The sequence below is a fragment of the Mobula birostris genome, chromosome 12 (assembly GCF_030028105.1).
Source record: "Mobula birostris isolate sMobBir1 chromosome 12, sMobBir1.hap1, whole genome shotgun sequence".
NCBI classification, from domain to species: Eukaryota; Metazoa; Chordata; class Chondrichthyes; order Myliobatiformes; family Myliobatidae; genus Mobula; species Mobula birostris.
The window spans coordinates 13,526,055-13,670,233 of NC_092381.1; the positions used below are offsets into that span (position 1 = coordinate 13,526,055).

The 144,179-nt window shown below is 43.5% G+C and overlaps 1 protein-coding gene across 1 annotated transcript; it reads right to left on the reverse strand.

Moving 5' to 3' along the window:
* Nucleotides 1-23,142: 23,142 nt before the first annotated feature.
* Nucleotides 23,143-101,359, reverse strand: gipc2 (GIPC PDZ domain containing family, member 2). Its single transcript, XM_072273320.1, has 6 exons — nt 101,023-101,359; nt 51,589-51,774; nt 37,355-37,535; nt 29,122-29,231; nt 28,090-28,171; nt 23,143-25,364 (listed from the first exon to the last, which is right to left on the reverse strand). The coding sequence occupies exons 1-6, from the start codon at nt 101,305-101,307 to the stop codon at nt 25,213-25,215; spliced, it is 996 nt and encodes a 331-aa protein (XP_072129421.1). The 5' UTR covers nt 101,308-101,359; the 3' UTR covers nt 23,143-25,212.
* Nucleotides 101,360-144,179: the final 42,820 nt, after the last annotated feature.

The window sequence follows — 144,179 nt, forward strand, 5'->3', positions numbered from 1 at the left end:
GGGTATCCTGCACGAGAACTCCCAAGTCCTGTTGCATCTCAGAACTTTGAATTCTCTCCCCATTTAAATAATAGTCTGCCCATTTATTTCTTTTGCCAAAGTGCATAACCATACACTTTCAAACATTGTATTTCATCTGCCACTTCTCTGCCTATTCATCCAATAATCCAAGTCTCTCTGCAGACTCTCTATTTCCTCAGCACTACCGGCCCCTCCACCTATCTTCGTATCGTCAGCAAGCTTAGCCACAAAGCCATCTATTCCATAATCCAAATCATTGATGTACAACGTAAAAAGAAGCAGCCCCAACACGGACCCCTGTGGAAAACCACTGGTAACCGGCAGAAACCAGAATAGGATCCCTTTATTCCCATTCTTTGTTTCCTGCTAATCAGCCAATGCTCTATCCACGTATGTAACTTTCCCGTAATTCCATGGGCTCTTATCTTGTTAAGTAGCCTCATGTGTGGCACCTTGTCAAAGGCCTCCTGAAAATCCAAATATACAATATCCACTGCATCTCCCTTGTCTAGCCTACTTGTAATTTCCTCAAAAAATTGTAATAGGTTTGTCAGGCAGGATTTTCCTTTAAGGAAACCATGCTGAGTTCTGCCTATCTTGTCATAATGCCTCCAGGTATATATATTCCAAAAGAGAAGAAATTTTCAAATGGAAAAAGGATGCAACCATGGCTGACAAGAGAAGTCAAAGTCAAAATTAAAGCAAAGGAGAGGGCAATATATCTCTCTTGCACCTTCCTCACTTCTCACATAAACTTCAGCCACTGCTGTTCTGCCATCCTTCCCACCAGTGTCCCTTTCCAGTCAACTTTGGCCAGTTCCTCTCTCATGCCACTGTAATTTTCTTTACTCCACTGAAATACCGACACATCGGATTTCGGCTTCTCTTTGTCAAATTTCACAGTGAACTCAATCATGTTATGATCACTGTCTCCTAAGGGTTCCTTCAACTCAATCTCTCTAATCACCTCCGGTTCATTACACAATACCCAATCCAGTACAGCCGATCCCCTAGTGGGCTCAACAAGCTGATCTAAAAAGCCATCTCGCAGACATTCTACAAATTCTCTCTCTTGAGATCCAGTGCTGACCTGATTTTCCCAATCTACTCGCATGTTAAAATCCCCCACAATTATCATAACACTGCCATTCTGACAAGCCTTTTCTATTTCCTGTTGTAATATGTAGTCCACATCCCTGCAGCTGTTTGGAGGCCTATAAATAACTGCCATCAGGGTCCTTTTACCCCTGCTATTCCTTAGCTCAACCCATAAAGATTCTGCACCTTCCGATCCTATATCACCTCTTTCTAATGATTTAATACCATTTCTTACCAATAAAGCCAAGCCTCCCCCTCTGCCTACCTTCCTATCCTTCCGATACACCGTGTATCCTTGGACGTTCAGCTCCCAGAGACATGCATCCTTTAGCCACATCTCAGAGATGGCCACAATATCACACCTGCCAAATCTGTAACTGTCCAACAAGATCATCCACCTTATTCCTTATGCTGCATGCATTTAAGTATAACAGATTAAGACCAGTATTTGGTACTTTTTGCTTTGATTGCACTGCAACTTTATTGCATTGCAACTCATCTCAATGGCTGCAAATTTGCCCCATCGCCTGCCTGTCCTTCCTGCTCTTTACTGCTCACTATCTTAGATTTATTTCTGTTTTCCCCTTCCTCCACTCTATCGTTCCGGTTCCCATCCCCCTGCCAAATTAGTTTAAACCCTCCCTAACAGCTCTATTAAACCTCCCCGCCCAGATATTGGTCTCCTTCGGGTTCAGGAGTAACCCATCCATTTTGAACAGGTCATACTTCCCCCAGAAGAGATCCTAATGATCCAAGAATCTGAAGCCCTGCCCCCTGCACCAGTCTCTCAGCCACGCATTCATCTGCCTGATCCTACTATTCTTGCCCTCGCTAGCACGTGGCTCAGGTAGCAATCCCGAGGTTACTACCCTGGAGGTCCTGCTTCTCAGCTTCCTTCCTAACTCCCGGAAATCTCTCTTCAGGACCTCCTCCCTTCCCCTGTCTATGTCATTGGTACCAACATGTACCAAGACAACTGGCTGCTCGCCCTCTCCCTTCAGAATATTCTGGACCCGATCCGAGACATCCTGTACCCTGGCACCTGGGAGGCAACACACCATGCGGGTATCTCTATCAGGCTCACAGAATCTCCTGTCTGTTCCCCTGACTATGGAATCCCCTATGACTACCACATTCCTCTTCTCCCTCCTTCCCTCCTGCACAACAGCGCCAGGCTCAGTGCCAGAGACCCAGTCACCGTGGGCGTCTCCTGTCAGGTCAACCCCCTCAACAGCATCCAGAACAAGATACTTGTTGCTGAGGGGGACAGCCACAGGGGTGCCCTCCACTATCCGGGCATTTCCCTTCCCTCTCCTGACAGTGACCCAGTTTTCTGACCCCTGTAGCCTAGGGATGACTACCTCCCTGTAGCTCCTGTCTATCACCTCTTCACTTTCCCTAATAAGCAGTAGGTCATCAAGCTGCAGCTCCTGATCCCTAACACGGTCTCTGAGGAGCTGCATCTCGGTGCACCTGGCGCAGATGTGGCCATCAGGGAGGCTGGCGGTCTCCCAGATTCCCACATCTGACACCCTGAACAAAGCACTAACCCTGCAGGCATGCTATCTAATTCTACAGGAATGAAACAGGAAAAATAAGTCTACTCACCCACTTACCTCACCAAATAAACGAACTTTTTAAACCATTAGCTCATACTGTTAGCTATGTGAGCCCTGCTGTTCCTGTCTGTCCGGGCCGATTCGCCAAGGGGAAAAAAAAGAGAATTGGTGCCTCGCTCTCACCTCTTCCCATTACCGCCGAAACTCATTGAAGCCAAAGCCCTACACTCTGCTACCACCCACTCAGCTGCCCGCTGTATAGGGATTTCCTGGCAATCACCTTATGTACAGACACTCCTCAGCCAAATGTCACTTTAAGGACATAGCTTATATACATACAAGAGGTGATTGATAACTTCATAGCCTAAGGTAAAAGGAGTCAATTTTAGAAAACCTAGCACATTTGTTTTTCCTACATTTACACACTTAGTCCAGCAGTCGTGGAGCATACGGATCCCTTCTTTGTAGAAGTCGGCGTCTTGAACCTCCAGAAGTGGTCCACAGCAGGGGTGATTGATAAGTTTGTGGCCTAAGGTAGAAGGAGATGAGTTATTAACATCAAACTTTCTGCATTTTCACACAGAGTTGAACTGCACGTGCATGTAACCAGAGCAGTATAACTCATCTCCTTCTACATTAGGCCACGAACTTATCAAACACCTTTCCTGTGGACCACCTGAAGGTCCAAGACGCTCTCGTTACATGCTCATGCAGTTCAACTCTTTGAGTGATTGTGCAGAAGGTTTGAAGTTAATAACTCATCTCCTTCTACCTTAGGCCACAAACTTATCAATCACCCCTGCTGTGGACCACTTCTACAAAGAAGGGATCTGTATGCTCCACGACCGCTGGACTAAGTGTGTACATGTAGGAGCGGACTATGTGGAAAAATAAATGTGCTAGGTTTTCTAAAATTGACTCCTTCTACCTTGGCCCACGAACTTATCAATCACCCCTCGGACATTAATTCTATCTTATGTATTTATATTTATTGTTTTTTTTTTATTGTGTTCTCTATCTTATTATTTTTTGTACTGCAGTGGACCCAAAGTAACAATTGTTTTTTTCTCCTTAACACTTGCGTAGTGGAAATGCCATTAAACAATCTTGAATCTTGAAATTTAACACCGATCCCTGCAGTGTTTCACCTCCATCCAAAAGGAGAGCCCTCGAGGGCCAAAGGAATGAAGTGGACTTTCGAAAAACAGTGAGTGAAAAAGCAGTCATTTTCCCCTCAGCTTGGGTGCGACTAGAACTGCAGGTTATAGGTTAAGGGTGAAAGGTGAAATATTTCAGGGGACTCTGAAGAGGAACTTCTTCACTCAGAGGATGGTGAGACTGTGGAACGAACTGCCACCAGAAGTGGATGATGTGGGTTCAATTGTAGCATTTAAGAGAAGTTTGGATAGGTACGTAGATGAAAGAGGTATCGAGATTTATGGCCTAGGTGTTAAGTGGATGAGTATAGGCAAATGCCTAGTTTGGCACAAACTAGATGGGCCGAAGGGTCTGTTTCTGTGTTGTAGTGCTCTAGGACTCTATGGCATGTGCGTAATGACTCCTGTACGTGTATTTGCAAATATGACCCATCAAGTCAGTAACAACACATTTACACCATTTCACTCTATGTTTTGGTGAACGTGATAGAATGACAGAGCAGAGGATCATGAACATGCACTCAGTGGCCACTTTATTAGGCGCAGGAGTCACTCACACAGAGAGGGGTGGTGCCTGGAACCGGCTGCTAGCAGCAGTAGTGGAAGCATGCACAACACAGCCACTTAAGATACGCTCATTTGCCGTTTTATTTGGTACCCCCTGCACCTAATAAAGTGACCACAGAGTACATGTTCCTGGTCTGCTGCTGTAGCCCATCCACTCCAACGTCTGACGTATTGTGCATTCAGACAGGTGGTTATTTGAGTTACTGTCACCATCCTGTCAGCTTGAACCGGTCTGGCCATCCTCCTCTGACCTTCCTCATTAACAATTCCACCCACAAAACCGCCACTCACTGGATGTTTTGTTTTGTTTCTTGCACCATTCTCTGAAAACTCTAAAGACTTGTGTGTGAAAACTCCAGGAGATCAGCAATTTCGGAGATACTCAAACCACCCCATCTGGCACCAATGATCATTCCACAGTCAAAGTCACTTAGATCACATTTCTTCCCCATTCCAAGGTTTGGTCTGAATACCTGAACTTCTTGACCATGTCTGCATACTTTATGCAATGAGTTGCTGCCACATGATTGAATGATTGAATATTTGCATTAACGAGCACCTTATAAAGTGGTCTCTAAGTGTATATACATGACTATGCAGGCAGAAGTTACTTAATTTGGCATTGTGATCAGCACAGTCAATGTGGGCCCTTTTCCTGTGTTATACTTTTCCCTGTTCCAGTCTCTCAGCAGACTGAGGTCATTCCACAAACTGACTAAATTACTCAGTTCTCCCAATCAACGTCTGCCTCGTGATTGTCTTGGCCCCAACTAGCTCAATCCCTGGATGTACCAGAAGACAGCAGGACTATCCCATCCAGTCCCTTTTACTGTTTAGTTGCCAGGCAATGTCTGCATGCCTCCAAGCACATCAGTAAGTTTGAGAGCCCAAAATGTACTGAGTGTGCCTCAAGCCCGAGACAATGGCCTATCCCAGGTTATCTTATTTATTGTAACACATTCAAAATCCTGGAGGAACAGTACAGTGCAGGGACACAATGTTGTGCTGAACCAATTAAATTAGCAATCAAATGGCCAATCTAAATAATCCCCTCTGCCTACAACATGTCCGTATACTTCCATTTCCCTCACATTTATGTGCCTATCAAAACAACTCAAAATTTTCTAATATTTCTGCCTCTTTCATCACCCCAATCACCCACCAACACTCTCTGTGTAAAATACTAGCCCCTCACATCTCCTTTGAAATTACCCTCTCTCATCTTGAAAACATGCCTTCTGGTGTTAGATATTTCAACCCTGGGAAAAGATACTGTCTGTCGACTCTATCTATGCCTCTCATAATCTTATAAACCTCTATCAGATCTCCCCTCAGCTTCTGGTGCTCTACAGAAAACAACGCAAGTATGTCCAACCTATCGTTATAGCACATGCCCTCTAATCCAGGCAGCACCTTGGTAAACTCCTCTGTGCGCTCTCTAAAGCCTCCACATCCTTCCTATAATAGGGCGACCAGAACTTTATTCAATACTCCTGATGCAGCCTAACTAGAGTTTTATAAAGCTGCAACATAACTTTCTGACTTCTGAACTCAGTTCCTCAACTAATAAAGGCAAGCATGCCATGTGCCTTCTTAACCACCTTTTCAACCTGTGTAGCCCTTTCAAGGAGCTTGGACCCTAAGATCTCTCTGCTTATCAACACTGTTAAGGGTCTTGCCCTAAGCAGTGTACTGTCTCTTTACATTTGACCTACCAAAGTGCAACACCTCACATTTGGCCAGGTTAAACTCCAGCTGCCATTTCTCTGCCCAAATCTGCAACTGATCAATATCCCGCTGTATCTATATCCAGTTTTGCCAGTCTTCTATGCTATCCACAAGACCACCAATCTTCATATCATCTGCAAACTTAATAACCCATCCAAATACATTTTCATTTACAGAAGTCCCAGTATAGGACACCACTAATAACAGAACTCTAGCTAGAATAGTCTCTTTGACCACTACCCTCCATCTTCTATCGACAAATCAGTTCTGAAGCCAAACAGGCAATTCATCATGGATCCCATGCATCTTAATCTCCTGAATGAGTCTCCCATGGGGGACCTTATCAAGCATCTCACTAAAATCCATGCAAAGAACATCCACAACTCTACCTTCATCCATCACCCTTGTCACCTCGTCAAAAAATTCAGTCAAGTTAGGACACGACTTGCCCCTCATAAAGCCATGTTGGTTCGCCCAAATTAGGTCATAATTTTCCAAATGCTCATAAATCCGGTCCTTAAGAATTCTCTCCAGTAACTTTCCGACTACTGGCGTGAGACTCACCAGTCTATAGTTTCCAGGACTATCCCTGGTTCCCTTCTTAAACGATAGAACAACATTAGCTACTAGCCAGTCCTCTGGGACCTTGCCTGAGGCTAGAGGGGACACAAAGGACCCAGGAATCTCACATCTCTCTCAATAACCGGGGGTATATCCAATCAAGCCCTAAGGATTTATCAACCTTGGAGCTCTATAAGAGAGCCAACACTACCTCCTCTTTTACCCTGAATTGCCCTAGCATAAGCATACTACCTCTCTAGCAAGGACCATAATTATCTTTATCTACAGCTATCATAAAATTTAAGGAGCTGTGATCACTGTTCCATATTGGCTCACCAACTGAAAGGTCAGTAACCTGGCCAGGCTCATTACCCAACACCAGGTCCAGTATAGCCATTCCTCTTGGTGGACTATCTACATATTAAGAAACCCAGCATCGTAATGGTCCCTTCCAGCCCAACGAGCCTGCATCACCCAATTACACCCAAATGACCAATTAACCTATTAACCCGTACATCTTTAGAATGTGGGAGGAAGCCAGGGCACCCAGTGGAGACCCATGCAGTCATGGGGAGAACTGTTACAAAGATGGACTGAGCATAATAAGTAGACAGCAGTGGAATTAAATTCGGGTCGATGGCACTGTAATAGCATTACGTTCACTGCTATACCACCGAGATGCCATGAAGTTCCCGTAAATAGTCAGGGTCCAAAGTGATTCTTCTACTTGATCTGCTCCCAGCGCATTCCACTGGACTGGAAGTCACGTAAACTTGACCTCACTGCAATCATCTCCATCTCAATGTATGCCAGCCACCACTAATTGCCTTTCAAATTCTTCCATCCAACAAAATATTTACCAAAACATAGAAACCTTGGATATTAAGTATACTTTAAAAGCTATTACATTCCTATAGACAAATGCCACATTATGACTCTGGCTTACAGAGAAAGATATTGTTGGCAAGCTCCAAAATTGAGAATGCGAAGAATAATGCACTGCAGGGAGACAGACGCCTGCTTCTGATTACTACTACATCAAATTCATGGTCTGCTGAGGGCTAAGTCTGTGGTATTCAAGACTGGTGATCCAGAACTCTACAAGAGGCCCAGTACGACCTACAGAAGGCTACCTTATGAGCAAAATATGATTCTAAGTGAAGCTTAAGATGGAATCAGATGTTGTAGCAGGGCTTGCTGGCCATTACTTCCCACAAAGCAAAACCTAACATCATAAAAGGTTGTGATGTGTTGCTCCCAGAAGAGCTAAACACCTTTTACACACATAGAAAATGGAATATAAAACACAGGAACACGCCCTTTGGCTCACAATGTTGTGCCGAACCAATTAAGTTAGTAATCAAGCCTAACAGATTCCAACAAGCCACTTCTTCTGCCTACAGGATGTCCATATCCTTCCATTTTCCTCACATTCATCTAAACATGCCTAGCTAAACGTCTCCTAAAAGTAATGTATCTGCCTCTACCACTGCCCCAGGGAGTACATTCCAGGCTACCACCACTTTGTGTAAAAAAACTTGTCCGTCACATCTCCTTTGAAATGACCCCCATGCACCATAAGTACATGCCCTCTGGTATTAGACATTTTAACCCTGGGATAAAGCAACTGTCTGCCTACTCTGTCTGTGCCTGTCATAATCTTATAAACCTTGATCAGATCGCCCCTCAGTCTCTGCTACTCCAGAGAAAACAAACCAAATTTGTCCAACCTCTCACTGTAGCACATGACCTCTAATCCTAGCAACATCCTGGTAAACCTGTTCTGCAAACTCTCCAAAACCTCAGCATCCTTCATATAATGGGGTGACCTGAGCTGATGGTGAACCTGGTAGGACTCTGAAAACTTGTGCCAACCAACTGTGGGGAGGGCTCAAGCACTCACTGTTAGAGCTGGAGGTTCCCACCCGGTGCCGAAGAAGAGAGGTTGAGCTGCCTCAATGACTACCACCCAGTTACACTCTCATCTACTGTGACAAAGTGCTTTGAGAGGTTGGTCATGGCTAGAATTCAAAGTTCTGAGATGCAACAGGACTTGGGAGTCCTCGTACAGGATACCCTTAAGGTTAACCTCCAGGTTGAGTCGGTAGTGAAGAAGGCGAATGCAATGTTGGCATTCATTTCTAGAAGAATAGAGTATAGGAGCAGGGATGTGATGTTGAGGCTCTAGAAGGCACTGGTGAGACCTCACTTGGAGTACTGTGGGCAGTTTTGGTCTCCTTATTTAAGAAAGGATGTGCTGACATTGGAGAGGGTACAGAGAAGATTCACTAGAATGATTCCAGGAATGAGAGGGTTAACATACAAGGAACGTTTGTCCGCTCTTGAACTGTATTCCTTGGAGGTTGGAAGAATGAGGGGAAACCTCATAGAAACATTTTGAGTGTTGAAAGGCATGGACAGAGTGGATGCGGCAAAGTTGTTTCCCATGATGGGGGAGTCTAGTACGAGAGGGCATGACTTAAGGATTGAAGGGCGCCCATTCAGGACAGAAATGCGAAGAAATTTTTTTAGTCAGAGGGTGGTGAATCTATGGAATTTGTTGCCACGGGCGGCAGTGGAGGCCAAGTCATTGGGTGTATTTAAGGCAGAGATTGATAGGTATCTGAGTAGCCAGAGCATCAAAGGTTATGGTGAGAAGGCGGGGGAGTAGGACTAAATGGGAGAATGGATCAGCTCATGATAAAATGGCGGAGCAGACTCGATGGGCCAAATAGCCAACTTCTGCTCCTTTGTCTTACGGTCTTCGTCGAGCTTCGTCAAGCACCTCCGCTCCGTCCACCAAAACAGACAGGATCTCCCAGTAGCCACCCACCAACTCTGCTTGCCACTCCCATTCAGATATGTCCATACATGGCCTCCTCTACTACCATGATGAGGCTAAACTCAGGTTGGAGGAGCAACACCTCATATACCGTCTAGGTAGTCTCCAGCCCCTTGGTATGAACATAGAATTCTCCAACTTCCGGTAATTCCCTCCCCCTCCCTTCCCCTATCCCTATGTCACTCTGCCCCCTCCCCCAGCTGCCTATCACCTCCCTCATGGTTCCGCCTCCTTCTACTACCCATTGTGTTTTCCCCTATTCTTTCTTCACCTTTCCTACCTATCCCCTCCCTGCCTCCCCTCCCCCACCCCTTTATCTTTCCCCTTACTGGTTTTTCACCTGGAACCTCCCAGCCTTCTCCTTCCCACCCTCCCCCCACCTTCTTTATAGGGCCTCTGCCCCTTCCCCCTACAGTCCTGACGAAGGGTTCCGGCCCGAAACGTCGATCGATCTTTTCCACTGATGCTGCCTGACCTGCTGAGTTCCTCCAGCATGTTGTAAGTGTTGCTTTGACCCCAGCATCTGCAGATTATTTTGTGTTTTTTGTCTTATGGTCTTATAGAATCATCCTCTGCCTAAGCAAGGATCTAGACCCACTGCAATTTGCCTGTCAGCACAATAGGCCAACAATGAATGCAATCTCGCTGGCTCCCCACTGAGTCTTGGATCCCCATGCACAACAGCTCAGCATCCAACACCGTCATCCCATCAGTACTAATCAACAAGCTCCAAACCCTGGGCCTCCATACCTCCCTCTGCAACTGGATCCTCGACTTCCTCACCAGGAGACTACAGCCTGTGCGGATTGGAATCAACACTGGTGGACCTCAAGGATGCGTGCTTAGCCCACTGCTCTACTCTCTCTACACCCGTGACTGTGTGGCTAGGCACAGCTCAAGTATCTGTAGTTGGTTGAATCTCAGCTGGTTATGCAGAGGCATACAGAGTGAGATAGATCAGCTGGACAAGTTCTGTTGCAACAACAACCTTCCACTCAACATCAGGAAGACCAAGGAATTGATTGTGGACTTCAGGAAGATGAAGTTAAGAAAAGTGAGATCAGGAGTTTGAGGAAGTTTGTTACGTCACCAAAGACACTGGCAAATGTTAACAGATGTTCTATGTGAAGCCTCCTGACTGGTCGTACCACTGTCTGGTGTGGAGATGCCAATGCACAGGATCAGAAAAAACTACAGAGGGGTTGTAAACTCAGCCAGCTCCATACCAGAATCTATTAATCCTTGCAAGATTATTACTAATGCCAACACAATCTTTTCAGCTACCTCCTTCAGAACCCTAGGGTGTATGCCATCTGATCAGACCCTTCAGCTTCCCAAGCACCTTCTCCCTAGTAATAACAACTGCAGTCACTTCCGTCCCTGCCACTCGAATTTCAGACACACCACAGTGAAGGCTAACACTAAATATTTATTCAGTTCGTCCGTTATTTCCTTGCTCCCCCATTACTACCTTTCCAGTGTCATTTTATCTACTCACTGATATCTACTCATGCCTCTCTTTTACTCTTTATATATCGGGGGAAAAAAAAACTTTTGGTATCCTATTTGATATTATTGGTTAGCCTTCTGTTGGTTTTTAAAAGCTTCCAATCCTGTAATAGTTTTTGCTATATTATATGCCCTCTGTTTGGCTTTTATGTTGCCTTTGGCTTCCCTTGTCAGCCCGGTTGTATCATGCTCTCTTTAGAATGTGTGGCAACATTTACTGGCTGCCCCCAGCCCAGACTTAGACTGTGTTGGTTGTTAATGCAAATGAAAGATTTCACTGTGCACACATGGAATCTGAATCTGATTCTGAATTTTGAATCACCAGCACATCATCAAATTCCACAACATATGCCAGTGATATTAAACCTGATGCTGATTCTCAATTCAGAATCCGGAATCAAATTCCGAACTAAATGCACGCACAATGGAAAACGGTTAGTGGATTGCAGGGGAACGGGATTAACTGTATAACTCTATCAGAGGCCGGCACAGAAAAGATGGAGTCATCAGCCTCTATCCTCCAGTGCATCAAATGGGAGAATGGATCAGCTCATGATAAAATGGCAGAGTAGACATGATGGGCTGAATGGCCGACTTCTGCTCCTTTGTCTTATAGTCTTAAATTTCACTAGTGTATCTGCCTCCACCACTGACTCAGGCAGTGCATTCCACGCACCAACCATTCTCTGAGTAAAAAACCTTCCTCTAATATCTCCCTTGAACTTCCCACCCCTTACCTTAAAGCCAGGTCCTCTTGTATTGAGCAGAGGTGCCCTGGGGAAGAGGTGCTGGCAGTCCACTATCTATTCCTCTCAATATTTTGTATACCTCTATCATGTCTCCTCTCATCCGCCTTCTCTCCAAAGGGAAAAGCCCTAGCTCCCTTAATCTCTGATCATAATGCATACCCTCTAAACCAGGCAGCATCCTGGTAAATCTCCTCTGTACCCTTTCCAATGCTTCCGCATTCTTCCTATAGTGAGGCAACCAGAACTGGATGCAGTACTTCAAGTGTGGCCCAACCAGAGTTTTATAGAGCTGCATCATTACCTCGTGACTTTTAAACTCTATCCCTCAACTTATGAAAGCCAACACCCCATAAGCTTTCATAACTACCCTATCCACCTGTGAGGCAACTTTCAGGGATCTGTGGACATGTACCCCCAGATCCCTCTGCTCCTCCACACTACCAAGTATCCTGCCATTTACTTTGTACTCTTCCTTGGAGTTTGTCTTTCCAAAGTGTACCACTTCACACTTCTCCGGGTTGAACTCCATCTGCCACTTCTCAGCCCAATTCTGCATCCTATCAATGTCTCTCTGCAATCTTCGACAATCCTCTACACGATCCACAATACCACCTACCTTTGTGTCGTCTGCAAACTTGCCAACACACTCTTCTACCCCTACATCCAGGTCGTTAATAAAAATCACGAAAAGTAGAGGTCCCAGAACCGATCCTTGTGGGACACCACTAGTCACAATCCTCCAACCCTCTGCCTTCTGCAGGCAAGCCAATTCTGAATCTACCTGGTCAAACTTCCCTGGATCCCATGCCTTCTGACTTCCTGAATAGCCTACTGTGTGGAACCTTGTCAAATGCCTTACTAAAATCCATGTAGATCACATCCACTGCACTACCCTCATTTATATGCCTGGTCACCTCCTCAAAGGACTCTATCAGGCTTGTTAAACATGATCTGCCCTTCACAAAGCCATGCTGACTGTCCCTTATCAGACCATGATTCTCTAAATGCCCATAGATCCTATCTCTAAGAATCTTTTCCAACAGCTTTCCCACCACAGACGTAAGGCTCACTGGTCTATAATTACCCGAACTATCCCTACTGCTTTTTTTGAACAAGGGGACAACATTTGCCTCCCTCCAATCCTCCGGTACCATTCCCGTGGACAACGAGGACATAAAGATCCTAGCCAGAGGCTCAGCAATCTCTTCCCTCGCATCATGGAGCAGCCTGGGGAATATTCCGCCAAGAATCGGGGACTTATCCATCCTAATGTATTTTAACAACTCCAACACCTCCTCTCCCTTAATATCAACATACTCCAGAACATCAACCTCATTCATATTGTCCTCACCATCAAGTTCCCTCTCATTGGTGAATACCGAAGAGAAGTATTCATTGAGGACCTTGCTTACTTCCACAGCCTGCAGGCACATCTTCCCACCTTTATCTCTAAACGGTCCTACCTTCACTCCTGTCATCCTTTTGTTCTTCACATAATTGAAGAATGCCTTGGGGTTTTCCTTTACCCTACTCTCCAAGGCCTTCTCATGCCCCCTTCTTGCTCTTCTCAGCCCCTTCTTAAGCTCCTTTCTTGCTACCCTATATTCCTCAATAGACCCATCTGATCTTTGCTTCCTAAACCTCACGTATGCTGTCTTCTTCCACCTGACTAGATTTTCCACCTCATTTGTCACCCATGGTTTATCTTCCTTACTGGGACAAATTTATCCCTAACGGCTTGCAAGAGATCATTAAACATCGACCACATGTCCATAGTACATTTCCCTGCAAAAACATTATCCCAATTCACACCCGCAAGTTCTAGCTTTATAGCCTCATAATTTGCCCTTCCCCAATTAAAAATTTTCCTGTCCCCTCTGATTCTATCCTTTTCCATGATAATACTAAAGGCCAGGGAGCAGTGGTCACTGTCCCCCAGATGCTCACCCACTGAGAGATCTGTGACCTGACCCAGTTCATTACCTAGTACTAGATCTAGTATGGCATTCCCCCTAGTCGGCCTGTCAACATACTGTGACAGGAATCCATCCCGGACACTTAACAAACTCTGCCCCATCAATATTAGGGAAGTTAAAGTCACCCATGATAACAACCCTGTTATTTTCACACCTTACCAAAATCTGCCTCCTAATCTGTTCCTTGGTATCTCTGCTGCTACCAGGGGGCCTATAGAATACCCCCAATAGAGTAACTGGTCCCTTCCTGTTCCTGACTTCCACCCATACTGACTCAAAAGAGGATCCTGCTACATTACCCACCCTTTCTGTAGCTGTATTAGTATCCCTGACCAGTAATGCCACCCCTCCTCCCCTCCCCCCCCCATTCCTTTTAAAACACTGAAATGCAGGAATATTGAGAATTCATTCCTGCCCTGGTGCCAGCCAGGTCTCTGTAATGGCCACTACTTCATAATTCCATGTATGTATCCAAGCTTTCAGTTCATCACCTTTGTTCCTGATGCTTCTTGCATTGAAGTACATGCACTTTAGCCCTTCTACCTTTACATCCTTTATTCTGCTTCGCTTTCCTCAAAGCCTCTTTATATGTTAGATCTAGCTTTACTCCATGCACTTCTTCCACTGCTCTATCGCTCCGGGTTCCATCCCCCTTGCAAATTAGTTTAAACCCTCCCGAACCATGCTAGCAAACCTACCTGCAAGGATATTGCTCCTCCTCGAATTCAGGTACAAACCCATCCAATCTGTACAGGTCCCACCTTCCCCAGAAGAGATCCCAATGATCCAAAAATCTAAAACCCTGCTCCCTGCACCCACTCCTCAGCCACGCATTCAACTGCCATCTCCTCCAATTCTGACCATCACTGTCACGTAGCACTGGCAGCAATCCTGAGAACACCACCCTTGAGGTCCTGTTCTTCGGCCTTCTGCCTAGTCCCCAAAACTCACACTTCAGGACCTCATCCCGCTTCCAGCCTATGTCGTTGGTACCAACATGTATCACGACTTCTGGTTGCTTTCCCTCTTGTACCAGGATGTCGTGCACCCGGTCAGAGACATCCCAGACCCTGGCACCCAGAAGGCAACAAACTATGCAGCATTCCAGCTGCCTAGCTTTCCAATATGTGTATGCATGACACTTGGGTTATTTCAAACTGCTAATTTCCATTCCCTTTCAACTCCACTGTTTCCTTCACTAACAATCGCTTTTAATGATTCTTTCTCCACCAGCACTATCTCAGTGCCTCATAAGAAAATAAGAAATAGGAGGAGTAGGCCATCTGACCCATCAAACCTGCTCCGCCACTCAATAAGATCATGGCTGATCTGACCATGGACTCATCTCCACCTCACTGCCTTTTCCCCATAACCTTTAATTTCCCTATAATGCAAAAATCTATCCAACCTTGTCTTAAAATATATTTACTGAGATATCCTCCGCTGCTTCATTGGGCAGAGAATTCCACAGATTCACCACTCTCTGGGAAAAGCAGTTCCTCCTCATCTCCGTCCTAAATCTACTCCCCTGAATCTTGAGGCAATGTACCCTAATTCTAGTATCTTCCACCAGTGGAAATAACTTTCCTGCTTCTATCTTATCTATTCCTTTCATAATTTTATGTTTCAATAAAATTTCCTCTCATTCTTCTGAAGTCCAGCGAGTACAGTCCCAGGGGACTCACTCTCTCCTCATAGTCTAACCCCCTCATCTCTGGAATCAACCTGGTGAATTTTCTCTGCACCATCTGCAAAGCCAGTATATACTTCCTCAAGTTAGGAGACCAGAACTGCACGCAGTACTCCAGGTGCGGCATCACCTGCTCTTAAGTACAATCCCTCTAGCAATGAAGGCCAAGATTCCATTTGCCTTCTTGATAGCCTGCTGCACCTGATTCATGCACAAGCACTCCCAAGTCCCTCTGCACAGCAGCATGCTGCAATATTTTTAACCAATTAAATAATAATCTGCTTTCATTTTTCCTTCCAAAGTGGATGACCTCACATTTACCAACATCATACTCCATTTGTCAGATCATTGCACATTCACTTAACCTATCTATATCTCTCCATGGACTCTCCATATCTTCTGCACAATTTGCTTTTCCACTCAATTTCGTATCATCAGACTTGGATACACTGCACTCAGTTCTCTCTTCCAGTCATTAATGTCTATTGTGAACAGTTGTGGGCCCAGCACCAACCCCTGTGGCACACCGCTCACCACTGATTGCCAACCAGGGTAACACCCATGTATCCCAACTGTCTGTATTTTATTAGTCAACCACTCCTCTATCCATGCTAACATCACCCCAACTCTATGCATCCTTATCTTATGGGCATCTTCTATGAGCTGAACCATTCTGGCTCTTGCCCGTCCCGACACCCTGACCTTTTCCATCCGGACCTGCACTTAAATCATCATCCAAACATTGGGTTTTGTCACTTCGATACGTTCTGGGGCCCGTGCTTAACCTTTCCAATTCGGCCCGGCACTTAAATCAATTGAACCTTGGGTCTTCCCTGACTCTCGGTGATGGGGCCACTGCTTTGCCTTGCCTTGGTTCTGCCACATCGAATCACGTCCAAATCCAAAAGGAAGTTAAAGGCTATTATTTGTAGAGATTATTTACCAGAAAAGTATTCAGTTGTTTCCTTTGTTTGTGACTGATAAATAGCCACTGAGCTTCACAAGCACCATCTTAAACCACAAGATCTTTAAGTTTATCGTTACGCCACGAGATTACTCGATTACACTATGTAGTTATTTAGTGTTGCACTCATGTATTACCTAGACTAACACTAGTAAAGGCATCCGTTAGTCTTAAGAGACCCTGGATCTGCGCCTGGAAAGTCTTCACTCTCCAGGGCGCAGGCCTGGGCAAGGTTGTATGGCAGTTGCCTATGCTGCAAGTCTCCCCTCTCCACGACACCAATGTTGTCCAAGGGAAGGGCATTAGGACCCATACAGCTTGGCACCAGTGTCGTCGCAGAGCAATGTGTGATTAAGTGCCTTGCTCAAGGACACAACACATGTTGCCTCGGCTGGGGCTTGAACTCACGACCTTCAGGTCGCTAGTCCAATGCCTTAACCACTTGGCCACGTGCCCACACAGACCAATACTGTTGTGAGAATAATTGACAGTATTAATATATTCAGGCTTACAGTGATTCTGTATTAAATTTAATATGTATTTTACTTAACTCACTGTAGTTTCAGAAGTAAGGAAATCTCATGAAAAACCCTTAAGAAAGCTTCCATTGTGGGTGATTTTTAGAAGCTGTTTAGCATGCTGTGTAGTTCTGCATAGAAGGGCAGTAGAGTAAGTATGGAGATCAGGATTTACAGCAAACACAAGTACATGATTGAAGTTTGCATGTTATTCAGGCATCACTTCACATTTAATTACTCCACTTTGCACATTGAAGATATCATCCAACCAAAAATCTCAGATGTTTTTTTTCCCCATCCTGGAATAGTTCCACAAAGTATTTGCAAGTTTTCTGGAACTAAGTAATGAAGAAAGTCAACATCTTTTGAAGTTAGCCATGGCTTTATTTTTGTCAAAGTTTTTTCAGTCGTTTAGAAATGAGTCTGCATGGCATGGTGCAATTGCGTAAGAATTAAGCACGCTTAAGCAATAATTGTACTTTGGTGATCCTCAAGAGGTAATGAACGACCATCGAGGCCAAGTACTGTATTCACCTCCATTAATGCTCACTTACGCACACTTTTCAGTTACACGTCATTGAAAAGCACCAGAAGCAGGAATCCAGATGCTTTGCATATCTCCATAGTACCTAGTGCCCCTCCATGTCTTGGGATAAGTTAGCCAAGCATGGTTAAACTTTGACCATTCTGACTTATGCAGCCAATAAAATGTCAACCATAGCTCATAGCTAACACTATTGCCCGAGGAGTACAGTAACTCTGGTTCATAGCCCATTAGTCTGGTCTGGTTGATCCATTTGCCCCCTCAGCCCCAATCTCCTGCCTTCTCCCCATACAATACGAATATATTAAAAAAAAATAGTGCAAAAAGAGAGCAAAATAGTTAATGTTCATGGACCATTCAGAAATCTGATGGCAGAGGGGAAAAAAGCTGTTCCTAAATTGTTGAGGGCGTGACTTCAAATTCCTGTACCTCCTCCCTGATGGTAATAATTGGATGGTAATAATAACAAACTGCATTAAGGAGATGGAAATGGACCTGGATGAACTCTGGATCATTCAGGAGGCTGAAGGGGTGATAAATAGGACATAGAGAGCAGCAGTTACACCCAAGGTGCAGGATTCAGGAAACTGGGTGACAGTCAGGAAGGGGAAAGGGGTTAAAGAACCAGTGCAGAGTACCCCTCTGGCCATCCCTCTCAGCAACAGGTTGGAAACTGTTGCGGGTATTAACCTAGCAGAGGAAAGTCACAGCAGTCGAGTCTCTGGCACTGAGTCTGGCTCTGTGACTCAGAAGGGAAGGAGAGAAGAGGTGAGCTGTGATAATAGGGGATTCATTAGTTAGGGGAACGGACAGGAGGCTCTGTAGGTGAGAACGAAATTCCCAGATAGTATGTTACCTCCCGGGTGCCAGGGTCAGGTTCATCTCAGAATTCTCAAATAGGAGAGCGAACTGCCAAAGGTCCTGGTCCATGTAGGTACCAATAACATGGGTAGGACCTGTGATGAGATTCTGCAAATGTAGTTCAGGGAGTTTGGTGCCAAGTTAAAGGACAGGGCCTTCATGGTTGTGATCTCAGGATTGTTACCTGTGCCATGTGTGAGGCCAGAAATAGGAGGATTTATACAATTTAACATGTGACTAAGGAGATGGTGTACAAGGGAGGGCATAAGATTATTGGATCATTGGGCTCTCTTACAGGGAAGGTGGGACCTGTATAGAAGAGATGGTTTGCACCTGAACTAAAAGAAAACTAATATCCTAGCAAGAAGATTTGCTAATGCTGCATGGTAGTATTTAAACTAGAGTTGCAAGGGGATGAGAACCAGAGATGGCCAGAACAGTTAGTGGAGAGGTTGTAGAGACAGATGTTAGTAAGACCTCAAGACAAAGTCAAAGATCAAAAGGCTGAGCACGACGCGACTAATGTCTTGAGCTGCATATATTTCAATGCAAGTAGTATTGTAGGAAAGACAGATGAGCTCTGTGCATGGATCAATACCTGGAATAATGATGTTGTAGCCCCTAGCGAAACTTGGTTGCAGGAGAAGCAGGATTGGCAGCTCAATATTCTGGGGTTCCATTGTTTTAGAAGTGATAGAGTGGGAGGGATTAAAGGAAAAGGGGTGACATTACTAGTCAGGGAAAATGTCACGGCAGTGCTTCGTCAGGACTAACTGGAGAACTCGTCTAGTGAGACATTATAGGTGGAACTGAGTTACAAGAAAGGTATGCTCACATTAATGGGGCTATATTACAGACCCCCACCCATCAGTCCGAGGGATTTAGAGGAACAAATTTGTACAGTGATCACAGACTCTTGCAAGAAACACAAGGCTGTTATAGTAGGTGATTTTAATTTTTCCGCATATTATTTCGGACTCCCATACTGTCAAAGGACTAGATGGGATAGAGTTTGAAAAATGTGTTCAGGAAAGTTTCATTAATCAGTACATAGAAGTCCCAATGAGTTAGTGTACAATACTGGATCTATTGGGTAATGAGACAGGTGACAGAAGTTTGTGTAGGAGAACACTTTGCATCTATGACCATGATACCATTCGTTTTAAAGTAAATATGCAAAAAGATAGGTCTGGCCTGCGGGCTGAGATTCTAAATTGGAGAAAGGCCAATTTTAATGACATCAGAAATTAGCTAGCAAGTGTGGATGCTGTTTGGCAACAACATCCTAAAAACAGGCTGTTTTTAGGCAAAGGTGTGCTTGGTAAGTGGAAGGTCTCCAAAAGCAAAATTTTGAGAATACAAAGCTTGTACGTGCATGTCAGAGTAAAAGGTAAAGATAACAGGTGTGGGGAACCTTGGTTTTCAAGAGATAGAGGCCCTCGTTCAGAGATTTAAAAAAAGAGGTGCACAGCAAGAAGAGACGGGAGGAACAAATGAGGTGCTCAGAGCGTAAAATAAATGCAAGAGAACACTTAAGAAAGACACCAGGAAGGCTAAAAGGTGGCACGGAGTTGCTCTAACAAACAAGGTGAAGGAGAATCCCAAGGGATTCTACGGATATGTTAAGAGCAAAAAGGTTTGCAAGGGACAAAATTGGTCCTCTAGAAGACCAAAATGGTAATCCAGGTATGGAGTCAAAACAGATGGGGAAGATCTTAAATGCATTCACTGCATCTGCATTTACTTGGGATGCAGATAGAGTCTATAGAAGTGAGGCATCAACTTCATGGACCTGTACAGAATACAGAGGTGTTTGCTGGCAAATCAGGGTGGATAAATCCCCATGCCTGAGATGTTCCCTCCATCCCTATGGGAGACAAGTGCATAAATTGCCAGTGCCCGTGCAGAGATATTTTTAAAATCATTAGCAATAGGAGAGGTAGCAGAGGACTGGAGGATAGCCTATGTTGTTCCACTGTTTAAGAAAGGCTCTAAACACAAACCAGGAAATTATAGGACAGGAAGTCTGACATCAGTTGTTGGAAAGTTATTGGAAGGTATTCTAAGGGACCAGATATACAAGTACTTGGATAGACACGGACTGATTAAGGATAGTCAGCATGGCTTCCTACATGGTAGGTCATGTCTACCCAATCTTGAAGAGTTTTTCAAGAAAGATACCAGGGAAGTGGATGAAGGCAAGACTGTGGGTAATGTCTACATGGAGTTTAGCAAGGGATTTGACAAGGTCCTGCATAGGAGGTTGTTTAAAAAGGTTCAGTCACTCGGCATTCAAGATGAAGGTCTAAATTGGATCAGACAGTGACTGTGGGAGAAGCCAGAGAGTGGTAATAGATGGTTGCCTCTCTGACTTGAGATCTATGACTTGTGATGTACCACAGGGATCAGTACTAGTCCTTTGTTGTTTGTCATCTATATCAAAGATCTGGATGATAATGCGGTTAACTGTATTAGCAAATTTTCAGATAACTCCAAGATTGAGGGTGTTGTGGACAGCGAGGAAGGCTATCATGGCTCGCAGAGAGATCTGCATCAGCTGGAAAAATGGCAGATGGAATTTACTGCAGACAAATGTGAGGTGTTACACTTCAGTAGGACCAACCAGGGTAGGTCTCAAGCAGTGAATGGTAGAGCACTGATCAGTATGGTAGAACAAAGGGATCTGGGAATAGAGGTCTATAATTCGTTGAAAGTGGTGTCACAAGTAGATAGGGTCATAAAGAAAGCTTTTTGCACTTAAGCCTTCATAAATCAATGTATGGAGTATAGGAGATGGGATGGCACCCACAGGAAAATAAAGAAATACAAAGAAATCCATGAAAGCCCATACTTAATGAAGACGGAGTCCCTGAAGTGTGTCCACAGGCTGTGGAGTCAGTTCAGTACTGAGGCAAGCGAAGCCATCCACATCGGTCCAGGAGCCAGTCCTCCATACACCTTTCAGTAATGACAGCTCCTCGCTGACAGTCAACACAGATGCACCTCAATGATTTGAGATGCTTAGCCCACTGCTCTACTCTCTACTCATGGCTGTGTGGCTATGCACAGCTCGAACACCATCTATGAATTCAGCAATGACACAACTTGTTGCAGAATCTCAGATGGCATTGAGAAAGAGCACAGGAGGGAGATATATTGGCTGATTGAATGGTGTTGCAACAACACCTTTGTGCTCAATGTCACCAAGACCAAGGAATTGATTGTGGATTTTGAGGAAGGGAGATGGGAGAACACACATACCAGTCCTCAGAGGGGTCAGAAGTGAAAAGGGTGAACAGTTTCAAGTTCTTGGGCATTAATATCTCAAGGTGGTCTACTTCGGCCCCAACACATTAATGTAACCACAATTGCTTGTTAGTTGCTTTTCTTCATGAAGCGTTTGAGGGGATTTAATATATCAGAGAACTTTGCAAATTTTTATAGATGTACACTGGAGAGCATTCTGACTGGCTGCACCACAGCCTGGAATGGAGAGACGGCAAAGGGTTGTAGACTCAGCCAGTTCCATCATGGGCACATCCCTCCCCAGCATTGAGGACATCTTCAAGAGGTGATGCCTCGAGGTGGTAGCATCTATTATGGACCCTCAGCATCTGGAACATTCCCTCTTCATGCTACTATCATCAATTCAATTTTAATTGTCATTCAACCCTACATGAATACCCATGAATACAGCCAAACAAGACAGCATTACCCCAAGGCTAAGGTGCAAAACACAGCACCGACAATCACGTAGCACAAAGCACACATAGCTCATAAAGATATCAGTAAGATACACACAAAAAAAGTCCATACCCGAGCCATGAATGCCGCAGAAATCTGCAGGTTGACCACATTACAGCTTACCTTCTGCCAAGCACAGACTGTGGGGTGGGGGGTGGAAGTTAGAAAGAAAACAGGACAGAACTGACTCCAGCCTGGATTCCACGCCACAAGGCCTCTGATGAAGCACCGCACCTCCAATGCCTCTCTCCTGGTGGCTGTAAACAGGTGACAGCATGGCTTGAGACCTAGCCCTCGCAAACACAGAGGATAGCGAATACACAAGATTTCAGTAAAATACAACCACCCAAAAGCACAAGGACCCTCACTCAACACTTTAACAGACACGAGAAAAATCAGCATATGCCGGAAATCCAAAATGCTGGAGGAATGCAGTAGGCCAGGCAGCATCTATGGAAAAGAGTTAACAGTCGACATTCCAGGCGAAGCTCCTTCGTCGGGGCAGCTTCATCCCCAGGCCATCAGATTTCTGAACAGTCCATGAACATTACCTCATTGATAGCCTTTTGCACTATTTTTGGAACATAGTAATTTTTATGTATTGCACTGTACTGCTGTCAGTGATAATAAACCTGATATTGGTTACATTATTCATCGTCTAGAAATGAAAAGTACAGAAAGGTGAGTGGAATGTGCCAATATTTGGTTTCTATAATAAATTCCAACTTGGTTGAGAACAATAGTAGACAATGCCCATGAGTACCTCTGTTTCACTGAAAATGGGTGCCACCAGCCTGAGTTCCACTGTTGTGGCACCTGATTTGTTTGTTCTATTGTGTCCAGAAACCAGTATGATTGGCCAGCAGTTGCAATATTTGTATATGCTAAGCACCATTCTTAAAAGCAAGGATGTGGCTAACAAAATACATTGCTGGTATAGCTAAATAAATATTTTGTCAGTCACTGGAGGTATGACCAAAAGATGTGCTAATTATTAGTGTAAAATACTCAATTTTTTTTCCATGCAGGACAAGAAAAGCAAATTGACACAGTGTTTGTGAAAAAAAAAACTTTAATAGAAAAAAATCTTTACAGAAGGCATTTTAACATGATGTAGTGTAAATCATTGTGTTTTCAGTAGTTCAATACCGAAGCACTGCTTTAGGTAAAGTAGTCATCATAATCTTAGTGAAGCCCAGTATGACTGTGCATGCTCAATAGACCAATGCTCAAAGAGTCATTTTTACTGGGAGGAGTTACTTTCCCTTTGATTGAAAGTGCAGAAGAAAGTCAGTTGTGCTTGGAGACAAAGCTAGTCCCATAAAGTTAAAACAGGCACATTTAAATCACTGCCAGCCTCCAAGCTGATTGATATTCCCATTTCTGAATTTGTTTGGTCCAAATTTGAAAGAGCTTTGGCGGAATTGATGTCTCATTGGTGGACAAACTTACAAGCATCAACCACTTTTGATGCATGTACATACATAGGGATGTTTATACAATTATATTTCTGAATGTAGCACCTGAATGTAACACATGCTAAGCCTACAGTATATCGAGCACAACAGTACTGAACCACACCTGAACATATACTTGGGCTATCCAGGTATGTAACATGGAGCACAGTGATGGAGGATGGGCCACTCCAGAAAATCACATACCCAAGACCAAATTATGTGTATGGACCCACGGAGATCAAGTCTGGATGTTCGTCAAGAACCGTTTGAGGTAACTGATTCATTTTAAACAAATGTAGAGTTATAGCAATATAAAATGGAATGAGAATCAATACCCCGTTGAAAAATATAGTAATAACAACACAAGTCCATCTGGATGTAGAACAAAGAGCTTAAATAAATAAACAAGATGTTGAAGATTATAGACATCCAATGCATGATGCAATCTCATTAATTATATCCAGTACATACCACACTAAAGTGAAAAGAACCTGTTCCAAGCAGTGGGTGGAAAAAGTTATACTGTTTGACTCACTAAAGGATTACACAAAAATTATTTTGATTAGGAGTCTTGGCTGATTATCAACCCATCCTGCGTCACTGATGATTCAGGAAGTGCTGTTGAATTAGTGAGCGTTGGAGGCTGGCATTCTAGACGAAGGTATCATCCCAACTAGTGACAACCTAAACCACCATAATTAAATTCCAATCTACATTCAGATAAGTCAATAGGCAATGTGTATTTACAGACTAATTGAATAAATTTCAGTTACTAGATTATTAAAATATAAGTCCTATCAAATATATGATTAATCGGCTGTCCTGGTACCAAACATCCAAACAGAATTAGCAAACAATTTAGCTAAAATACAGTGCAACATCATTAGGCACACCATGGTAAATCATTTTAAGACTTTGTAAATTATAAAACAAGGCTGTAGTTATAAAAACATTTGTTGGTTTGTACTTCCTTATATTTTGATTGAAAATACCTTATGTCCAAATGACTAAAATTATAGAAAAAAACCCATTGGATTGAGAGGAGTGTACAAATACTCTTAGAAAATCTTTGGTCCGACACCATTTACAATTTGGAATGAATGCTATTGCCAAAATTAACTTTGGTGACATAAATGTTAAATACTCTCATTATTCACAGAAAGAGCAATGTTTGAAACTGTACTTGTTATTTGAACTAAATCTTTCTCAATTTTTTTTTTAAAAAACACTTTGCCCAGTGATATATAGTCACTGAGGTTACAAGTGCTGCATCTTCTGTAGACCCTTAATAGTGGGAAGGGTGAGCTCGTATGGGGCTCAGTCCACTTAACATTGGCATGTAGTGCTGCTCTCTAGTGGAAACCAGAGAAAAACAGAAGTGATATATTCATCAATAGTGGGGAGTGGGGAGTGGGGAGTGAATGATTAGTAAGGCAAGATTGTCCTCTACTCCAACATGGAAAAGTAGTGGGCAGGGATGAGGGTGGTCTGTGTTTTATTGGATGGTCTTGTGATGGCCTGAGAAGTTACTGGACAAATTGAACACTATTTAAAAATGTGCTCATTCCACTCAGGCAACAAAGTCCATTTGGCATTTTTTTTAAAAAAGGAACTATCAATGAAGAGCTTCAAAATGCTGCCTATTAATTCCTATCAAAATGTTGGCACTAAAGTCTCCCCTTCTTTGCATCACCTATGGCGCCCCAGATATCAAAGACAAACTCATCTGGAAATGCAAAGTCGCCCAGGGCTTCATCGAGTGCCACTGCAAATTCATCAGGATTTTTCTTGTCCTTCCCAACCTCAACCATGGTTGCAGCTGAAAAGAAAGGAGAGAATAGGTTTTAACATAATCATGAATTTGTACAAAAGCTTTTAATACGGTTAAAAAAAGCACCTTGTGTGATACCAGCTGTCTTTCAAGACTCAGCCTACAATGGTGCAATTTAACCACTCAGCAATAGCGATTGAGGTATTTACTGCCCAACCAGTAACATTTAACAGAGAGGTAACAGAGAATCGACTGATGGATCATATGGTGTAGCATCTTCAACAGGCACTTCATGAGCAGATGGATATCAGATTTCGATTAGTTCATTGTCAGCCTCGACAGGATACAATGAGGTTCCTTGCTCAAGTGGCGCAGTAGTGTAGCGGTTAGTGTAACGCTTTACCGCGGCAGCAACCCACGTTCAATCATTGCCACTGTCTGTAAGGGGTTTGTTGTTAGGTAGAAGAGAGAAAAGGGAAAGGCCAGGGTGGAAGGTAATTAATTTAGTTAAGTCAATCCAGCAGAAACATGGATTCAATCCTGACCTCAAGTGCTGTTTGTGTGGAGTTTGCACGTTCTCCAGCTTCCTCCCACTTCATCCAAAGTCATGCATTGTGCCAAATTAACTGACCACTAAATAGCCTTTAAGTGTTCAGGTCAATAATGTCAGAATTTTGGGTTTGGGGAGAGGGTGGCAAAGTTGATAAGAAAGTGGGGAAATCAACAAAATGGGATTAATATTGGATTAGTGTGAATGGACAGTTAATGTTAGGGACTGTTTCTGTCCTGAATGGTTCTAAGACTCAAAGTCCTACAGATCCTCTGTGGAGACAAACCACATCCAGCATTTAAAGGACACACACTGTTCCTGGAATCTGCTCCAAGCACTGAAACACTTATTAAAGCCATTCTTGATATTAAACTGCTCAGCATATCCTCCCGGAGCTGAGAAACAGTGATCTTTATCATTCTTGAATTAGTGTTCAGTCAACTCCAGTAGCTCTCTTTCTTAAGAGGGTGATGAATCTGTGGAATTCATTGCTAGAGATGGCTGTGGGGGTATATTTAAAGCAGAGGTTGACTCGGGTACTTGATTATTAAGGGCTTCAAAGATTATGGGAAAAAGGCAGGAGAATGGGGCAGAGAGGGAAAAATAAGTCATCCATGATTGAATGGCAGAACAGACTGAAAGGGCTGAATGGCCTAATTCTGCTCCTACATTTTATGACTTTCTAGCCAACCAGAAAACCTATACTCTGAGCCATTTGTCATTTTTCAATTGGGTATTGTGTAGCAACTCAAACTTGTAACCTGAAGCCTGTAATTACGTGGGTTTCTGCTGGGTGCTCTTCACTCTCCCCCCACTTTCCAAAGACGTACTGGTTAGGGTTAGAGAGTTGTGGGAAGCATAGTGACACTTGCAGGCTGCCCCTAGCACAATGCCTGGATTGTGCAGGTCGTTGATGCAAAACAACACATTTCACTGTAGATGTTGATGTACATGTGACAAATAAAGCTAACCAAAATTTAAACCCTGATAATGAGAGCCTGAACACATTTACTGGGCAGCTGGTGAGAAACAATATGGTCAGTTTTCCATACTGTATATTGTAGTCACCACGCACAATGTGCTCTCCTCTAGATTTAGGGGACCAAAAGCAGATTACAGAGATTTGATGGGTAATTTTTGTGGTATATCCAAATCTTGCCCATTAATAATTGTTTTAATGTTAATCTGTGATCGCATTTTCATGCTAACCTGAGTCCCTTCATCTCCTACGCTCTTCCGATACACATCATCTGCTAAAGGGCATGTAACAACCATCTGAACTGATTTCGGGTATGTCAGATAATCTTCAATTGGTCACTTTTATTTCTTATCCCCAATTTTTATTTTCATAATTTAAAATTATGTATAGAAGTACAAAATCATTAGTGTAAAATAATGAGGGGCATATATAGTTGAATGCAGCCCTTTTCCCAAGGCTGAGGAATAATGGAATAATCAAGAACAAGAAGACATGGGTTTAAGATGAGGGGGGAAAATTTAATAGGAACTGTGTGTGTGTGTGTGTGTGTGTGTGCGCGCGCGCACGCGCGTGTGCGGGCGGTGAGGACAACACACACACACACCCACGTATGTGGCATGAGCAGCAGGAAAAGTGCTCCAGTTTAGTACAAGTTTTAAAAGACAGTTGGGACAAGTACCATTTGGAGCAGCATGATAGCATAGCCATTAGCAGCGATGACATCGCCAGGTTCATTTCCGTCGCTGCATGTAAAGGGTTTGTACATTCTCTCCGTGACTGCATGGGTTTCCGCAGGTTGCTCCATTTCCTCCCACATTCCATAGTCGTATGGGTAAGACCAGACATGGGAGCAGAACAAGGCCATTTGGCCCATCAAGTCTGCTCCACCATTCATTCATGGCTGACTTATTATTCCACTACAAGACCATAAGACATAGGTTTAGTAGGTTAATCAGTTACATTGGGTAATTGGGAGGACTCATGGGACCAGAAGGGCCTGTTACTGCTGTATAATAAAGATATTATTATATCTTTTATTAATAATACTGTTACTATAAATATTATCCTTTCCATGGGTTGGAAAAGTTCAGAAGGTTATGGGCCAAAAGCTGGCAAATGGGACGAGGTTGGACAGGACATCTTGGTCAGCATGGACCATTTGGGTGGAAGGGCCTGTTTCTGTGCTGTATAACTATCAATGCTATAATCATTCACTTGCACATGAAAAATTGCAACTAACTCACCTAGTTCCGTGTCCCTTATTCCCATATAACTTTCTAACAGGTCATCAACTTTGCTGATTGCTTTTTCTTCGAATTCAGTAGGCTGTTGGTTCAACCAAAAAAAAATTAATTCAAGAATGAAATAAACAAATCTGTCACAATGATGTCAGTACTTTCAAAAGATTCAAGATTTAAGATTGTTTAATGTAATTTCCAGTACACAAGAAGAAAAAAAGTTTGAAAGGCCAGAAGGGCTTATTCTGCACTGTGTCTCAATAAACAGTCAATTCTTGTGCCACCCACCTCTTTATGCCAACTATCACCACCTCCAGTCTTTCAGATGATGGGCAGCATGATAGCATAGCAGTTAACAATGCTATACAATGCCAGCTGTAAGACTGGGGTTCAATTACCATTGCTGTCTGTAAGGAGTTTGTACATTTTCCTTTTGACTGCTTGGGTTTCCTCCAGTGATGCGTTTCAATGCGTGGCAAATAAAGCAAACCTCTTTTTAAAGGGTCTCAACCCAAAACATCAAATGTCCATTTCTTTCCACAGAAGTGGTTGACCCATTGAGTTCCTCCAGCAGTTTTTTTTTACTCCCCATCTCCACTTTGCAGAAGCCTTAAGTTGACAGTGTTCCATTGATATTCCCTCTTTTTCCCCCCAAAGAAGTCTTGTTCTTCCCAGAATCAGGGCCAAACCTCAAGATAGCTCCCTAGTTGTCATTAACAGATAATGATTCAAGATAGGCAGAATAATAGTTTGCATGGACTAGATGGGCCGAAGGGACTGCTTTTGCATTGTAGTGTTCTATGACTCTACGCACAAAAACACCACTCTGTTGCAGAAAGAAGGTACTCCAGAATTCTTGCTGGGCAACTTCAATGAGAATGAACGACAAAAGGTTTGCTCTGCATTTGTCCTGTGTTCTATGGCCAGGCAGCTTAATGCAAGTTCCATTTTACGTGAAAACAACATGCAAACATTTTGACTTTGTGGATTTGAAATTCTTGAAGTATTTAAAACTTCACTCCATCTTGACCCACTTACCAACTCTTCCACAGTTGCAGGTCCCTTTGAACGTAATCGTAGTGTGCCCCTTCCTGTGCCAATCTTACCTTCGCCACCAGGTTTTCCTCGCGATCGGGGTTCAATCACATCTGATAAAAATGACATGAAATTTAAATGTCACAAGATGAATTACTGCTCAGAAAAGTTCAGAAGTAAATTTATTATCTTAGTACATACATGTTGAAATTTACTTGCAGACATTTACCAGAAAAATAAATACAAAAATACAATCAAGTGTGAAAAATCATATATACAGAAAGACTAATAAATAACCAATGTTCCAGAGACAAACTGTCTGTATGAAACAGATCAGGTAACTTGGGAGTTCTCAACTAACTGGTAATTGATTTACTGTCCCATGCACCAAGATAATTAAAAGCAGTTTTTCATACCATCCATAGCATCGCAAACATAGTAGATCAGGATGATACAAAGGGAATCACAATAGCAGAATGCAGCATATAGTGTTACAGCTACAGGGAAAGTGCAGTGCAGGTAGGCAAGAAGGCATAAGGGCCATGAGGTGGTGGATTTGGGAGATTAAGAGAACTAGTAAAAGAAATCTACAAGAAACAAGTACAGTTGATGTTTCTACAATGAGTGAGACCAAAGGCGGAACCATAAATACAAGTTAATTACTGTATAGTCAGGATTGCATTAGAAATATTGTTATTACAACCAAAGAGAGTAGCTCAGACAACCAGCACAGATGTATTTGTGAGGATGCTAGATTAGCATGCGAGGCAAAAATGAGGATTATTTTTGAGCAAGGGCCTTTGACGTGAAACATAAGCATGATTTCTCTTTCACAAGCAAGAGAAAATCTACGGATCTATAGGTTGCCTACCCCTAGTTTAGGCAGATTGTGTTTGTCTATTATTGTCTAGATTGTGACTTAAATGAAGATCAGATCACATTTTATGAGTAATTAACGCAGAAAACCAGGTAATTGCAAAAGGTTCACAAACCTTTTCTTGCAAGTGTATGCCCCCCTTCGGGTAGTGTTAATGGAGTTAAATGTAAAGAGGAGGGGAGATGGAGTGCAAAAACCAGCTCGCCAAATGCTGGTTTCTGTAGATCATGAGATTTTCATTAGCTGATCACTGCAAATACTGAGAGGTTTGCTTTACATTACTCATCTCAGTAAAATGGCATTCCTCGTCATTCCATTACTGAAAAGTTGTAGAGGCTTGGAGAGGGTGCAAAGAAGGTTTACTAGAATGCTGCCTGCAGTAAAGTGTATGAACTATATGGGGAAGTTGGACAATCTATTTTTTCCCTTCTGGGATGCTGGAGATAGAGATGCAATCTGATAGAGGCTTATAAAATAATGAGAGGCATTGACAGGGTAGAAAGAGTCATTTTCTCCAGGGAGGAAAACTAGAGGATGTGGCTATAAAGTGAGAGGGAGATGGTTTAAAGGAGATTTGTAGGGTAAGAATTTATTTTGATTGGGAGCCCAATCAAAGCCAGCAATGTTATTCCACTGCAACAGTAGGGAGAGTAAATTCAGAGCAGCTGTTATTGTGGGGAAGAAAGACAGGACAGCAAGGCACAGGAAAATGTGGATGATGAGAGATGTTGCAATTTAAGTAAAAAGAAAAAGCACATGTATGCAAGGTTTAGAATGCTGAAATCAAACAGGGCCCTTGAAGAATATAAAAGGAATTAGCAAAGAACTTTAACAGGGAATCAGTAGGGCAAAAAGGGCCCATAAACATCCTTAGAATGTAGGACTAAAGAGAATCCTAAGGCAGTTTAAACATGTGAGATAAGTAGAGAGAGGTAGGACCACTCCTCAAGATAAAGGAGGGAATTTATGCCCAGAAGGAAGTAGGTGAGGGGAGAAGATTTAGGAAGGAGATGAGGAGAAACTTTTTCCAGGAGAGTGGTGAATCTGTGGAATTCTCTGGCCAGGTAAGCAGTTGAGGTTTCTTCACTAAATATATTTAAGATACAGTTAGATAGATTTTTACATAGTAGGGGAATTAAGGGTTATGGGGAAAAGGCAGGTAGATGGAGCTGAGTTTATGGACAGATCAGCCATGATGTTATTGAATGACAGGGCAGGCTCGATGGGCCGGATGGCCTACTCCTGCTCCTATCTCTTATGTTCTTATATATTGCTTCAATATTCAACAAGGAAAAGGACTAAGGATAGTGAGATCAGGGAGTAGTATACTGTTATCAAGGTGGTGGTGGTGCTGGGTCTACTTAAGAACAATATGGTAGATTATTCTCCAGGGTCTGAAGGGATCTATTCCAGGTTGATGAAAGGGACAAGAAAGTCTGCTGGGCCTTGACAAAGATCTTTTTATCCAGCAACTCCTGCCTTGAAATTTTGGCTGCTGCAAAGCATCAAATTTCAGAACTTACTCTATGTCAGTGGTAACAAAAGTGATTCTCGTTCTGCCATTTGCTGAAGTTATGTCAATAAAGCAAGGAGCAGACACCACTTTTATCCCAGGACAGTACCAGAGTAAAAGATGGAGCCAAAATCTGTTAGAGTAGCCAGAAAAAAAAAATCAATCCCAGTTGATCAGGTTTGTTTTAACCTGTGAGTCACCCTGCCCTGAACCCAGTCACTGCCTGCTTTCCAAGCCACAGGCTTGCAGTCAGCTTAAACAATGAAACTTTATAGGAAGCACATTCAGATCAACTGAATACCGAGCTCACCAATATGCATCTTACAAGAGATGTGAGGACTGGTTAACATCCTACAGCCCCACAACGTTGGCCCGACACCTACGTAGTCGAAGTGGAAGAAGGGAACCTGCACTCATATAGATGTTGCTGTGGCCACACTACAATGTCAGCTCCCTTAGTTATATGTTTCTTATATACTGTATATTCCCAGAAGGTTGTGAGATCAAATTTCTGTTCCACACAAATAAGCACAAAGAAACTCTAAACTGACACTCCAGTGAAGCACTGTTGGAGAAGCCAACTTTTGGATGAGTCATTAAACTGAAGCCCCATTTGCTTTCACATGGAAACAAAAGACCATTTGACAATAATATGAAACAGCAGAGGAAGTGCTGATGTCGAGGGCAAAATGCATCCCTTAACCAATATCCCAAGAACAAAACATTGAGACAGAGCACTACAGCACAGAAACAGGCTCTTCGGCTCATCTACTCCTGCAATTACAAGATATATTGTTCTTTCCAATATTTGTAGTGGCAGCCCAGTCACATTCCAAATCTGGCCCCACCTGGTCTGCAACACAGAAACAAACCACATGGTCCATCTTGCTCACGGACCGAGAGGTTCCTTGTAATTTATTTAACCTGTGAAGGAGAAAGGACCAGAAGGCTGAGCTGATTTTTTTCCATTTGCCAAATATTTTGTTAGTGAGCTCTAGATTCTTACTACCCACTGGGTCTTGACATTCTAAACTCTCTTGCGTGTAGGAACATCTGTTTGGACAATCATTTAGGCATCGTGCCTTTTCTTAATTTTACAGAATTCGACTAGTTCATCTCTTAGCTTTTCCGAGGAGGAATGAAATCTGGCACGTCTATGGTCTTATCCACCGGCATCATCCTAGTTAATCTCTATTTTGCACATGCTTAGTTGTTGGTTTGACTGATTATGCATACACACTTAAAATTACTTTCCTTCCTTTCCTGCCCTTCACAAATGACTCTCAACTTTTCAGTCTATTACTTTTGCCAAGTTGAGCTGAGACGCAGATTAGAGAAACAACAGTTCATATTCCACCATGGTAGTCTCCAACCTGATGGCATAAACATTGATTTCTCTAATTTCTAGTAATTACTTCCTTCTATCCATTCCCCTTTTCACCCTCCTTATCCCACCACCCCATATCAACCTATTTCTTTCCCCTTTCCTCACACTCTCCATCTACCCTTCACACAGACGCTCCTCCTACCAGTTCTCCACCACACCTCTTTCTCTTTATTCTGTGGTCCACTCTCTTCTTCTATTATAGTCCCATCTTCTCCAGCCCTTTGTCATTTCCACTCATCTTCCCTCTACCTTTTTATACTGGCCATTTCCCTCCTCCTTCTTATCAATCCTGATGAAGAGTCTCAACCTGAAATGTTGACTATCCATTTCCTCCACATGCTCACTCCTCCAGCAACTCTATGTTACTACACTATATTTCCACTTGACCCTGACTGTATGATCCTGATTGGAGGGCAAAGCAGGTGCTACACCTTGCCCAAAGGGAATCTGCAGGTTAGTGGAGGGAAGAAGCATCTTACACCTCCTTGGGTTGAGACATACTTCCACCCTGCATATCCTCTAATTCCCCCACATCCATGTCCTTAACCCTAACTTGGCCTATTACACCCCTATCCCAAAACCATCCCCACAAACCCTCCCCCCCCAAAAAACACTAAAAAGAAAACAACTAAAACTGAGCCATGACCCCAGAGGTTGCAACATAGCACCATCTTGATCAGGATAGATCAATACAGATCAGCTGTTCTCCAGTGCTTCTCCCTCTCACAACTTCTCCACCACCCTCTCCCACATGAAATCCAAACAGTCAAACTTCATGCTTTCTCAAGATAGATCCACGGAAACCAGTGCCCATTTTTGCAATGTCATCTCCACTCTGCCACCCAACACACACATACCATTCTGTGCAAAGAACTGATCTATGACAGCCCCCTGTACTTTTCTCCAATCACCTTAAAATTATGCCTCCTTGTATTAGCCATTACCAGTTGGGGGGGGGGGGGGGAGTGGAGAAAAAGGATTCTGGCTGTCCACTCTGTCAATGCCTTTTATCATCCTGTACACCACTATCAAGTTATCTCTCATCCTTCTTTGCTCCAAGAAAAGCCCTAGCTCAATCTAACTTGATAAGACATGCCCACCAAGTCCAGGCAGCATCCTGCTAAATCGCCTGTCTCTCTCTTTTTCCTAACCACATCATCCACTTTACTTATTATATTTCAAGTTACATTATAAATGTGCTGTTCCAGTTCAGTGAAGAGAAGCTGCTATTGAAACGTTATATGATGAATAAATACCATCTGTATGCCAACACCAAACTAACTTTTGCAATTCCCCAAAATACCCTATGCTGCTACTACTACGTCAACTCAGGCTAGGGGGCTGGCGTCAGGCACGATGACGGACTCTCCACTTCTCCCTCTCCCTCATCAGTTGTTCAGTTCATCTACATGAGCCACGCCGCTATCTTCTAGGAGCGTGTTGGCCATAGTCTTGGGAGGGCACCCAGGGTTCATCCTCCCATGCTTGGGCTCCCATACGATGACTAGGCTGGCAGGTAGCTCGGGGTGGCGTAAACAGTGCCCCGCTAGTTGCAGTCTTCTTGCCTCAATTTTAGTGGTGAGCATCAGTAGGTCGTCATAGAGCTCGACATTCGTCATGTGCTGCTGCCAACTCACGTCAAGAGCCACCCGGAGCATTCGTGTATAGCAACCTTCTAGAGACTTTCGCACAGTCTTGGTGAGTGTCCACGTCTCGCATCCATACGTGAGAATGGACTCTATGACTGCTATGAAGATCCTCTTTTTAAGCCCTCTGGTCAGGTTCGACTTCCAGATTTCCTTCATGTCGTTCATAGCCCTCCACACCAGCGCCTTCCATATCTTTACGTCCTTCTCCGAACTCATCATTCTTGACCCAAGGTACTTGTAGTCAAAGACTTTCTTAATGGTATCATTCCTTACGGTCTTGAGAGTACCTTTGTCGCAATTAAACGCCATGTACTCTGTCTTTTTAGCATTTAGGTGTCCAACTTTATTGCACTCAATTTCCACTTTTGTCAGTAGCTGCTGTGCTTCCTCCATCTGGTCAGAGAGTAGGACTATGTCATCTGTAAAATCAAGATCTGTGAGCGTAACTAGTCTGACCCTTTTGGTTCGCCCTGGTTTTACTGGACATCTTGATGGACATATGTAAAACAGCACTGATGAAAGGCAACAAACCAGAACAGTGGCCACTTTCAAACATTATCCCAGTCCCCAATTCTGCATCCCTCACGAAGACAGATAACTACCATGGTAACAGCTCGACCTGCATCTTAGCAAAGCAATACAATCAGATGATCTTGAACAGGATTCACACCGCCACTGACCCTAAGCTAAGATTCAATCAGAATAGTTTTCGGCAGAAGCGCACAACAGTAATGCAAATACTTGCTCTCCACAGAATCATCGAGGAAGTCAAGAAGAACAACCTACCAGCCGTGCTTACTTACATCAATTTTCACAAAGCCTTTGACTCCATTCACCGTGGTAAAATGCTGAAGATCCTGAAAGCTTACAGGGTGCCAGACCATCTACTGAGAGCAACAGAGTCCAGCTGTACCAAAACCATGGCAAAAGTTGTATCACCAGACGGAGAAACAGCAGTGTTCGAGCTCCTAGCTGGTGTGCAGCAAGGAGACACTCTGGCACCCTACATCTTTATAAATGTCCTTGATTACGCTCTACATCAAGCTACCAAAGATCATGACAAGCTTGGTCTTACCATAAAACCAGGACGAAAAAAATACCCTTGAGATGTTGAAGGGTTGAAAGGGTTGGGGGGTGGTTTTCAGACCCTTGTGAGGAGGGATTGCTCGGACTTCTGTCTGGGTGGTCTGCCCGCATTGCTTTCGGACCGACAATTTTGCAGGAGTTATGTGTTGTGAGCTGAGTTCCAATTTTCTGTCTTTGTCTCGTAAACTAGTTCTATAAATACTCCAAGTTGGACAAAGGTTTAAATAAAGGACCGCCTGGTGAGGCAATGTCTTGAAGCAGATTCTTAAAACAATGATTTGCTAATGATCAATTACCTTACAAGTACCTTATGTTACTGTTGCTGGGCAAGTAATGAAGAAATTGGGCAATTGCTTAACAAGTGTACGCGACTACATGTGTATAAAAGAGTCATGCTTGTACAAGTAATTAGAGACCCCAATGCAGACTCCAAAAGAGTGCTGAAGGGGGTTCTCTCCAGCAGCGAGCTACTAAATAAAGAAGCTGTTGCTTTATCTTCTGTAGTACTGTGTGTTCTTGCATCGGCTAACAGGTGATAATTAGACATAAGGTTTAACACCCTATGGGTCTACTTCAATCACCTCAGTGTCGACAGATCTCCCCAGACAACAGATCAGAGTTACTGACAGGAGGGTTAAAAGGAGAAATTACATAGAAGTTGAAAAATCGTTTTCTGAAAAAAAAATTCTGTCTCTGTTCTCTATCCTCACCCTAGGTTAAAGATTTATTTGTCACACCTACAGCAATACATATAGTTAAGTTGCTACTTGTGTCAATGACCAGAGTCCAATGTCTGGGGGCAGCCTGCAATGTTGCCATACCTCCAGCAGCAACATGGCATGTCCACATATTACTAACCCCAACCTGCAAGTCTCTGGAATGTGCAAGGAAAACCAGAGCACCAAGAGAAAAGCCTTGTGTTCACAGGGATAATGTACAAACTCCTTACAGACAGTGGCAGGAATTGAACGTGGATCACTGGCATTGCAAAGCAATACACTAACTGCTATGTCACCACCAGAGTGCGAATACATCCAACAATTCACCCCAAGTCAGGTTTGCACCTTGGTTCAAGTAATTTTATAAGTTAAGTATTGTGAATAGCAGGCTTACCATGTGACTGGTGCCAAAAATATATACTGTAGTCACAAATCCCATAACATTCAACTGGGAAAGAACAGGCTTTAAGTGCTGGAGATTTGCTGAAAATCACTAAACTGAAGCATTTAATATCCTTCCAACCAAGTTATTCTGCTAACAGTGGAAACTAAAATTTAATCTGCAAATAATCAGTGGTAGAGTGGTAAATAAGAAAAGAAAATCATGATGATACCTAGCACATCAGAGGGAATTGAAAGAGAAAGAAACAGTATTACAATTAGGGATCTGGAAGTTAGGGTTAGCAAACCATTTGCCTGAAACGTCACTTTATGCTTGCTGACCAATCTTCAATGTACTTCCAGCATTTTTTGCTTTCATTTCAGGTTTCCAACATCTGTAATATTTTACTTTTGGGCCACTCTTCTATTTGACACTTGTGATTGTTTTCAAATGGTCTCCCAATTTCAAGATCACTTCAGCATGGCAGAAAGAAAGCTGGAGGAAAAGTATGACGTTGGTCTGTGTTACTATAACAATGTATTATTACAATAATAAATTGGTCCATTGCATGTGATGGAGGAAGGTTGGTTGGAAGTGCACACTTGTGAGGCTTTGAAACTTACCAAATGCTTTAGTGGTTTCTACCAGCTTGAGTGTGAAGGTTTTGCCTTTTGGCAATTCTTTCAGCATCTTGGCCACCTCGTAGTGCCGGCAGCCAACCACACCCTTGCCGTTGATCGATTCAATGTGGTCACCGACAAGAATTACTTTAACTTGGTCAATGATACTGCCTTCCTTGATGCGCTGAGAGGGAGGGAAGAGTGAACATTGTTAGGACAAAGCAGTAGGAGTTTGGATCCATGAGGATCTGGTACCATGACATGACACGACCTGACTTACTGATGCTGACAGAGCTGATAACACTTTCCCACTATTTTTGTTACTATTACTTCATGGCAAACACAACAAACAAACAGCAGCATCATCAGATCTGGATTTTTCATATCCCTTCAGCTATGTCACCCATAAGCTCTGGAATTCCCAGCCTAAATGGGGCACCATTGTAACATAGCAGTTTGCACAATACTACTACAGTATCGGAGGCAGAGTGCAGAGTTCAGAGTTCAATTCCTGCACCGTCTGTACCGAGTTTACAAGCTCTCCCCACAGAACGTAGGTATGCTCCAGGCACTCCAGTTTCCTTCCAGCCCAAAGACATACCAATTAATAGGTTAAGACTCAAGATTGTTTAATGTCATTTCCAGTACACAAGTGTAAAGGAGAATGAACTAATTGGTACTCCAGATCTGATGCAGCACCAAAAAAAAACGGATAAAGGACAATAATTATTTTTTTCAAAAACAAAATATTAATACATTAATATGTATTTAATTGGTCATTACTACCAAGATAGTAATTAATTGGTCATTGTAAATTGTCCTGTGATTAGGCTGGGTTAAATAGTTGGTCTGCAGGGCATTACAGTTCGTTGGACTGAAAGAGCTTTTTCGCACCGTATCTCTGAAATGAATAAATCCATCTACCACCTTCCCAATCACCCAAATGTTACACAGAACATAGAAAACCTACAGCACAATACAGGCCCTTCAGCCCACAAAGCTGTGCCCAACATGTCCTTATCTTAAAACTACCTAGGCTTACCCATAGCCCTCTATTTTTCTAAGCTCCATGTATCCACCCAGGAGTCTCTTAAAAGACCCAATTGTTCCCGCCTCCACCACCACCACCCCATTCCACACACTCACCACACTCTGCGTTAAAAAAAACTTACCCCTGACATCTCCTCTGTACCTACTTCCAAGCACCTTAAAACTATGCCCTCTGGTGATAGCCATTTCAGCCCTGGGAAAAAGCCTCTGACTATCCACATGATCAATGCCTCTCATTATCTTGTATACTTCGATCAGGTCACCTCTCATCCTCCGTTGCTCCAAGGAGAAAAGGCCGAGTTCACTCAACATCCTTGTAAATCTCCTCTACACTCTATGGTTCCCACGTCCTTCCTGTAGTGAGACGACCAGAATTGAGCACAGTACTCCAAGTGGGATCTGACCAGGGTCCTATATAGCTGCAACATTACCCCTTGGCTCTTAAACTCAATCCCACGATTAATGAAGGCCAATGCACCGTATGCCTTCTTAACCACAGTCAACCTGCGGAGCAGTTTTGAGTGTCCTATGGACTCGGACCCCAAGATCCCTCTGATCCTCCACACTGCCAAGAGTCTTGCCACTAATGCTATATTCTGTCATCTGCCATCATAGTTACCATCATGTTGGTAACTTTCCTTTCTATCCCCTGATGGTGGCTAAGTTTGAGTCTGTGAATCATCCAGGGATATTTACCACATTAGAGGCTGTTTATGAGAAAGGAGGTTTGAGCCACTTAGATTCAAGCCATCTCCATCATCCATCAAAAGCATGGCTGATCAATATATCTGAGTTATACGAAAAGGTTGCCCAGGCAATGGAATATAGGAGAAAGAAGGGGAACCTTACAGAAGAGTTTAAAGTTATGAGGCTTAGATAAGCTGGATGGTAATAGCTTTTTCCCAGGATTTTACCCTGCATTGTTGCCATAAAGCAACAGATTTCACAACATATGCCAGTGATACTAAACCTGCTCTGATTCTATTATAGTCATACGAGCAAACGAGAGGGCACATAACATAACAAAAGTTAGTGGGAAGTTAAGAGGATCAAGAAGTTTCTACAAACAAGCAGAAGGTAACTAAAAAGAAGCCATAAGGAGAGAAAAGATGAAATACAAAGGTAAGTTAGCCAATAGTACCAAGGAGGATACCAAGTTTTTCCAGATATATAAAGAGTAAAAGAGAGGCAAGAGTGGATATCGGACTGCTAGAGAGATAGTAAGGGGTCAAAAAAAATCCGGATAAACCAAATAAGTATTTGGCATCAGTCTTCTCTGTGGAAGACCCTAGCATTATGGCAAAAATTCGAAAGGGGTTAAGGGGCAGAAGTGAGTGTAGTTGCTACTACTAAGGAAAAAGTGCTTGGGAAGCTGAGCGGTCTGAAGGTGGACAAGTCACCTGGACCAGAGGACTACATCCCAGGGCTCTGGAAGAGGAAGCTGAAGAGATTGTGGAGGCATTAGTAAAGATCTTTCAAGAATCACTAAGTTCTGGAATGGTTCTAGAGGACTGGAAAATTCTAAATGTCACTCCACCCTTTAAGGGAGGGAGGCAGAAGAACAAAAATTACAGATCAGTTAGCCTGACCTTAGTGATTGGGAAGATGTTGGAGTCCATTATTAAGCATGAGGTTTCACAGTACTTGGAGGTGCATGATAGAGAAGCCTAAAATCAGTATGGTTTCCTTACAGCAAAATCTTGCCTGACAAATTTGTTGCAATTGTTTGAGGAAATAACAGGCAGAATAGACAAAGCAGAATCAGTGGATGTTGCTTACTTGGATTGTCAGAAGGCCTTTCACAAGGTGCCACACATGATATCAAAAAAGAAAAAAATACCTGAAATTTTTTTTCAGTCATACAGAAAAATAGACAAGAGGATAATTGGTCCACTTCTGTATTTTTGGGAAGGTGGCACATGTACAGAGAGTCTATCTACACCTGAACAGGAAGGCAGCCAATATCCTAGAGAGGAGGTGTGCTAGTGTTGCACTCAGGAGGGGTTTTAAACTGGAGTTAAGGGGGATGGGATCCAGAGTGCCAGAACAGATAGTGAAGTTGTTGTGGAGAGAGCTATTAAGCCTACATGAAAAGTCAACAATTAAAAAGGGTCAAGTATGGTGGGACTAATGTTCTGAGCTGCATACATTTCAATGCAAGGAGAATTGTAGGAAAGGCAAATGAGCCTAGGGCATGCATCAACATGTGGAAGTATGCCATTGTAACCATTAGTGAGACTTGGTTGCAGGAGAGGCAGGACTGGTAGCTCAATGTTCTGGGGTTCTGTTGCTTCAGATGTGATACAGGAGGAATTAAATGGGGACGATTGGTGTTACTAGTCAGGGAAAATGACACAGCAGTGCTCAGTCAGGACAAACTGGAGAGCTCATTTAGTGGGGCTTTATGGATAGAACTGAGGAATAAGCAAAGTGTGACCACATTATTGGAATTTTTTTGTAGACCACCCAATGGGATTTAGAGAAGAAGATTTGTAGACAGACCTCATACGGTTGCAAGTAACACAAGATTGTAAAAAAAAAGTGATAGTAATTTCTACATATAGGCTGCGACTCCCATACTGTAGAAGGGCTGGATGGGAATAAGTTGGTCAAGTATGTTCAGGGATGTTTTTTTAATCAGTACATAGAACACCCAACTGGATGGAGTGCAACATCTCCTTTGAGGGAATGAGACACGAAGGGTGACAGAAGATTCTGTAGGGAAACACAACACTTGCAGAGGATCTGACAAGAGTGGATTAGGACAGGTTGTCTTCTGGCAAAGGTGCACTTATGGAGGCCTTCAAAAGTGAAATGTTGAGAGTAAAGTTTGTATGTTCCTGCCAGAATAAAAGGCAAGGACAACAGGGTTAAGAAACCTTGGTTTGACTGATATTGAAGCCCTAGTTAAGAAAAAAGAGGTGCATAGCAGGTATAAGCAGGTAAGAACAAATAAGTACTTGAGTTTAAAACACTTCAGAAGGAAATCAGGAGGGCTGAAAGACACAAACAACAGGAATTCTGTAGATGCTGGAAATTCAAGCAACACACATAAAAGTTGCTGGTGAACGCAGCAGGCCAGGCAGCATCTCTAGGAAGAGGTGCAGTCGACATTTCAGGCCGAGACCCTTTGTCACTTACTCACTCTTCCTTCAGTTAGTCCTGACAAAGGGTCTCAGTCTGAAACGTCGACTGCACCTCTTCCTAGAGATGCTGCCTGGCCTGCTGCGTTCACCAGCAACTTTTATGAGGGCTGAAAGACATAAGGTTTCTCTAGCAGAAAAGGTGAAGGAGTATCCTAAAGGCTTCTACAGATTACAGTATTAAGCGCAAAAGGATAGTAAGGGACAATATTGGTCCACTGGAAGATCAGTGATATTCTATATGTGGAGTCGAAGAGATTGGGGAAATTAAGGTGCAATGGATAGCAAGTAAGACAATCAAAATTTGCAGCAGGGTCTGGACCAGCTGGAAAAGTGGGCTGGAAAATGGCAGATAGAATTTAATGCTGACAAGTGTGAGATGTTGCACTTTGGTAGGGCCAACGAGGACAGTGAGCAGTAGAGTAGTAAGTATGTAGGCCAGACAAATCTGGGAATACAGATCCATAATTCCTTGAGAGTGGCATCACAAACTGATAGGGTTGTAAGGAAAATTGAATTGACTTTATTACTTCCTTCACATTCACAAGGAGTAAAATTCTTTACGTTACATCTCCATCTAAATGTGCAATTTATAATAAATAGCATGTACAGGACAGTCAATATAGCATGGGAATACAACTGTATCAGCGTGAATTAATCAGTCTGATGGCCTGGTGGAAGAAGCTGTCCCAAAGGTGGCTGGTCCTGGCTTTAATGCTGCGGTACCATTTCCCAGATGGTGGCAGCTGGAACAGTTTGTGGTTGGGGTGACTCAGGTCCCCAATGATCCTTTGGGCCCTTTTAACACACCTGTCTTTGTTAGTGTCCTGAATAGTGGGAAGTTTACATCTACAGATGTCCTGGGCTGTCCGCACCACTCTCTGCAGAGTGCTGCAATTGAGGGAATTGCAGTTCCCATTTCAGGTAGCAATGCATCCAGTCAGAAAGTCCTTAGGATTTGGGGACTCATGCCAAACTTCTTCAACCATCCAAGGTGAAAGAGGTGCTGTTGTGCTTTCTTCACCACACAGCCTATGACTACGATAGCCTACAGACTACAAGATCCTGGCTATGTGTATGCAGAGGGACTTAAAGCTGTTTGACCTCTCAACCAGTTCCTTTGTTTTTGTGATATTGAGGGAAAGGTTGTTTTCTTGACACCACTGTGTCATGGTGATGACTTCTTCTCTATAGGCTATCTCATTATTATTTGAGATAAGGCCAATCAATGTAGTATCATCATCAAATTTAATCAGCAGATTGGAACTGTGGGTGGCGACACAGTCATGGGTATACAGCAAGTAAAGGAGAGGGCACAGCCTTGAGGCTCTCCTGTGTAGAGGGTCAGAGGGGCAGAGATGAGAGAGCCAACTCTTACCACCTGCCAGCGATCTGGCAGGAAGTCCAGGGTTTAGCTGCACATGGAACCATAGGTATGGAAGCATTTAAAGGTCAAGGCTGCTGGCATGGGTCTTCAATATTCGGCCAACAAACATAATTCCAGGCTAGCGCCTTTCATGTGATATTCCTGGATGTGCACAACGTAACTCTTCCAGGATAGAGGACCTAATCGTGTAAGTATTACAATACAACTTCCCCACAGTAGACCGCCGTCATAGATGCTGAACTCATTTTGACGTCTGTCATAGGGTAGCACAGGTTCAGGTACACTAGTTGGCCCTATGTTTGACCCAATCCATCAGCAGTACCAGTTCATCCGGAAGTTCTGACTCAAGAGGATATTTTCGTAATGGATGATGGCTTCAGGGAGCTCTGGTGCTATTGTTTCTACTAGGAACACAAGACATCGTGTAATGATAAGCAGACAGGTATAGAGCCCCCATCTGCAGTCTTGGTGATACACTCTGTGGCATGGCCTTGCTTTCACCAAGCAATCCCATCAATGGCTTGTGGCCCATATGAATCTCGAAATGTTGGCCGTATAGGTCATGGTGAAAATGCACGAGCCCAAAAACAACTGGCAGTGCTTCCTTGTACAACTGTGCACAGTTTTATTCCACTGGGTTAAGGGTGCGTGACATGAAAGTGACAGATTTTTCATTACCGTCCATACCCTGAGCTAGCACCACACCAACACCATATAGGGAGGCATCACTGTACAAAACTATTAGCTCCCTGGATCTGTAGTGCATTAATGCTTGGCTCTCTAAAAAACAGATTCCTCTGCCAGTTCCCAGGACCAACTTGTACCTTCTTCATGGATCGTTAAGTGGAGCAAGAAGTGTGGCTGTATGAGGCAAAAATCTGGCATAATGATTAAAAACACCCGAAAAGGAGCAAAGTTCATGGATATTCCTTGATGCCGAGGTGAAGCTTTTTTTTGATTAGATGCATTCTACATGATCTGGCAAAAGGGTGCATTTCTCAAGTTTTAGTCATGGACCAAGTTGCATCAGTCAGGAGAAGGTTTTAGCAAGATTATTCAGATGCTCTTCTAGGGTCAACCCAGTAATCAGAATATCATCTAAGCAAGCTATTATATTGGGCAGGTCTTTAATGCAGGATTTGATGGTATATTGGAATATTGCTAGAGATGAATTTATGCCAAACAGGAGACTCGCATACTGGAACAAGCCTTTGTGCATTGCAGTAGTAGTGAGGCTTTTAGAGTTTTCTTCTAGTTCAAGTTGTTGGTATGCATATGCGAGGTCATGCTTAATAAGAAATTTCCACCTATTTGCATAGATGCCTACTGTTTTTGGAATTGGGTACGTCTTGGTGGCTAGGCATAAATCAACTGCAACCCTGTTATCTCAACATATTCTTACGTTCACATCACTCCTGTCTACTAGCACAAGAGGGACGGCCCATTGTGAAAATCGCAGAGGTTCAACCTTAGAGCAAAACATGTATGGCAGGGAAGGCACCTTGAAGAACTTTGCTTTGGCTGTGACGGATTCTGGATGATGTACTTTAGAACCCTTGAGCTTACCTTCATCAGAATTACTGAGAAAAGGTTTCATTGCTTGAGTAAGCTCTCAACCCCAGGCTGGTTTTCATCTCATACCCACCTAGGACAGGCACTTGCTATAGTCAATCACACCCAAGGTCAGTCTCTCGCCCTTAGTAATATGCACTGGTAGTTGGTGTGATCAATTTTTCATGCTCCAGTAGAACCCTCTCATAACCAAGCAGCTGTAACTGCTCCTCCATGCAAGTCCTCAGTCTGTAATGCAGTAGTGTAAGTGTCTTCAAAGAGTCAGGACCAAACATATCTACCCATCCAGGTCCTTTCACTGCATTTCATAATAACACACCCAGTGTCAAGTTCAAAGGGAATGAGTCTGCTGTTAATCTTCAAAACCATCCGTACAGGGGGAAATCTGGTCCAGACCATCCGAGTACATTACAAACGCCTTCAGCTCTGCAACCTCATCCTGTGCTCCAGCATTCTGGTTTGGATGGAGGCAGAGATTGGCAAACTCTTGCCAATTGTCCCTTCTATCTTCTGAAACAGCACCAAAATCACAAAATTCAATCTGTGTTCTTATTTCAGCAACAAACGTTGTTAATGATTCATTTTCTAACTGAATACAGGTGTTGAATTTAAAACGTTGCTCAATAACTGATGGTTTGGCATTGTAATGAGACCCAACTAATTTCACAAGTTCCCTGTAAGATTTCAAAGAGAAAATCAGGACTCAACAAACTTCGGACAATGTTTATGTTTTCTGACCACATACACTGAGCCAGATTTTGGCTTTTTAAAAAAATAAATAAATCGGACTCAGTGATGTCATCTGTTGCGAAAAAAACCAGTTCAAACAAGAAAGCAGGATCTCCCAGTGGCCACACATTTTAATTCCACCTCCCATTCTGATATGTTTATCCACAGCCTCCTCTACTGTCAAGATGAAGCCACACTCAGGCTGGAGGAACAACACCTTATATTCCATCCGGGTAGCCTCCAACCTGATGGCATGAACATTTACTTCTCTAACTTCTGTTAATGCCCCACCTCCCCTTTGTACCGCATCCATTATTTATTATTAATTTTTTCTCTCTCTCTCCTTTTCTCCCTCTGTCCCTCTCACTATACTCCTTGCCCATCTGCTGGGCTTCTCCCCTCCCCCTTTCTTTCTCCCTAGGCCTCCTGTCCCATGATCCTCTCATATCCCTTTTGCCAATCAACTTTCCAGCTCTTAGCTCCATCCCTCCCTCCTCCTGTCTTCTCCTATTATTTTGGATCTCCTCCTCCCCGTTCCCATTTTCAAATCTCTTACTAGATCTTATTTCAGTTAGACCTGACGAAGGGTCTCAGCCCGAAACGTCGACTGTACCTCTTGCTATAGATGCTGCCTGGCCTGCTGCATTCACCAGCAATTTTTATGCCTGTTGCTTGAAATTCCAGGGGTATTGTCAGTGTTCCTCAACTTTTCCAATTATGCTCATTGTTCAAAATGCAAACATGTATTCCAAATGTAAGTGTCACAGACTTAATCCTCGTCGTCACCATTACAATTAAGAACATTTATCGTGTCCAGTGCAGCTGGATGAGTCTGCTTGATTCAGTCACTTGGAAACCATGAACACGTTCACACACACAGAATTTGCAGTTGAAACGCTAATTAATAGGTGGACAAGCCTGCGAAATCGACCAATCCTGTGATGTCACATGACAGACACAGAGAGACACACACACACACACACACATACAGTGGATAGGACAGTAGTGAGAGGATGGAGTGAGCTAACAACACTACTGGTGGATGCAAGGTAGGTTTCAACACTTAAGAAAAATTTGAAAAGGTACATGGATGGGAGAGGTATGGAGCACTATGGTCCAGGCGCAGGTCGATGGGACTAGGTAGGTTGATGATTTGGAAAAAAACCAGATGGGCCAAAAGATATGTTTCTGTGCTGTAATATTCTTTGACTATCAGGCTGCTTAACAAGATAAGAGTCCATGGTATTACAGGAAAGATACGAGCATGGAGAGAAGATTGGCCGATCAGCAGCTGGCAAAGAGTTGGAGTAAGGGGGCCTATTCTGGTTGGCTACCAGTGACAAGTGTTCCACAGGGGTTGACATTAGGAACGCTTCTTTGCAAGATATATGTCAATGATTTTGGGTGACAGAATTGATGGCTTTGTGGCGAAGACTGCAAACGATACAAAAGAAATGTGGTGGGGCAGGTTTTACTCAGGAAGCAGGGAGTCTGCAGAAGGATCTGGACAGATTGGGAGAATGGGCAAAGAAGCGGCAGATGGAATATAGCATGGAAAAGTATATAGTCATGCACTTTAGTAGAAGGAATATAGGCGTAGCCTATTTTCTAATGGGGGAGAAATTCAAAAATCAGAGGTGCAAAGGGACTTGGGAGTCCTTATGCAGGATTCCTTTAAGGTTAACTTATAGGCTGAGTTGGTGGTAAGGAAGGCAAATGTAATGTTAGCATTCATTTTGAGAGGACTAGAATTTCAGAGCAAGGATGTGATGCTGAGGCTTTAAAGGCATTGGTCAATACCACACTTGTGGAGTATTGTGAGCAGTTTTGGACCTCTTATCTAAAAGATGTGCTGGCATTAGAGAGGGTTAGAGGTGATACACCAGAATTCTGGGAATGAAAGGGTTAATGTACAAGGAGCATTTGATGACCAAGTTTCTTAAATGTCCCTAACGTATCTGCCTCTACCACCAACTCTAACAGTGCGTTCCATGCACCCACCACTCTGACATTTCCTCCCCACCTCCATCATTTCCCCCATTCTCCTTAAATTTGTGTCCCCTTGTATTAGCCATTTCTGTCCTGGGAAAAAGTCTCCGACTACCCACTCTAAATATGACTCTCATCTTGTACACCTCTATCAAGTCACCCCTCATCCTCCTTCAATCCTTCTTTGATCTGGTCCAATGGCAGAGCAAGTGAAACAGGTTGAATGGCCTACTTTTGTTCCTTAGTGCTGGCAGATTGAGTAGGAACCAAACCAGATTCAAGTCCTAAATCTAATCAACTGACTACCACCAGTGAATATCAATTAAGAGAAATTCTGGACTGGCTTAGTCATGAAAGGATCTTACAGACACAAAGCCTGGCAAAGGTAAAAACAGCTGCTGGGATCCATGTATGAGAAATGGTGAACACCTTAATTAAGTCAGCAGGCTATGAGTGTTCATTATCAATAGGCATTACTGACAATGCATTGCCATTAGATGGCACTGTAGTACACCGATTGTTCAGGTCACACAGCACAAATTAATTTACAAAATATTTCACTCAAGGTTCAATGTGACATTCACTTTGTAGCAAAACAAGTGTCTCTTGAATTGCAATACACAGTTGTCACGAACATTGATTTTTCTAACTTCCTCCCCTCCCTCTTTTTCCATTCCCCATTCTGACTCCTCCCTTAACTCCTCTCCTCACCTGCCCATCACCTTCCTCTAATGACCCAAATCCTCCTCTTTCTTCCATGGTCCACTGTCCTTGCCTATCAGATTCCTTCTTTAGTCCTTTAAATTTTCCACCAATCACCTCCCAGCTTCTCACTTCAACCCCCTCCCCCACCTTCTTACTTTGGCTTCTTCCCCCTTTTGTTCAAAGTCCTGGTGAAGGGACACATCCCAAAACACAGACTGTTTATTCCTCTCCATACAGGCTGTCTAACCTGCTAGTTCCTCCAGCATTGTGTGCGTCGCTCCCTGGATTTCCAGCATCTGCAGAATTTCTTGCGTTTATTATCACCCACTACTGGGCCAAAGCAGCTTTATCAGTGCCCCAAATGATTCAGTCTGTCTCCCACTAACTCGATTTCCTTCACAACTTCAAGGAAATTTGAAATAAGATAGCTGTCTGTTTTGGGTAATCTGGTGTCTTTAGCGAAAGTCTATTCCCCTCCCTTCATAAATCATACTGCTCTCAGGAAGTGATAAATGTGTTCTTTGGAAACCATTGATAAATTAACACATCTGGAACCAGCACAAGTGTGATCATCACAACTGCATTCGAGCAAATACAACTTGAAAATTTACTCAGTGGCCACTTTATTAGGTACAGGAATGGAACCCAGTGTGGTCATCACCTGCTATAGCCCATACACTTCAAAGCTCGAGGTATTGTGCATTCAGAGATGCTCTTCTGCACACAACTGTTGTTTCACATGGTTATTTGAATTACTGTTGCCTCCCTATCAGCTTGAACCAGTCCATTCTCCTCTGACCTCTCATTAACAAGGCATTTTTACTCACAGAAATGATTACTGGATGCTTTTTGTTTTTCCACACCATTCTGCCAACTCTAGAGACTGCTGTGCATGAAAAGCTCCAGGAAATCAGCAGTTTCTGAGAAACTCAAACCTCCCCATCTGACTTCCACTCTGATGTTTGGTCCAAAGAACAAATGAACCTCTTGACCATGTCTGCATTGAGTTGCAGCCACATGATTAGCTGATTAGATACTTGCATTAGTGAGCAGGTGTACCTAATAAAGTGGCCACAGTGTAACTTTACTGTGAAGTTTTAAAAGCTCATTAAAAGCTGTTGAGTGTGTATTTAATTATTGCTAATAGTTAACAAAGTCCAATCTGTGAATTTCATAACCTGTTTCAGGGTTACATTCATTCTCCAATCTTATAATAATTTTTACTGTAGGACTAATACAGCTTTCTCTCCATTTGTATTTCTTTCCATTTTTGATAAAATGCAGAAATAAATGGATTACTCATGACAAATACAGAGCAATGATGACTTCCTTCCCTTTTGCCAACGTTGTGCAGTGTTTACTTGCCTTCTGGAAACACACACTCCCTTACCCAGCCCTTTAGACACTTCCCCTGACAGGAAACTACCACAGCATTCCCACTCCCTTCATTCATGCACACATTAGTTTTGAAAAATGAAACCCAACTCAAAACCATTATTTGCACTTGAAAAAGTTTTTCACGCTATGCAAAACAATCAATCTTGCTCTTTAATCACAAAATATATTTGCCCAATGTGCAATCTCACTAATAGAACTATCCGAGAGATTTTCTCTTCCACCCCCCCCAACTCCACCTCCCCCACCCCCATATAGTCCTGCTAATTATTTTGCAAGTAGGAGCTATTACTGAGTTTGCTTCCAATTCCCTTCCAGTAGAACATCCAGATTATGATGATACTGAAATAAAAATACCCCTTCTTTATTTCATTTTCAAAATTTATCTAGCGAAATAGTACAGCAGCAGACCCTTCCGGCCCAACAAGCCCATGCTGCCCGGTTACACCCATGTATGACCAATTATTGTGGGAGGGGCACAGTAGCATAGTAGTTAGCACAGCACCAGTGACCCGGATTCAATTCCCACTGCTGCCTGCCTGCTCCCCGTTACCACATGGGTTTCCTCCAAGTGCTCTGTGGTTTCTTCTCACAATCCAAAGACACAAGGTTGGTAGGGTAATTGGTCATTGTAAATTGTCCTGTGATTAAATTGGGGAATTGCTGGGCAGCATGGCCGGAAGGGCCGATTCCATACTGTACCTCAACAAATAAATAAACCTACTGACATATTTTGGAATGTGGAAGAAACCCATGTGGTCAAAATTGAACCTGGGTCACAGGTACTGTAATAGCACTATGCCACCACGCTACCGTGCTTTTGCCTCAGGTGTTTTCTTTCATCTTTTCCCAAGGAAACAAGCTCAATTTTTTTTTGTTTTAAATCACTTATCATTTCAGTTTCTGAAGTACAGTCACAGCTGCAGGAAAGAAGCCACAGCTTTGACAGCTATCTACAGGAAATACATCCCTCTCCAACACTCTAGGCAAGTAAAAATGTCTCAACATTTTGACGGGAATAGTCAAAAAGAAAACAGTTGGCAGATAATCCCTGCCTATACTTGCAAAATCTTACTCCTGCCATGTCAAAATGTAGCCTTGAAACCACTTTACAGGTTTTCTCAATCTTTTTTTAAAACTAAAGTAGCAACAGCCAAACCCATTGTTTTTTGGGTGTAGATATAGACTGAAAGCTTAGATATTGACAACTGAAATGATTTAAATCACTATAGCACAGAATCAAGCCCATCGGCCCATCTAGTCCATACCAAACCATTATTCTCCCTAGTCCCATCAAACTACACTTGGACCATAAACCCTCCATATCCCTTCTATCCAAATTTCTCAAATGTTGAAATTGAACTCACATCCACCAATTCCTCTGGCAGCTCATTCCATAGTTTCACCAACCTCTGAGTGAAGTAGTTCCCTTTCACATTTCCCCTTAAATATTTCACCTTTCACCCTTAACCTGTGACCCCCTACTTCTAGCCTCACCCAAGCAGTGAAAAGAGCCTGTTTGCATTTACCTGGTCTGTACCTCTCAATTTCATATACCTCCATCAAATCTCCCCTCACTGTCTTTCACTCCTGGGAATAAATTCCTAACCTATTCATCCTTTCTCTACAACTCAGCTCCTCGGGTTTTGACAACATCCTTGTACATTTGCAGAATGAGAGAGAACTTCAATGCCACTTGCTGATTAGAGCAATTATGCCTAATTGACCACGTTGCTTCTTGAGACATGAGTGTTGCCAACATTGCTGACTTTAGATGGTCTGTCCTGGTTGCCCTCACAAAAGGCATAAACTGAGCCTGCTCGTGATTTTAGCAACATTGATTACGCAGTGGTTAGCTTAACCCTATTACAGAGCCAATGACCCGGGTTCAATTCCAATGCAGTCTGTAAGGTGTATGTGCAATCTCCTCCTGACTGTGTAGGTTTCTTCCAGCCGCTCCAGTTTCCTCCCACATTCCAAAGACATATGGGTTGGTATAGGTTGATTGGTCACATGGGTGTAACTGGGTGGCACGGGCTCGTTGGGCTGAAAGGGCCTGTTACCATGGTGTATCACTAAATAAATACAAAATAACTAGATGATTATTGATAACAGCCAAAGTTGGGAACACTGCAACTGGAGAAGGATTTTAACATTTTAGAAATGTTCATTTTCGAAGACAAATGAAATCCACAGTGGGGAAAAATGCAACGTCCATCCTGTTGCACAAACAGTGGACTTTCCTCAGATATAGAACCAAGACCTACCTTTATGAAAGCAAATCCTGCCCCATTATCGGTAATGGTCAATCCCAGAGCCTCCTCTGATTTAAAAACATCCACTTCTTTCCTGAGCCCTTTCGTATGTGCAAAAATAAAGTCTTCCAAGCCAATCTGCCCGCCAAGGAGCTTGTCCATGTCAATTTTGTGTGTATTCAATGTGCAGAACAAAATCTGTATGGGAAAAAAATTACACTGATTATAAATACAGAAGAGGTTTTAGGAGATGACAAAAAGCATGCCAACTATTGCCAACATTTTATCTGTTACCAAACAGATTCAAAACCCTTCATCTTACTGTTTTAATTCATGTGCCTTCCCTGACCACCTTCCCTCCATTATCTGCTGCCTAGGCCTCAAACTCACCTCCTTAAACCTCTCAAATATGATGGTGTTTTTTTTTTAATTTCTGACCAAGCTTCACATGCAGTTCAATGACAAGTCATCAGAGTTCATTTGCTTCCCTCTTTCTCAGCTCTGATGAAGTGACTTCAACCCGAAATGTTGACTAATTCTCTTTCCACCAGTGCTGCCTGATTTGCTGTGTTTCCAGCAATGTTAGCTTCTGCACTATACTATCACTGTTTCCACACACAAAGAGCAGACGGACTCATTTTAACACAGGGGCACCGCAGGTTACAAGTGACCTGACACACTGAAATCTGACTTTACTTAAATTTTCCCATTTATTTTAAAAATATTTTTCAAGCCAACAATACTAAGATATTTCATTCATGATAGATACAGTACATATTCAATTAGTTTAATTAGTGCTAGTATAAGGAGATTATTTAATGAAATGATGATTGATTGCTTATGCATCGCTGATTAACTGGACTCCGACAACCCTGTTCATGGACTGTTTGTCCCACACCACTAACCCACCCCTTCACACACCCACCACCACATCATTTCCTGTCAGTCAGCTCCTCTGCCGAGTGTCAACTTGTATACATTGTATGTACTTTAGTTATTGTGTTTTTGTTATTATGTTCTTTATCTTAATTTGTGCTTTTTGTGCTGCTTCAGATCTGGAGTAACAATTATTTTCTCTTTTAGACGTGTACTGGAAATGACATTAAATAATCATGAATCCTGAATTTTACCTGCACACAAGAATAGCCCAGCCCTTGTCACCACACTGTTCTCAAGTCTGAACATGGAAATGCCATTTTTATACAAAACTGACCAAAGTTACAGATGTTGACCACTTGGTAACGTGTGAATGTTCAAATTCCTTATTTGCAAGATCCATTGTTATTCATAATATAGGTGTTAAAAGTCAATAGAAATTACAAGCTAATAACCCAAGATACTTTATCAGATTTCATATTTCAGTAAGTCAGGTCATTTGTAACTTGCAGAACCACTATACTTACAGTTAGTTAAAGCAATTGTCCCTTAGTTGACACGTTTTGCATCCTTCTGTTACATTCTTACCTCATCTCCATAAACAAAATGGCTTCTGAAACCTGCTATGCAAAGTGAAGTCCATGCTCTTTAAAGACCTTTCTTGCCTGGGTTGTGTGTACCCTATCTGAATGTATGCTTGCCTGGACATAGTTAACCTTCGTCTTTTCACTACTTCCAAATCCGTCATATCCGATGATAAGCCAAACTTGTGCAGGAGAGTTTTCAATGTGGGAAAAGCCACGGCCACTGGGCCATTTCCAACATCTTCTAGTTGCCAGTAGGGTAGTTCCACTCTGAACCTCAGAAGTCCTGGTCCAGTGGTATGAGCAGGCATGACGACTGCAGTCTCAGAAAATGAGCACTTCTGACATACAGAGAAATCAGTTTACACGCAGAACTCAGGAACAGAACATAGCCCAAGCTCTGCATAGACATCTTCTAAGAGTAGGCACTTCTCAAAATTCAGCACTCCATTAAAGTGCTGGAACAGCGGTGTTGAAATATTTAGGGCTGATCATCTGTCAGTACTTCTAATCTGTTCACCACACAAGAGCTTCCTCTACATTACACTTCCATAGAAACTGTCAACTCTACTCAGCAGAGAGCAGCTTAGTATCAATTCTTCTTTATGGAATATCCTGTGATTCTCTGACCCTTCAAGGGATTCCTGACACCAAGACACCAGAGGAAAAACTCAAGATGCTTCCACAGAAAATTGCTGTAGGATATTTTTAACAACCCTCCAAGCGTGCAAAAGAGGCTTTAGTTTGGCATTTCATCTAAAGCCACAATACCACAGCATCCCCAATTCCTGTATTAGAGAGCAGTCAGCTTTGACTGGGCTCAAATCTTTAAGCCTCAAGGTCCCACACCACCAGGTTCAGGATTAGTTATTAGCCTACAACCATCAGACTCTTGAACTGGTATGAATAACTACACTCAACTCTGAACTGATTCTGCAATCTACAGACTCACTTTCAAGGACTCTTTACAACTCATGTTCTCAGTATTACTTTTACTTGCAGTTTGTCTTCTTTTGCTCATTGGCGTTTGTCAGTCTTTGTGTACAGTTTTTTGTAAAATTCTATCATATCAATTTATTTTTCCCTATAAATGCCTGCAAGTAAATGAATCTCAGGGTAGTATATAGTAATGTGTGTACTTGTATAATAAATTTACTTTAAACGTGCAATTTTCTTTCTCCAAATAATTCAGAACCACCAGTCTTGTACTCTAATATGTAACCATCATGCCCATAGTTTAGGGAACCTTGGTTCTCAAGGGGAATTGAGGCATATTCTTTTCTAAAACAGCGAAACCCTGGAACATTAAGCATCCATATCATTTCCTTTCTCACCAGTCTCTATTATGGCCACAACATCATAGTTCTGCATACTGATCCATGCTCCAAGTTCAACACCCTTTCCCATAATACACCTAGCATTAAAAATAGTCACACTTTAAATTATCTGCCCCATATCTGTAACCTTGTTCCTTCCTGTTCTTATTGGTCATAACATCTACCTTCCACGCGATTCTCCACTTTCTAAGCTATGCTCTATATCCCAACACTCACAAAAATTATTTAAATTAGGAGGTGTGCTCATAGCACTAGCAAACCTCCTGGCCAAGATATTAGTTTCCTCCAATTAAGGTTCAACCCATCACTTTTGTTGGTCATCCAAACCTCAGAAGAGGCTGCAATGATCCAATAACCTGAAACCCTGCCTCCTGTACCAGTTCCTCAAAGACATTCATCAGTTCTATCTTTCTATTCCTGCCTTAGCTTGTGGGAGTAATCCAGAGATTACTAACTTCGAGATACAGCGTTTCAGCTTTTTTCCTAACTCCTTGTATCCACTGCACAGGATCTGGACCTCCCCCCAACTACCCATGTCATTGGTGCCAATATGTACCATGACCTCCAACTACTCATCCTCCCTTCTTGAGAACGTTTTGTTGTTGCAGTAATTGTTCCAGTACCTGGCACCCAGGAGGCAATTATCCTGATGTCTCCTATCCTAAAGTTGTGGTTCTGGGAGTCAACATGGTCCAAATATATGTAAACTAGATTGTAATTTTACAATATTTTCCACTGTCACTTACACTAGCTCCCTATTTTAAGGACAGCAAGATTCATCTCCAAATCATTAGCACTGTCCTCTGGATTCCTACTATACCAATAATTTAACTTTTTTTTTTAAGATTATGAGGACACTCAGTCCTCGTTTATTGTCACTTAGAAATGCATGCATTAAATAATACAATGTTCCTCCAGAAAGATATCACAGAAACACAGGACAAACCAAGACTAAAACTGACAAAACCACATAATTATAACATATAGTTACAACAGTGCAAAGCAATACCGTAATTTGATAAAGAGCAGACCATGGGCACGGTAAAAAAAAAAAAGTCTCAAGTCCTAATAGCCCCATCATCTCACACAGACGGAAGCACCGCAAACTTGCCGATGCATTGGAAGCACCCGACTGCAGCCGACTGAGTCTGTCTAAAAACTTCGAGCCTCTGACCAGCCCTCCGATACCGAGCACCATCTCTGCCGAGTGCTTCAACCCCGGCCGCCGAGCAACAAGCAAAGCCGAGGACTCGGGGCCTTCCCCTCCAGAGATTCTGGATCACACAGTAGAAGAGGCAGCGAAACAGGCATTTCAGAAGTTTCACCAGATGTTCCTCTGTGCTCTCACATCTGTCTCCATGAAATCAGGATTGTGCACGGCACCCTACTTGACAGATAACAGATATCATTCACCAGAGAGGCCGCTGCGAGCTGCATCACGCCACTGTCTTCTCCTCCCTATTATTCCATCAAATCCTTAAGCAAAATTATAGGTGATGAACCTTTGTAATTCATTGCCACTGATGACTGTAGAGGGTGTGATTGGGCATATTTAAAGCAGAGGCTCGTAGGTTGGTGTAGGAATTTTGCCTCCAACCTAGCATGGCTGGCAGAACAACACAGAACACAACAAAACCACAAAATAATATTGTGGCTTTTGTGCTGAACGTCATGGGCATGCTATGTTGTCACCAGAATATGTGGCAACCTAGCACAATTTTTGACTGTGTTGGTTGTTAACCCATGTTTTGATGTGCATGTCAAACATAAATGAATGTGAAGCTGCTATTCCTTCCCTTGCTTTTCACAACACCTAGGACACACTTTCCGGTCCAGAAGGTCCAAACCAACTATTCAAAACAGCTGAATAACAGGATAAGATGTAATTTGTCCTAAGGCAAAGTGTGATCTACACCAGCATATATTGCAAGTAGCGGCATTTCCTGTTTATCCACTAACTGGTAGGTGGCTCCTTTCTGATTGCTAGCCAGTTTGTAAATAAATGATCTATTCACATGACTCGGCACCATGGATTTCTTGCAAATTGAGCCATTGAGTTTGCTTTAAGATAAATAAATCCATTTCTTTTGGTGACTGAATTTCTTAATACTGAAATGTTGCATTTGAAAGCACTTGGGATTTCATGTGCAGTGCTCACTGTTGAGGCTCAGCTGAGGTCCAGATATGAGAACTGGACAGAAATACAGATTTGTGGAGGATCAGTGGAGTAAGCTCAGACTTCTACAACTATCCCTTATTTTTTCATGTGTTTATATTTGATACGGCTGCGGCAGAACAGCTGGATTGTTAGTGCAAAAATTACCTATTGGCATTGCTACCCTGATCACCAGAATCAATTTTAATCATTTGTAGGAATATGGAATAGCAGCATCTATCATTAAGGACCCCCTTTACCCAGGACATGCCCTCGTCTCACTGCAACCACTAAGGCGGCCTGAAGAGACACACTCAACAATTCACGAATAGCTTCTTTCCTTCCACTATTAGATTTCAGAACGGACAATGAATCCATGTACACTACCTCACTATTTTTCTTTGCCCTCTTTTTGCACTAATTATATATATATATACACACACACATATATATATATATATATATATAGTGGCATGCAAAAGTTTAGGCACCCCTGGTCAAAATTTCTGTTATTCTGAATAGTTAAATGAGTAGAAGATGAACTGATCTCCAAAAGTCAAAGTTAAAGATGAAACATTCTTTTCAACATTTTAAGCAAGATTAATGTGTTTTTTTTGTACAATTTTAGAGTGAAAAAAAGGAAAGGAGCACCATGCAAAAGTTTGAGCACCCCAAGAGATTTGAGCTCTCAGATAACTTCTACCAAGGTCTCTGACCTTAATTAGCTTGTTAGGGCTATGGCTTGGTCACAGTCATTGTTAAGAAAGGGCAGGTGACGCAAATTTCAAAGCTTTATAAATACCCTGACTCCTCAAATCTTGTCACAACAATCAGCAGCCTTGGGCTCCTCAAAGCAGCTGCCTAGCACTCTGAAAATTAAAATAAATGACGTCCACAAAGCAGAAGGCTATAAGAAGATAGCAAAGCATTTTCAGGTAGCCGTTTCCTCAGTTCGTAATGTAATTAAGAAATGGCAAGTTAACAGGAACTGTGGAGGTCAAGTAGAAGTCTGGAAAACCAAGAAAACTTTGAGAGAACTGCTCGTAGGATTGCTAGAAAGGCAAACCAAAACACCCGTTTGACTGCAAAAGACCTTCAGGAAGATTTAGCAGACTCTGGAGTAGGGGGGCACTGTTCTACTGTGCAGCAATACCTGCACAAATATGACCTTCGTGGAAGAGTCATCAGAAGAAAACCTTTCCTGCATCCTCACCACAAAACTCAGCGTCAGGAGTTTGCAAGGGAACATCTAAACAAGCCTGATGCATTTTGGAAACAAGTCCTGGGGACTGATGAAGTTCAGATAGAACTTTTTGGCTGCAATGAGCAAAAGTACGTTTGGAGAAAAAAGGGTGCAGAATTTCATGAAAAGAATACCTCTCCAACTGTTAAGCACGGGGGTGGATCGATCATACTTTGGGCTTGTGTTGCAGCCAGTGGCACAGGGAACATTTCACTGGTAGAGCGAAGAATGAATTCAATTAAATACCAGCAAATTCTGGAACCAAACATCACACCGTCTGTAAAAAAAAAAGCTGACGATGAAAAGAGGATAGCTTCTACAACAGGATACTGATCCTAAACACACCTCAAAATCACAATGGACTACCTCAAGAGGCGCAAGCTGAAGGTTTTGCCATGGCCCTCACAGTCCCCCGACCTAAACATCATCAAAAATCTGTGGATAGACCTCAAAAGAGCAGTGCACGCAAGACGGCCCAAGAATCTCACAGAACTAGAAGCCTTTTGCAAGGAAGAATAGGTGGAAATCCCCCAAACAAGAATTGAAAGGCTCTTAGCTAGCTACAGAAAGCGTTTACAAGCTGTGATACTTGCCAAAGGGGGTATTACTAAGTACTGACCATGCAGGGTGCCCAAATTTTTGCTTGGGCCCTTTTCACAACTTATGCCATTGATACAAAACCTGATTCTGATTTCGATAGCAAGCTCTAAGGATTTAAAAAAAAAAATGAGGCTGTTGCTGTTTGAGGCACGGTATTTGCTTCTACATGTTCAGATACGCAACCTACCAAGGAAAGGAATTTAACGTGTATTTTAAATGCCTGAAAGTGCTCTACTTGTTAATCTGTTCAAGAGGGAGCTGTGCTACGAGAGCATCCGCCGTGATTCTGCAGAGAACAAGTGGTGGGTGCAAAAGGAGAGACTGAACAACTAAAAACCACAACCACTTAATACAACCACCACTTACTCTTGCCCACACTGTACCAGAATATGTGCATCCTATATAGGCCTCTACAGCCACCTGAGGACCCACCAACTGACAACCCTATAAGAGATCATATTTGACTCGAGTGATGGCATTGCTGGTTACATAAACAAAATGTCAACCAACTAACTCCATATTTTAAAAAGGGGGGAAAAAAAATCAGTTACTGAATTATGTCATGGGATTCTCACACTTAATTCTGTTTAGTGACCCACCAATGATCAAATTCCCTCAGTCCTTCAAATGAATTTAAATTGCAGGGTTTTAATATCTTGACAGAAGTTAGTCTAGTACCATCTAAACCAGAAGTCACTGAAATTTAGACCATAGAACAGTTCAGGCCCTTCAACTCACAATGTTTTGCCACCCATTTAACCTACTCCACAATCAATTTAACCTTTCCCTTCTACAGAGCCCACAACCCTCCACTTTTTCCCCCCTTTCATCCACATGCCCATCTAAGATTCTCCTAAATGTCCCCAAGATTCTGCCTCTACCATCATCCCTGGCAGTGCATTAAAAAAAAAGCTACCTCTGATATCTTCCCTATACTTTTCACCGCTCACCTTAAAAGGATGCCCTATGATATTGGCCATTGCCACTCTGGGGATAGAAGGCACTGGCTATCCATGCCTCTTATAATCTTATTCACTTCTATCAAATAACCTTTCACCCTCCTTCACTCCAAAATGAAAAGCCATAGCTCACTTCAACTTTGGGACGTATTTTTTTTTTAAGATTTAAATAGTGCTTGTATAAATCCAAAATTCTGGGGGAAGTGGGACTCTGTAAACTAAAAAACTGTGGTAGTCCAGTATAGCACCTCTAGCTATTGATCTAATAAACCAAGGGCTGTCAGTGCAAACATAAGGGCCAGTCAATCGGCAGGCTCAGAGTTTAAGGTGCAGGATCGCGTCATCAGCTAGTCCAGGAGTCGATACCAAAGATGACGGTCTGAAGACGATCAGAAGTCTGGAATTCATGAATTCATAGTCCAACAGCTGAAGCCAGGAGGCCTGAAGGCCTGTTGTGCAGTTGTCCGTGTATGAAGGTGGTTGGGAAGGAGGGAGAGAGGATGGTAAAGAGGAAATGGGCTTTTTTTTTTTTAAAAGTTGTGACTTCTAGTACCCTTCAATAAAAAATTCTAGAGCAACAGGAAGGGTAAATTACACTGAGGGTAGTGGCAGTATTTTTAAATGACTCTTTAACCCAAAGCCTGCTCTCTCAGATGACTAAAAGATTCAACAGCCCTTTTGTGAAAACAAGAGGAATTCATTCTAAAATGCTGGCCACTAAAGCATCCATAAGATCACTGAAAGTTGTTGCACAAGTTGATAAGTGGTTGAGTTCAAGAGGTAATGTTGCAGCTCTATGAAGCACTGGTTAGACAACACTTGCAGTAGAGAGCTCAGTTCCGATTACCTCATTATAGGATGTATGTGGAAGCTTTGAAAGAATGCAGAGGAAATTTACCAGGATGATAACTGGATTGAAGAACATAGCACATAGAACATAGAATAGTACAGCACAGTACAGGCCCTTCGGCCCACAATGTTGTGCCAACCCTCAAACCCTGCCTCCCATATAAGCCCCACCTTAGATTCCTCCATATACCTGTCTAGTAGTCTCTTAAACTTCACTAGTGTATCTGGCTCCACCACTGACTCAGGCAGTGCATTCCACGCACCAACCACTCTGAGTAAAAAACCTTCCTCTAATATCCCCCTTGAACTTCCCACCCCTTACCTTAAAGCCAGGTCCTCTTGTATTGAGCAGTGGTGCCCTGGGGAAGAGGCGCTGGCTATCCACTCTATCTATTCCTCTTATTATCTTGTACACCTCTATCATGTCTCCTCTCATGCTCCTTCTCTCCAAAGAGTAAAGCCCTAGCTCCCTTAATCTCTAATCATAATGCATACTCTCTAAACCAGGCAGCATCCTGGTAAATCTCCTCTGTACCCTTTCCAATGCTTCCACATCCTTCCTATAGTGAGGTGACCAGAACTGGACACAGTACTCCAAGTGTGGCCTAACCAGAGTTTTATAGAGCTGCATCATTACCCGCGACTCTTAAACTCTATCCCTCGACTTATGAAAGCTAACACCCCATAAGCTTTCTTAACTACCCTATCTACCTGTGAGGCAACTTTCAGGGATCTGTGGACATGTACCCCGAGATCCCTCTGCTCCTCCACACTACCAAGTATCCTGCCATTTACTTTGTACTCTGCCTTGCAGTTTGTCCTTCCAAAGTGTACCACCTCACACTTCTCCGGGTTGAACTCCATCTGCCACTTCTCAGCCCACTTCTGCATCCTATCAATGTCTCTCTGCAATCTTTGACAATCCTCTACACTATCTACAACACCACCAACCTTTGTGTCATCTGCAAACTTGCCAACCCACCCTTCTACCCCCACATCCAGGTCGTTAATAAAAATAACGAAAAGTAGAGGTCCCAGAACAGATCCTTGTGGGACACCACTAGTCACAATCCTCCAACCCTCTGCCTTCTGCAGGCAAGCCAACTCTGAATCCACCTGGCCAAACTTCTGTGGATCCTATGCCTTCTAACTTTCTGAATAAGCCTACCGTGTGGAACCTTGTCAAATGCCTTACTAAAATCCATATAGATCACTACCCTCATCTATATGCCTGGTCACCTCCTCAAAGAACTCTATCAGGCCTGTTAGACACGATCTGCCCTTCACAAAGCCATGCTGACTGTCCCTGATCAGACCATGATTCTCTAAATGCCTATAGATTCTATCTCTAAGAATCTTTTCCAACAGCTTTCCCACCACAGACGTAAGGCTCACTGGTCTATAATTACCCGGACTATCCCTACTACCTTTTTTGAACAAGGGAACAACATTCGCCTCCCTCCAATCCTCCGGTACCATTCCCATGGACAACGAGGACATAAATATCCTAGCCAGAGGCTCAGCAATCTCTTCTCTCGCCTCGTGGAGCAGCCTGGGGAATATTCCATCAGGCCCCGGGGACTCATCTGTCCCAATGTATTTTAACAACTCCAACACCTCCTCTCCCTTAATATCAACATGCTCCAGAACATCAACCTCACTCATATTGTCCTCACCATCATCAAGTTCCCTCTCACTGGTGAATACCGAAGAGAAGTATTCACTGAGGACCTCGCTCACTTCCACAGCCTCCAGGCACATCTTCCCACCTTTATCTCTAATTGGTCCTACCTTCACTCCTGTCATCGTTTTTTTCTTCACATAATTGAAGAATGCCTTGGGGTTTTCCTTTACCCTACTCACCAAGGCCTTCTCATGCCCCTTTCTTGCTCTTCTCAGCCCCTTATTAAGCTCCTTTCTTGCTTCCCTATATTCCTCAATAGACCCATCTGATCCTTGCTTCCTAAACCTCATGTATGCTGCCTTCCTCCACCTGACTAGATTTTCCACCTCACTTGTCACCCATGGTTCCTTCACCCTACCATTCTTTATCTTCCTCACCGGGACAAATTTATTCCTTACATCCCACAAGAGATCTCTAAACATCGACCACATGTCCATAGTACATTTCCCTGCAAAAACATCATCCCAATTCACACCCGCAAGTTCTAGCCTTATAGCCTCATAATTTGCCTTTCCCCAATTAAAAATTTTCCTGTCCTCTTTGATTCTATCCTTTTCCATGATAATTATAAAGGCCAGGGAGCAGTGGTCACTGTCCCCCAGATGCTCACCCACTGAGAGATGTGTGACCTGACCCGGTTCATTACCTAGTACTAGATCTAGTATGGCATTCCCCCTGGTCGGCCTGTCCACATACTGTGACAGGAATCCATCCTTATAACATATGTTATGATGAGAGGATGAGCAAGCTAGGGCTTCTTTCTGGGTCAAAGGAAGATGAGGGCTATGTAGTACAGAAGGGTTAGACTGGTCTTAAAGTTAAAAGGTTAGCACAACATTGTGGGCCAAGGGGTTTGTACTGTGATGTATTATTCTGTGTTCTATCAATATCACTTGACATCACCCAAAATACAAGTTACATGGTCCTTACTAAACTGTCATTTGCAAGAGCTTGCTGCGCACAATATAACTGCTGATTCCTGCTTTACAATAGTAATTTCTGTTCAAAAGTCTGACAAGAATAAAGAAATGCAAGAATTCCATCTCTCTATATTTCATTCACCTGAGGATAAAGACCAAGCTTCTATTTACTCTCTGAAACAAGAGCACGAAATGTGGATGTCTGAACCTTGCAGCACAATTTAAAGCACATTGTAATGTTGAAGTCTGTAGCAAGGGAAAGAAAAAACTATCTGGAGGTCAACTCTTTCATGGAAAGCTTGCCAAATTTGTGGTAGCCAACAAGCAGGAAAACTTAGTTTTAAATGTCACCTCATCAAATCTGGTTGAGTTAAATATACATTAATGCCAGATGCTCAAGTCCCTGTAGCCACAACTGCTTCTCAAAAGGAGAATTTACTTGCAATAAAAGGCAATATTGTATGATTAAATTGGTGTCTCTGAACAACTCAATATCCAACGTGCTACATTCCAAACTTAGTAGCCCCAATACATGCTCCATTGGTGCCTCGTTATTTCTTAGAAAAATGGATTCAACGTACTTTGTTGAATTTGGCATAAAACTTCCACATAGATCATGACACACAATTGAGAATTTGATAAGAAGAAAATGCATGCTATTTTGACTGTTTAACTAAATAAAAAGGGTCAAAGGAATGCAGTCAGACAAAACATAGCATGGAATCAATTAATAGGGTACATGGGCAGAGTTAAATAGTTTCATCCTAACAGACAATTTAAGGAGGGGAGACACTGGAGGTGATCTTTAGGGAAGAAATTCAACATGTGAGATCTCTTGATCCCTGATAAATTTGGTCCTTATTTTACAAGGGCACCCCCTCCTTATTGGAGTATGGTCCTTGCGATTCCCTTTTCAAGAACTTCACTGAAACAGCCTCTTTATGTAGAAACCTGGAAGTGGCAGAGACATTCCAATCCATTACCTTCACGTTTTCCAGAACTGTCAAGAATAAAAATCAGGACCAGCAACCTTTAAGAGTGGTATCAGGGGTCAACTGTGAGATTAAAATCCAAAGATCAATGACCGAAGTCAGAAAGTCCAGAGGTCAAAGCCACTGAGTCAGCGTGTCCGGAAGTCAAAGGCCTGATGTCTGGGCCAGGGACCAGGGGTTGGAGGCCCGATGCCTACATGCCTGAGGGTCTAGAGCCAAGGACTGAAGGTCGGAGCCACAGAAGGAGTCTGTACATGAGTGGATGGCAAAGGGGCTTGTTTTACTGTTGTTTGAGTTGTTCTGCTGAGCACTATGGATATGCTATGTTGGCACTGAAATGTGTGGTGACTCTTGCAGATTGCCCCCAATACATCCTTGGATTGTGTTCATTGTTAGTGCAAACAACACATTTCACTATTTCAATTTAGATGTGATAGATAGATCCGAAATCAGGTGTTGGTTGATGTATAAACATTGGCCAAAACATTGGGGAAAGCTCCTCTGGTGTATAAAACAACAAGGAAACTTTACTATACATCCAAGAGGACAAATAGGTCCTTAGTTTCATGACTCACCCACAAGAAAAGTAGCTTTAAAACAGGAGTTACTCCTTCAGCTGTATAATGTAATAACTATTGAAACCAATTCTAACAGTATCATATCAATTTCCGGGTGTTTCAACATTCAGTTCAAATATAAATAGTCACCCGAGACCAAAGAGCCAAACTGTAAATAGCATGCACTTCAGTGCACTGTGATAAATTGTTTGAAAGGTTGTTATACAGCAATATAATCTTCAAATATAAATTGATTCTAAATGGATGATTCATTGGTTATTTGTCATTCAGGTGTGATGAAACAAGCTCTGAAGGATTATTTCATTGACCACAGAATAATTTGCGATCCTTTGGCTGTGCCTATGTTGTACTTTGCCCAATTACAAATAAGCTAAAGGCTAATCCAAGAAAAATGATAAAGAAAACAATGCAACACTATACTCTTAATTGTGCCCTTAAGCTGACTGTGCTAAAGAAAGTGCATTTCCCTATATCAAGTTAGGAAAAAGAAGCAAAACCACAGGAAATCTAATATCACAACAGGAAATGCTGAAAATATTCAGCAGGTCCAGCAACATCTGTGGAGAGAGCAAAAAGAGAGCTGATGTTTCAAGGTAGTGCCAGTTCATCAGCCCTGCAGATGGACAATGTAGTATCAATTCAGCGAGAAAAACTTCAGCCTACGATTTTTTTTTTTATTATCGGTATCCAAAAAAATACATCAATACCCAAACATTCAGGGTCCACTGTGAGGACGACGAACAAAGGTCCAAATACACAATTCTTTTCTATTTCATGAGCATTTCTACTAAGGTTCTAGTTACCACACTTGAAAATTCAGGCAGAAGACTACTTTGTTTGCCAGCTGTCTGACCTGATGTCCACCTGTAATTCAAAAAGTCCAAGTCCGTAACATATACCGTTGTGCTATCCGAGGATGAGCAGTCCAGCTCACATCCATGTTGACCCTAACTCACTCAGCACCCATTGAACCACTGGGAATGGTCACTTAGATAGCCCTCGTGTACTAATAATACCACTTCTTCAATTAGATATGGAAAGTTTTAATGATGTTGCATTATATTGGGGTAAAAAAGTAGCCTCACACAGGTCTGCTCATTCCAAAAGGGACAGAGTTGAGAGTATAACCAGGGTTTCTATTCCAATCATCTGGGAGGAGGCAGGAATCTGAAATGGAAAAATTGTTAAATCCCTGAAGGCTACCATTCAGCCCATCGAAAGCATACCAGCTTTAAAAAGCAATCAATTTAGTCCAACTTGCCGACCATCGCACCGCTGCCCCATAATTCTATCCCTGTCTTTGCAGCATAATTGCGCTTTTCTTTTAAATATTCCTCAAGCTCCTTTGTGAATAAGTGTGTGAAGGAGTACAGAGATGTCAGAGAATGTATCGGAACCACTGATACAACAGCCACCCTTCAAACTACTTCTATTGATGAACTAGTACTTGTAAGAAATGATCAGCTTAGAAATCACAACGTACAGCTATGTGAATGGAGAGCACTCAGGCAATCTTGAGCTCCTCTCAGGTTGAAGCAGCAACAACTTGTATTCCCTCTAGTTAGAACCCAACCTGATACAATGAACATTCTGGTTATTTTTCTTCCTCCCCTTCCCCCTTCTTCATTTACCTACTCTGGCCCAACTCTTACCTCACCTCCCTATTACCTTCCCCAGTGCCCCTCCTCCTCTTCCTCCCATGGTCCACTCTATTTTCCTCAGGTTCCTTCTTCTCCAGCCATTTTCTCCAGCCTTTTCCAGCTATCACTCCTACATTTCCTGGCTTTTGGAACAAAAGTGACACCACTATGAGACATTCTCAGGCAATCAGCCAAACATACAAGGAACATAATGGGCATGTTGAATAAGACAAAAGTCTGTTTTAATTGGAAGTCCAGGCAACTCCTTGAGATCAAAACTCAAAGCTACAGTATTAGATCAAGCTAAGCAAGAACAATGGTAGTTGAGAACAGCCATCAGTAGATTCAGACCTGGTTGTCTGCTTTTTTGCCATCTATGGAGTTGCAACCTTGTGGCATCGGTCCCAGGCTATACACATGTACACAGAGAAAACAATCATTGTGTGTGTACAAATAGAGTGATCCATTTTCAAACCACTAAGGTCCAGCTGTGCATTTGTGTTTACTTACACAGCTGCACCGTGACTTGAGGATGTGGACTTTTGATGGGTCTGGGCCTGTACTCAGAAGAACGAGGAGGGAATATCATTGAAACCTATTGAATATTAAAAGGCCTAGACAGAATAGCATCAGGAGAGGCATTAGACAAGGGTGTGTTTTCTCCCGATTTATTTAATGTGTACAGTGAAACAATATTACAAAAAATAAGAGACATCTTGGGAATCAAAGTTGACAGTGAAAACATCAATAATTTCAGATATGCAGATGACACTGTGTTAATTGCAAGTACGGAGGAAGAACTACAAAACTTAATTGATATAATTGTTAAAGAAAGTGCAAAAATGAGACTATCTATCAATTGCAAAAAGACAGAATGTATGGTGATATCCAAAAAGGAGGAGAATCCTATCTGCAGGCTGAGAATAAACGGGGAAGACATAAAACAAATACAGAACTTTTGCTACTTAGGAAGCAGGGTGACATCAGATGGCAGGTGTGACTTGGACATCAAAAGAAAAATAGGGATGGAGAAAGACACCTTTACAAGAATGAAGAGTATACTGACTAATACTAAACTAGGCATGACAACCCACCTCAGAATACTGAAATGTTATGTTTATCCAGTTATGTTATATGGCTCAGAATGTTGGACAATATCTAGTAACAAGAGGAAACAAATTGTAGCAGCAGAAATATGGTTTTTGAGGAGGATGCAAAGAATATCATGGACAAAACGAATATCTAACCAGGATGTCATGAACAGAGCAAATGCAAAGACAGAAATAATGTATGAGATCATGAACAGACAACGTAACTTCATTGGACATGTGATTAGGAAAAAGGAGTTAGAATGCACGGTAATTACGGGAAAGACTGAAGGGAAGAAAGCAAGAGGAAGACAAAGACAAATGATGATGGAGACAGCAGCCAGAGAATTGGAAATGAATACCAATGAATTGATCCACTTGACCCGAAACAGAAGTGTGTAGTCCTGTGAGCAGTCAAAGCTCAAACTGGGCATGGCACCTGATGATGATGATGATATAGAATGGATAGTGGGAGAGTCTAGGACAAGAGGGCACAGCCTCAGATAAGAAGAACGTGCATTCAGAACAGAGAAGAGGAACTTCTTTAGTCACAGGATGCTAAATTTGTCTTTGGACTGTGGGAGAAAACTGGAGCACCTGGAGGAAACTCACATGGTCACGGGGAGAGCATATAAAGTCCTCACAGGCAGCAGCGGGAAATAAACCTGGGTCGCTGGTACTGTAAAGCATTGTGCTAACCACTATGCTACGGTGCTAGCTGATCTCTATTTAGAGATGCAGAATAACAGGCGCTCCCAGACCAATAAGCCTGCACCACGAATTACACTCATGTGACCAATTAACCTACTCACCCCTATAGAATGTGGGAAAAACCCTGAACACTTGGAACAAATCCATGCAGTCATGGATAGAACATACAAACTCCTTACAGACAGCAGCAGATCCAAACCTAGGTCACTGGCACTGTTATAGTGTTACAGTGATCACTACATTACTGTGTGCTCCAGTACCAAATCATCATTTGGATTTAGATATACAAATGTGTTCAATAATGCAGGTTATTGCTTTTAGAACCTTTAACTAATTTATGATTATTTGGGACATGTACTATGTACAGGAAGGATGGGAGGGACATGTCTGTCTTAAACTCATCCAATCGACCGCCGGAGGGCCTCAGCTATCTGGCCATCTAGTCACACCAAAGCAACACATACAAAATGCTGGAGGAACCAAGCAATCAAGCAGTATCTATGGAAATTAATTAACAGTTGATGTTTTGGGCAAAGACCCTTCTTCAGTACCAGAAAGGAAGGAGGAAGACACCAGAATAAAAAGGTGGGGGGGGGGGGGAAGGAGGCTAGCTGGAAGGTGACAGGTGAAGCCAGGTGGGCAGGAAATGCAAAGGGCTGGAGAAGAAAGAATCTGATAGGAGAGGTGAGTGGACCATAGGAGAAAAAGAAGGGGGGAGTGACCTGGGAGAGAAGGGATAAAAAGTCGGGGGGGGGGGAGGGGGAAGGAAGAATTTTTTTTTAAAACCAGAGGGAGAAATCAATATTCATGCCAGCAGGTTGGAGGCTACCAAGACGCGTTATAAAGTGTTGCTCCTCCAGCCTGAAAATGGCCTCACCTTAGCACAAGAGGCGGCCATGGACCAACATGTCAGATCAGGAATCAAAATTACAACGTTTGGCCAGCAGGAAGTTTTGCTTTTGGCGGTTGCAGTGGAGGCAGTCAACAAAGAGGTCCCCCAATTCTCAACAGATTTCACCAACGTAGAAGAGGTCACATCAGGAGCACCAAACACAATAGATGACCCTAGCCGATTTGCAGGTGAAGTGTTGCCTTACCTGGAAGGACTGTTTGGGGCCCTGAATTGAGGTGAGGGAGGTGGTGTTTGGGCAGGTGCAGCATTTAGGCCGCTTTCACGGATAAGTGCTACACTTAATAATCATACCAAAAATGGTTATGTTCACATCTGATAGGCTGTCCAATACCTATCAGGCATTATCATTGTATCCAAAAATATTTTTGACTTATTTATTCGATGAGATTTATGTACCTGATTGTAACTATATTGAGAATAAATGCTTGTTCCACTACATCTCTGGATGTCAAATGGGTCTTTAACCACAATAATTAGTGTAGTAGGCTGGACCCATATGAAGGTCCCATTTAGTGGCCAATGAATCAGATTAATGGAGTGAGTAATTTTAATTTTATCACTTGGGCAACAACCACAAGATCATAACAGATCAACCCAAAGTGAGTGAAAATTGTAGAGGTATAATTGTGTGTGCTGGGTTGCATAAAGCCTAGAGCTCTGGTATGTGATTACTCACCGCTCAGCATACCACAGGACATGTATGCACATTTGGCAGCCAATCACAACCAACCTAACAATTAAATCTTTCAATACTACAATTAAATCTGCCTCAAATATTAACCTTGGTGGTACACTCCAGACAGTAAGACAATTCTTACTGCATGAAGAATTTAAAAAATGTTTTGTGCATTGCTAGATATGAAACTCCCACACCTATTATGTTAAGTTTTCATCAGGAGAATGGAATTTACATAGAAACATAGCAAAATAAGAACTGGAATAATGTGTTTGTGATAGGATGAGAAAAAATTTACAAGAACAGTTCCTGGGATGGGTGACAGACTGGAAATATGTCTCTATCAGAGGCAGCGTCAGGCATTCCTTCCCTCAGGTCACCCTTGGACAAGGTGTAGCACCTGCTTAGCCCCCCGCCCCCCGATCAGGGTCACAGGAAGCCATGGGCGCAGGTGGTGGATGATCGTATGAGCAGCTAGCACATATCACAAGTCCTGGTTATGTGTCCACTGATGCCAGGCAGACGACCTCTGAAGAGTATTGATAATGGCTGGGGTCACCCATCTTGTAAAGACACTATCCAGAAGGTGGCAATGGTAAACCACCTCTGCAAAAACAAAAAAATTGCCAAGAACAATCATGGTCATAAGAAAGGCCATGATCAAACACGGCACATGATGAATGAACGAGTTTCTGAGATGAGGAACAGAGTTACAAGAATAGAGGCCCTAAGAGTTTTCTTTAAGGATGAGGTTGAAGAGAGATTTAACAGAAATATATAAAGTTCTGAGGAAGAGAAGGTAGACCACACTACAGCTCAGACAAATTTGGATTCATTTATCACAGCTACATAGAAACACACTGAACTGCATAGTTTGTGATAACAACCAACACAATCCAATGACACGATAATTAAGAGTGTCACAAAAAGGATTTATTTTTTTTTTTAAGCACAACATATGGCTGAAATCTGTAGAGCACTGCTTGCAGATGTGGTGGAGACAGAATCCATTATGGCTGTCAAAGGGAACTGGATAGATAAATCAGAAAGAATAATTTGCAAAGCTTTGGTGAAAGGGCCAGGTTGGGGGAAAGGAGGAATGAGCTGTACGTTGTTCTACGCAAACACGAGGAAATCTGCAGATGCTGGAATTTCAAGCAACACACATAAAAGTTGCTGGTGAACACAGCAGGCCAGGCAGCATCTCTAGGAAGAGGTACAGTCGACTTAAGCGGGGGGGGGGGGAGAGGGGGGGGGAGGAGGAGGAGGAGGAGATCTGAAATGATAGGAGAAGACAGGAGGGGGAGGGATGGAACCAAGAGCTGGACAGTTGATTGGCAAAAGGGATATGAGAGGATCATGGGACAGGAGGCCTAGGGAGAAAGAAAAGGGGGAGTCCCCCTTTTGCTCTTAATATATCTGTAGAATCCCTTAGGACACTCTTTCACCTTGTCTGCTAAGGCAACCTCAGGCTTCTTTTAGCCCACCTGATTTCTTTCTTACATGTTCTCTTGCATTATACTCCATAAGCACCTCATTTGTTCCACCTGCCTATACCCATAATGCACCTTTTTCTTCTTAACCAGGGCCTCAATATCTCTTCAAAACCAAGGCTCCCTACACCTGTTACCTTTACCTTTTATCCTAACAAGCACACAAGCTTTGTACTCTCAAAACGTCACTTTTCAAGGCCTCCCACTTACCAAGTACACTTTGCCGGAAAACAGCCTGTCCCAATCCACACTTGCCAGATCATTTCTGATACCATCAAAATTGGCCTTTCTCCAATTTAGAATCTCAATCCACATGCCAGACCTATCTTTTTGCATATTTACTTTAAAACTAATGGTATCATGGTCATAAATGCAAAGTGTTCTCCTACTAATGGCTTTGTAAAAACTAGATGCCAAGTGTTCACCTAAACAAGCTTCTGTCACCTGCCATCTCATTCCCTAATAGCAGATCACTAGGACTTCTACATACTGATTAAGAAAACTTTCATGAACACATTTGACAAACTCAATCCTATCTAGTCCCTTTTACAGTGTGGGAGTCCCAGTCATCAGAACTAGAATCAAGTTTATTATCTTCGGCACATGACATGAAATTTGCGAACTTAGCAGTTTAATGCAATACATAATACAGAGAGAAAAAAATAAAAATAATAAGTAAATCAATTACAGTACAAGTTAACTGAACCGATTTAAAAATGTGCAAGAAACAGAAATACTGTATATTAAAAGAAGTGAAATAGTGTCCAAGGGTTCAATGTCCATTTAGGAATCAGATGGCAGAGGGGAAGAAGCTGTTCCTGAATCACCGTGTGCGCCTTCAGGCTTCTGGACCTCCTACCTGATGATAACAGTCAGAAAAGGGCATGCCCTGGGTGCTAGAGGTCCTTAAAAATGGAGGCTCAATGTGACCTCAATATGTGGAAAGTTAAAAATCACCTGCTATAACAACCTTAAGCTTCTCACAACAGTCTGCAATCTCTCCACAAATTTGTTCTTCTAAATCCCTCACACTGTTGGATGGTCTGTAATATAGCCCCATTAACATACCTTTCTAATAACTCAGTTCCACCCATAACACCTCACTAGACAAGTTCTCCTGTCTGTCCTGACTGAGCACTGCCATGACATTTTCTTTGACTAGTAACACCACCACTCCTTTAATCTCTCCTGCTCTGTCGTATCTAAAACAATGGAATCCCGTAATATTGAGCTGCCAGTCCTGCCCCTCCTGCAACCAAGTCTCATTAATGGCTACAGTGTCATAATTCCAAGTGTTGATCCAGCCCTTCTGGTTCCCATCCCCATGCAACTTTAGTTTAACCCCGCCCCCTCCCCCACATACAATCTTTTCTATATAGGTCACAACTTCCTTGGAAGAGAGCCTAATGATCCAAAAATCTTATGCCCTTTCTCCTGCATCAACTCCTTTGCCACTTGTTAAACTGTATAATCTTCCTATTTCTAACCTCATGGGTAGCAATCCAGAGATCATAACCTTGGAAGTCCTGCCCTGTAACCTCACACCTAACTCCTTGAACTCACTTTGCAGAACCTTGTCACGCTTCCTACCCAAGTCATTGGTACCTACATGGAGTACAATCCCTGGCTGTGCACTCTCTCACCTAAGAATGCTGCAAACTCGATCCAAAATATCCAGGACCCTGGCACCCTGGAGGCAACATACCATCCGGGAATCTCGTTCTCGTCCACAGAACCTCCTTTCTGTTCCCTTACCTAATGAATCCCCTATTACCATAGCTCATCTCTTCTCCCTCCTTCGCTTTTGAGTAACAGGTCCAGACTCAGTGCCAGAGACCTGACTGCTGTGACATTCTTCTGCTAGATCATTTCCCTCTCACCCCATCAGCAGCAACCAACCTTTTGTTGTTGAGAGGGATGGCCCCTCAGAGTACAGGGGTACTCTGCACTGGCTGTTTAACCCCTGTATGTCACCTAAGACTCCAGCAAATCTCTATAGATGTATCCCGGAGAGCAGCCAGCATGCTACCTGGTTTTCACCTCTTTAAGGAGCAAACATAAGATTAGGACAAACAGCCAAGGAAAAAACCAATGTGAGCTCCTCCAAATTGAGGGAGCCAAGGTCAATAGTGAGATTGATGAAAGTCGTGTATATTGTATTTCATGCAGTAAAAGTAATGTCCAACTTGCATCAAGGTGAACAGAGATGAGACTGATTTACAGGACAGTTGTTCAGCCATAGGGTTGCTGAACAGGATTGCTGAAGAACACCTTGGTAATGACATTCCCTGTGGCAGACAGCACACAGTCTCTTCTACAGTTACCACAGTTGAACTTGTTTCCTTTCTTAAAAATGCTCACAGTTATACCATCTCATACTAGAGCTAAATCTCTGCTACTGTTCATACAATAACCATTCCCAGGATATGCCTTTATCCGTGTTTTATCTTTGGAACACAAATACATTAAAGTTCCAATTCCTCACAACATTAAGCAGTTCAACTTTACCTTAGTGCCAGAAGTCTTGCCAGTTAAGCGATAACCATTATAATCAGACTCTGAAATTTGTGCCCTCACTCATAAAATGCCTTTCATTTTATCTCCAAGGGAACCTGTGGTTTACCAGGACAAAGCTCTGAGTGAAAACCATGTGTACATTAGGAAGCTCACCAATATCCTCTGCATAAAAAATGACTTCACACAGACTGGCCCATCTTTGAATTGAAGTCACAAAAACATGCTGATTTATTTTTTTTTATATAAACTGTCTCAGAGTCCACTCCTCTGACCAGACTCCTCCTCCTCCAGTCATTTACCTCTCCCGCCCACCTGGTTTCACCTATCATCTTTTAGCTATCCTCCTCCCACACCTTTTTATTCTGGCGTCCTCCCATTTCCTTTCCAGTCCTGAAGAAGGGTTTTGGCCCAAATATTAACTGTTTATTCATTTCCATAGAAGCTGCCTGACTTGCTGAGTTCTTTCAGCATTTGTGTGTTACTCTGGATTTCCAGCATTTGCAGAATCTCATGTTTATCAGTTAAAAGTAAGTTCTGGATATGCGCAGATATTAAATACTGGACTAACCTGTAATCAGTCATCTTTTTACATGAAGTAAAATACACTCAGTGACCACTTTATTAGGTACATCATGTTAATGTAAATATCTAATCAGCCAATCAGTGGCAGGAACTCAATACAAAAGAGTGCAGACATGATCAAGAGGTTGAGTTTTTGTTGAGTCCTAACTTCAGAATGGGCATCTAAGTGACTTTGACCATAGAATAATTGTTAATGCTAGACAGGGTGGATTAAGCATCTCAGAAACCGCTAAACTACCAGAATTTTCACACACAAGTCTCTAGAGTTTACAGAAAATGGTGCAAAAACAGAAATCCAGTGAGCTTCTGGACAGAATAGCAGTCTTAACTGAAGGCTGGTGAGAGAATCCAATGACCTTTCAGTGTGACGAACAACCATCAATGTTCACTAGTTCAGTTTCATGCCAATTGTTATCAAGTTCACATTGTTTCAGTCCCCTGGAAAAGCTTGCTATTTTAGTTATGCAAGCTGAAATATGTAACTTACTCAGGATTGAATTTCTATACAATTACACTGAACCTTTGGTATTTCCTCACACTGCCCACTTAAAATGTGTACTAGTTTGTAAAAATAAAGCTAAAATCAGAGCTGCATAAAAAGTCTTCAGAGAACTGTACTATATGCCAGCAGTGAAGAATAACCAAATAATTAATGGGCTACATGAAAATAAAAAAGTGCTATAAATATTCACCAGGTCAGACTACATTTAAGAGAAGAAAAACAGAGCATTTCAGGTCTGAAACCCTTCAACAGAAAGGAGACAGTGGTCTGAAAGCTAAATGGATTGGATGAGGTGATGCAACCACCATCAACAGAAAAAAAATACAAGAAGGGGACCATTCCACCAAGTCCATCTCTGCTCCTCTTTCCCTGGTAGATTAATTGCTTAATTCACATAGTCAATTCAATAAAGGAATTTATTTCTAAAAATCCATCCCTCCAAATTGGATCCTAGAAAAAGCTGCTAATTCAGAAAGTAACTCAGTTCGAACCTCTTGCTGTTTTAGTTTTTTTTTAAAAAAAGACAATAACACCATAAGGCAATTATAGATAAATTATAAGCAATAAGCAAAACATCCCAGCAATCCCTATGTTCCCATCCTCTTAATATGAGCAGACAAGTGCAAAGTTAAACAGAAGCAGTTTAAAGTCTAGCTTGAGAACTGCAAGTTGGGTAAATTTACCATTCCCCTTCAACTGCAACATAGCCTTCTGTCCATCTAAACCAAGCTACTGCAAATATTATGGTGTGACAAGTGGTTGATAGATCAACAGATGCAGTGATGTCTCATTAACTTTGTTAATAAGAATTTGTAATGTACACTTTATTGGCCTCTCGTTTGGCAGCAACATCAACCTGTTCAAATGCACGGTTTGCTCTTGTCCTATCCAATCACTCCCTCCCTCATTCGTTTCCTCTCAATGAAATTAACAAACCAGACCTCAATCCTTTTTAGAGCCATTGGGAATAACATGTAATCCCTCATCCTCAAAAATTGATTAAAATACAAGCAGAGATATTTAAAAATCACACCAGCTGAAATAAAATGCATGATTTATTTCAATACACATGAACTAGAATTTATCAAGCAAAACTAATTGTTCTGAATGTAGACCACATTTTTACATCAAGATCTAGTTTCACCAATTAATCCTGAGTCTTGGCCTGAATATTCAACTGTTCATTCGTCTTCACAGATGCCACCTGACTTGCTGATCTCATCCAGGATTGTGGGTGTTGGTCTGAATTTCCAGCATCTCTTGTAAAACCATAAGATATAGGAGCAGAATTAGGCCATTTGGCCAATCTAGTCTCCTTCACCACTTCATTATGGCTGATCAAATTTTCTTCAGTCCCAATCTCCTGCCTTCTTCCCATATCCCTTCATACCTTGATCAATCAAGAATCTATTAACCTTTGCCATGCATAAAGACTTGGCCTCTATAGCTGCCTGTGGCAAAGAATTCCACAAATTCTCCACTCTCTGGCTAAAGAATTTCTTCACCTCCATTCTAAAAGGATGCCCCTCCATTCTGAGGCTGTGTCTTTCAGTCCAGACTCTCCCACCACAGGAAATTTCCTCTCCACATCCACTCTATCAAAGCCTTTCACTATTCGATAGGTTTCATTCAGGTCAGAATCAGGTTTATTATCACCAGCATGTGACGTGAAACTTGTTAACTTAGCAGCAGCAGTTCAATGCAATACATAACCTAGCACAGAGAGAAAAATAACAATAAATAAAATTTAAAAATAAACAAGTAAATCAATTATATATATTGAATAGATTAAAAATGTGCAAAAACAGAAATATTGCATATTTTTAAAAAGTGAGGTAGTGTCCAAAGATTCAATGTCCATTTAGGAATTGGATGGCAGATGGGAAGAAGCTGTTTCTGAATTGCTGATTGTGTGCCTTCAGGCTTCTGTACCTCCTACCTGATGGTAATAGTGAGAAAAGGGCATGTCCTGGGTGCTCATGGTCCTTAATAATGGATGCTGCCTTTCTGAGACACCGCTTCCTAAAGATATCCTGGATACTTTGTAGGCTAGTACCCAAGATGGAGCTGACTAGACTTACAACCTTCTGCAGCTTCTTTCAGTCCTGTGCAGTAGCCTTCCATACCAGACAGTGATGCAGCCTGTCAGAATACTTTCCACTGTACAAATAGAGGTTTTTAAGTGTATTTGTTGACATACCAAATCTCTTCAAACTCCAGATAAAGTATAGCCACTGCCTTGCCTTCTTTATAACTACATCAATATGTTGGGACCAGGTTAGATCCCCAGAGATCTTGACACCCAGGAACTTGAAGCTGCTCACTCCTCTTGATAAAGTTTAAGGAAATGGGGGATTCTCAGATCCCTGTAAACAATGAATTAAGTACTATGTCTGTGACTGCGGTGTGTTTGAATAATGTCTCACAGCTGCCTTCTTTGGAGCAAGATGATTAAAGTTTACCCAGATCCGCATAGATGTCTCTGGGCTTTTCACCTTTTGATTTTGACAAAAAGCAGTACCTGATGGAAATTAGACAGAACATTCCTTTCTTAATTAAAGCACAAATTTGACAGATGTTCTTATCTTTGTCATTAAGTTGTGGTTCCAGCAAACCAGGTAGGACATTCCCTTTTTATTTAAGGTGGCTGGAGTGTCTAACAAATTGATTGTACTTTTGTATCAACAGTCCATTGACTTGGCCGGAATAGTTATCAAACTGATTGTTCTCTGTATCAACAGTCCATTGACTTGACCGGAATGGTTACCAAACTGATTGTTCTCTGTATCAATAGTCCATTGACTTGGCCGGAATAGTTATCAAACTGATTGTTCTTTTGTATCAGTGGCCTTATAACTTCTGACAATTCTGCCATCAGGCGGTGAACTTGTAGAACCGCCGGGGAGATGAGAAAGGGTCTCTCCCTGATGTTGGGTCTAAGTTCACTCGCCGGCTGAGCTCGAAGAAATAAAGGGTGAAAAGTAACAATCTTTTTGTGCTGTCGTTACTTGATCCAGCAAAGTTACGTTTACACTCTCTACTTCTGATCCCTCTATGAGGATTGGTATGTGTTCTTTCATCTTACTGATGTTGAATGCCAGGTTGTTGCTACAAAACCACTTCTCTAGTTCGTATATCTCACTCCTGTACGCCCTCTCGTCACCAACTGAGATTCTACCAACAATGGTTGTATCATCAGCTAATTTATAGATGGTATTTGAGCTAAGCCTAGCCACACAGTCATGAGTATATAAAGAGTAGAGCAGTGAGCTAAGCACACACCCGAGGTATGCCAGCGTTGATTGCCGGCAAGGAGGAGATGTTATCACCAATCTTTGATTGTGGTCTTCCGGTTAGGAAGTCGAGGATCCAATTGCAGAGGGAGGTACAGAGGCCAAGGTTCTGCAACTTCTCAATCAGGATTGTGGGAATGATGGTATTAAATGCTGAGCTATAGTCAACAAACAGCTTCCTGTCATAGGTGCTTGTGTTGTCCAGGTGGTCTACAGCCATGTGGAGAGCCATTGAGATTGTATCTGCCATTGACCTATTGTGGTGATAGGCAAATTGCAATGGGTCCAGATCCTTGCTGAGGCAGGAGTTCAGTCTAGTCATGACCAATCTCTCAAAGCATTTCATCACTGTAGATGTGAGTGTTACCGGGCAATAGTCACCCCTCATTCTTATGAATTCAAGTGAATACAGGTCCAGAGCCATCAGATGCTCTTCATATGACAAGCCATTCAATACTGGAACTATTTCCATGAAGCTCCTTTGAACCCTCTCCAGTTTTAGCATGTGTTTATGTTCACCTAATTAAATTTGATTCCCTGCTGCAGTGCAAATATAAATGCATGCAAATTCAAGACAACAGCAATGCAAATCTAAACACCCATATTGCATCTGCCATTTCTGTAGGAACACGCAATAAAAATGATGCTCTATCCATCATTGAGTGCATTGTCAATGTCATAATTTGTTGGAACTATTTAGTGTGCAGATGCAAACATTGGCAAACCAACAAACCACAACATTTGAAACATTTAGCTAACCAGTTCCTCTAACTTGCATTCTTTCTTCCCCTCCCCCAAAGTCTAGAAGTAATTAATAAGTAGGCTTTTAAATTATTGATTTTTGGGATATGGAAATGGCTAACAGACTAAATGGTAGAGAAAATACTGGAAAAAAATGATTAATCTGCACCTGAACAAGCAGTGATCACTATAAAATAGGCAACTAGATTACTATATAATTGGTTAGTGGAAGATCATATTTACAGAATCAAATTAGTCACACTCAATGTTCACAGCATGGCCACTGGGATCCAAGAAAAACTGAAGCAAAAATTATACATCATGCACAGCAGCTGTGACCAATATCAGATGATACAATGGAATAATGTCTCTGCAGATTTAAACCATGTCTGGAGATCACTTTAAGCTGCTATCACAGTCCAAAGATGTACTGGTTAGTAGGTTAATTGATCATTGCAAATTGTCCCATGATTAATCCAAGGTTAAATCAGTGGGTTGTAGGTGGCATGGCTTGAAGAGCTGTATCTCTAAATAAAACTAGTTCATCTAACAAGGTATAGTGATAAAGTACACGAATTACACGTAGGGTTTGTTCTTTTTAAAGGGACAATATGCACTGTTATTACAGCTACAGTTAGTTCTCCCCAGTCCGATAGCAGCTCAATAGCTCAAGAAACTGAAAAATATAGAAACAACGGCGGCATTTATCTACTTCGAACTAACTCACTCACTGTACACTTAAGTCATGGTTGGTCATTTTGTTCCTTGACTCTGAAATATTTTTGCCTGGTCCATTCTTCTCTAACAGATTCTTTCTTCTCCACCACCTATCCTCTCCCAACTTCTCACTTCATCACCCCTCCTTCATCCAGTTTCACCCATCATCTGCCAGCTTGTACTCCTTCCCCATCTCCCACCTTCTTATTGTCTCCTTCCCCTTCCTTTCCAGTGCTGATGAAGGGTCTCAGCCCAAAACATTGACTGGTTATTCATTTGCATAGATGCTGCCTGATCTGCTGAGTTCCTCCAGCATTGTGTTGCTCACTTTTCCCCCCACATTTATTCATAATAAAAATATAAAGAAAAAGTGTAAAACTTCTATATTCATGGTTAATACATTCGGTTGCAGTAACTTATTTTTTAAGCCATAGCACAGTTGCCAATTATGTAGGTGACCCCAGTCTTAAAAGTTACAATAGTCCCAGCACCAATTGCCTTTACAGGGAAGAGTTCTCCAGCAGCTCCCCGATGTCACTTCTCACTTACAACCTTTAGTCATGGCCCCTCACTCTGTATTAACCCCACAATGGAACAGTTTGTAGTTGTGTTAAATGACTCAGGAATATAATTAAAACGACTTGATCATGGTCTGCACCCAAGAGTTTTACAAAAACGTACACTCAGTGGCCACTTTTTTTTTTAGGTACAGGAATAGAACCCAGTGCAGAGTTCTGCTGCTGTAGTCCATTCACTTCAAGGCTCAACCTGTTGTACATTCAGAGCTGCTCTTTTTCACACCACTATTGTAAATGTACTTAATTAAGTTACTGTCAGCTTCCCATAAGGCCATAAGGAGCAGAAGTCAGCCATTCGGCCCATCGAGTCTGCTCTGCCATTTTATCATGAGCTGATCCATTCTCCATTTAGTCCCACTCCCCTGCCTTCTCACCATAACCTTTGATGCCCTGGCTACTCAGATACCTATCAATCTCTGCCTTAAATACACCCAATGACTTGGCCTCCACTGCCGCCCGTAGCAACAAATTCCATAGATTCACCACACTCTGGCTAAAAAAAATTTCTTCACATCTCTGTTCTGAATGGGCGCCCTTCAATCCTTAAGTCATGCCCTCTCGTACTAGACTCCCCCATCATGGGAAACAACTTTGCCACATCCACTCTGTCCATGCCTTTCAACATTCAAAATGTTTCTACGAGGTCCCGCCTCATTCTTCTAAACTCCAAGGAATACAGTCCAAGAGTGGACAAACGTTCCTCATATGTTAACCCTCTCATTCCCGGAATCATTCTAGTGAATCTTCTCTGTACCCTCTCCAACGTCAGCACATCCTTTCTTAAATAAGGAGACCAAAACTGCCCACAGTACTCCGTGAGGTCTCACCAGCGCCTTATAGAGCCTCAACATCACATCCCTGCTCCTATACTCTATTCCTCTAGAAATGAATGCCAACATTGCATTCGCCTTCTTCACCACTGACTCAACCTGGAGGTTAACCTTGAGGGTATCCTGCACGAGGACTCTGAAGTCTCGTTGCATCTCAGAACTCTGAATTCTCTACCTATTTAAATAACAGTCTGCCCGTTTATTTCTTCTGTCAAAGTGCATAACCATACACTTTCCAACATTGTATTTCATTTGCCACTTCTTTGCCCATTCTTCCAATCTATCCAAGTCTCTCTGCAGACTCTGTTTCCTCAGCACTACCGGCCCCTCCACCTATCTTTGTATCATCAGCAAACTTAGCCACAAAGCTACCTATTCCATAATCCAAATCGTTGATGTACAACGTAAAAAGCAGCCCCAACGCAGATCCCTGTGGAACACCACTGGTAACTGGCAGCCAACCAGAATAGGATCCCTTCATTCCCACTCTCTGTTTCCTGCCAATCAGCCAACACCCTATCCACGTATGTAACTTTCCTGTAATTCCATGGACTCTTATCTTGTTAAGTAGCCTCATGTGTGGCACCTTGTCAAAGGCCTTCTGAAAATCCATATATACAACATCCACTACATCTCCCTTGTCTAGACTATTTGTAATTTCCTCAAAAAATTGTAATAGGTTTGTCAGGCAGGATTTTCCTTTAAGGAAACCATGCTGAGTTCTGCCTATCTTGTCATATGCCTCCAGGTACTCCGTAACCTCATCCTTGACAATCGACTCCAACAACTTCCCAACCACCGATGTCAAGCTAACAGGTCTATAATTTCCTTTTTGCTTCCTTGCCCCCTTCTTAAATAGCAGAGTGGCATTTGCAATCTTCCAGTCCTTCAGAATCATGCCAGAATCTATCGACTTTTGAAAGATCATCGCTAATGCCTCTGCAATCTCCACAGCTTCTTCCTTCATATCACGAGGGTGCATTCCATCTGGTCCGGGAGATTTATCTACCTTTAGACTATTCAGCTTCCTGAGTACTTTCTCTGTCGTAATTTTGACTGCGCACACTTCTCTTCCCTGCCACCCTTGAGTGTCCAGTATACTGCTGATGTCTTCCTCAGTGAAGACTGATTCAAAAAACTCGTTCAGTTCCTCCGCCATCTCCTGATCTCGCATTACAATTTCTCCAGCATCATTTTCTATCGGTCCTATATCTATTCTCACCCTTCTTTTACTCTTTATATACTTAAAAAAGCTTTTAGTATCCTCTTTGGTATTATTTGTTAGCTTCCTTTCATAGTTCATCTTTTCCCTGTTAATGACCTTCTTAGTTTCCTTTTGTAAGGTTTTAAAAACTTCCCAATCCTCTGTCTTCCCACTAATTTTTGCTTCCTTGTATGCCCTCTCCTTTGCTTTAACTTTGGCTTTGACTTCTCGTCAGCCACGATTGCATCCTTTTTCATTCAAAAATTTCTTTTTTTGGAATATACCTGTCTTGCACCTTCCTCACTTCTCGCATAAACACCAGCCACTGCTGCTCTGCCGTCATTCCCGCCAGTGTCCCTTTCCAGTCAACTTTGGCCAGTTCCTCTCTCATGCCACTATAATTTCCTTTACTCCACTGAAATACACACATCAGATTTTGGCTTCTCTTTTTCAAATTTCACAGTGAACTCAATCATGTTATGATCACTGCCTCCTAAGGGTTCCTTCACCTCAATCTCTCTAATCACCTCCGGTTCATTACACAATACCCAATCCAGTACAGCCGATCCCCGAGTGGGCTCAACAACAAGCTGTTCTAAAAAGCCATCTCACAGACATTCTACAAATTCTCTCTCAAGATCCAGTGCCGACCTGATTTTCCCATTCCGCTCGCATGTTAAAATCCCCCACAATTATCATAACACTGCCCTTCTGACAAGCCTTTTCTATTTCCTGTTGTAATTTGTAGTCCACATTACTGCAGCTGTTTGGAGGCCTGTATATAACTGCCATCAGGGTCCTTTTACTCCTGCGATTTCTTAGCCCAACCCATAAAGATTCTGCACCTTCTGATCCTATGTCACCTCTTTCTAATGATTTGATATCATTTCTTACCAATAAAGCCACGCCACCCCCTCTTTCTGCCTTCCTATCCTTCCAATACACCGTGTATCCTTGGACGTTCAGCTCCCAGAGACATGCATCCTTTAGCCACATCTCAGTGATGGCCACAATATCATACCTGCCAAATCTGTAACTGTCCGACAAGATCATCCACCTTATTCCTTATGCTGCGTGCATTTAAGTATAACACATTAAGACCAGTATTTGGTACTTCTTGCTTTGATTGCACTGCAACTTTATTGCATTGCAACTCATCCCAATGGCTGCAAATTTGCCCCATCACCTGCCTGTCTTTCCTGCTCTTTATTGCTCACTATCTTAGATTTATTTCTGTTTTTCCCTTCCTCCGCTCTATCATTCCGGTTCCCATCCCCCTGCCAAATTAGTTTAAACCCTCCCTAACAGCTCTATTAAACCTTTCCGCCCGGATATTGGTCCCCTTCGGGTTCAGGTGTGACCTGTCCATTTTGAACAGGTCATACTTCCCCTAGAAGAGATTACTACCCTGGAGGTCCTGCTTCTTAGCTTCCTTCCTAACTCCTGGAAATCTCTCTTCAGGACCTCCTCCCTTCTCCTATCTATGTCATTGGTACCAACATGTACCAAGACAACTGGCTGTTCGCCCTCTCCCTTCAGAATATTCTGGACCCGATCCAAGACATCCCGTACCCTGGCACCTGGGAGGCAACACACCATGCGGGTATCTCTATCAGGCTCATAGTCATACTTTATTGATCCCGGGGAAATTGGTTTTCGTTACAGTTGCACCATAAATGATAAATAGTAGTAAAACCATAAATAGTTAAATAGTAATATGTAAATCATGCCAGGAAATAAGTCCAGGACCAGCCTATTGGCTCAGGGTGTCTGACCCTCCAAGGGAGGAGTTGTAAAGTTTAATGGCCACAGGCAGGAATGACTTCCTATGACACTCTGTGCTGCATCTCGGTGGAATGAGTCTCTGGCTGAATGTACTCCTGTGCCCAACCAGTACATTATGTAGTGGATGGGAGACACCGACCAAAATGGCATGCAACTTGGACAGCATCCTCTTTTCAGACACCACCGTCAAAGAGTCCAGTTCCATCCCCACAACATCACTGGCCTTACAAATGAGTTTGTTGATTCTGTTGGTGTCTGCTACCCTCAGCCTGCTGCCCCAGCACACAACAGCAAACATGATAGCACTGGCCACCACAGACTCGTAGAACATCCTCAGCATCTCCCGGCAGATGTTAAAGGACCTCATTCTCCTCAGGAAATAGAGACAGCTCTGACCCTTCTTGTAGACAGCCTCAGTGTTCTTTGACCGGTCCAGCTTATTGTCAATTCATATCCCCAGGTATTTGTAATCCTCCACCATGTCCACACTGACCCCCTGGATGGAAACGGGTCACCGGTACCTTAGCTCTCCTCAGGTCTACCACCAGCTCCTTAGCCTTTTTCACATTAAGCTGCTGATAATTCTGCTCACACCATGTGACAAAGTTTTCTACCGTAGCCCTGTTGCCATGGAAGAAAGACTTTGAATCCTGGGAGTCTAAAAGACCCAAATATAGTGAGCCTTCTCCGCAGCCAGCCATCGAGGCTTATTTGAGAAATATTGACTGGGACATTCAGGAGGTTCGGCATGAACCTGCAGTGTTGGATAACAGAATCTCCTGTCTGTTCCCCTGACTATGGAATCCCCTATGACTACCACATTCCTCCTCTCCCTCCTGCACAACAGCGCCAGGCTCAGTGCCAGAGACCCGGTCACCGTGGGCGTCCCCTGTCAGGTCATCCCCCTCAACAGCATCCAGAACAAGATATTTGTTGCTGAGGGGGACAGCCACAGGGGTACTCTCCACTATCCGAGCATTTTCCTTCCCTCTCCTGACAGTCACCCAGTTTTCTGACCCCTGTAGCCTAGGGATGACTAACTCCCCGTAGCTCCTGTCTATCACCTCTTCACTTTCCCTAATAAGCAGTAGGTCATCAAGCTGCAGCTCCAGATCTCTAACACGGTCTCTGAGGAGCTGCATCTCGGTGCACCTGGAGCAGATGTGGCCATCAGAGAAGCTGGAGGTCTCCCAGATTCCCACATCTGACACATCTGTCAGCTTAAACCAGTATCACTATTCTCCTCTGATCTTTCTCATTACAAGGCATCTTTGCCTACAAAACAGCTACTCACTTGTCTTATTTTTGTTTTACACACCATTCTGTGTAAACTGCACAGACCCTTGTGCAAGAAAATCACCAGTTTCTGAGATACTCAAACCACCCCATCTGGCACCAACAATCATTCCACAGTCGAAGTCACTTAGATCACATTTCTTCCCAATTCTGATGTTTGATCTGAACAACTGAACCTCTTCATCATGTCTGATGCATAGAGTTGCTGCCACATGATTGGCTGATTGGATATTTGCATTAATGAGCAGTAATAAAGAATCATTCAATTCAAAACCAACTACCAACAGGCTCAAGCAGTCAGGCTCCATTTTAAACACAACTAGACAACAGGGTGACTCGTTGGGGCACCCTTTGAGAGAAGGGTAGTGCAATCTGATGTGACCAGAATGAACATTAAATTTTCCTGATGCTATTGGTATCGCTTTGAAAACGGAAGTAGAAAACCTCAGTTTATTAAAGAAGAATGACACGTAGCAAACCAAATATAGCTCCTCCTCATTTAATGAAGGACACTTTTGATGGTATCATTTCTGATTTATCTGCCACCCTTGTGCCTCTCGTTGTCATTCTGGAGACGTGCAGTCCTTTCATCTCCCATCTCTTCAGCTGTTTGTTATTTGTCTCTGATCCTGGAGACGTGCATGCCTCTCCTCCTGTCTCTTCTTCTCGCATCTTTTTTTGTCCTGACTCTGATTCCGGAGTCGTGCAGCCCTGGCCTCATCCGATTCTTGTTCTCTCCCTCTCCTTGCCACTTCCTGACGACGTTTGGCGTCATCTCTTGACCATAATGCCCCCCTTTTCCACGCGGCATAATTAGGCTGATCATTTTTTTTTTAACCCTAATGCTGGATAGAAGATACGAAGCACTAACACCAAAGGACGCTGATTATTCTTGATGATGTGGTTGGCGCTCTCCTAAATGGACGTGATATAGTCACTGCTGCCCTTTGACTGCAGCAAAGGGTTTTGTGGGTGTCTCCAAGTACGTCAGTACAATAAGATTTAATTATCTCTTATTGATGGATGGCAGTTGGATCTGTCCCAATCCTACACATGCTGATGGTGATTAGCAGAATGTGACCCCTCGAAATAGAGTTGCCCTGCCCTTTTGCTCCAGTAGGTGTCACTGCTGAAGCTGGCCATGCGCATCCATCGGGCTGTCACATCCCAATTTCCATTTTGGTCGATCGACTCTCAGGTGAAAGCTAGTCTGTTGATTTTTGGCGAATGAGCAATTTTATATGAATATATAACCCTGAACTTTGCCTACATTCTGTAAGTTAGCGCATTTTAATTCAATTTAGCCAAAAAAAGTGCCGCTGTAATGCACCGTTTGCGCTATTTGGAGGTCACAATCAGACAAACAGAGCATGAGAGTTTCAGTAGTATATAGATGATTGAATCTTCTGAAATATCAAGGGATTACAAAAGCAATGACATACAAACCACTCAGTTTAAAAGCTGGATCCAAAAGCAAAATTTTACCCTATTGTCAATATACAGATGTACTAAATAACTATCTCAGCAGGTAGGTGCAAACATTTCCATCTAGTTACAAGCTCGACGTCTGCGACTACGCCAAGAAAAAAGAATGAAAAACATGTTTACATTCAAAACATGGTGACATTTTGTATGTGCCATCTTCATAATTTGTAATTTTAAAGAGGTCCCTCATGCTGTGCCATTCTTGGCAAATACCCACTAATCATCTCATTGTTAGAAAACAATTTCACATCTAGTTCACAGATGCCACACACAAGACAGGGCTTTAAAAAGGCAGCCTAACAAAATCAGAGTACTGAGAACTTGCAAGATTACCAGTTAACCAGCTATCAACCCTGACAGATATAGGATTATCGTATGACGCCTGATTATATGCACTATTTAGATGGTCTACACAAATGAGAAGCATCAATAAACAAACTGATGAGCTGAATTCAGCTGTCTTTCCTCTAGAAAATCAGGAAGAAACATTCTCATTTTCAGTCTAAAGCCTATTTTCTTGTACATTTCAGTGAACAAGTTGTTAATTTATTGGAGATTGCTTTCAAAGCACAATCACACATTTACCTTCAAGATGCAACTTAGCCACTTCAAATGAACTTTTGATCGAAAAGCTCCAGAACCTGGGCCTCTGCTCCTCCCTCTGCAACTGGACACTCTACTCCCTCACCAGAGACCACAATCAGTGCTGACTGGAAGTAACATCTCCACCTCCCTGACAATTAACACTGGCAAACCTCAGGGCTGTGTGCTTAGCCCACTACTCTACTCACTCTACACCTATGACTGTGTAGCTGGGCACAACTCAAACACCATCTATAAATTTGCTAACAATACAACTGTTCTTGGTAGAATCTCAGATGGTGACAAGAGGAATTACAAGACTGAGATATACCAGCTGGTTGAGTGATGTCGCAGCAACAACCTTGCACTCAACATCAGGAAGACCAAAGAACTGATTGTGTACTTCAGAAAGGATAAGAAGAGGGAACGCACACCAGTCCTCAGTGGGATCAGAAGTGGAGAGAGTGGAGAACTTGAGCAATTTCAAGTTCCTAGGTGTCAATATCACTGAGGACCCAACATATCACACAGCTATAAAGAAGGCAAGAGAATGGCTATGTATCATTATGAGTTTGAGAAGATTTGGTATGTCACCATAAGCACTCACAAATTTCTACAGATGTACCGTGGAGAGCATTCTAACTCACTGCATTACCATCTCGGGGTGGGGCGGGACTACTGCACAGAATCGAAGTAAGCCACAGAGGGTTGCAAAATTGGAAATTGGCCAGCTCCATCATGGGCACTAACCTCCATCGTACCCAGGTCAACCTCAAGGAGCGGTGCCTCGGAAAGGCAACATCCACCATTAAGGACCTCCACCACGTAGGATACACCCCCTTTTCATTGCTACTATCAGGAAGGAGGTACAGAAGCCTGAAGCCACATACTCAACAATTCAGGAATAGCTTCTTCCCCTCTGCCATCTAATTTCTGAATGGACATTGAACCTCATTACTTTTTATTTTTATTTTTGCACTACTTATTTAATTTACATACACTTGCTGTAATTCAGTTTTCTCTCTACCATGTATTGCATTGTACTGCTGCCACAAAGTTAACAAATTTCACAACATATGCCAATGATATTAAACCCGATTCTAATTCTTAATGGAATCTAGTCACGACACAATGGAAGATAGGACAGCTTCCCATTAGTTCCAAAGATCAGCTCCATCCCACAGGAGGTTTGTTGGAGTTGAAATGCAACAATTGGCCAGAAACCCTGAGAAAACTGCTGGGACAATATTGCTGCCTTGTTTGATATCAGTGCTCTACAAAAACTGCCCTTGTGTGCTAAAGATACTGTGGAACCTAATGAGATCTGCCTGGAAAAAACAGCACATCCCAACAGAGTGGCAAAGAGCTGTGGCAGTGTTCATCCCCAAAGAGCAGAACTCCAGTTCCATTAACCAGTTCAGGAGCATTGCACTGCTGAATACGGAGGGGAAAATCTCCTTCTCTGTAGTGGCAAAGAGGATAACCTGCTTCCTCATGGGCAATGGATACACTGACACCAGCTGCCTGAAAGCAGGAGTTCCAGGCTTTCCAGGTGTGCAGCATGCATCATTGATGTGGGACCAGATCCAACAAACCAAGCGTGAGAAAGGTGAACTACATGTCACATGGCTGGATCTTGCGAATGCCTATGGATCAGTGCCTCACCACCTCATCAACTTTGCGATGGAGCTCTTTTACATTCCCGATTGCATTCGAGGCCTGGTTTCCAATTACTTCACTGACCTACAGATGGGCTCCTCTTTTTCAGACTTTACAAGGGGGTGGCAGCAGCTCAAAGTAAGCATTGCAATGGGATGTACCATCTTGTTCAAAGACAGTCTTCGGGATCATCCTTACTGAGCAAGGCAGGTGGTTGGAGAGATAAAGCTACAATCAGGACAGAGGCTTCCTCCTCTGAGCAGCTATATGGATGATGTCACAAGCATCCTTCAGATGACTGCATACACAAGAAAGCTGCTGAAGAGGCCGGATGAGCTAAGGACATGAGCAAGGATGAATATAAAGCCCTCCAAGTTGCGAAGCCTATCTCTTCAAAAAGGGATCAGAAGTGACAACATCACCTTTGTTGTTGTAGGTGAGGAAATCCCATTGCTGGCTAAGCAGCCCATCCAAAGCCTTGGGAGGCAGTACACCACACAGCACTCCAACACGCAGATGGGAAAAAGTAGCACAGAAACAGCTCACAGAGGGCCTGGCCAGAATCAACCAGAGCCAACTACCCAAAAAACAAAGTGTGGTACTATCAGTTCAGACTGTACCAAAGAGTGATGTGGCCCCCAAAAATGTGTAAAGTTCCCTCATCAACAGCCAGTAGGGCAGATGAAGTGGCCATCTCGTACATCCAGAAATGGCTGGAGCTGCCTCAGTATTTCTTGGACACTGCCTCTTCCAGAAGATCTTGCGGCTGCCACTGAAATCCATCAGCCTGGGGTATAAGCATGAGAAAACCTGAATGGTCATTGAGCTGAGAGAGACAACCAAACTTCTGGTGAGGAGTGCCAATGCCCCAATCCATACCAGCCATAAATTGAGAGCTCAAGCCATCAGCAGGCAGCAGCACCAAGAGGATGCGTTCAGAGTCCAGTCTGGACATACAGGACTTGGCTGGGGGCAGGCAGCATGTTTCTAGTTCAAGGCCTCAAAGAAAGAGGAAAGCTATGGTCGCGGAAGTGACAAAGACAGAGCAAGAGCACTACAGTGTGAAGGCAGTGGCACAGGGCCGCCAGGAAAGCTGGACAACATGGGAGGACACCACCAATAGGTCATTCAGCCTGTCTAACCTGTGGAAGATACAAGTTAGACTCAACTTCCTCACGAGAGCAACCTATGATACCTTGCCTTGCCCCTGAAATCTTCACTAGTGGTTCAGCAGTGAGGATAGCCATCCCCTGTGTGATACCACTAATGTCAACCTCCAATACATCCTGACAGAGTGCAAGACTGCACTGTCCCAAGGGCGCTCCAGATGGTGAGACAACCAGGTCCTAAAGCAGCAGAGATCCTAGAGATCTGCAGTCAAGATGTGAGAAGCAGCTGTTCCCAGTGGGACGACAACTCATCCCATTTGTTAAGGCTGGTAAGAGCGCTCAATGCACCCACCCAAGAGCTCCATCAGGCAAGGAGTGGAACATGAAGTAGATTTCAGCAGAGAGCAGCAGCTTCCCATGGAAATCACCAACACATATCTCTGCCCAGACATACTACTGTGGTCTATGTCCACCAAGACAGTCCTCCTCATTAAGTAAACCATCCAACGGGAGGAAGGAGTGGAGGCTGCCCATGAGCAGAAGAGGCACAAGTACTTAGACTTCACAGTAGAGTGTAAGAAAGCTGGCTAAAAGACCACCACCTACCCCATGGAGGTAGGATGCAGGGGCTCTGTCGGCACATTGAAGACAAGGTTACTCAATGATATGGCAGCGAATGGAATGAGGCTCACAATGGCCACCAGAGAGTTGGCTTAAGAGGCAGAAAAGGGCAGCTTTTGGCTGTGGCTAAGGAGAAAGGGCAAATTTTGGGGAACTGACTAACCCCACTGGAAGCTGCAGGGGATGCCAGAGAGACGTCCTTGCCGCTGCTCCACCACCAGGAGATGTACCAGAGCTAAGGGAGTAGTAATCCCCAACTGATGACACTGCATCTGACCCAAGGGCATTATTGGATGCATGCAGGCAGCATTGGCAAGCTTCCATAGTAGATCTGTTGGTTTTCCTGTCATCAAGGAGCAAATACAAAATTGAGATGAACATCTAATGGAAAACCAAATGCGAGGTCCTTTTCACTGAGGGAGACAAGATCATTAGTGAGATAAAAGAAAGGCACGCAGTGAAGATCGTCTCCACTGTGCCTCAAAGTGGACAGAATTTCCTTCTCATTTTCATTTACAAACCTGGCATAAAGGCAAGTACTCAAAGAATGGAATTTGTCTCAGCAATGGTCATGGGTGACAGGTGTTCAAAAATCCAATGACTAATTTTACAATGCAGACTTCAGCAATAAGGGCTCTCAAATGAACCACACAGTCAAAGGTGATCCACAACTTGTGCACTGGCCAGATGCAATATTAACTGTGTAACACTTTTTCAGAAAGGAATCCAAAAATCAAATTTTCATTAAAAATTACCAGTGATGATTGTGTAAAAATGTTTTAAAAATGCCTTTTACTTCAAAATTTTATGCCACATTGATTGTGGATCAGAACTTAAAAACAAGTTAGCTTCGCTGAACACCTACGCTCTGTCCGCCAGAGGAAGCAGGATCTCCCAGTGGCCACACATTTTAATTCCACGTCCCATTCCCATATGTCAATCCACGGCCTCCTCTACTGTCAAGATGAAGCCACACTCAGGTTGGAGGAACGACACCTTATAATCCATCCTGGTAGCCTCCAACCTGATGGCATGAACATTGATTTCTCTAACTTCTGTTAATGCCCCTCCTCCCCTTCTTACCCCATCCCTAATTTATTATTTATTTCTCTCTTTCCCTCTCACAATAATTCCTTGCCTGTTCTCCATCTTCCTCTGGTGCTCCCCTCCCCCTTTCTTTTTTCCAAGGCCTTCTGTCCCGTGATACTCCCCCTTCTCCAGCCTTGTATCCCTTTTGCCAATCAACTTCCCAGCTCTTGGCTTCATCCTTCCCTCTCCTGTCTTCTCCTATCATTTTAGGTCTCCCCCTCCCCTTTCAAATCTCTCACTATCTCTTTTTTCTGTTAGTCCTGACGACGGGGCTCGACCCAAAACATCGACTGTACTTCTTCCTATTGATGCTGCCTGGCCTGCTGCGTTCCACCAGCATTTTGTGTGTGTTGCTTAACTTTATTCACCTGAGTATTTGCATCTCTACACTTTCTCCTCAAACATATTCAACCGATTATCACAGGTAACCTCAAATGTTGTGTGAGTAAAACAAACAATATTTAGTACTGTGTTAATTTCATAAGCACCGAGAAACAAGATCAGCAAGGTTTCCTGAAAATAGTTTTTCTGTGGACAGTTTTCAAACAAAATAGGAAAACCTTCCTTAGCAACATTAGAGCATTAAACTCAAAGAGTTGATAACTGCTTCAAGCATAAAATCATTTTCCTTAGAAACAGGATGTAGAGGATTTCCCTCGTCATGCACCTGACAGTTTGTCGTGGCATCCAAGATCTCCTGCTTGCTAGTTCATGATTATTACTATGAAGACTCAATCTTCAACAGCACAATACATACTTTTCAATTCAACATTACCAATTTTATTTAAAGACCAAACATGTTTCAATCACAAACATTTTTTCCAAAGATTATTTGAGAAACTTATCAATAGAAAGCCAGGAAAGAGTGCAAGCCAAATTATTCATAGTAAATTCTTTAGTGTAAATAATTATATTAAACAAACAAGGGGGAAAAAAGATTGACAGAATTATTGGCTCAATGTGCCAGATCAAATTACAGATCCAGACAGGATATGAGATACACTTGCAGGCTGTGGGTGTATCATGTGGGAGAAAAATTCAGGATGTGCGTCTATCAGTATTCTCAAGGGGACTGTAACTTGAAGGGACATTTTTAAACAGTGAAAATTATCAGAGCCCTATTTCAAGTGCACATAGATATAGTAACAAATTTGCACATTTAACACTGTGTTAATATAGGAAATGGTCCAAGCACACAAATTGACAAAAATAAGGAGTTCAAGGGCTAATTTATCTGCTTTAAAGTCCTTGGATTCACTTTCAAGGACTCAAACTCATGCCCTCAGTATTATTTATTTTTTGTATATACACAAATTGCCTTTTGCACATTGGATGTTTGTCAGTCTTGGTGTAGTTTTTCATTAATTCTAGTGTATTTTCTTTGTTCTGTGATTGCCTGCAGGAAAATGAATCTCAAGAGTTGTACATTGTATATGTACTTTGATGATAAATTTGCTTCTGTACTTTGAATATGAACACCTTGAACATGGATGTTTGAGAAGTGATACTACATCCGTGTATGGCTCCTACTAAAAAACACACACTCACACACACAGGATTCCAGTTAACACACAAAATGTTCAAGGAACTCCGCAGGCCATTCAGCATCCATGGAAAAAAGTACAGTTGACATTTCAGACCTAAACCCTTTGGCAGGATTCGGGGTTTCAGCCCAAAAAGTTGACTGCAATTTTCCCCCCATAGATGTTGCCTGTCCTGCTGAGTTCCTCCAGCATTTTGTGTGTGTTGCTCAGATTTCCAACATCCGCAGATTTTCCCTTGTTTATGGATTCCAGTTAATTGGGCTAGCCATCTATTTGGAACAACTGCTAAAGAACAAGAACTAAATTAAGAAAATAACTGTGATTCTCTTAATTTATTTGGGACACTGTGCGCTGCTTAATTGGGACAGGACACCTGCTAAACAGTTTCTAATTAGTTTTTAAAAATGCAAACAACAGGAATTCTGCAGATGCTGGAAATTCAAGCAACACACATCAAAGTTGCTGGTGAACGCAGCAGGCCAGGCAGCATCTCTAGGAAGAGGTACAGTCGACGTTTCTCTTCAAATCTCTTACTCACTCTTCCTTCAGTTAGTCCTGACGAAGGGTCTCGGCCTGAAACGTCGACTGTACCTCTTCCTAGAGATGCTGCCTGGCCTGCTGCGTTCACCAGCAACTTTGATGTGAGTTTCTAATTAGTGTCAGTCTTGTACACTTACATGGCCATTACGCACACCACCATGCTTACAGCAATCAGTTTTTAAATAGCACCAGTTGTGTGTGTTTGTGTTCAAAAAGCAGAAATTATTGTCACTGATAGTTGTGAAATAAGCATTATGACAATTCAGAACTGTTTAGCTCTCCACAGTTCAAGCCTTCAGGCTTAGAGATGCCAGAAATAGCAGAAGTGAAAAACAAATGATTTCGTGACTTCAACAAGTTAGGAATTATGAAGGTATTGACAATCATCTTGAATGTTATAATGAAAATTAAGATTTGGAGGATGCATTGTATGAAGGCAGTCCATTACCTGCACTAGGTATCTGTGCTGATTTTGTTCATTTACAGTCAATCAATAGAACAGGGCATGAATGGGGCCATGGTAGAAAAGTTCACGTCGCAGCCCCGTTTAAACGAATTCTACCACCGCCACGCGCAGCAAGTAGTGTATTCAACATTTTTGTATCATTGATTTGATCATGCCTGAAGACACAGGTCGATGTCAGGAACACCGGTCTTTTTCAAGACCGGCATTGACTGTTATATCTGCTAACGTTGAAGGATTTTCTGCAGCTAAACAAAACATCTTCGCTACATTATGCGACGAGTTGCAGTGTGATGCCCTCTGCCTGCAAGAGACACACAGAGGAAGCTAAAACAACCGCCCAAAAATACCAGGCATGTTCCTGGTTATTGAAAGACCTTATCGACAATATGGCAGTACTGTATTTGTTAGAAGTGGTTCAGTCATAGAACAGAGGAGGACAACATCGAAATTCTAACTGTAGAGCTGAGCAAAGTAGTTGTGACCTCAGTGTACAAGCCACCGGGCACAGTTTTCAGCTTCTATAACCCTGTATCCAACCTGCACAGTAAACCACAGATCTTCACTGGAGCCTTCAATAGCCACAGTACCCACTGGGGGTACAAGGAGTCTAACAACGATGAATGGATGAAGAATGGATGGACGTTAACCAACTTAGTCTCATCCATGATCCTAAATTGCTAGCCTCCTTCCACAGTGCCTGCTGGAAGCGCAGTTATAACCCAGATCTTGCCATTGTCAGCAATGACATCACTGGCCTCTGCAAGAAGCTTGTCACAGACCCAATACTACAGACACAGCACCGTCCTATTGGTATTCAGATAAATGCAGCAGTGTTACCAACCGTCATACCATTCAAAAGGCGCCTCAACTACAAGAAGGCCGATTGGAACGGGTTCACAAGAGCACTTGACCATAAGGTTAAACATATTAAACCACTACCTGAGCACTACAACCTGTTAGCAAAAGCTGTCCAGAAAACAGCCAAAAGGAATATCCCCCCAAGTTGTAGAGCACACCATATCTCTGGTCTCACCAAAGAGAATGCTGAACTCCACAGGGAGTATGTCTCAATGTTTGAATCTGACCCCCTCTCAGAGGAAACAGTATCTACCAGTGACAGGGTGATGTTAAGTATCTCTCAAGAGCGTCAAAACACCTGGAACACCTTGATAGAGGCAACAGATCTTACAAAAAACAGCAAGAATGCATGGTCTCTCATACGCAAACTTGGAGGCAATCCCAAGAAAGCTGCCCAACATCCCAATGTGTCTGCTAACCAAGTTGCACAACCATCAAAAAACAACCAAGAACACAACTAGATAGGAAGAAGTACAGCGATGACCCTGGCCTCACTGGACCATTCACCACGGAAGAGCTGGAAATTGCTCTATCTAGTCTAAAACAAGGAAAAGCAATTGGTCTTGACAACATAGCATCGGAGCAGATAAAGCATTTTGGACAGCAAGCAAAGAAATGGCTCCTACAATTGTTCAACCACTGTCTGGCAACACACAAGCTACCTAATACTTGGCAGAAGTCATATGTAATAGCACTATTAAAGCCCAGAAAAGATCCCTCAGATCCTAAGAGTTTTGGCCCATCTCACTGCTTTTCCACATCAATAAGCTGTCTGAACACCTGATACTCAATAGGATAGCACCAACTGTAGATGAGATCATCAGTCCAGAGCAAGCAGGTTTCCGCCCCGGCAGATCAACAACAAGCCAATTGCTCAACCTCACACAATATATTGAAGATGGCTTTGACCAAGGGATGGTAATAGATGCTGTTTTTGTAGACTTGTCAGCAGCTTACGATACAGTGAACCATAGACGTCTCCTCTGCAAGATCCTAGAGATGACAAAAGATATTCACTTAACAGAGCTGTTAGAAAGCATGCTTCAGAATCGCCGGTTCTATGTTGAACTAGGTGGGGAGGTGCAGCAGGCAGCATATTCAGAAGAATGGTCTTCCTCAGGGAAGTGTGTTTGCACCACTGCGGAGCAACATCTACACGAATTACCAACCTATAGATGATGTCACACGCCGTGTTATATATGCTGCTCACTGCCCAAAGCACTGATTTTAACACCATGAAGAAAACACTTTCTGAGGCCTTGGGGGGACTAACATCCAACTAAGAAGAAAACCACCTCCGCGCAAACCCATCAAAGACGCAAGTTTGTGCATTCCACCTCAGGAACCGTGAAGCCAAACGCCAGCTTAAAGTAACCTGGTGTGGAGCAACACTGATGCATTGTGAGCACCCGACCTACTTAGGAGTCACCCTTACAGATGCCTCACTTTCAAGAATCACATCAATAAGACAAAGGCAAAAGTGAGCGCACGGAACAACATCCTGAATAAGCTCACTAACACAAAGTGGGCAGCAAGCTCGAAAACGATGCGAACCAGTGCACTTGCTCTTTGCTATTCTACTGCCGAATACACCTGCCCTGCATGGGAAAGATCTACTCATGCTAAGATGATGGAGGCCATTCTGAATGCAAGCTGCCGATTTATCACAGGTTGTTTAAAACCAACACCAACAGCCTACATATCCTGGCGGGTATCACTCCCCCTGATATAAGAAGAACGGTAGCCAGCAAGAAAGAACAACTCCATCAAACATCAGATGAGAGGCACCCTCTACGTGGTCATACACCTACACCCAGCCGCCTAAAGTCAAGGAAGAGCTTCATGAACAGTGTTGTTCCATTACAATCAACCCCATCTGAAGCCTGCATCGCCTTGTGGAAAGACCGGCTCGCCAGTCTCAAACAACCCCCAACGATGGAAATTGCACTGGATGAAAGCCTTCTCCCAGGAACTAATTGCAACTGGGCAATCTGGAAGTGCCTTAACAGACTTAGGACTGGTGTAGGTCGTTCAAAGTTGTCACTAAGCAAATGGGGATATACAACCAGCCCGACATGTGGAACTGAGCCACAAGCTATGCAACATCTCCTGCAATGCCCATCACTAGGGGAACCCTGTACTGTTGCAGATCTTGCTGAATTCCACAAGGCACAAAAATATGTCCAGATCTGGCTGGGCCATGTATAGACTGTCCGTGGACACGATAAGACGACGACTGAATGAATTCTTCCATTGATAACTATAGTAGTGTAGTGGTATTAGTAAGATTCTAATTTGTTCTGCATTTTATTTAAATACATAATTCATTTCTCAGTTAAACAGTATTTCTTTCTTTCCATGAAACTGGCTAATTGGGACAGTGCTTAAGTAGCCATTTTTTAAATATTTATAATAAATTAATATACAAATAGTGCAAAAAGAGCAAACACAATGGGTTCATTGACACTTCAGAAATCCTAAGGCCAATTCAGAAATCCAGCTTTGATCTACACCCTTTCCTTGCCATTCCCTCTGACACCTCTATCCAACCCATGTTTGTCCTTTCACCGATCCAGTTCTGATCAATGGGGAACTCCAACCATGACAGCTTGAAGAAGTCACTGAACAACCAACACCAACATGTCAGCTGAGGAACCAGAGGACCCAACACACACAACAGGAATTCTGCAGATGCTGGAAATTCAAGCAACACACATAAAAGTTGTTGGTGAACGCAGCAGGCCAGGCAAGGGTCTCGGCCTGAAACGTCGACTGCACATCTTCCTAGAGATGCTGCCTGGCCTGCTGCGTTCACCAGCAACTTTTATATGTGTTGCGTGACCCAACACACACAATCACTGTTACACAACCATCAGCATGAGTGGACATTGAACCCATGAACACTACCTCGTTATTTTTGTACATATATATTTTATGTGTGAAACGGCACTTCTGCCACAAAACAACAAATTTCACGACATATGTCAGTGATAAACAACCTGATTCTGACTGATCCCCATTTAAGTCTTCATCAAAATCAATTCTAAATCTGTGTCACATAGACTAACAACTCTGAGCAGCACTGGGTGAGTGTTGCACTATCAATGGCAGCAATTTCCTAATCAGATTTTTATGCCTGCCCTTCAAGGAACAACATCTAGAAAGAACACGGTAATTATCTATAACATCCTTGTCAATATTTACATGCCACTATTACACTGGTCTTTTATGGAGCTTACTGCATAGAAATTCTCTGCTGTATTTCCTCAAGGTTATTATAGCTTGTAGGGGTGGGGAGAAGAGGGGGAATTTTTTGAGGAAATAACAAGCAAGATAGACAAAGTAGTCATTGAATGTTAGTTACTTAGATTTTCAGAAAACTTACGACAAAGTGCTGCACATGAGGCTGCTCAACAAGATAAGAGCCCATTGTATTACAGGAACCTTAAGGTTGCCATAACCAGGGGTGGGAATGGGGAAAAGCTCCCACTGGCATGCGTATCTCATTGCCACTGACAACCAGGTCCAGCTCCTGGCCTTCACATGTGGCCGAGCTACTAAGCCTGGCAAAACCATTTCAACTGACAGGGCCATTACCTCAAGATTCAGGGGAGAAGACTTAGGACGGAGGTGAGGAGAAACTGTTTTTCCCAGAGAGTGGTGAATCTGTGGAATTCTCTGCCCAGGGAAGCAGTTGAAGCTTCTTCACTAAATATATTTAAGATACAGTTAGATAGATTTTTACGTAGTAGAGGAATTAAGGGTTATGGGGAAAAGGCAGGTAGATGGAGCTAAGTTTACAGACAGATCAGCCATGATCTTATTGAATGACAAGGCAGGCTCAATGGGCCGATGGCCTACTCTTGCTCCTATTTCTGATGTTCTTATGACAGGATATGGGGCAAAGTCAGCTTATTGGCACCTTAAAACCAGTCACTTTGGTCAGATGAGGCTCGTCAGCCGTGGTTGGCAGCTCACCTAGGAGAAAGAAAACTCTGATGGCCACCATCTCCTGCTTTGCAGCTATACCCACTCATGAGGAAGGCTTCAGGAGTAAATCCCAAGGGGAAAAAAAAAATCAGGAAACGGAGTCCCTCAGGCAGTCCAATGCTAACTGACAACTCCTGTGATGCCGCTGATGCCAAACTGTATCAGTCTTTGGACTGATCATGGAGGGGGGAGCCGGCTGCACAGGTAACAGCCTGCCCTCCATATATTTACTATCAGCGCCTAAAAGGCCTTTCCAGTCCTTCAAGCCACACCACTCAGCAAACCCTGACTTAACCCGCCTAATCACAGGGCAGCTTACAATGAGCAATTAACCTTCCAATCGGTACATCTTTGGACTGTGGGAGGAAACCAGGGCACCTGGAGGAAACCAACACAGTTACAGGGAGAACGTAAAAACTCCTTACAGACAGTGGTGAGAAATGAACTTGGGTTGCCAGCACTGTAGAGTGTTGGAATAACCACCATGCTGCCCTGGCTTCGTACCACGTAGACAGATAGTCGACCCCAACCAATGGCAGGCAAGTCAACAGCAGTGGTTACACTTCGCTTGATCTGATTAAGTGTTCAATGGGAAATGGAATGTGCTATAATAAGCACTTTTGGTAAGTCAACTCTACATTTTCTTACTGTAACCATTCAAATAAAAACCAGTGATTGCTGGAGGGGAAGATCTATCTACCTTAAGAATGTACATGTCTAGAACACCGCAGATTTACCATGAAAGTAAAGATGTACCAGTTCATAGTGAAGTTATACAAGCTCTCCCATAAACCAGCTGAAATTTCAAAACAGGTGCTTGAACATTTGGAGAATCACAAATATGCCAGTTGGAGAAGAAATTCAAATGGGGGGGGTGGGGGAGGAGACAGGTTCAATGAAGAGGGAGAGGAGGTTGACAAAGTAGGAGCCATAATGAATGGAACATAAATAGTACACCCAATTGGAGAGGAAGGAGGAAAGGAGTGGGGAGGCAATTAATGGGGAGAAGAGTATAGGAAAGGAGGCAGAAGTGGTCCAAACGGAGAGGGGACAAAGTAGAGAGATCCCATTGGAAAGGGGGCAAAGGAGGGCCATTTATTGAGAGATGGAAACAAGAGAAGAGCCCATGGGTTATGGGGGAGGAGTGTGAAAAGCCAAGTTGGAGTCAATCAGGAAGGTGGTGGTAGAGGGCAATTAGGAACCCATAGGGAAAAGGAGGGGAAGAGGGCAAGGGTCAAAGGGAAGGAGGGACTGGATGGAGAAAAGTGGGAGGGGAATAAATTTTGGTAGAGGGGACAGAGATTTAAATGCAAAGTGGTGCATGTCAATGAGAGGGGCGGGGGTTTAAATGGGAAAGGGGGTAGAGGGGGTGCGCGGGTCATTGGGAAAGGGGGCAGCGGGGGTGCGCGGGTCATTGGGAAAGGGGGCAGCGGGGGTGCGCGGGTCATTGGGAAAGGGGGTAGAGGGGGTGCGCGGGACATTGGGAAAGGGGGTAGAGGGGGTGCGCGGGACATTGGGAAAGGGGGTAGAGGGGGTGCGCGGGACATTGGGAAAGGGGGTAGAGGGGGTGCGCGGGACATTGGGAAAGGGGGTAGAGGGGGTGCGCGGGTCATTGGGAAAGGGGGTAGAGGGGGTGCGCGGGTCATTGGGAAAGGGGGTAGAGGGGGTGCGCGGGTCATTGGGAAAGGGGGTAGAAAGGGGGTAGAAGGGGGGCACAGGACATTGGGAAAGGGGGTAGAGGGGGTGCGCGGGTCATTGGGAAAGGGGGTAGAGGGGGTGCGCGGGTCATTGGGAAAGGGGGTAGAAGGGGGGCGCGGGACATTGGGAAAGGGGGTAGAGGGGGTGCGCAGGTCATTGGGAAAGGGGGTAGAGGGGGTGCGCAGGTCATTGGGAAAGGGGGTAGAGGGGGTACGCAGGTCATTGGGAAAGGGGGTAGAGGGGGTGCGCAGGTCATTGGGAAAGGGGGTAGAGGGGGTGCGCAGGTCATTGGGAAAGGGGGTAGAGGGGGTGCGCGGGACATTGGGAAAGAGGGTAGAGGGGGTGCGCGGGACATTGGGAAAGAGGGTAGAGGGCTGATATAAAGGAGGAATGGGAAGTAAAAGGAAGCACTAGAAGGTCAAGGAAAAGAGGGCAATTGAAAGCTCGTCAGCGGTCATTTACCTCCGAGGCGGGGATATCGAATACCTCGGCAATCCTGGCATAAAGCTCACGGACATTGGTGAAACCCTCGATGCGGCCGGTGGGGCTACCGTGCGCCAGCTGCGTGTGGAAGATCAGTTTGGGCCGGGCGTGAGACGGCGGCGCAGGCAGCCCAGCCCCGCCGACCGCGCTCGGGGAAGACGCCCCGATCCCACCACCCCGCCAGCCTGCGCCACCTTCGTTCTCCACCAAGGTAGTGCTGTCCCGCGACCTGTGCTTCCACTTCCCCTTTAAGCCCAGCGGCATCTTTCCCTCCGTGCGCAGCGAACCCTTCGCCCGCTACCGACGCTTCCAACTGCCCATGTAACGCGCATGCGCAATCCGCCCAGCCACGGCGATGGGCGGGACAGCGAGCCTCAGGGGGCGGGATTCTGGTCGCGCAGGCTCTGTCTATGCATGCCGGCAACGACGCCGGCGGTGTACGCTCACAACGCATGCGTCCAATTACCTTGCCACTCCGTGTGCATTGACGTCATGGACATAGTATCTCAGGTGAGAGCACCTGGGGCGGTGGAAGAAGTTGAAAGGAATTAGTGAAACAATTTTACTGAAGCGAAACTGAATCTGTTACCTGGAAAAGGGTATTTTTATTACGTCATCGTATATGAATAATTGAAGTACTGAAACTTTTATTCGCTCCTCTCAACCACCGAAGTAGGCTTGAGAGAATCAGGAATTTTAACATGTTTGACCTACCAATAATATAAACACAATAGATTCTGCAGGGCAACACACACAAAAGACTTCCCCTCCCCCATTCCTTCATGCCCTGATGAAGGGTATTCGCCCGAAACGTCGACTTTCCATTGACATTGCCTGACCTGCTGAGTTCCTCCAGCATTTTGTGTGTGTCTACCTAACAGTAAAAGTTTTTGACCAGTTAATTTGATGGGGGGGGTGGAACATGAATATTGAAGATTTATCGTAGGAAAAGATGCAGGTATCCTTTTTTTTTTGCTGGACTTCAAAGACGCAAAACACAAAATAATGAGATATGGTTTCCCTTACAAGTCCAGCGATTCTTGTCTTTCCAAAACATCATTGAGAAACTAATTGAGACAGGTACATTAACAATGTTTGGGTAAGTAGATGGATAGGATAAGTTTAGATTGGATATAAGGCCATTTGACCCATCCTTCTACTCTGCCATTTCATCCATTTTCCCTCTCCACCCTGCCTTCCCTCTCCTGCCTTCTCCCCATATCCCTACATGCCTTGACTAAACAAGAATCTATCAACCTCTGCCATCAATATGCTCAATGACTTACCCTCCCCAGCTGCCTGTGGCAACAAATTCCACTGATTCACCACTCTCTGGCTAAAGAAATTCCTTCTCATCTCCGTTCTAAAATGACACTCCCCTATTCTGAGGCTGTGTCTTAGACTACCTCACCATAGGAAACATTCCCTCCACATCCACTCTGTTGAGGCCAAAAATGGATGAATGGGATGAACTTAGAGGTGACATCTTAGTCAGTACGGATGAGTTGGGCCAATGGGTTCTCTATGATTCTATGAGGCACATTTCTGAACTACCACGGATTCAGATTAATTTATTTATCACATGTACATTGAAACATACAGTAAAACGCATCATTTGCAACGCAGCGTAGGGACGTGCTGCAATGGGACTTGGGAGTGCTTGTGCAGGATTCTATTAAGGTTAATTTGCAGGTCAAGTCTGTGGTGAGGAAGGCAAATGTGATGTTAGCATTAATTTTGAGAGGACAAAAATATAAAACCAAGGATATAATGTTGAGACTTTATAAAGCACTAGTGAAACCTCACTTCGAGTATTGGGAATAGTTTTGGATACCTTATCTTAGAAAGGATGTGCTGAAACTGGAGAGGGTTCAAAGGAAGTTCACAAAATTGATTCTTGGATTGAAAGGCTTGTCATATGAAGAGCGTTTGATGGTTCTGGGCCTGTACTCTCTGGAATTCAGAAGAATGAGGGGTGGCTTCATTGAAACCTATCAGATGTTGAAAGGCCTCAATAGAGTGGATGTGGAGAAGATGTTTCCTATGGTGGGGGAGTCAAAGATCAGGAGACACAGAATGGAGAGTTGTCCTTTTAGGATGGAGATGAGGAGGAATTTTGCTGGCCAGAGAGTTGTGAATTTGTGGAATTTATTGCCAGAGGCAGCTGTGGAGGCCAAGTCCTTAGGTATATTTAAGGTGAAGATTGATAGATTCTTGATTAGTCAGGGCATAAAGCGTTACGGGGAGAAGGCAGGAGATTGGGGCTGAGAGGGAAAATGGATCAGCCATGATGAAGTGCGGAGCAAACAGTGGGCTAAATGGACTGGTTCTGCTCCTATATCTTACGTGCTGCCGGACAGCCTGCAGGTGTCGTCACACATTCTGGAGTCAACATAGCATGCTCAGGATGCTCAGCAAAACAACACAGATAACAGAACAGACCATAACAACTATAGCAAAACAAACACAAGAAAATCTTCAGATACTAGAAATCCAGAGCAACACATATACACACACACACAAAATGTTGGAGGAACTCAGCAGGCATCAATGGAAATAAATAAATAGTCGATGATTCAGGTCGAGACCCTTCATCAGGGCTTGAAAAAAAGGTTGAGAAGTCAGAGTAAGTAGGAAAACAAGCACCCTTCCTCCCCCCCTGCCCCCCCCCGACCCACGCACATACACAGTTCTCCAGTCTCAGGACAGGCCAGAGGAAGAACTCAGTTATGAACAGCAGCAAAAATATTGCAGTATATTGGCTGGAATATGTGCCAGAAGCAGCTACAGGATGTTTATGTTTACGAGGAGACAAGAGATCAACAGCCATCATCATCATCATTATGTGCTGTGTCATTTGGCATGCGCGATCGTGGTCTTCCCAAGACTATGACTGTTCTTGGCAAAGTTGTCCACAGAAGTGGTTTGTCTTTGCCTTCTTCAAGGCATTGTCTTTACAAGATGGGTGACCCCAGCCATTATCAATACTCCTCAGAGATTGTCTGCCTGGTGTCAGTGGTCACATAACCAGGACTTGTGATATGCACCGGCTGCTCATATGACCATCCACCACCTGCTCCATGGCTTCACGTGACCCTGATCAGCGGGCTAAGCAGGTGCTACACCTTGGCCAATGGTGACCTGCACACGAGCAGAGGGAAGGAGCACCTTACACCTCCTTTGGTAGAGATGTATCTCCACCCCGCCACCCAATAAATCAAGCATCATGGCTGATTTTTATCCTTCTTAACCTCTTCTCCTCATAGCCTTTGACGCCTGATCAACCAAAACCCTATCAACCTCGCATTAAATATACTCAACAACTTGACATCCACAGCCATCTGTAGCAATGAATTCCACAGATTCACCACCCTCTAGCTAAAGAAATTCCTTCTCATCTCTGTTCCAAATGGACATGCCTCCATTCTGAGGCTGTGCCTTCTGGTCCTAGACTCACCCACTGTAGGAAGCATCTTCTCCACGTCCATTTTATTTAAGCATTTCAATATCCGATGGGTTTCAATGAGACCCACACACATTCTTCCAAAATAAGGCGAGTATAGGCCCAGAGACATCAAATGCTCCTCATACACTAACACAAAATAATCTGCAGATGCTGGGGTCAAAGCAACATTCACAACACGCTGGACGAACTCAGCAGGTCGTGCAGCATCCGTGGAAACGATCAGTCGACGTTTCGGGCCAGAACCCTTCGTCAGGACTGTAGAGGGAAGGGGCAGAGGCCCTATAAAGAAGGTGGGGGGAGGGTGGGAAGGAGAAGGCTGGTAGGTTCCAGGTGAAAAACCAGTAAGGGGAAAGATAAAGGGGTGGGGGAGGGGAAGCAGGGAGGTGATAGGCAGGAAGGATGAAGAAGGAATAGGGGAAAACACAATGGGTAGTAGAAGGAGGCGGAATCATGAGGGAGGTGATAGGCAGCTGGGGGAGGGGGCAGAGTGACATAAGGAGGGGGAGGGAATTACTGGAAGTTGGAGAAACGTCGACTGATCGTTTCCACGGATGCTGCCCGACCTGCTGAGTTCCTCCAGCGATTGTGAGTGTTGCTCCTCATACATGAACACTTTCATTCCCTCAATCATTCTCGTGAACCTTCTCTGGACCTTTTCCAGCCAACTAATTTTATAATTTTCTGTAGCTTCTCTCAATCCTGTGCATTAGCCCCACACCTGCATGCCAGACTGTGATGCATCCTGTCAGAAAGCTTTCCATGGTACATCTGTAGAAATTTTCGAGTGTCTTAGGTGACAAACCAAATCTCCTCAAAATATAGCAACTGCCTTGCCCTCTTTATAGCTGCATCAATATGTTGGGACCAGGTTAGACCCTCAGAGATCCTGACACCCAGGTACTTGAAATTTCTCACTCTCTCCACTTCTGATCCCTCTGTGAGGATTGCGTCCACAGTCAGCTCTTTGGTCCTACTGACACTGAGTGCAAGGATGTTGCTGCGACACCTCTGAACTACAGTAGCTCGTATATCTCGCTCCTGTACACCCTCTCATCTCCATCTGAGATTCTACCAACAATGGTTGTATCGTCAGCAAATTTATAGATGGTATTTGAGCTGTGCCTGGCCACACGGTCATAGGTATAGAGAGAGCAGAGCAGTGGGCTGATTACACACCCCTGAGGTGCGCCAGTGTTGATCGTCAGCGAGGAGGAGATATTATCACCGACACGCACAGATTGTGGTCTTCCAATTGCAGAGGGAGGTACAGAGGCTCAGGTTCAAAGGTTTCAAAGGCATATTTAATGTCAGAGAAATGTACACAATATACATCCTGAAATACTTTTTCTTCACAAACATCCACGAAAACATAGGAGTGCCCCAAAGAATGAATGACAGTTAAATGTTAGAACTCCAAAGCCCCCCCAGCTCCCCCTCCCATGTGCAAGCAGCAGCAAAGCAACAATCCCTCCTCCCTCACCAGCCAAAATGCATCAGCACCCCAAACCAAGCACTCAAGCATGCAACAAAGAATCAATAAAGACACAGACTTGCAGTACTCCAAAGACAACTTGTTCACCTGGTATTCGACATACCACAGGCTCTCTCTCTCTCTCTCCCTAATAAGGGAAAAAGAGGTGTCTCCGTTTTATAGTGAGAGGGGAGACGTAACAAACAACTCACTGATTATGGTGTTAAAAGTCCGTTGTGTCATTTTTTCCGAGCTCTGTGCCCAAAGAACTCGGGTCTCTGGGCACACAGCCAGCAGCCAGCTTGCTGCTTTTGATCTTCTGTCTCCCACAACACACCGATTTCCCGCAGAGGCACCGACCTGGAGTCCGCCGCCTCCAGAGCCTCGAAATCCCGAAATTCCGAAGGCGCGCTAATCTTTTAGGTCGCGTCCTTGGTATATCGAATAACAGCCGGTCGTGAGACCCCGAGAGCAGGTCCCATTCCCGCAAAGAACTGAAGTCAGCATGTAACTCCAGGTCAGGGTCTTCAAAATAAATAGAGATATTAAAGATAGAAATAGAGCTGTTTCTGAAGATGCAAGCAAAGGAGTGGCCGTTAGGCGCCATTGTCTCCTAAGCTCCACCTAAGGTTCCATAGCTTATCAGCCATGACTGTGGGAATGATGGTGTTAAAACGCAGAGTTATAACAAACAAACAGCATCCTGACACAGGGGTTTGTATTGTTAACCATTTAACCACTTCTGTATCATAGATAAAGTGTCTCAGTTGTGAAAGGGGAGTTTCTAGAATTCCCTCCCCAGGTGCTGCTTTGCCTCTTTTGCAACTGTCTTCATTCAACATGCTCCATAAAAGTAACCTTTTTGAATAAAGTGATCTCTGCGCCACAGCAGCATTAGCAGTCAGCGCAACGCTGACTTGGCTCCTTTAGACACTGTGACGACAAACCAAGTTATCAGAAGATTGATACTGATGAGAGAGATAAGGGAGACAATGGAGAAGCATTCAAAATGTTAATGAGAAAGGAGAGAGATTAACGAGAAAGAAACACACTTCAGAACATTGACAGACCAGTTGCTTTGAACCTGAACTGTTTGAAGTTTGATGGACAGGCGATACCCCATCAGGGGGATAAAAAGAACAGGTTTGCTAAGGCAAGACACACACCACGAGATCAGGAGATAACGAGACCCTAGAAGAGCGGTGTGCCCCCACAAGTTGGTCAGAGTTTAGAGGTCTGATCGCGGAACCGACCATAGACGCACAGGGTGAAAAGGTACGATCGGCGGGAAACTGATGTGTGTGTCCGCCCTTGCCTGGGTGCCGGGTTCACCGCGGGAGATCGGTCATATTCGGAACGGAGGGGTCACAGTCGGTGACCACAGAAGACATAAAAGGGTTCACCCGAAAGCTAACTGCGAAGAACAAAGGTCTGTGTGAATCAGAATTTGCATTCTCTCTCTCTCTCTCCAATGGCACAACAGCGATTACTGTGAACTGTACTAAGCTGAACTGAACTCCGCGTCACTTGAGACTGATCATTTTACCCCTAGACTGCGATAGAGCTTGTTTGATTCCTATTACCCTAGTTCTGTGTACATGTGTGTTTTATCATTGCTAACCTGTTGCATTTATATCCTTACGATTAGAGTATTGTGTTACTTATTTCTTTAATAAAACTTTCTTAGTTCCAGTAATCCAGACTCCAACTAAGTGGTCCATTTCTGCTGGTTTGGCAACCCAGTTACAGGGTACGTAACAACACACACAGGATGCTGGAGGGGCTCAGCCGGCCAGGCAGCATCTATGGAAATGAGTACAGTCAACATTTCAGGCCGAAACTGTTCTGCAGGACTGGAGGAAATCAGCTGCGGAGTAGATTTAAAAGGCGGGGGGGGGGAGGAGGGGAGAGAGAAGCACCAGGTGGTGGGTGAAACCTGGAGGGGAAAGGATGAAATAAAGAGCTGGGAAGTTGATTGGTGAAAGAGAGAGAAGGCCATGGAAGAAAGAAAAGTGGGAAGGAGCATCAGAGGGAGGTGATGGGCCGTCAAGGAAATAAGGTGAGATAGGGAGAAGGAAATGGGAAATAGTGAAGTGGGGGGGTAGTTGTGGGGCATTACCGGAAGTTTGAGAAATATATGTTCATGCCATCAGGTTGAAGGCTACCCAGACGGAATATAAGGTGTTGCTCCTCCAACCTAAGTGTGGCCTCAACACGACAGTGGAGGAGGCCATGGATGGACATATCGGAATGAGAATGGGAAGTGGAATTAAAATGGGTGGCCACTGGGAAATCCCACTTGTTCTGACAAACGGAGCATAGAAGCTTGGCGAAGCAGTCGCCCAATCTACTTCGTGTCTCACTGATGTACAGGCGGCCACACCGGGAACACCAAACACAGTAAATGATCCCAACAGACTCACAAGTGAAGTGTCGCCTCACCTGGAAGGACTGTTTAGAGCCCTGAATGGTAGTGAGTAGGAGGGGTAGGGACAAGTGTAGCACTTGTTCTGCTTGCAAGGATAAGTGCCAGGAGGAAGATCAGTGGGGAGGGATGAATGGACAAGAGGCCGATCCCTGTGGAAAGCAGTCAGTGGGGGCGGAGGGAAAAATGTGCTTGGTGGTGGGATCCTGTTGGAGGTGGCGGAAGTTTTGGAGAATTCTGCGCTTGACGTGAAGGCTGGTGGGGTGGTAGGTGAGGATAAGAGGAACCCTATCCCTGGTTACATGGCAGGAGGATGGGGTAAGAGCAGATGTGTGTGAAATAGAGGAAATGTGGTTGAGGGCAGCATTGATGGAGGAGGAAGGGAAGCCCCTTTCTTTGAAAAAAGAGAACGCCTCCTTCATTCTAGAATGAAAAGTCTCATCCTGAGAGCAGATGCGATGGAGACGGGGGAATTGGGAAAAGGGGATGGCATTTTTACAGTAGTAGGGAGGGACAAGGTGTAGTCCAGGTAGCAGTGAGAGTCCATGGGTTTGTAATAAACATCAGTGGATAAGCTGTCTCTGGAGATAGAGACAGTGAGATCAAGAAAGGGATGGAAGGTGTCGGAAATGGACCAGGTGAATTTGAGGGCAGGGTGGAAGTTGGAGGCAAAGTGGATGAAGTTGACAAGTTCAGCACGGACGCAGGAAGCAGCACCAATACAGTCATCGGTATATCATAGGAAAAGTGCGGGACTGTCACCAGTGTAAGCTTGGAACATAGACTGCTCCACATAGCCGATAAGCAGGCTGACATAGCTGGGACCCATGGAGGTGCCCATGGCTACCCATTGTAACATACAAATACCGAGCAAACTAAACAAGGAGCTGATGAGTAACACTAAAAGAGGAATTAATGCTGAGAAGTGTATAGACAAAAGAATAAGGAAGGGTCACCGCCCATAACATTGACTGATTGACTGTCTTTTCCTCTCCGTAAATGCCGCCTGACCTGCTGAATTCCTCCAGCATTTTGTGTGTGTTACGCTCAATTAATTCAGGCTCCTTACTTTTCATGAACCGAGTGGTGGAACGTATTCAGTTTCAAGAGAGACACAATTCAGAAAGAAACTCATGTACTAAGCTTAAAAAAAAGGAAAATTACATAGGTAGGAGAGACAAAAAGCTGTTTGTTAGATAAACAATGGTAAGAGATAGTGAAAAAAATCAAAATTCTCTAGGAATAGATTTCCCTGACGGACAAAAAAACTCCATATGAAAAGCTATACGTGCAGGGTAACAAATGACCATAAGCAACACACACAATGCTGGAGGAACTCAGCAGGTCAGGCAGCATCTATAGAAATTAATAAACAGTCGACATTTCGGGCCAAGACCTTTCTTCAGGACTGAAAAGAAAGGGGGAAGATGCCAGAATAAAGAGGTGGGGAGAGGGGAAGGAGGATCACCAGGTGATAGGTGAAGCCAGGTGGGTGGAAAAGGTCAAGAGCTGGAGAGGAAGGAATCTGATAGGAGAGGAGAGTGAACCATAGGAGAAAGGGAAGGAGGAGGGCACCCAGGGAGAATTCATAGAGGGAAAAGGTTAGAATAGGGAATAGAAGACAAGAGGAGGAGGAGGGAAATAAATATTTTTACTGGAAGGAAAAAAATTGATATTCACGCCATCAGGTTGGAGGTGACCCAGACAAAATATAAGGTGTTGCTCCTCCACCCTGAAAGAGCAACACACACAAAATGCTGGAGGAACTCAGCAGGTCAGGCGGCATCTATGGACAGGAATAAAGAGTTGACGTTTCGGGCCGAGACCCTTCGTCAGGGCTAGACAAGCTTCTATCTTTATTTCTTTTTGACTTAAAATGGTTGCTCAATGTAAGGTTTTAGTTTTAAAGTTAATGTACAGAACCTGTATCAGAATGGAAGCACTTTTATACTCGAGCCACTTGCAGTGGTCAAAGGATTATAACAAAGAGCAGGAAAGCTGGACCAATTACCCCCTCCCTAACCCAAGGAAATTCAGTGTAATTAGACCTCCTCTATCTCCAGATGAAATAAGATCAGTTAATTTAGCACAAATTGCAGGATAAGCCCTGGGCTATTTCTAGTCTGTATGTCTGGTAACTCAAGACACAATCACTCTGAACCACCAGTAAAACCTACTTGCCAGTCAGTTGTAGATACACAGGCAGGATTGGTGTCACTGTGTCAATAGATTCTGGGTACAGGTGATATCCTTGTGACTGGAGTAGAAGATCTATCTGACACTTCATTATAGCACCGTGGGAGTGCGGTACTTCAGTGTCCCCCACACTGCATCTTTCAAATCTGACTTTATTCTCTTTACACTTCTCACTACCTCGGTGAAATAACCAAAGACCCCACCCACCACAGACATTCTCTTTTCTCTCCTTCCTATCAGGCAGGAGATTAAAAAGCCTGAAAGCACATACCACCAGCTCAAGGACAGCTTCTACCCTACAGTTATCAGACTCTTAAATGGACATCTTGCAGACATCCCACCCTGCAAAAACTCATTTCAGGGAGGTAGCACCACGCCCCCCGCAACCCCATATCCCCCCTGCCCCGCAGTCGACCTCCAAGGGTGTATGTAATACTTTGTTTAGTGATTTTGTCTAATCTGTAAACCAAATTGGGTATATGCAGAAAATGTGACATTAAAATACTTACTTATATTATATTACGTTATCATGATTATTCTATTGCAACTTTAAGCAAGCCTACAGGGAGTTTGGCCTCATCACGTAGGACAGCGGTCCCCAACCACCAGGCCGCGGACCGGTACCGGGCTGCAAAGCATGTGCTACCGGGCTGTGAGGAAACGATATGAGTCAGCTGCACCTTTCCTCATTCCCTGTCACACACTGTTGAACTTGAACATAGGGTTGCCAACTGTCCTGTATTTGCCGGAACATCCCATATATTGGGCTAAATTGGTTTGTCCCATACGGGACTGCCCTTGTCCTATATTTCCCCTGCTAAGGTAGAGCGTTCCTATGAAACCTCTCGTGCCGAAATGGCGTGAAGCGAAGAAGTAATTACCATTACTTTACATGGGAAATTTTTTGCACGTTCCCAGACCCAAAAAATAACCTAACAAATCATACCAAATAACACATAAAACCGAAAATAAATAACACTAACATATAGTAAAAACAGGAATGATATGATAAATACACAGCCTATATAAAGTAGAAATAATGTATGTACAGCATAGTTGGGAAGATGAAGGCAAGTGGGAGAAAAAATCGGCATGTACGCACATGCACACATCAGATGTGCACGTCACGCATGCGCACACAGGTGCCCATGCAAGGCTTCATGGTCATGGTAGTCTTTCCTGGGTAAAGTGTCCTGGGATTTGACTGCTACTTTTGTCCCTTATTTTGGAGTGAGAAAGTTGGCAACCCGAACTGTAAAAGACATGTTGAGGTGAGTTTAACCCTACTTGAACAGCGCCCCACCCCCATCCCGCCGGTCTGCTGGTCCGCAAGAATATTGTCAATATTAAACCGGTCCGCGGTGCAAAGAAGGTTGGGGACCCTTGACGTAGGACATCAATAGCGTAGCTCCTTAGCAGCCAGCCAGCTAGTTTCAATAACGTTAGCTCTGCTAATGAACGAATGACACCTATTAAACTCACCTCAACATGTCTTTTACACTTTAACCCGCCATGGGCAATAGAAAAGTCACTGTTGCAAACAGTGCAGCGAGCAACACTGTCATTATTTTTGAGGTCGACTGTAAAGCCCGCCTACAGAGAAAACCGATATGTCTACTTAGCAGGGGTCCCCAACCTTTTTTGCACCACGGACCAGTTTAATATTGACAATATTCTTGCAGACTGGCTGATCCGGGGGCGGGGGGGTGTTAATCAGGACCGGAATATAGGTGATAAGTCAACTATAAGTCACTGATAAGTGGCTAATACACTCAATTTCATTTCTAAAAGGGTTTATCTAATGAATTTAATATTAAACACACCGCATATTTTCCTCGCATGAATATAATGATGTCAATTATAAGTCAATAGCATCATCACATTTTAAGTAACGTTTGGATATTAAACATAGAAACATAGAAACATAGAAACATAGAAAATAGGTGCAGGAGTAGGCCATTCGGCCCTTCGAGCCTGCACCGCCATTTATTATGATCATGGCTGATCATCCAACTCAGAACACCGCCCCAGCCTTCCCTCCATACCCCCTGACCCCCCTAGCCACAAGGGCCATATCTAACTCCCTCTTAAATATAGCCAATGAACTGGCCTCAACTGTTTCCTGTGGCAGAGAATTCCACAGATTCACCACTCTCTGCGTGAAGAAGTTTTTCCTAATCTCGGTCCTAAAAGGCTTCCCCTCTATCCTCAAACTGTGACCCCAATTACATACAGCACATGTTTTCCTCATATGAACATATAAAATCACTGCAACACACCAATATCGCTGAATCAGTGGGAGCCCTGGGCTTGTTTTCCTGCAACAAGACGGTGCCACCGGGGGTGATGGGAGACAGTGAGACTCAAAGGGGCTTCCTTATGTCCAGTCTATTCCACGATTTAGTTCTCGTTGCATTCAATGCAGAAAACTCCACTTCGCAGCGATATGATGTTGGAAATGGAAGCAACGTTTTCAGTGCTTTCGTGGCTATCTCAGGATACTCAGCCTTGACTTTGATCCAGAATGCCGGCAAAGATGTTATGTCAAACATACTTTTCAGCCCGTCGTCATTTGCAAGCTCGAGGAGTTGATGTTCCCGCGCTGACATGGATGACACGTGCGTAATGACCTCGTCTGCGTTCAAATTCAACAGTGCGTGACAGGGAATGAGGAAAGGTGCAGTTGACTCATATCGCCAAATCATATCATTCCCTCCGAGCCCAGTGGTTGGGGACCACTCTTAGCACGAAGAGAGACCAATCAGGATGCTGTTCTCCCTCTCCCTCTCAAAAAAATCGATTTCCGGGATATTGTATATAATTTCCGGGTGTCAGGGAGCCACTATCAATTTGCGGGAGACTCCCGGAACTTCCGGGAGAGGTGGGATTTCTGATCTTGTACAATAAAATGGACCCTTAAACTCAAGTTCAAGGTTCAAAGTACATTTATTATCAAAGTACAGTATCTATATGATATACAAGCTAGAGATTCGTCTCCTTACAGGCAGCCACAGAACAAAGAAACCCAACAGTACCAAAAGACCATCAAACACCCAATGTGCAGAGAGAAAAGAAGAAATCATGCAAACAATAGAGTAAGCAAATGGCATTCGTGAAGTTCACAAAAGTGAGTCCACAGACAGGTTGAGAGATTGAGTCACCTGAGACTGTGCTCGCTGGAATTCAGGCGAACGAGAGGAGATCTTACACAAACACTAGACAACCCGGTGACCCATTGGGGCACCCTTTCAGAGAAAGGTAGTGCAGTCTTGACCATAATGTCCCCCTTCTCTTTCCACGCGGCATAATTAGGCTGTCCATTTTTTTTTACCCTTATACTTGATAGAAGATACGAAGCAGTAACACCAAAGCCTTCAGGATGCTGATTTTTCTTGATGACGTGGTTGGCGCTCTCCTAAATGGACATGATAGCCCCGGCTTTTTGCTGCGTTTGGTGTCGCTGTTGTGAGCATCGTGAGCCGCTGCTGAGGCTGGCTGTGCGCATGCGTTGTGGTGTCGCGTCACGGTTTCCATGAAGGGTGGAATCAGCTCGGGTTGTGGAAAGCGGGGACAGTTGATTGATGAGTGAGCAATTTTATATGGATATATAACCCTGAACTTTGCATGCATTCTGTAAGTTAGCACATCTTAAGTTGATTTAGTCAAAAAAAAAAAGCATCGCTGTAATGCACCGTTTGGGCTAATTGGAGGTCACAAACAGACAAAAAGAGCATGAGAATTGTAGTAGTATGAAGATATAAAATTATGAGAGAGATAGATAAGGTAGAGGCAGGAAAGTTGTTTCCACTGGTAAGTGAGACTAGAACCAGGGGACATAGCCTCAAGATTCAGGGAAGTAGATTTAGGATGGAGATGAGGAGGAACTGCTTTTCCCAGAGAGTGGTGAATCTGTGGAATCTCAGCCCAATGAAGCAGCAGAGGCAATCTCAGTAAATATATTTAAGACAAGATTGGATAGATTGTTGCATAGTAAGGGAGTTAAGGGTTTTGGGGAAAAGGCAGGTAGGTGGAGATGAGTCCATGGCCAGATCAGCCGTGATCTTATTGAATGACAGAGCAGGCTCTATGGACCAGATGGCCTACTCCTGCTTCTATTTCATATGTTCTTATGCTCTTATGTAAAAGGAACAGAAATGCAGAGTATTATCTAAATGGGGAGAAAATTCAAACATCAGAGGTACAAAGGGTCTTTGGAGTCCTTGTGCAAGACTCTCATTAGGTTAATTTGCAGGTTGAGTCCGTTGTAAAGAAGGCAAATGCAATGTTGGCATTTATTTCAAGGAGGATAGAATATAAAAGCAAGGAGATAGTGCTGAGCCTTAATAAGACACTAATCAGGCCACAGTTGGAGTATTGTTAACAGTTTTGGGCCTCATATCTCAGAAAGGTTGTGTTGTCATTGGAAAAAGTCCAGAGGAGGCTCACAAGAATTATTCCGGGAATGAAGGGGTTAATATATGAGGAGCATTTGGGAGCTTATGGTCTGTACTCACTAGAATTTAGAAAATACGGGGGATCACATTGAAACCTATCAAGCGTTGAAGAACTAGATAGGGTGGATATGCAGAGGATGTTTCTTATGATGAGTTTATGCAGAACCAGAGGGCACAGCATCAAAGTTGAGGGGCGACCCTTTAGGATAGAGGTAAGGAGGAATTTTTTTTAACCAGAGAGCAGTGAATCTGTGGAATGCTCTGCCACAAGCAGCTGCGGAGGCTAAGTCCATGGATATATTTAAAGCGAAAATTGATAGTTCCCTGATTGATCAGGGCATCAAATGATACTGCAAGAAAGCAAGTGTGTGGAATGACTGGGATCCGGGATCACCACGATGGAATGGCAGAACAGACTTATGGGCTGGATGGCCTAATTCTGTTCCTGTGTCTTGTGGTCTTATGGAAACTCGCGGAGTAGCAAGGTAGAAACTCCCAATCTACTTCATTGTGGCCTTGCACTTTATTGTCTGCCTGAACCAGACTTCCTCTGGAGCTGTAACACTGTATTCTGCATTCTGTTACTGCTTTTTCCTTGTACTTCCTCAATGTACTGATGTGACGAAATGTCAAAGTCAGGTCTATTGTCACATACACAGGTGTGTGTACATGATGCACAATGAGAAACTGACCTAAGGCCAGTTTGTACTTCTGCATCAAATCTACGCCATAGGTACGGTGTAGTCGTGTACCCTACGCCGTACCCTACGCCATAGCCTGACACACACCTCCCCAAAAATGTAACTACGCGTCACAGTGACGCAGACCACAACAACTGTGATTGGTCCGCTTGGTAGCATCACATCTCCTCCTATGCTGCAATAGCTTCCCATTGGGCGACTGAAGGGCAGGGAAGGAACTCTGGCTGCAATGCTTTCCATAAAGCTTTACAGACTTCCGAAATTATGGAGGACCCTGTGCTTGACGCCAGTTTGTAGCTAACTGCTACAGCCTGTTGACTTCCACCTGAAGCTAAAACTCGAATGGTGATTGCCAGTCTCTGAGTATACTGTGTGTACACTGATGTGAAATAAATGGTTGGAGACAATGAACCAAATTGTCAAATCTACCTGCCGACACCCGAAAATATTTGAAATGCATTTCCTCATCCATGTCTCTCAGTGGCCGAACAAGCACAGAAAATTCACCCTCCTTCAGTTTCAGTCACCATTGTTTGAAGTTTGAGCTTCTTCATGTTGAGTTTCAACACGCAGAAACTCAACACAGTGGCATAGAAACCCCACCGCCAACTCGCGTTTTGGCGGTGAATTGCAGAGCGACACAGACACACCAACACACAAGTATAAATGCTCACAACGGCATAGGCCACTTGTGTAGGCTACGGTGTAGGCTACTACGCAGAAGTGTAAATCAGCCTTTAAGGCAGCAACACAGGCAACCACGTGGCATGTAACCAAAGGTTTCTCACTCGACCTCAGTTACCTCCCATAAGCTGCCAGGCTGATCAACACCTCCAGCCACTGACCCAGCCCACTCCCCCAACCATTATTACATACACATCACCTAGTGTCATTTTATACAGTCAAAGTATGTAACAGTGTGTTTTATAGGATTGCTTTTATAATCATATTCATTGTGGTGTTATTGTTTATTTATTGTGTTCCTTATGCCTTTTATGTTCTTGTTACGCACATCAGATCCAGAGTAAGAATCATTTCGTTTTCCTTTACACCTGTGTACTGAAGAATCCTACACACGGTTTGATGAACTGAACGATGTACCGGTGAGGAAGCCCCCCCCGCTCCCCATAGCACCGGGATGGGAAACAGCTTCTTCCCCCAGGCCATCAGACTACTGAACTCCTCGACACCAGCCAGATCTCAGCACTTATGAACCGCCAGTGTCATTATACTGTTTACCTTTCAATTCGTGTCGCAAGTGCACCTTATGCTAAATGTCAACCTTCTGGAATATATTTTATTATTTGCTAATTTTTTTGTGGCAATATTGCTTTCTGTGTTGTGTGTGAGTTATATGTACTGTGTTGTGCACTTTGGTCCAGAGGAAAGTTGTTTCATTTGGCAGTATACATGTGTACAGTTGAATAACAATAAACTGGAATTTGAACTGTCATTTTGTTCTCCTTTACACACGTGTCCTGAAGAATGACAACAAACAATCTTGAATCTTGAATTTGGCAATAATAAGCTAATTAACAATCACCTAATATGCCTTGTCTATTCTTTCTAGTGCCGCAAAATCTGTACACCCATAGGAAACCACAGAAATTCTATATTTATATTTGAACAATTAGGAGGTATGATCTCATTTGTGGCTATCATCAGATAGCCACACGTTACAACAGTGGTGTGCAGATGAGCATCTCTGAATGCACAACACATTGAACCTTGAAGTGGATGGGCTACAGCAGCAGAAGACCATGAACATACAGTAGGTGCCTCCTGTACCTAATAAAGTGGCCACTGAGAGTATGTCTTATAGTCTGATTACCACATGAGGGCTCCGTTCCTTCACAGCTGTGTTTCATTTCCAGCTGACAAATTCAGGATGACCTGCCAAACATCATTATCCAGATTCACAGAGTGAATTGCATGATCTCTGTGTCTATGGTTTAATCTGTTTCAGGTTATATGGAGGTCCACAACTTTTAACTATTCCGTGCACTTAAAGATGGTGAGAGGTCAAGTCCAAGTTATGTGGTGTAGCTTCAATCCATTGGTCTCCAAAATCTGCCTTTCTCTTTAGAATACAAATTTCTTCTTCTTCTTAAGCCCATCACTCCTACTGGGGCATTGGCCGCTGACGCAGCTTGCCAGAGTCCCCAGTCCAGGGCTGAGGATTGATCGGCACTGTGGCTTCCTCTTTCAACACACGAATTCATACATCTTCCAGGTGAAGATTTCCTCTCCAATGAATGAGGTCTTTGGAGCTTCGATGGCCATTTCTGTAGCTCTGTGTTTTTACGTGGTAGGGTTGCTGGCCCCATGGCTAACCTTCCTCCTTTTGGGACAATCCACAGCAGAGTTAACATTAGAGTTATTTATCATGTTACATCAGAGCACAGAGTGAAATGCTTCATTTGCTGGCTGCCCCCAACACACCAATGGTCACCTCACATTCCAGCAGCAACATAGCATCCCCACAATGCTCGTCAGAACAACACAGAGCACAACAAGCAACCAAACAATAACAGTGAAACAAGCCCCTTTCCTCCCTGCCATCCAGGTCCATACACAGTCCTCTAACCCCCAAGACAGGCCATCTTCTTTGGCCTCTCACCACCAGCAGACTCAGATACGGACTTTGGACGCACAGATTTTGGGCCTTCGACTACCCCAGTGAACTCACAGGGATTCACAGACCCAAGGCTCTGGCCAATGGGCCTCAGCCTCCGGAGTTCAAATTCAAGGGTTGGGCTTCAATCCTCAGCATCGACCACAGGGCCTGCCAATCCCCAGGCCTCGAACCCTGGATTAGCCAAAGACGGGGCCCCGAACATGAGGCCTCCAACTCTGGCCTCACCTGTCTCTGATCTGGTTTTACTTTTCATGTATATCTGATACTTGTTCACTGCTTTTAGGGGTTAACATTACGCTATTGCGGCATCATCAATCACCAATTGGGGTCAACTCCCACGGCAATCTGTCACCTTTGTCCCTTGACCACCTGCGTTTCCCCCAGAGGCTCTGGTTTACTCCAACACTCCAAAGCCATATGAGTTAGGAGTAGTGTGCTGTAGTCATATTGCATTGGCACCTGAAGCGTGGTGATACTTCCAGGCCGCTGAGCACATCTCCCACTGATTTGATTTGACACAAGCAACACTTATCACATTGATATTTATGTGATAAATAAAGCTAATCGTTTTTCTGGGATTATCTAACAGTTAAGAAATTTCTTGCTTCTATCTTATGCAGGGTTTCAACCCAAATTGTTGACAATTCCAACACACACAACTGCCCCTCAACACACAGGTTGCTTGTTGCTGTTTTGGATACATTCAGGGTCTGAGCACGTTACCCCAGATGACACTTTACCTCAGAGCCGAGGCTTTGATTTGACCATCGTGTGAGGGAACAGAAAGGACCCTGTGGCAGATTTTAAAGGAAATTAGAGAAACCATCCCTCAACCTTGCAATGTTTATACCCTAACCATTACCAACAAAAGCAGATTAATCCATCATTTTGTAGCAATGTCTGTTTGTGGAAACTGGCTGAGTATTTGGCTGTGGAACAATGGAGAAATCAAGTTAACCGGAACTGACTGGGACATCCTGAAGTTGAACGTTACACTTGTTCATTCTCTCTACATTCCTGCAAAGTGAAATCGTAGTCTGAAAAACGAGTGAAAAATCAACTTTACATAGATTTCCAAAGTTGCTTGTCCATATTCTTTTGTCAAAGTACACTTGTTATCAAAGTAAGTATACAGAACACAACTCTGAGATTTGTCCTCCCTCAGGCAGACCCAAAATAAAGAAATACCATGGAACTGATTCAAGAAAACATCAAACACCCAACATGCAAAAAACGACCTCCAGTTGTGTTTCTTCATATTTATTGTGAATGCCCATAAGAAAATGACTCTCAGGTGACATATATGTACTGTACTTTGATAAAAAAAATTTACTTTGAACTTTGAACTAAGTGTCAAAGTCTCCCAAGGTAACATATCATTAATGAAGTGCTTTTGGCATCAATCCTATTTGTTATGGTAACAAATGAGATGTCCAAGTTGCAAACAATAGCTAGCTTCCTAACTGAATCATCTGCTTTCTGCTACTGCTGACTCGGGCAGGAATGTTAACCATAAGCCCAGAAGAACTCACAGCCCTCCTATAAAAAGCTTATGGGATCCCTTAGGTCTGTGTGTACAGGCAGATGAAGCAAAAATATCATGTCTCTCTCACAATACCTCACTGCAAGGAATTGAAATGAAGGAATTTCATTCTACAGTCTCTAGACTCACTTCCAAGCACTCTTTACAACTCATTCTCAGCATTAATTTGTTTTGTTTACACAATTTGTCTTCTTTTGCACATTTTTTTTTGTCAGTCATAAACACAAGAGATTCTGCAGATGCTGAAAATCCAGAGCAATGCATACAAATTTCAGAATGAACTCATCAGGTCAGACAGTATCTAAGGAGAGAAATAAACAGCCAATGTTTCAGGTCAGCCTTTAGTTTATGCATAGTTTTTCATAAATTCTGTTGTATTTCCTAACTTTCCTGTAAATGACTGTTTAAAAAATAAATCTCGAAGCAGTATGTGGTAACATGTACGTCCATAGACAAACTTACTTTGACCTTTTGACTTTGAAATGTGCTGAACTCCACTGCAGAGTTTAAAATCATAAACACAAGAGATTCTGCAAATGCTGGAAATTCACACACAAATTGCTGGAGGAACACAGCAGGTCAAGCCGCATCTGTGGAGGGGAATAAACAGTGTTTAAAATCACATCTCATTGAGAAGCAGTGCTAATATCTAGATCGTTAAAATTCTCTAAAGAATATTGTCAGTCAATACTCAGAGGAGAAGAAGATGGCGGTGCAACGCAGCGCGCAGTGGCTGCTCCAGAGGAGATATCTGTTACCTGTCAAGTAGGGTGTCATGCACAATCCTGATTTGATGGAGACAAACGTGAGAGCATGGAGGAACATCTGGAGAAACTTCTGAAATGCCTGCTTCGCTGCCGCTGCTACTGTGTGATCTAGAATCTCCGGAGGGGAAGGCCCCGAGTCCTCGACTTTGCCTGTTGCTCGGCGGCCGGGGTGGGGTCAAAGCACTCGGCAGAGATGGTGCTCAGAGCTCAGTGTCTGAGGGCTGGTTGGAGGCTCGAAGTTTTCGGACGGACTCAGAGTCAGACTGTGGTTGGGTGCTTCCAGGATGCTGCATCGGCAAGCTTGTGGCGCTGGAAGCTCAAGGCAGGGAGAGTTTCTCCCTTTTACCGTCTGCGTGAGATGATGGGACTATCGGGGCTTGAGACTTTTTTTACCGTGCCCATGGTCTGCTCTTTATCAAATTACGGTATTGCTTTGCACTGTTGTAACTATATGTTCTAATTATGTGGTTTTGTCAGTTTTAGTCTTGGTTTGTCCTGTGTTTCTGTGACATCTTTCTGGAGGAACATTGTATCATTTTTTAATGCATGCATTTCTAAATGACAATAAACGAGGACTGAGTGTCCTCTTAATCTAATCTAATAATCTAATTAAATTATATTTTCCTTCCATAACAGAAGCAAATTATGATTTCCTGGGACTCAGGGGTTCCCAACCTGTGGTCCATGCACTCTTTCATTAATAGTAAGGCTCCATGGCATCAAAAAGGTTGGGAAACCCTGCTGGGGCTCAACATTGATTGGTAAAATGAGGGAACACACACCAATCCTTACAGAGGGATCAGAAGTGGACAGAGTGAGCAATGTCAAGTTCCTGAGTGTCAAGATCTCTGAGGATCTAACCTGGACCCAACATATCGATGCAGTTATAAAGAAGGCACGGCAGCAGCTATATTTCATTAGGAGCTTGAGGAGATTTTGTCTGTCACTGAAGACATCCACAAATTTCTACAGATATGCTGTGGAGGGCTTTCTAACACGCTGCATCACTGTCTGGTATGGGTGCGAGGTGCTACTGCACAGGATTGAAGGAAGCTGCAGAGAGTTGCAAACTTAGTCAGCTCCATCGCGGGCACTAGCCTCCGTAGTATCCAGGACATCTTCAAGGAGTGATGTCTGAAAAAGGCGGTGTCCATCATTAAGGACCGCCATCACCAAGGACATGCCTTGTTACAATCAGGGAGGAGGTGCAGGAGTACGAAGGCACGCACCCAACAATCAGGAACAGCTTCTTTCCCTCTGCTATCCAGTTTCTGAATGGACATGAACCATGAACACTAGCTCACTACTTCTTTGTTTCTGTTTTTGCACTACATATTTAACTTAGCTAATATATGTACACTTCCTGTAATTCACAGTTCTATTATTATGTATTACATTGTACTGCTGCCGTGAAGACAACAAATTTCACGACATATGCCGGTGATATTAAACCTGATTCTGATTCTGATCAAATGAGCCTCTACACTGCCATCTCGTGGTTTCTCTCCCAGATATTCCTGCATTTCATCCCTGTCAGAAACATATTTTTCCTTTATATGACCCAGGCAAAGATGCCTCACATTCTCAAGTCCATAGCAAGGGCAAACCTGCATGTTTCTTTCACTGTTAGAGTCCCGGCAACAAATTTGAGACCTCTCAGCAATTCATGGCAACAGAGGACTGAAAATGATAACTGGTTTATTGTCATCACATCTACCGAGATAGAGTGAAAAACTTCCCATTTTTAAAAGTTTTTATTTAGAGATACAGTACGGTAACAGACCCTTCCAGTCCAACGAGCCCATGCTGGCCAATTGAAGTTCTACCCCATACGTCGTTGGAATGTGGGAGGAACATGAGTTGAGCGTTAAAGGGCTAATTTTAGAGTGGGGGTCGCCAACCCGTCAATTGCGATTGACCAGTCGATCTTTGAGACTTTCCCAGTAGATCCCAAAGAAAAATCAAAAATAAATACACAAATACTGTTGTAATGTGAGCGTTATAAAAGTAAATAATACTAATTAGGATAATAGTAATATAGCAATATTTTTACTAAAAAGCTGTTTGTAAAGAGAGATTGTTTCCGGGTTGCGAGGGTTTAGTTCCGTTCTTTCTGCCTAGTGTGCTTGTGTGTAGTTCCCCCGCCAGGCACCGCGTTTTCAGCGTAGCTTGTGCTGCATCAAAGTGACCAATTAGATTAGATAAGAGTACAGACTGTCGCAAACATCAATATACGGCAGCGTCCCCAACCTCCGGGCCGCGAAGCAGGCAGGGGTGCAGCGGTAGTCGGGATGCGCACAGCACACCTTTAAGAAAAAAAGCCGAAATAAACAAGCTAATTAATTAGGTGAACGTCGGCTCAGATCAGAGGTGACGCAATCGGCAATCGCTCATGATATCCTGATAGTATGGCGGAGGCTCCACGAAAGAAGGCGAAAACATACAAATTCCATCCAGAATGGGAAGAGGAATTTCTATTTACCTTGGTGAAGGACAAGTGTGTATGTATGTTGTGCCACCAAACACAAGCACTGACTAAAAGAGGGAATCTGGAGCGGCACCGCAACACCACCCACCAGGAATTTAAAGACACCTACCCCCCAAAAGAGCGCAATTCATGCCAGGAAAGTTGAGGAGCTGAAATCGGGGTTGAAAGCCCAGCAATTGTTTTTCACAAAACATGCTGCTCAAAATAAGGCTGCTATTGAAGCATCATTTCGTGTAAGTTACCTTTTGGCTAAACACAAGAAGCCTTTTACAGATGGTGATTTATTCAAGGAAGCAATGGTAATTACCGCAGAGACTGTTTTTAATGACTTTAAAAACAAAAACGGCACCACAACCGCAATACATAATATACCGCTTGGCCCTGCAACAGTGACAAGGAGGGTAGAGTCACCGTCAGAGGACGTGGATATTTTTCCCTACAGTTCGATGAATCCCCGGATGTAATGCAAACAGCTCAGCTTGTTGTATTTGTCAGAATGGCTTTCCAGGATATTACAACAAAGGAGGACTTCCTCACTCTTTTGCAATTAAAGGAAAGAATGAGAGGTGAGGATATTTACAATGAGTTTAAAAAATATGTCCGTGAAAATGACATCCCCATTCATAAACTGGTGGCAATTACTACTGATGGGGGCCGAGCAGTGCGCGTTGGTTTTATACCACTAAAAGTCAGTGCCTACTTTGGGTCAACTTATCTATGTGAAATTGCACTTTCACGGATGAAAATTATTAAATCTAAGTACAGGATCTGACTTACTGACAGACACCTCACTAGGATTGCCAACTTTCTCACTCCCAAATAAGGCACAAAAGTAGCAGTCAAATCCCGGGACACGTGTTCACCCCGAGAAAGACTACCATGACTATGAAGCCTTGCGCGGGCACCTGTGTGCGCATGCGTGTACGAGTTGATTTTTCTTTACCCAACGAATCGGTTTGGCTTAATCTTCATTATTTCTACTTTATATAGGCTGTGTATTTATCATATCATTCCTGCTTTTACTATACGTTTGTGTTATTTTAGGTTTTATGTGTTATTTGGTATGATTTGGTAGGTTATTTTTTTGGGTCTGGGAACGCTCAAAATTTTTTTCCATATAAATTAATGGTAATTGCTTCTTCAGCGTAAAGCATTTCAGCATGAAAGGTTTCATAGGAATACTCTACCTTAGCAGGGGGAATACGGGACAGTTGGCAACCCCACACCTCACAAACTGTCTCAGACTGGCTGTCTGTAGTTATGAGCCAAATTTCAGGGAACTAGCAGAAAGTATTCAGCCCCAGTCATCACACTGAGTGCAACAGTCAATTTTTATTCATTTATTTTTCATGTTGAAATAAAATTAAATAATGAAACTTAGAATTAAAGGTGTGAAGTATCGTAATATTCTTAAAGAAAGACAGCTATGGCTGTTTGATATGCTAGTTACAGTGTTTTCTTGTTTGAATTAATTTGAAAGTTTGACAAAAGTATTTTGTGTAATTCAAATACAATTCGCCCAAATAAAATGCCTCAAATTGGAAGTACAATCTGAGCTGTTTTTTCTCTAAATGATTTAGTAGGTAGATCTTGCCTTTCACTGAGGTAGAGGTAGGGGATCTTGGGCTTAAAAAGGTTGGTGACCATTATTTTAAGGGTAACATGAGGGGGAACTTCTTTACTCAGGGAGTGCTAGCTGTGTGGAACAAGCTTCCAGCAGAAGTGGTTGAGGCAGGTTCAATGTTGTCATTTAAAGTTAAATTGGATAGATATATGGACAGGAAAGGAATGGAGGGTTATGGGCTGAGTGCAGGTCGGTGGGACTAGGTGAGAGTAAGAGTTCGGCACGGACTAGAAGGGCCGAGATGGCCTGTTTCCGTGCTGTAATTGTTATATGGTTACATGGTTATATGAAACCAGAGCACCCAGAGGTCAGAGGAGAATGTGCAAACTCCTTACAGCCAGCAGTAGGAATCGAACCTGACACTGTAATAGCATTACACTAACTTCTGTGCTACTGTGCCATCAACACAGATCATTTTAAAACACAAGTACCTCAAGGAAAAAGCAGTAACGGAATGCAGAATAAAGTGTTACAGTTACACAGAAAGTGCAGTGCAGGCAGGCAATAAAGCGCAGGAGCCATGATGGGGGCAGGAGTTCACCTTTGTGGGTGGCGCGGTAGCATAGCGGTTCGCACAATGCTTTACAGTACCAGCGACCTGGGTTCAATTCCCGCCATTGCCTGTAAGGCGTTTGTATGTTTTCCCTATGACCGCATGGGTTTCCTCGGGGTGCTCTGGTTTCTTCCTGCAGTCCAAAGGTCTACCGGTTGATAGGTTAATTGATCATTGTAAATTGTCCCGTGATTAGACCATAAGACATAGGAGCAGAATTAGACCATTTGGCCCATCGAGTCTGCTCCGCCTTTCAATCATGGCTGATCCTTTGTTTTTCCCTCCTCAGCCCCACCTCCCTGGCCTTTTCCCCGTACTCTTTGGTGCCGTGGCCAATCAAAAAACTATCAATCTCTGCCTTAAATACAACCTGGCCTCCGCAGCTGCCTGTGGTAACAAATTTCACAAATTCATCAACCTCTGGCTAAAGAAATTTCTCTGCATCTCTGTTTTAAATGACGCCCTGAGGCTGTGTCCTCTTGTCCTAGGCTTTCCCAACATGGGAAACATCCTTTCCACATCTACTCTGATTAAGCCTTTCAACATTCGAAGGTCTCAATAAGATCCCCCCCCCCATCTTTCTAAATTTCAGCAAATACAGGCTCAAAGCCATCAAACATACCTCATATGATAATCCTTTCATTCCCAAATCATCCTTGTGAACCTCCTTTGAATCCTCTCCAAAGCCAGCACATCTTTTCTTAGATAAGGAGTCCAAAACTATCCACAATACTCAAGTTGAGGCATCACCAGTGTTTTATAAAGCCTCAGCATCACATCTCTGGTCTTATGTTCTAGACCTCTTGAAATGAATGCTAATACTGCATTTGCCTTTTTCACCACTGACTCAGCCTGCAAGGTAACCTTTAGGGTGTTCTGTACAAGGACTCCCAAGCCCCCTTTGCATCTCAGATTTTTGGATTTTCTCCCTGTTCAGAAAATAGCTGCACATTTATTTCTTCTAACAAAGTGCATGACCATGCATTTCCAAAATTGTATTTCCTGCCCATTCTCCTAATCTGTCTAAGTCCTTCTGCATCCTACCTGTTTCCTCAACACTGCTTGCCCTTCCACCAATCTTTGTATCATCTGCACACTCGGCAACAAAGCCACCTTGTCACTGAACAAATTCCAACATCTAAGTTATCGATATACAGCATAAAAAGAAGTGGTCCCAACACTGACTCCTGCAGAACACTATTAGTCACTGGCAGCCAACCAGAAAAGAATCCTTTTATTCCCACTCACTGTCTCATACCAATCAGCCAATGCTCTAACCATGCCAGTAACTTTCCTATAATACAATGGGCTCTTAACTAGGTAAGCAGCCTCATGTGTGGCACCTTGTCAAAGGCCTTCTAAAAGTCCAAATATACAACATCTTCTGCATCCCCTTTATCTATCCGACTTGTAATTTTCTCAAAGAATTTCAACAGGTTCATCAGGCAAGGGTTAAATAGGTGAGTTTCTGGGTAGTGTGTGGAAGTGCCTATTCTGCGTGGTATCTCAACAAATAAATAAATAAATAAAATAATGGGTCTGCTCAGCTAGATGGAAGCTACCCTATGTGCTTTCAATTTTGGTATCTGATGGAAGGTGATTGGTTCATTTTTTCACATGTGCTGAAGTAGAGTGGAAAATTAGGTTTTGCATGTTATGACAGATCATTTGAAATGTTCCTTCAAGGCCTGTACCATGTTCAAAAAAGATATCATAGCCACAGTGCATGTTGTGAGTAGTTTCACTGATATTTCCCATGTTTTGGATCCTCCTGTCAGCAGCAATAGCATTGCAGATACCCTCCATGAACCTCAGAGATACACACCTTATTGAACAACCTCCTATACCTAATAAAGTGGCCACTAAGTCTATGTTCATAGCCTTCTTCTGCTGTAGCCCATCCACTTCAAAGTTCAACGGGTTGTGTATCCATTGATGCTCTTCTGCACACCACTGTCGTAATGTCTGGATATCTGAGTTACTGTCACCTTCCTGTCAGTTTAATCCAGTCTGCCCATTCTCCTCTGACCTCTCCCATTAACAAGGCTTCATCAAATGGGCTGCAGAGGTTCTGGAAGGTTGTCATCACCTTCTCAAGGGCAACTAGAGGTTTGTAATACATGTTCATTAGCTTGTGACACTCATGTGCCCTCAAAAGCCGTCAGAGCCAATAACTTCATCCAGATGGCGTTGAAGTGAATCACCAATAATCCTGGCTTTATCTACGTGATGTTACTTAGGGAGGAATGTTGGCTGAGATACAAGAACTCATTATGTGTATCGAAAAAAACTACAGCCTCTCTCACTGGAGGTTGAAGATTGTTAATTGTCATTTCTTCGGTACACGAGTGCAAAGGAGAATGAAATGATTGTGATTCCGAATCCAATGCGGCATTAAGAACACAACAAGCATAATAAACAATAAATATAAATATGTTTGAAGTGAGTAAGATTTTGAAACTGGTTGACAGGTTAGGTCGGAGAGCTTGTTTCCTCGTGTTGGACAATCTACAAGCAGGAGTTGTCTCAGGATAGTGGCTGGTTAAGGTAGGGGGGGTGGGGGGGTGCTGGCCAGTTAGGTCTACGACAAAGAGAAATCCCTACCTTTAGAAGAATGCTGATCTCTATTGGTGGGCTCTGTGTTCTCAGTAACTGAACCGACTGGTCAGCCCTGAGGTGGGCTCAGCTGCTGGAGATACAAGAGAATGCCAAGGCTGGAATCAGGAGCAGCAAAAAATCTGCTGGAAGAACTCAGCAAGTCAAGCAGAATCTGTGGGAGGAAAGTTGTTCAAAGTACAGTTATTATCAAAGTACATATAGTATGTACAACCTTGAGATTCGTCTCATGGCAGGCAGCCACAAAACAAAGAAACACAATTGGCAGTGACAGGATAGAACCAAGGCTCTGGCCGGCAACTACCAGGTTGCTGGATCGGCTGTCACTAGCTTCGTGGCTATGGACTCACTCTCACGAATTCCAGTTCTAAAGTTCAAAGTAAGATTTATTATCAGAGTACACACGTCATCACGCACAACCCTGAGATTCTTTTTCCTGTGGGCATACTTAGCAAATCTATAGAGTAGTAACTGAAATCAGGATCAATGAAAGAGCAAGAACATAGACGTCAACGAACTGTTAAAATGCAGATATAAATAACGAGAGCACGAAATAACAAGAAGAAGAGTGCTTAAAGTGAGATCATTGGTTGTGGGAACATCTCCATAGATGAGTATAATTAAAACAACAGGAATTCTGCAGATGCTGGAAATTCAAGCAACACACATCAAAGTTGCTGGTGAACGCAGCAGGCCAGGCAGCATCTCTAGGAAGAGGTGCAGTCGACGTTTCAGGCCGAGACCCTTCGTCAGGACTAACTGAAGGAAGAGCGAGTAAGGGATTTGAAAGTTGGAGGGGGAGGGGGAGATCCAAAATGATAGGAGAAGACAGGAGGGGGAGGGATGGAGCCAAGAGCTGGACAGGTGATTGGCAAAAGGGGATACGAGAGGATCATGGGACAGGAGGTCCGGGAAGAAAGACAAGGGGGGGGGACCCAGAGGATGGGCAAGAGGTATAGTCAGAGGGACAGAGGGAGAAAAAGGAGAGTGAGAGAAAGAATGTGTTCATAAAAATAAGTAACAGATGGGGTACGAGGGGGAGGTGGGGCCTTAGCGGAAGTTAGAGAAGTCGATGTTCATGCCATCAGGTTGGAGGCTACCCAGACGGAATATAAGGTGTTGTTCCTCCAAATGTTTTCATTCTAGGACGAGGGAGACGTCTTCATTTTTTAAAGAAAGGGGCTTCCCTTCCTCCACTATCAACTCTGCTCTTAAATGCATCTCCTCAATTTCACGTACATCTGCTCTCACTCCATCCTCCTGCCACCCCACTAGGAATAGGGTTCCCCTGGTCCTCACCTACCACCCCACCAGCCTCCAGGTCCAACATATTATTCTCCGTAACTTCCGCCATCTCCAACGGGATCCCACCACTAAGCACATCTTTCCCTACCCCCCTCTCTCTGCATTCCGCAGGGATCGCTCCCTACACAACTCCCTTGTCCATTCGTCCCCCCCATCCCTCCCCACTGATCTCCCTCCTGGCACTTATCCGTGTAAGCGGAACAAGTGCTACACATGCCCTTACACTTCCTCCCTTACCACCATTCAGGGCCCCAAACAGTCCTTCCAGATGAGGCAACACTTCACCTGTGAGTCGACTGGGGTGATATACTGCGTCCGGTGCTCCCGATGTGGCCTTTTATATATTGGCGAGACCCGACGCAGACTGGGAGACCGCTTTGCTGAACATCTACGCTCTGTCCGCCAGAAAAAGCAGGATCTCCCAGTGGCCACACATTTTAATTCCACATCCCATTCCCATTCTGACATGTCTATCCACGGCCTCCTCTACTGTAAAGATGAAGCCACACTCAGGTTGGAGGAACAACACCTTATATTCCGTCTGGGTAGCCTCCAACCTGATGGCATGAACATCGACTTCTCTAAGTTCCGCTAGGCCCCACCTCCCCCTCGTACCCCATCTGTTACTTATTTTTATGAACACATTCTTTCTCTCACTCTTTCTCCCTCTGTCCCTCTGAATATACCTCTTGCCCATCCTCTGGGTCCCCCCCGCTCCTTGTCTTTCTTCCTGGACCTCCTGTCCCATGATCCTCTCATATCCCCTTTGCCAATCACCTGTCCAGCTCTTGGCTCCATCCCTCCCCCTCCTGTCTTCTCCTATCATTTTGGATCTCCCCCTCCCCCTCCAACTATCAAATCCCTTACTCACTCTTCCTTCAGTTAGTCCTGACGAAGGGTCTCGGCCTGAAACGTCGACTGCACCTCTTCCTAGAGATGCTGCCTGGCCTGCTGCGTTCACCAGCAACTTTGATGTGTGTTGATGAGTATAATTATCCAGTTTTGTCCAAGAGCCTCATGGTTGAGGGGTGGTAACTGCTCTTGAACCTGGTGGTAGGAGTCCTTATAGAGTTTTTCAAGGAAGTTACCAGGAAAGTGGATGAAAGCAAGGCAATGGATGTTGCCTACATGGACATGAGCAAGGCATTTGACAAGGTCCCGCTGGTCAAGAAGGTTCAGGCGCTTGGCATTCAGGATGAGGTAGTAAATTGGATTAGACATTGGCTTTGTGGGTGAAGCCAGAGAGTTGTAGTAGGGGGTTGCATCTCTGACTGGAGGCCTGTGGCTAGTGGTGTGCCACAGCGATTTGTGCTGAATCCTTTGTTGTTTTGTCATCCATATCGATCTTGATCAAAATGTAGTTAACTGGAGTAGTAAATTTGTGGATAATATCAAGACTGGGGGAGCAGTGGACAGGTTGGAGGCTACCCAGACAGAATATAAAGTGTTGTTCCTCCAACTTGAGAGTGTGGCCTCATCACGACAGTGGAGGAGGCCATGGACTGACATGTTGGAATGGGAATGGGAACTGGAATTAAAATGAGTGGCCACTGGGAGGTCCCACTTCTTCTGGTGGACAGAACATAGGTGCTCAGCACAGCAGTCTCCCCATCTGCAACAGGTCTCACCGATACACAGGAGGCCACACAGGGAGCACTGGACACAGTAGATGGCCCCAAACAGACTCACAGATGAAGTGGCGCCTCACCTGGAAGTACTGTCTGGGGCCCTGAATGGTAGCAAGGGAGGAGGTGTAGCAACAAGACTGACATGTCAGAATGGGAATTTGGAGTTGAACTAAAATGGGTGGTCTACATGTTTGTTTGCAGAATTGTGCTTCTAGGAATTCTCTTGTGTGCTGTGTGTTTGCTTGTGCCATGACTTTCACTGATGCCAGTCGAGTTTGTGCCCCTCTCAATATTCAGGAGTGGAGACTAGAGACAGTTGATCATCCCACTTGACAGACAGCCAATGTTAATGGATCCTTGTAGATAGTTTTCTCCCTGTTTGGCTGACGTAGTATTTGCTACAGTCCCCGCTTTGGATTTTGTAGACCACATTGATCTCATCCAATAGGAACCAGAAACTGGTTTATTATTATCAGCATGTGTCATGAAATTTGTTAACTTAGCAGCAGCAGTTCAATGCAGTACATGATCATATAGTGAGAGAAAAGATATAATTAATCAAGTTAATCAATTACAGTAAGTGCAAATAAAAAAAGTACAAAAACAGAGATATATCTATTTAAAAAAGAAAAAAAAAATTGAGGGAAAATTCATGGGTTCAATGTCCATTTAGGAATCATATGGCAGAGGGGAAGGAGCTTTTCCTGAATCGCTGAGTGTGTGCCTTCAGATAACTGTACCTCCTTCTTGATGGTAATAATTAGATCTAGGTGATGGGGGTCGTTAATGATGGACATTGCCTTTTTGAGGCACCACTCCTTGGAGATGTCTTGGATACTACGGAGGCTAGTACCCAAGATGGATCTGACTAATTTTACAACTTTAATGCAGCTTCTTTCAGTCCTGTGCAGTAGCTCCCCCGCCCCTATACCAGACAGTGATGCAGCCTGTCTGATTGCTCTCCTCGGTACATCTATAGAAGTTTTCGAATGTTCTGGTTGACAAACCAAATCTCTTTAAACTCTTAATGAAATATAGCTACTCTCTGGCCTTCTTTAAGGCTGCATCGATATGTTGGGACCAGGTTAGAGCCTCAGAGATCTTGATACCATATACAACCTGAACTAGCCTGCTTTGTTCTTTTGATCTTCAGAGTACTCTCCGCACATTGCTTTTGGCTTATACTCAACTAAGGTTCTATGTTCTTAGAGTAGTCAGACCATCATTTCCGAGATATTTATGAATAATTGTACATAAACAAAGACTGACAAACAACTAATGTGCAAAGAGGTAAATTGTGCAAGTAAAAAATAAATAATACTGCGGCAATACAGCTTCTTTTTGACCCCATATGACGTATGAAGCCACACCCATGCCAAAAATGATGCAGCCAGGAATGTTCCCTGTAGCCTTCCAAGTCAATCGGGAAGCCATAGCAATATGGCTGGCAAGGGTTGGTCAAATGACCTCCCTGTACACCAATGAACATTGGATTCATTAAGAGCCCTGCAGTTCTGTCCTGTTGGACTCATTGGAAGTTCAACTGTGGCCAGCAGGCCGTGCATATCGTAAGTAGGCATTAACTGGACAAGCTGATCACACTATTGACTTGCTTTACTCCCCAAGATCTCATCAAGCAATCCTTTCTTCAAAGTTCAAAGTAAGTTTGTAAACAAAGTGCGTATATGTCACTATATACCATATCACTCCAAGATTTATGTTCTTGCAGGCATTTACTGTAGAACAACAAATACAATAGAATCTATGAAAAGCTAATACAAACAGCCAATGTGCAAAAGAAGGCAGACTGTGCAAATACCAAAAAAAAATTAATAAACCAGAGAACCTGAGTTGTAGAGTCCTTGAATGTCAGTTCACAGTTGTGAAATCACTTTAATGTTGAGGTGAGTGAAGTTATCCATGCTGGTTCAGGAGGCTGATGGTTGAGGGGTAATAAATGTTCCTGAACCTGGTGTGGGACCTAAGGCTTCTGTGCCTCCTGCCCAAAGCTATGCCTCCATTGTTCCTTGTTCTTTTCTGATTCATCAGCAGGAGGTATCAGCAAATAAACATAGAAACATAGAAAATAGGTGCAGGAGTAGGCCATTTGGCCCTTCGAGCCTGCACCGCCATTTATTATGATCATGGCTGATCATCCAACTCAGAACCCCGCCCCAGCCTTCCCTCCATACCCTCTGACCCCCATAGCCACAAGGGCCATATCTAACTCCCTCTTAAATATAGCCAATGAACTGGCCTCAACTGTTTCCTGTGGCAGACAATTCCACAGATTCACCACTCTCTGTGTGAAGAAGTTTTTCCTAATCTCGGTCCTAAAAGGCTTCCCCTCTATCCTCAAACTGTGGCCCCTCGTTCTGGACTTCCCCAACATCGGGAACAATCTTCCTACATCTAGCCTGTCCAATCCCTTTAGGATCTTATACGTTTCAATCAGATCCCCCCTCAATCTTCTAAATTCCAACAAGTACAAGCCCAGTTCATCCAGTCTTTCTTCATATGAAAGTCCTGCCATCCCAGGAATCAATCTGGTGAACCTTCTTTGTACTCCCTCTATGGCAAGGATGTCTTTCCTCAGATTAGGGGACCAAAACTGCACACAATACTCCAGGTGTGGTCTTACCAAGGCCTTGTACAACTGCAGTAGTACCTCCCTGCTCCTGTACTCGAATCCTCTCGCTATAAATGCCAGCATACCATTCGCCTTTTTCACCGCCTGCTGTACCTGCATGCCCACTTTCAATGACTGGTGTATAATGACACCCAGGTCTCGTTGCACCTCCCCTTTTCCTAATCGGCCACCATTCAGATAATAATCTGTTTTCCTATTTTTGCCACCAAAGTGGATAACTTCACATTTATCCACATTAAATTGCATCTGCCATGAATTTGCCCACTCACCCAACCTATCCAAGTCACCCTGCATCCTCTTAGCATCCTCCTCACAGCTAACACTGCCACCCAGCTTCGTGTCATCCGCAAACTTGGAGATGCTGCATTTAATTCCCTCATCCAAGTCATTAATATATATTGTAAACAACTGGGGTCCCAGCACTGAGCCTTGCGGTACCCCACTAGTCACCGCCTGCCATTCTAAAAAGGTCCCGTTTATTCCCACTCTTTGCTTCCTGTCTGCTAACCAATTCTCCACCCACACCAATACCTTACCCCCAATACCATGTGCTTTAAGTTTGCACACTAATCTCCTGTGTGGGACCTTGTCAAAAGCCTTTTGAAAATCCAAATATACCACATCCACTGGTTCTCCCCTATCCACTCTACTAGTTACATCCTCAAAAAATTCTATGAGATTCGTCAGACATGATTTTCCTTTCACAAATCCATGCTGACTTTGTCCGATCATTTCACCGCTTTCCAAATGTGCTGTTATCACATCCTTGATAACTGACTCCAGCAGTTTCCCCACCACCGACGTTAGGCTAACCGGTCTATAATTCCCCGGTTTCTCTCTCCCTCCTTTTTTAAAAAGTGGAGTTACATTAGCCACCCTCCAATCCTCAGGACCTAGTCCAGAATCTAACGAGTTTTGAAAAATTATCACTAATGCATCCACTATTTCTTGGGCTACTTCCTTAAGCACTCTAGGATGCAGACCATCTGGCCCTGGGGATTTATCTGCCTTCAATCCCTTCAATTTACCTAACATCACTTCCCTACTAACATGTATTTCGCTCAGTTCCTCCATCTCACTGGACCCTCTGTCCCCTACTACTTCTGGAAGATTATTTATGTCCTCCTTAGTGAAGACAGAACCAAAGTAATTATTCAATTGGTCTGCCATGTCCTTACTCCCCATAATCAATTCACCTGTTTCTGTCTGCAGGGGACCTACATTTGTCTTTACCAGTCTTTTCCTTTTTACAAATCTATAAAAGCTTTTACAGTCCGTTTTTATGTTCCCTGCCAGTTTTCTCTCATAATCTTTTTTCCCCTTCCTAATTAAGCCCTTTGTCCTCCTCTGCTGAAATCTGAATTTCTCCCAGTCCTCAGGTGAGCCACTTTCTCTGGCTAATTTGTATGCTTCTTCTTTGGAATTGATACTATCCCTAATTTCTCTTGTCAGCCACGGATGCACTACCCTCCTTGATTTATTCTTTTGCCAAACTGGGATGAACAATTGTTGTAGTTCATCCATGCAAACTTTAAATGCTTGCCATTGCATATCCACCGTCAATCCTTTAAGTGTCATTTCCCAGTCTATCTTAGCTAATTCACGTCTCATACCTTCAAAGTTACCCCTCTTTAAGTTCAGAACCTTTGTTTCTGAATTAACTCTGTCACTCTCCATCTTAATGAAGAATTCCACCATATTATGGTCACTCTTACCCAAGGGGCCTCTCACGAAAAGATTGCTAATTAACCCTTCCTCATTGCTCAAAACCCAGTCTAGAATAGCCTGCTCTCTAGTTGGTTCCTCGACATGTTGGTTCAAAAAACCATCCCGCATACATTCCAAGAAATCATCTTCCTCAGCACCTTTGCCAATTTGGTTCACCCAATCTACATGTAAATTGAAGTCACCCATTATAACTGCTGTTCCTTTATTGCACACATTTCTAATTTCCTGTTTAATACCACCTCCGACCTCTCTACTACTGTTAGGTGGCCTGTACACAACTCCCAGCAGCGTCTTCTGCCCCTTAGTGTTACGCAGCTCTACCCATATCGATTCCACATCTTCCCGGCTTATGTCCTTCCTTTCTATTGCGTTAATCTCATCTTTAACCAGCAACGCCACCCCACCTCCCCTTCCTTCATGTCTATCCCTCCTGAATATTGAATATCCCTGAACGTTGAGCTCCCATCCCTGGTCACCCTGGAGCCATGTCTCTGTGATCCCAACTATATCATAATCATTAATAACAATCTGCACTTTCAGAAGTCCATGAAACTGAGGACATAGTTCGTGGGAACAATTCAGTGCTGGGGTGAGTAATTTGAGTGAAATTATCCTCTCTGATTCAAGAGCCTGACGGTTGAGTGCTTAATAACTGCTCCTGAACCTGATGGTGCAGGACCTAAGGCTTCTGTACCTCCTTCCCATTGGCAACAGCGAGAAGAGCGCATTGGCTAGATGGTGGGGGTCCTTGATGATTGACGCTGTCTTCTTGTGGCAGTGCGACTTATAGATGTGCTCAATGGTGGGCAGGGCTTTTCCTGTAACAGACTGGGTTGTATCCACTACTTTTTGTAGACTTTTCCATTCAAAAGGCATTGGTATTTCCATAGCAGGGTGTAACGCAACCAGTCAGGATACTCTCCACCGTGCATCTATAGGAGTCTGTCAAAGGAGGAGGAGCGAGGAAAGATGGTGCCAACGGACTTTGATAACTCAGCCAACTTCTTCCAGTTAAACAGCTTATTTTTCTTCTCTTATGTCTTTCTTTTCAAGATGGTTGTGGTTCTGCCAGGGTCCATGATCTAGGGTTCAAACCACGGTTCTTTGCAAGTGGTGACTGTGTGGCTTAGCGCTTCGCCGTCTCCAGGATTGGCCTGGAAGACGTGCGCCCTTGGGACTCGGGGGGGGGGGGGGTTTACAAGTCAGAGAGCAGCCACGTGGGTCACCTGGTTCCTCACTGATTTCGCCAACTGAAACGTCTTGGGAGACTGGAACACCAAGACAGCCGGCGGTGTGTCTGCTAATCACCGGCTGCTGTCGGAGGAAGGCCCCTGTACTCAGACGATCCCTCTTTCTCGCTCCCTTTTGATGCAGAGTGAGAACCTGTCAGTCCTTGAGACAAGGGGCTTGGAGAAGGGATGCGGAAGATTGTAACATCAGAACAGTGAGTTGCCTTTCTCCACATCGCAGGAGCGATCTCTCCCTCTCTCGCTGGTGGGGTTATGGACTGTAGTTCTGAAGACTGTGGATGAAGGTCTCTTTGGGGGGGAGGGGTGGGGGGAACGATGCTTTTACTGCTGCTTGTGCAAAGGGAAGCGGGGGGGTGCTCTGAGGCTTCAATGTTTCTATCATTCATTCTATGGGGATTTCTTGTTTTGTAGACGTCCGTGAAGTGTACGAATTTCGGGTTGTATTTGGTATACATTCTCTGATATTAAATGAACCTTGGAACCTTTGAAGTTTCAGATGACATGCCAAATCTGTGCAAACTTTCAAGAAAGTAGAGGTGCCTTGCCTTGCTGTGCCTTCTTTATAGTGGCACTTTCTGCCAAGTGGACGAGCAACATACTGATCCACACTTCCTTTTCAACACTAAACTGAATGGTACAAAAGAAAAAAATAGCCCAAAGGCTGCTCGGGGAAAAAACAAGATCACATTACCAGATGCCAAATTACTTCAAACACACTCAAGGACTATTTATATACAGATTGGTTTACTCCTGTGATAATAATAATCTGTGAACAGATATCGTTGGCAAGACTGGGTTATACAAGGAAACCTAGTTAGAATTTTCCAGAATTAAACATTCTGAAGTTCAGCCATTGAAAACTGATTCATGGTTTATGGTTTATTATTGTCACATGTACTGAGATACAGTGAAAAACTGTTCATACAGATTGCATCATTACACAGTACATTGAGCTAGATTAAGGTAAAATAACAACAATGCAGAATAAAGTGTAAAAGGTACTGAACCGTGCATTTGGAGCTTCCGTACCAGACGGTGATGCAACCAGTCAGAATGCTCCCCACGGTACATCTGTGGAAACTTACGGGTGTCTCTGGTAACACTCTTTCCACTGCTGAATCCTTGATGAGGACTGTTGTGTGTTCTCCCGACTTCCCCTTCCTGAAGTCCACAACCGATTCCTTGGTCTTGCTGACGCCGAGACCATCAGGAAAGTTGTACAGGAGCCTTGGGTCCCACATCACCAGGTTCAGAAACAGTTCTGTTTCAGCTGCTTCCATCTGGCAAACGGTACCACAGGACCAACAGGCTCCGGGACAGCCTCTTTCGACAGGCCATCACATTGATCTGATTGCATATCTGTCTGTACATTGTATCTGACTGTACAAACATGTATACAAAACAATAATGTATACAGTCTTAGTGTTTGGGCAATTCCTCCCACATTTCCCTTCCTTGTTGTTTGCACATAGCGATGGAGATGCAACATTAAGGTTTCTACTCCCCCACGTTGTGAGATGAATGTAAGAAATAAAATTCTAATTCCAATTCTTCTTTCCTTTCCAGTCCAGATGAAGGCTCTTGGCCCAAAACATCGACTGTCCCATTCATTGGTACCTCCTGACCTGCTGAGCTCCTCCAGCACTTGTGTGTATTGCTCTAGATTTTCAGCATCTGCTGCACCTCTTGTGTCAGGAACATTTATTACCCCTCAACCATCAGGCTTCGGAACCAGAGTGGATAACTTCACTCACCTCAACGTTGAACAGATTCCTCAACCTATGGACTCACTTTCAAAGATTCATATTTTCAATATTTTAATGACTTATTTATCATTATTTTTTACTTTTATGTATTGGCACAGTTTTGTACTCTCTTGCACATTGGTTGTTTGTCAGTATTTGTTTCTGTGTAGTTTTTCATTAGTTCTATTGTATTTTCTGTTCCACTTTGAATGCCCCCAAGAAAATGCATCTTGGGGCAGTATATGGTGACATCTACATAGATACGTTGATAGTAAATTTACTTTGAACTTTGAAGATACCATTTAGACAAAGTCAACAGCCAATCAACCTCAGTCCTGTACACCTCCTTGTCATGATCTGAGATTCTGCCAACAACAGTGGTGTCAGCAGAACCTCTGAGGAGTACGTTGCAATGAGTACTTGGCTATTTACTCCTGATGTGAACACTCTTCTAATAAACTTATTTAGTTGCAAACTCTTTGGGCATCCTAAGGTCTTTAAAACTACTGGACCATCAAGAGTGTCCTGAGCAGCTGCATCAACATCTGGACAGGAATTGCAAGGCATCCAACTGCAAGTCCCTGAAAAGCATTGTGAGTACTGCCGAGAGGATCATCAGTGTCTCTCTTCTGCTCACCAGAGATATTTATCAGGAGCACTGGCCCTTAGCACTGTCAATGATCCTTCCCATCTGCCCAACAATCTCTTTGACCCCCTACCATGAAGCAGGAGGTACCATAGCATCAGGACAAGATCTGTTGGGATGGGAACCAGCTTCTTCCCCCTGGCTGTGAGACTACTGAACTCCCTGTCACAACCCAGGTCTCATCACGTATAAAGCACCGGTAACATTATATTCGCAAACACAAGGAAATCTGCAGATGTTGGAAATTCAAGCAACACACACAAAATGCTGGTGGAATGCAGCAGGTCAGGCAGCATCTATAGGAAGAGGTACAGTCGACGTTTTGGGCCGAGACCCTTTGTCAGGACTAACTGAAAGAAGAGATAGTAAGAGATTTGAAAGTGGGAGGGGGAGGGGGAGATGGAGCTAAGAGCTGGTAGGTTGATTGGCAAAAGGGATATGAGACTGGAGAAGGGAGAGGATCATGGGACGGGAGGAGAGGAGCACCAGAGGAAGATGGAGAGCAGGCAAAGAGTTACAGTAAGAGGGATAGAGGGGAGACTGTTTCGCTGAACACCTATGCTCTGTCTGCCAGAGAAAGCAGGATCTTCCAGTGGTCACACATTTTAATTCCACGTCCTATTCCCATACTGACATGTCTATCCATGGCCTCCTCTATTGTCAAGATGAAGCCACACTCAAGTTGGAGGAACAACACCTTATATTCCATCTGGGTAGCCTCCAACCTGATGGCATGAACATTGACTACTCTAACTTCCATTAATGCCCCTCCTCCCCTTCTTACCCCATCCGTTATTTATTATTATTTTTTTCCCTTTCTTTCTCTCTATCTTTTTTCTCCCTCTGTCCTTCTCACTGTATCTCCTTGCCTGCTCTCCATCTTCCTCTGGTGCTCCCCTCCTCCCATCCCATGATCCTCTCATATCCCTTTTGCCAATCAACTTTCCAGTTCTTGGCCCCATCTCTCCCCCTCCTGTCTTCTCCTACAATTTCGGATCTCCCCCTCCCCCTCCAACTTTCAAATCCCTTACTAACTCTTCCCTCAGTCAGTCCTGACGAAGAGTCTCGGCCCGAAACGTCGACTGTACCTCTTCCTAGAGATGCTGCCTGACCTGCTGCATTCCAGTAACATTATATTGTTTACTTTTTTAACTTGTATTATAAATGCACCTTATTATTTGTTAAGTTATTTGTGGTAATACAGTATTACTTTTTATGTTATGTGTATGAGCTGTACATTCTGTGTTTGGTCTGGAGGAGCATTGTTTCGTTTGGTGGTGTGTGTGTGCAGCTGAATGACAGCAAACTGAACTTAAACTTGAAGATCCCATCCTGTCTTTGATTTCCTGTTAAACTAGCTGCAGAGACAGGAGGAGAAAGGATGTACTGTTTGTTATAAAGTTTAGAAGAATGACCTTTGCTCAGATCCTGCCAATTTTAATAACCATAAGAGACCACGCATATGCTCAAGAAACTTACTATTTAATTCATAGTTCAAGGTTCAAAGTTCAAGGGTGTGAATTTATTGCCAGTCTACAGTACTGTGCAAAAGTCTTAGGCACATACTTACAGCATGGGTGCCTTAGACTTTTGCACAGTACTGTATTTGTCAATGTGGAATGGACAGCAAATTGGTAAATCTGGTGGGGACAATAGATGTTGAGAATGTTGAGGGTAGAGTGCTGCGAGAGGGATGTGGGACAGGTGGCAGGGAAGGAATACCAGAGGCGGGAGGTGGCACGGATGCAGACACACCCAACCCTGCGACACCAGGCAAGGTCATTTGATACCAAGCAATTGTCTCATTGATCATTGCAGAATGTCTCTCAGGTGCTTCCCACTCCCTCCCCTCTCCTTTCCCTCTTTCCCAACCACGATTCTCCTCTCCCTGCACCTTTTCCACTCCCAGTCCACAATTGGGACCCATATCAGAATCAGGTTTATCATCATTCACATATGTCAAGAAATTTGTATTTTTTGTGTTATTGGTACAGTTCAATATATACAATTACTACAGGATTGTGCAAAAGTCTTAGACATGCCAGCTATGTATATGTGCCTAAGACTTTTGCACAATACTCTATTTACGTATATGTCACCACATACTACCTAGAGATTCATTTTCTTGCAGGCATTCATAGTAAAACAAAGACATACAATCAAATCAATGAAAAACTACACAAAGACTGACAAACAACCACTGTGCAAATTTAAAAATAGATACAGTAGATAGATATATAGATAGATACATAGATAGGTAGATTGATAGGTAAATAATACTGAGAACAGGAGTTGTAGAATCCTTGAAAATGAGTCGATAGGTTGTGGAATTGGTTCAGTGTTGAGGGAAGTGAAGTTATTCATGCTGGTTCTAGAGCCTGATGGTTGAATGTTAAAACTGTTCCTGAACCTGGTGGTGTGGAACCTAAGGCTCCTGTATCTCCTTCCTGATGGCAGCAGCGAGAAGAGAGCACGGTCTGGATGATTGGGGTCCCTGATGATGGATGCTGATTTCTTGCACCAGCGCTCCAAGTAGATGTGCCCAATGGTGAGGAAGGCTGTGCCTGTTGCGGATTGGACTGTGTCCACCACTTTTTGGAGACTTTTCCATTCTTGGGCATTGGTGTCTCCATCCCAGGCCGTGGTGCCACATGCTTGACATGAAAAAGAGACAAAAGAGACTGCAGGTGCTGAAGGAGCTCCGTGTGTCAAACAGCATCCTTTGGAGGGAAGTGAACAGTTGATGTACTGGGTCAGGGTCAGTTATTCAGTCACTTGGGTCTGGAATCCTTCAGTTACATGGTAACCAGTTTTGTTGCTGTGGTCTCGTCATTATTGGAAGGAGGTAGAATCTTTAGGGAGGATACAGAGGAGGCTTACCAGGAAGCTGCCTGGATTAGAGAGCATGTCATATGAGGATCAGTTGAATGAGCTAGAGCTTTCCTCTTTGGAACAAAGAAGGGTGAGAGGTGACTTGATGGAGGTGTACAAGATAATGAAAGGCATGCTGTAAATCAAGTAGATAGCCAGAGACTTTTTCCAAGGGCAGAAATAGTTAATATGAAGGTAAAGGGCCGAAGAAGAAGGAATCTGATAGGAGAGGACAGTGAATGGAGAAAGGCAAGGGGGAGAGACACCAAGGGGAGGTGATAGGTATGGAAAGAAGAGAGAAGCAGTGAGAGGGGAGTCAGAATGGGGACTGGAAGAAGACAGAAGGGGGACAGGAGGAGGGTGGAAATGGCTAACACGACAGGGTATAATTTTAAGATGACTGGAGGAAAGTTTAGGGGAGGATGTCAGAGGTAAGTTCTTTATATAGAGAGTGATGAATGCATGGAACGCCCTGCCAGGGATGGTGGTAGTGACAGATACATTAAAAACATAGGCAGATATATGATAGGAAAATGGAGGGCTATGTAGGAGGGAAGGGTTACATTGATTTTAGAGATTGTTAAAAGGTCGGCACAGCATTAAGGGCTGAAGGGCCTGTACTGTGTTGTAATGTTCAGTATTCTGTTCCTTGAATATCATAAGGAAACAGCAACTCCTTGTGTTTGGAATTGAATTTCAACTTTCCCAGCTGCATGGTGGGATTCGTTGTCTTGGAACCATAATCCATGCATCTGAATGCTGATACAGTAACAAAAACTCTGCTGGTAAACTTCCAAAACTTCCTCATATCCATCTTCAAATCCCATGAATGCGCACCCGCTGTGGTGCTTGAAGCTTGGTTATAATATTTAGCCTCCAAACTGAGCTGCCTCTTTAAGAACAATCCTTGGTTGTTCCTATGGCTAATTGGTTGCAGTTCTAAAGTTAAATTAGATGTGCTTATTGGTTGGCATGGGACACTTGCAAGTTGTGAGGTACAGGCAAATTGTTGGCCTTTGGTTTCAAGGATAGCATACTTCCACTTTATTTGCTTGTCTGCTGAATTTGAAACTCAGTGTTTTGATGAATAATAAGCTAACACAGTGCACAGAACAGAAAATAGAAAAAGAGTCACAATTAATCTTCTGGAAACCTGGCAAATACCCAGGAGAACTGAAATGGTAAGGGAGCTAACTGGCTAATCATTCCCCTAACACTAATCATAGCGTAGTACGACCTGTATTTTTTAATTCAGGGAACTTTTGCTCTTTCACATCACTGTCAGCTCAGGGAGCCGGATTTATTTCAAGGCAGAGTGACCTGAACAGAATGCAGCCACCTCCTCCTGCCATTTATAATTGGAATTGCTCACTATGAAGTTCATGCACCAGCAATATCCCATAAGCTGCCTGATACTGGGAGACTTCCAACTCTTGATAGAAACGTTTCTGCAGTGTCACAGAGTCACAGTCATAGAAAAGTACAGCACAGAAACAGGCCCTTCAGCCTATCTAGTCTGTGCCAAACTATTTAGTCAGAGTCATAGTCATAATTGGTTTTCGTTACAGTTGCACCATAAATTATTAATTAGTAATAAAACCATAAATAGTTAAATAGTAATATGTAAGTTATGCTAGGAATAAGTCCAGGACCAGCCTATTGGCTCAGGGTGTCTGACCCTCCAAGGGAGGAGTTGTAAAGTTTGATGGCCACAGGCAGGAATGACTTCCTATGACGCTCTATTTAAACCACATACTCCCATTGACCTGCACCAGGACCATAGTCCTCCAGACCCCTACCAGCCATGTACCTGTCCAAACTTCTCTTAAACATTGAAATCAACCTCACGTGCACTGGCAGCTCGTTCCACACTTTACTACTCTCTGAGTGAAGAAGTTCCTCCTCATGTTCCCCTTAAAATGTTCACCTTTCACCCTTAACCCATGGCTTCTAATTGTACCTTTCACCCTTAACCCATGACCTCTAATTGTAGTCCCACCCAGCCTCAGTGGGAAAAGCCACTTTACATTAACTCTTCCTATACTTCCCATAATTTTGGATATCTCTATCAAATCTCCATTCAATCTTCTCAGTTTCAAGGATAAAAGTCCCAAGCTATTCAATCTTTCCTTATAAATCAGGTCCTCCGGATCCGGTAACATCCTTGATTTTGATATCAATCTTTATCTTCATGGCCCAGAACCTCATCAGTATCCAAAAGATCCTGATATACTTTACGTTTACAAAAAATGCTGGGGAACACAGCAGGCCAGGCAGCATCTATAGGAAGAGATACAGTCAGGACTAACTGAAAGAAGAGATAGTAAGAGATTTGAAAGTGGGGGGTGAGGGGGAGATCTGAAATGATAGG

Excerpts from the sequence above, each read along its gene's own strand:
- gipc2 (XM_072273320.1), bottom strand. The coding sequence starts at position 101,307 with ATGCCGCTGGGCTTAAAGGGGAAGTGGAAGCACAGGTCGCGGGACAGC. Across the intron at positions 51,775-101,022 it reads TCGATATCCCCGCCTCGGAG|ATTTTGTTCTGCACATTGAA; the intron begins GTAAATGACCGC and ends TTTCCCATACAG. Across the intron at positions 28,172-29,121 it reads CTGCAACTGTGGAAGAGTTG|CCTACTGAATTCGAAGAAAA; the intron begins GTAAGTGGGTCA and ends TTGAACCAACAG.